Source organism: Lactuca virosa, chromosome 9, assembly GCF_052849685.1.
Source record: "Lactuca virosa cultivar CGN04683 chromosome 9, Lactuca_virosa_CGN04683_v6, whole genome shotgun sequence".
Classification (NCBI taxonomy): Eukaryota; Viridiplantae; Streptophyta; class Magnoliopsida; order Asterales; family Asteraceae; genus Lactuca; species Lactuca virosa.
This window is the reverse complement of record NC_136434.1, coordinates 182,337,524-182,481,702: the sequence shown is the minus strand read 5'-3', so window position 1 is coordinate 182,481,702 and position 144,179 is coordinate 182,337,524. Positions and strand designations below refer to the sequence as shown.

General features: G+C 34.9%; 8 protein-coding genes across 8 annotated transcripts in view; 3 read left to right on the top strand and 5 right to left on the bottom strand.

The window, feature by feature from the left end:
- Positions 1-47,942: 47,942 nt before the first annotated feature.
- LOC145140079 (uncharacterized) lies at positions 47,943-94,647 on the top strand. Its single transcript, XM_079073689.1, has 5 exons — positions 47,943-48,031; positions 48,249-48,384; positions 93,782-94,131; positions 94,204-94,499; positions 94,601-94,647. The coding sequence occupies exons 1-5, from the start codon at positions 47,943-47,945 to the stop codon at positions 94,645-94,647; spliced, it is 918 nt and encodes a 305-aa protein (XP_078929815.1).
- Positions 94,648-94,843: 196 nt separating this feature from the next.
- On the top strand, positions 94,844-95,683 carry LOC145140078 (uncharacterized). The gene has a single exon (XM_079073688.1). The coding sequence runs from the start codon at positions 94,844-94,846 to the stop codon at positions 95,681-95,683; it is 840 nt and encodes a 279-aa protein (XP_078929814.1).
- A 1,276-nt stretch (positions 95,684-96,959) lies between these two features.
- On the bottom strand, positions 96,960-97,535 carry LOC145140077 (F-box protein At3g07870-like). The gene has a single exon (XM_079073687.1). It carries the CDS (start codon positions 97,533-97,535, stop codon positions 96,960-96,962), a length of 576 nt encoding a protein of 191 aa, XP_078929813.1.
- A 1,750-nt stretch (positions 97,536-99,285) lies between these two features.
- LOC145138406 (F-box protein At3g07870-like) lies at positions 99,286-100,671 on the bottom strand. The gene has a single exon (XM_079072499.1). The coding sequence runs from the start codon at positions 100,543-100,545 to the stop codon at positions 99,370-99,372; it is 1,176 nt and encodes a 391-aa protein (XP_078928625.1). The 5' UTR covers positions 100,546-100,671; the 3' UTR covers positions 99,286-99,369.
- Positions 100,672-101,554: 883 nt separating this feature from the next.
- On the bottom strand, positions 101,555-102,441 carry LOC145140076 (F-box protein At3g07870-like). Its single transcript, XM_079073686.1, has 2 exons — positions 101,892-102,441; positions 101,555-101,835 (listed from the first exon to the last, which is right to left on the bottom strand). Exons 1-2 carry the CDS (start codon positions 102,439-102,441, stop codon positions 101,555-101,557), a joined length of 831 nt encoding a protein of 276 aa, XP_078929812.1.
- Positions 102,442-103,391: 950 nt separating this feature from the next.
- LOC145136135 (F-box protein At3g07870-like) lies at positions 103,392-104,948 on the bottom strand. Its single transcript, XM_079070326.1, has 2 exons — positions 104,789-104,948; positions 103,392-104,616 (listed from the first exon to the last, which is right to left on the bottom strand). Exon 2 carries the CDS (start codon positions 104,613-104,615, stop codon positions 103,473-103,475), a length of 1,143 nt encoding a protein of 380 aa, XP_078926452.1. The 5' UTR covers position 104,616; positions 104,789-104,948; the 3' UTR covers positions 103,392-103,472.
- A 13,446-nt stretch (positions 104,949-118,394) lies between these two features.
- LOC145136057 (F-box protein At3g07870-like) lies at positions 118,395-119,714 on the bottom strand. Its single transcript, XM_079070253.1, has one exon. The coding sequence runs from the start codon at positions 119,632-119,634 to the stop codon at positions 118,459-118,461; it is 1,176 nt and encodes a 391-aa protein (XP_078926379.1). The 5' UTR covers positions 119,635-119,714; the 3' UTR covers positions 118,395-118,458.
- A 16,131-nt stretch (positions 119,715-135,845) lies between these two features.
- The window catches only part of LOC145140075 (uncharacterized), an 11,573-nt gene continuing 3,239 nt past the window's right edge, over positions 135,846-144,179 (top strand). The window contains exons 1-2 of the mRNA XM_079073685.1: positions 135,846-136,349; positions 136,427-136,899. Of these exons, the coding sequence (XP_078929811.1) occupies positions 135,846-136,349; positions 136,427-136,899 (977 nt within the window). The remainder of the gene's footprint in view (positions 136,350-136,426; positions 136,900-144,179) is intronic.

Genomic DNA, 144,179 nt, shown 5'->3' with positions numbered 1-144,179 from the left:
ATCTCTACTAAAAAAAACCCTACCCTAAGCAACTACCGTCTACTGGAAACAATGACCTGATCTCCACCTCTACACATTCATGTTACCAGACACTTACCAGAATATCAGGCCAGTCTTCACGTTATCAGAACTAGGTTTACAATCTCTCCCACTAATTCATCCTCTCCCTCTCCTCTCTCTACAAACCCTAAGTCGCCACCCCCACCATCACTATCGATTACCACATCTGTCACCACCATCACCGGTTACCGTAGCCGCCCAGCCCGCTACCACTGTCAAATATGCTTCACAGTTCGTTCTTCTTCGATCTCTGGTATGCGATTTACCACCATCAAACACTTTTCTTGTAAATTGATTAGATTTTTGGGACTTTTGTTTGATATTGAACATTTGAACCCTAAAAATCTTATGTGTATGTATAAATATTTTCTTCTGTATGTATTAAATTTTGTGAAAACATCTTGATTTTGGTAAATCTGGTGCAGATTATAGAACCATCTGAACTTGGAACGAATTTTTTAAAAGTTAGATCCTTTGAGATATACTGCCTTCTCCATGGTACCCTCCCTTCTCTACCTGAAAAATTAACCCTAAAATATCCCTATCTTATTTTATTACAGTATTATTTTTTATCTCAACAGCTAATGTAGGGTTTTGGTTATGGTTGTAATGTTGCATGTTAAAGTGACATAAAGCCTTGGAACAACCACTAATGTGGTTTTGATTAATTACATGGCTCAGGAAGGAGATTAGGTTATAATATGTGGCTTTCAGGAAAGCGCAAACAGTTTATTCCTACATTCATGTTACTATTTGTTTATATTTTATATGATTTAAATGTTGCTTGTATCATGATTTTATTGTTAATAGATACAAAGTCATCTATTTGGTGTAGGTATAGGTGAACCGACATCACTTTTGGACCTGCAATTCCAGATAAGGACTAAACGCTTTTATTTTATAATTTTTCTATATATAATTGAATCATTTATCATCTATTTGGTGTAGGTATAGTGATGACATTGTTTTTCCCCTTTTAATGTTTGTAGATAATGCTCTCGCAATTATAATGTGATTGTAAGTCATTCCAACTCTCAGCGAGTGATATTATTTCTAAATTAGTCGATAATGATGATAGTAAATTTGATATCTCAATGCTATGCATCAAGGATACTTTTTTATTTACTCAATAATGATATTATTTCTGGTTTTGCAGATATGTTGGTTGATCCATATTGAAAATTCATGGTTACTGTTGCAATACGAACATTTGACAACATACTTGAGGTGATTTTGTTGTTTAGGATGATCTTAATGGTATTTAGATCAGGAAAATGAAAAACTGCTAATTGAAGATTAAGACAAATGACTTTTTTATAGATTGAAAATGTGAATTCAGCACCAATGAAGACTAAATAGGCGAAGCCTTAATCCGTGCAAAAACAAAAAAAAACTTTAGATACGTGATGATGATTGTCATGCATAACAGTTTCAACATTTTGGAGGATTAGTGAAACTTTAGTGCATAATATTTTATGTTTGAAGGTTCAGTGGACGAGATATTTCCTTCATTGTTGTGACATCCCCATTTTCACGGCCAGAAAAGACCGATTTTTTGTTTATGCTTGTTTGAAATTCAGAGTAACATTTTAAATAAAAGAGTTGCGGAATTTGTCCCAATACAAAAATATGATAAAGATTTATCAAAAGCATTTCCATAGAAATGTATTTCGTTAAAAGACTCGGGATGTCATGTTCGATACAGATCATAAGCATAAACAGTACAACATAAGCCTTACTACATTATTTCGTATTTACAGGCCTATAATCCCTTATCTCTCATCCAAACATCTATGCTCATGCGCCACTTCCTGTAATACAAGAAACTGAGTGGGTCAGGCTTGGAAGCCTGGTGAGCACATAGGGGTTTCAACCCACAATAAATAAGTTTATTATTTTCGTCAACCAAACAAACCCGATTACCCCTTCCCGTTATCCTCACTTTACGTCCCTAAAACGTGTAACACAAGGGACCTAGTCTAAGGACTTTCATCGGAGTGACAACACATGCTTCGGGGGTTCCTCAGCAATTCATGTTAAATAAGGCAACCATGTGGGGGATGGAGTACTGCTGGTGAGCACACAGTTCAAATAAACACCTACAGGTTGCGAGCCTGCTAGCGTTCCACTTGACTGTCTAGAATAGTCTGTGGTCGTCATCTATACTCCGCTAGATGACTGGATCATCAATAACATCTATAACGAGGCCTCTCATTATTTTATTTTGTCACACAGCAACTATTACATCTACCCATGTTTTACCCAACACATTTTGTAGATATAAAATACATATACAGTTTAAATCATTTAAAACATGTATAAAATCGTTCATCCAGCATAGATAGCAAGTATACAGATAATATGCACGCGTAGCACGTAATTTATATAAAATACTTCATATCTATGTGTAAGATGAAAGTGACTATGCACTCACTTGATTAGGTGGTGACTCGGTACTCGAACAACACTTCGTTATCTGAAAACAATTTTTCCTTGACCAAAACCTATTATCAATACCACTAAGGTTTAGTTTTAACGTTAACCGCGACTAATTAATAGTCTAGCTATTATTACTATTATATAAGCGTTAAATAACACTCTATATAACTCATAATAATAGCCCAAATAATTATTTTAAGGTCCTAGTAATGTTACTATAATTAAATAAAAGCTATATTAAAAATAGCGTAGGCGTAGCTCACTTACAGCGGGTTTTATAGAAAACCGGGCTTCGCTTGGAGCAGCGTTTCCAAGCCGAAGGCTCTTCTTTTCGGAGCCGCCGGGCGCTCCAGGCTTCCGCCTCGTGCTAGGGAGGTTCCCTAGGCTTTTTGGGGGGTTTGGGGGGTTAGAGAGAGAAACTAGTGAGAGAAAGAAAGAATGGGAAAAGTGTGCAGAAAATGAGGGTGAGAGAGGTTCTATTTATAGGGTGAAATATGGCTGAACTTGGTGCCACATGTCACCATCTGGTGGCAAGACTTGGGGAGAAAGCAATGGCCAAGATTGTGCCACGTCACCCATTTTCGCACATCACACTTCCGCTTCTAAAATCCGTAACTTTCACATATGAGCTCCGTTTTTGACGTTCTTTATATCCACGCGTAGGTAAAAATAAGACCTACAACTTTCATTTTGACTTCGTTGGCTAATTCTCGACCGATCTTAAATTTAACAGTACGAGGTGATTATACTGTTAAATATCCACGTAAAATTCATAACTTCTACATACGGACTCCGTTTTCGTCTGTCTTTTTACCGTTGAGTTCCTATTAATGAGATATTCAATTCTCATTTAGGTCGCATAGGCCAAAAACTGCTCGATCTAAAATTCGAGTTTCGGGTTGTGCACTGCTAAGCCAAATCTTAGAAAATTCATAACTTCCTCATACAAAGTCAGATTTGGGCGTTCTTTTTATGCACGCTCTCGGTTTAACGTATTCTACGACTTTCGTTTAGATCGCTAAGGCTAAAAGTCGCTCTATCGAAAATTCACTATTTACGCTTCCCGATATCGTGCCGATTCCGTCGTGAAACTTCGACGGGTCATAACTTCTTCGTTATAACTCGTATTTCGGCGTTCTTTACATCCCCGAAATCCTTGTTTCGACCACTACAACTTTATGTAAAGATATCGGGCTTATCTCACACTTTAATTTTGACGCTTATTTTTATTCTTTATTAATTATACCTTTATAATTAAATTATAAGCACACAAATACACATATTTCACATAGTATTCAAATATTTCATCTTTATTACTTCAAAAAGTGTTACAATAGTTGACCTAGACTATTACATCGTCTAAAAATGCTTAGCCCCGAAACCCAGACGTTACAATTATGCTTATAGTTAATATTAAATAGTTCCTAGGAAAAGTTGAACTTGACTTTGCCCTTGATTTGATAAAATGATTTCATGTAGAGTCGTTCTTGTGAGGAATATGTCATTGGAAAATTAAACAATCAAGGTTAGTTTATAATATGGCCCAATATGCTACAATTGAATGTATTCGTCTGCAACAGAATGAAATTATGCTCATTGACACTCATCTTAATTTGTTGGCTTTAACTTTTATTTATAGCATTTTGAAATTGTCATTTTAAATAATAACTTTATGAATTATGCGAACATTATAAGGTTTGAAAATTATACACTTTCTTATTATGTCTTAGTTATATAAAAACATTTAGAGACATGTGTTTATAAATATGCACCCTTGTACCCAATGACTTTTTTTTACACCAATGTAGAATTTTTTTTTCAAATATGTTATATTGAATTAGAAATGTTTTATTTTCGACACAATGGAAAATCCTATCTAATGTACACAAAAATGATGAATACATTGTTTGTGGAAAAGAAGTGTTTAGCAATACATGCCAATATATTGTGCTTTATTTTTAATATGACATTTTTCATAAAGCACACTAATTAATAAATTGAAACGAATCATTGTCTGCTGAAAAGGAACTAATTGAAAAAATTATTCGGCGCCCGCTGCTTTGCGCGGGTACACGACTAGTATATATATATATATATATATATATATATATATATATATATATATATATATATATATATATATATATATATATATATATATATATATATATAGGGAAGGGTTATTTGGAAAACAAGAAAACCCTAAAAATCATAAAAATGCATAAAAATATACTTAGAGATCACAAAACATTTTTTTAATTTTTTTATAGAAAAATCGCAGCTTTTAGTATAAAATCACTGAAAAAAAATAAAAAATCAAACTTTTTTTTATAAAAAAAATTGGTATTTTTTCAAAAAAGATTTCAGCGATTTTATACTAAAAGCTACGATTTTTTCATAAAAAAATTCAAAAAAAAGTTTTGTGATCTTTAAAGTATTTTTTTAGGCATTTTTTTGATTTTTAGGGTTTTTTTTCCATAGAACTTAAACCTATATATATATATATATATATATATATATATATATATATATATATATATATATATATATATATATGATGAAATATATTTGAGAACTCATAGTTTCCCGAGAACCCGAAAACTAAAAGTGGAACGTTATTGAAAAAAAGGATGACCAATATGCATTATGGCTTTTTTGTAAATAAATTGAAAACTAAAGATGCAAGGGTGTCTTAATCAAATTAGACAGGGGTATTTTCGGAATCACAATCATAATTATAATTTCTTTAATTTATGATCTGATAAATTAGATTTTTAAAAACTCACATCTCTTTATTATCTCTCATTCTCTCTCAGTCGTCGATAGCAATTCAGAAATCCATGCTCTCTCTTACCTTCCTCCATAACTGATGTTCCTAGATCCAAGTGGTGGCGCCACCTACCGAGAAAATTTTCAACGGCGGAGAAGAAAGCAACTGTCGTCTTCTTCACTATATTTGTTGTCTCGATTCTCTCTTTTTCCTCCAGTAGCGTCCCAATCGGAGAAGAAATCCATGTCCACTTCACTGCCTTCCGATCTCTCGTGTCCGTCTCCGGCCTATTTGGAATGCACAACATCCACTCCTCCACAATTTCTTCAAGATATGGACTTAATCATCCTCTCACACATCTCTCTCCACTTCCCCTCACATTGTCACTGTAGAAAAGCCCTAGAACGTCGACTCTTTGATTTTTGCATCGATCGTCATCCATTGAAGAACTAGTTGGTCATAACGTTTTTTTGTTGAGAACGACTGTCGAATGGATAGACGAGTGGAAAATGTGGAAGATGGACGACAGAGCGAGGAATAGTCAGAGTGTGGTGCATCCGACAATCGAACCTCTGATTTATCTTCTAGGAACTTGGAGAGGTGAAGGAGATGGCGGTTTCCCCACCATATCCTCCTTCACATATGGTGAAGAGCTCAACTCTACTCATCCCGGTAACAAGGTAACTCTAAATCTATCTAGGCTTAATATTCAATCAAATGGAAAGTTCTTGTTATTGTTTACTGAAATCAGAAATTCATCATCTAAAATTAACAATCATCGACTGGTGACTTTACTCGGCGGAACGACCACGACCACAACTTCCTAGTCTCGAGAACTTCGAAAATACTTTAGCAAACTCGAATTTGATGGAGTAAACTCGAGTCTATATAATCTGTTATCAAATTATAAGAACTCATTATCGTTGCCTTATTACTTGAATTGAAACATTACGTGGCTTATTTTATCATTAGGTGCAGAAGGTAGCTGTTGATATTGTTCGTGATTGAACTGGATCAGAAGATGGACTACAATCCCTCGCCAGTTATTCCAAAACCGTGCTTCCATCCTTGTGTCGACTATTAGGTGAAAAAAAAGGTGCTATATTTATATTGTTTACGTTTTGGAGATGACGATCTTTTTCTCAATACTTTAGCTTTATCATATTCTTCATGTTCATCTTTATTAATATATGTAGTGGTTTGACTTTTTTCTATTTAATAATGGATTTCAGGTGTCATTACCTTCTTTCTCTCTGGGATTACCAGCATACTATGTTCTTGGTTCATTCGGATCTTCTTCAAACTTATTAGGTAATATATAAAATCTTGTTTTTCTTCAAATGTAGATGTGAAACCTGTTATTTAAGAAATAACATTACAATAATGGTAGATGAACACGTTTATATGACTTAAAAATATAAAGACTGGTAGGAGAAAAGCAGAATAATAGGTTGCTAACATCATTTTATTTTTAATTTCCAGCTATGGTAACCAAATTGTTTATGATGAGCTAAGTTCCCTTTACGGAGGTTCTCGTGCTAATGGATTAGGTCCAGAGGTATGAAAGGAAAACTAAATAAAAGGCAAATTTGTAAAAGGTTAGGATTTAAATAAAGTTAATATTTTTCAGGTAAAAAGGAGGATTTTGATGGGGACATATGCCCTTTCAGCAAGTTAGTATGATGCCTATTACAAGCGAGCTCAGCAGGTAACTTTACTTGGTGTTGTGTTTGTTACACAAGCTTTCTAGGGTTATTTTTTATGATGAGAACGACAAGGGCAATTATGTCTTTTTGACACACAAGAAATCAAGTGTGACTCACTATTCCACCCTGTTTAACCAAAAAACAAATGCGAGTGTTATCCCATTGAGTAAACAGTAAACAGTAAACAGTAAATTATGGAGATTTAGGTGAGAACTATAGTCCAGAAAAGCTTTACATTCAAATTACATGTGATTCACAAGTGAATCACATATGAATTACATGTGAATCACATGTAATTCACATGTAAATCACAAGCGAATCACATATGAATTACATGTGATTTACATGTAAATCACATATGAATCACATGTAAATCGCAAGTGAATTGCATATGAATTACATGTGATTCACATGTAAATCACAAGGGAATCACATGTAAGTCACCAGTGAATCACATATGAATTACATATGATTCACATGTAAATCACATATTAATCATATGTAAATCACAAGTGAATCACATATCAATTACATGTAATTCACATGTAAATCACAAGCGAATCACATATGAATTACATGTGATTCACATGTAAATCACAAACAAATCACATATGAATTACATGTGATTCACATGTAAATCACAAGGGAATCACATATGAATTACATGTGATTCACACGTAAATCATAAGTGAATCGCATATGAATTACATGTGATTCACATGTAAATCACAAGTGAATCGCATATGAATTACATGTGATTCATATGTGAATCGCATGTGATTCATATATTAATCACATGAAAATCACATATGTATTTTTGTGAGTGTTTTTGCATTAATCATTTTTTTTTTAAATTTTCTTGTAGATTTGGAAGAAATTGTGGTGAATATTGAAGAGATGAATTGAAGAAAATAAGGAAATATTGACACGAAGACATGAAAATGCTTTGAAATTTGTAGCATTTTTTTATTTTTTATATTTTATTTTATATCGAATAAAATACTTGTACTATTATGTTTATAGATTATTTAATAAAAATGAGATTTTTTATGATTACTTACGAATATTATAGTATTTTTATTGATTTTTAAAAATTTATTTTTTTAAAAAAATGCAGTTTTTTTGAAAAAATTGCAGTTTTTATTTTAAATTTTTTTTTGAAAAAAATTCAATTTTCTTTAAAAAAAATTGCAGTTTTTTTAAAAAAATTACATTTTTTTGAAAAAATTGTAGTTTTTTATTTAAAAATGTCGTTTTTTTAAAATATTGCAGTTTTTTTTAATATGCAGTTTTCTTTTAAAAAATTGTAGTTTTCTTTTTGAAAAAATTTCAGCTTTTTTGAAAATTGATGTTTTTATTGAAAAAAATGCAGTTTTTTTTTTGCAACAATGTAGTGACCACCAAATCTCCATGCACCATCCTATCACCCCCCTCCATAAGTCAACTCCTTTCCTCCCTTCCTTTTTCTCTTGAATCGGCCGACCCTCTCCCCTCTCTCCACATTCATTTCCAAATTTTTCTCTCATTTCATTTCCCTCTCAAGACTTCCATTGCTCTCTCAAGAATTTTCGAGTTCATAATCATCAAACATCGATTCAAGGCTTCTTGGTAAGTCCATGTCAAACTCAAGGTGTTTCATTTCAAGTTTATACTAAGATCATTCCTCTTACACTATCATTTTCGTGTATATGAACCCTAGAGCACCACCATTTCGAAAATCTTACCAAGAGAACAAGCTAGGCTCGAAAATCCTTCTTCTTCTTCTTCTTCTTCTTCTTCTACATCTCGAAAATCCTCAAGGTGAGCTTCATACCCCACTCTTTTCATGTTTTTCATACTATTTTGGGGGAGGGGTACAAGTCAAAAAATCTCGTTTAACCATTGGATAATTGCATGGACCAATGTGTAATGTGTTTAACCTTTGGGTATTTGCATGAACATGATGTCTATCTCATGCATCTTACATATTGTGGTTGAAATGTTGTTTATTTCATACAAAACCACCATAAACTCGTGATTTATGAGGTTTATGTTGCTAGAATTAGTTATATTTTGGATAATTTTTGCATCATAGTTTTGAGTTGAAGAGTGAACAAGTTTTCAACTAGAAAGGTCCTTAAAGTGTGCTAAAAATCATAAAAGTATATGTTAATAACTTATTTGTGTTTTCGGCAAACATGGCGAATTATTTGGAGTTAAAAACAAAATAAAATAAGTTGTGTTACAAAACTCTTAAAGTAAAGTTTGAGGTGTTGAACAAACTACAAAATTTGTCTATTTTGTTAAAAATGATTTTTATAATAAAATAGTCGTAATATGTTGTACTCATGTTAATGGTTAAAAACTTAGAGTTTTATACTAGTTGCACAACATATTTTACAAATGGACAAGTTCATTAATGATTAGTTATAAAAATTATTATAAATAATTTATTCCAAAATGGTATACAAACAGAATTATTACGACAGAAAAATTTGCGCGTCATAATCTGCCCATCATGAAACTGTTAAAAGAACTAGTTATAATCTGTATGTCATAAAGCCGTAAAACGTGTGTCATAAACTGCTGTCATAAATTTACACTAAGAATGACATATGCATTATTCGATAAATTCGCATAAATTTTGTTAAGGCTCTTGTGAGACACTCATTCACCGTACCTACCTAGTGTACACCATAAGTCTTGTAGTTATAACCAGAGTCTCCTGGAGGGAGAGCGAGATAATTGCGTATAGATCTATACGGGGTTGACACCCCCACACCTGAGCTGTTCGCTACAGCTAGACGGGCCAGTCTAGGGTGACAAATATATTACCGAAACCGCCGCCTGAAGAACGTCATGACATACATTCAGTCACATCAAGTATGGTTGTAACGACTCACATAGGGAATAACAATATTATTTTGAATTTACAAGAATACACACTCTACATGTTTTCATAAAAATACAAACTACGCTACACTTATTTTGGACACTAACTCCAGTCTTAGGGTTTAAGACTACAACTATTAGTATAACAGAAAATATAGGATTTTCTGGGGGCACTCTCTTTACAATTACAAACAAGGAAAAATAAAGAACATGCATGCAATTATACACGATTTGGAACGAGACTCTCAAATTACTTTTATAGAAAATATTGGATTTAATGGAGTTTACAAATTACTACAAACAAAGATATTACAAAGTTTTCTTACAAATATTCTTATGAACTCACCAACATTCTATGTTGACGCTTTTCAAAACGACTTGTATTCTCAGGGACTCAGTGAGCAGGTACTCGGGCAATGTTATTTTGGATATTACTACATTTTTGGAACATCATATTTATTGTCGCTTTTGTGTAAAGTTGTGAACAAATACAATTTGGTAAACAATGTATGTTGATATCTGTAATATATGATGTTGGTTTCCATGTTTTCAATTATATTCAATTGTTATGATATTACAAGATGAAGTCATCATCCCCCAAATGTTTCCGCCGTCCTGGTTCGGGTGTGACATATTATAACATAAAACATACAATATTATTCTGATAGAATATTTTACATAGAGACTTTACTTTTAAACTCGTCTAATATGTGAAAGATTACATGTATTATCATTTAAAACATAACTATTGTTCAACCACAATATTGTTTTATTAAATATTCACCAATCTTCAAACCTTCAAACCATAACTATTGTTTTCCAAGCATTCAACCATACATGTTATTCAAAATATAGAAAATATAGTCAATATTCAAAGAGAAAAAGACTCCAAATTCATTAACCATTAAATTCCTACAAATATTTTATCAATTAGATCAACAATCTTCATTTCACTGCATCGCTTCCTGCACCAAGTTAAAATGTTTTAGTCGGTCAGATTTTGCAAACTCCTTAGCTTCTTCAATTAGTTTAGGTGATCATTCAATTTGGCTACATCATGAAAAGTAGAATCAATGTAAACAAATATTTACCAGAACAAAATACCCAGAATATACAAACTACAGTCAAGTAATAACAAAAATCAAACATTTTGTAACATTCTAAATATTTCATTCACCACCACACATCTCCAAATTCTATTTTTGGATACCTTATGCTTTCTTTTTCCATCAATCTCTTCCCTTCATCTTATACCAAGTTTCTTAATCAAGATTTCCAAATGCATCAAAACACATATCATAACTTTATTAAAACAAAAAAACTAAAACGGATGCATTATTTTTGTAAACTAATAAAAATCAAATATAAAAATATGTACATTCTAAGAATAATCAACATCGTGAAAAGAAGAATATAACACTTAATAATATATTAACTTAGAATATTTATATCAGATATCCATATACGTTAATGTGTTTAATGTTATATCTTGTCCTTTATTTCGCGTTCTGATAAAGATCTATCAGTTGAACTATCATTGTTTTCTTAGTTTTAGTATCAACAACATATTTTGCTCTCGATTTAGCCATTCTTGTCACTTGATCTGCATCAAAACATATATCATGCTTCTATTAGAAGAAAATACTAGAATATTCACACTAAATACCATAAACCAGAATAATATGTGAATTTGTCTATTAAATACTTGACAAAAACTAGAGTATTGCTATTATAAAGCGTAAACTACATTCTAATAATAATAAACATCATAGACTCTCCAAATAAAATATAAATAACTTTTCTTTGAATTATACATTTAGTTATGATAAAATAAAATCTAGAATATTATAATATTAACAATATTAACCATATACTTCATTTTAATAATAATCAATATCATATATTCTCCTAATAAAGTATAAAGAACTGTTATTTGAATAATACATCAAGTTATGATAAAAGAAAATATAGAATGTTAGAATGTGCTACATATAGACATTAACTTTACACAATAAAGTCATTGGTGTATGAATTAGTTTTGATTTATCAAAGTAAACAGTAACATCTGATTAATCAATAAAATAACACCCGAAACCAAATTATGAAGTAACACCTAACTTAACAAATCAGAATACCTAGAATATTAAGTTACCGAACACTATTTTACTAATATTTTTAATCGATCATCAAAATAATCAAACAAAGTAACATATGGATCAAATTAAGAAGTACCATATGACTTATCAAACTATCAGGTAATAACAATTCATATTTTGAAATATATAGGATTATGCGTGGAAGTTCAAGGTTTATATAGAAGTCCAAGGTCTTTAACTGGTGCAAATATGTAGAATATGATATCACACATTCAATTCAATGAAGATTTTAGAAATTAATCATTAGTTCGCAACCTGTTTAGCAAATGATTGTGATGTACATGACAAATTGGGATAAAGAGTTAAACAGCAAGAATACATATTCAGAATATATAGAATATTATACTAACATATGCAGAATATGGCACATACCATAGAAAATATACAGAATATATAGAATATTATATTAACATATGTAGAATACTATACGTTCCACATTACAATTTATAAAATAATTAGAATATCACATATTCATATTTTAAAATATCTTGCATACTGTACTTCATGGAAATGCAAGGTTTATGTAGAATTACTAGGTGTTTAACTGGTGCAGATATGTAGAATATGATACTAAAATATGTGGAATATTATGCATTCTCATTACAAATTCATAGAATCGATAGAATATTAGACATTCAAAATTTAAATTTTGAAGAAAGCTATATAAAAAAAAGATATATCATGGTTTATTCACTTTTCCTTTGACATCTTTGACACAAAAAAAAAGTTATTTGGAGTAGATATGAACTAAAGTAAAAAAAAAAAGATTTTATATGAGAATTAGAACCTGAATCTGATTATGTTGAACCAGGTATTCTAAATTTGAAGGAAACAAAAGATGTTGATGATCGAGATTGAATCAAACAGGTTTTATTGTTCGTATCGAGATTAGGGTTTTATGAATCAGAATGAAGAAGATTTAGAAGAATACCGAGTGTTTTTTGCGACCTGAATGAAATAGACAGTAAAATCCCCTTACTGCCCCTCCATGCCCTTATTCTAATCTTGAAGTTCCATTTAATTGCAAAAATGTTACCGCCTCCTTGTGCTTCCTTGTGGTGTAATGTGATTTAATTCTAGCCTTAGATTATTCAAGATGAGTGGTCAAGATTTGGTCCCCTTGTCTCACAAAATACTATTGTCTCATACGAACCTAACCCTATATATATATATATATATATATATATATATATATATATATATATATATATAAGCACAAAAAAATTAATTTTTTAAGGTTAACGAACGAATGTTATTAAGGAAAATCAAAATAATATAGTATGGGGGATAAATCGAAAGATTAATAAATAGAAGGATGAAAATAACATTTTTACAAAGGTCAAAGTGAATGGTCAAAGAGGCATTTTTAAAAGTAAAAATAAAAGGATGGAAAAGCCACAAACTCATAAACATAAAATGTCACACCCCCGAACCAGATGACGGAAACGTCCGCGGGGCTTGGGTGACTTCATTCTTGTAGTATCATCACATAGTATATAATTGAAACTTAACATCATCATCATCACACATGTAATATTACAACTGTCATTTGTTTACATCGAGTATCATATTACAATATTACATGCCATAATATCCAAAGTATGATGAAAACAAAACATAAAAAAATATCCATGTAATTTCGCTGACCAACCTGCTCAACGATTTCCTGAGAACACAAGTTAATTTAAAAAAGGTCAACATAAAAATGTTGGTGAGTTCATAAGCATGTTTGTGTAAAATGTTTTGTATTGCTTTGTAAACACCAGAAAATCCAATATTTTCTGAAAAACAGTTTGAAATGTTTGTGTCCGATCTTGTATTAATGCATGTGTGTTAATGTTTGCGAGAATATAAAGAGAATGACCCCAGACAACCCGATGTTGTCAGCGTAAGAGAATGTTGGAATCTCAACACCCGAGGTTGAGAACCAGCGCCTGTAGGTTACCGCGTTATCCACAAAAGATGGTTTCCCGTAAATTTTATAATGTTAATTCCTCTAAGTGAGCCGTTATAACCATACTTGATAATGACAATTTCGCCTGTCATGACGTCTGATAGACGCCATCTTGTTTAAGGTACGATTTGTCACCCTAGACTGGCCTAGTCTAACTGTAGCGAACAACTCAGGTGTGGGGCGTTACCCCCGTATAGATCTATACACAAACTCATGCTCTCTCTCCGGGAGACTCTGGTTATAACTACATGCTACATTTGTACACTCATTTGGTGCTAAACGAAACGTCTCACTAGATCCTTAATCGAATTTACGCGTATAAACATATAAGGTATATTCCAGGCCCAATAAACATGTAAGTGGACAACTAAGGCCCACTAAACATGTATATTATTTCCAGGCTCAAATGGAATGTGAATATATATCACGGGCCCAATATACATGTAAAAGGACAACTAAGGCTCATTAAACATGTATATTATTTCCAGGCCCAATAAGGACGTGAATACCGAAATTGATCCGTGGTTTGTTACGTTGGTTGTTTAAGCTATGTTGTTTACCAAGATGAAATACAAAGTCCACCTTTTTATAAAAGGTCATCTTTTGTCCTAAAAACCGAAAATTTACAATTATGGAACATTTTTGGTAAAAATGACATTTTAGGTCCTTTAAGACCAAAATTTTGTATTTAAAGCTAATTTTAAGTAAAAATAACATTTTTAACCCTCTTTTGTCAAAAATATCATTTTTGGCTTAAGTTTATGAAAATGTGCATTCTAGCCCCCCTATCAATAAAGTTATCTTTTTGGCCCAAGTTTTAAATAAATTTACATTTCCAGCCCTTTTTATCGAAAACTTGCATTTTTGGCACAACTTTGTTTAAAAGGACACTTAAGTCCACGAAAGTCCAAAAATTTACAATTTTTGCCCAAAATTTCGTAAAAGCCCAAAACAAGCCCATTTATGAACTTTTACACTCCTAGCCCTTTTTAAGATCACAAATACCATAAAGATTTATATTTATCAAAATACATCCTTTCTGGTCCCTTAAAACCGTGAGTTACATAAAAATACCTCATTTTAGGTTATTTTGTCATTTTTGGCCCTCTTATGCGAATTTCTTAGTTTTAAGTAACTTTGATGTATTTTTAAACCTTTTCTTTGCATAATGAGTTGAAAGAAGTGTTATGTTCTACAAATATCATCACATTTTAGTAGATCTTCAAGTTCATGGAGTTTATAACACATAATCACACATATATCATGAAAAACACACAAAATCATGCATATACACATAGATCTACACAAACAACTTCTATTCTCCCCCAAAACATAGTAAAAACCGAAAATAGGGGGTATGAACTCACCTTGCTTTGGAGATTTCGGTTTTTGGTGAAGGATGGATGAGATCTCGGCCCTAGTAAGCTTTCTTGAGAAAATTTCGGACTTATGTGGTTTCTAAGGAACATGTACCATGAAATGATGTGTTAAGAGAAGTAAGTTTAACATAACATGAAGTTAAAACTTTTTGGTGAAAGTAGCTTACCCAAAAATGATGATCTTGAAAGATCTTTGTGAGATAACCCACACCAAGCTCACGAATTTGATGGAATGGATGAAGGAGTTTTCATGTGCTAGAAGGGAGAGGTGTTTGAAGAAGATTGAAGTGAGAATAATGGTGGGGAAATGGGTCTTGGCTGAGAGCTAGATAAGAGGGAGAAAAGAGATCTAGTTGGTTATTACATGAAGGTTTTAATTGCTTAACCATGGAAATATGTGAGGTAATTACTTGGAAATCCTCTAGTTAATAATGAGGTGCCATGTTTTTTGATTTAGTTAAGCTTTTTTTTGTGCAAACCGAGAATGAGAGTGAGGGTATGAAAGGAATTTTGATTGTTGGGCTAAGATTGCACATAACCGAAAATATAAGGCCCAACATGAAAGTTTTCAGCCCATTGGGCCCATATGAGAGTTTACGACCCATAATGATAGGAGAATGGGGTTTACGGCCCGACTTGGTAAAGAAATTTGGGGTTTATGGCCCAGCATTGTTCAAGAGATTTGTTCACGGCCCATAAAGGCCCATGAGAATGAAGTGGGACATTTTAGGCCCTATAAGGCCCATGAGAAGTCTTATGGCCCAAAATGCTATTATTTAATGAATATAGATCCAACTAGGGCCCATATAAGGATTCTTAGCCCATACTGACCAAGTTATGAGTTTATTGACCCATTAGGCCCAATAAGGGGATCCTGGTCCATTCTGAGTTTGAACTGGGATATTAGGGTTACAAACCCATAGTTGAGTGTATGAAATGTATTGAATTAGGATTTGGGCTTCACGAGTGAGTTTTGATTCGAATTGTTGTTTTTGAGTGAGTAATATGTATAACATCAAACTTGGAGTCACAAGATACACTAGAAGTCGTTTACGCATGAATAGAATTTCCTAGCTCAAAATGCGAGTTGTGACATAAAATATTGATAAAATAAATAAATGGTCTCTATGATTTACGCATGGTTACAAACTCAGTTTCTGCAACATGAAAAGACAAATCACCCTTACACTAATGGATGAAAACTAACGGTGTTAGCACTCTAGCAAGTTTTGGAAACCATATGAACCACGTTCGTCAAAAAATTAATAAAGAATGAGTTTGTGACCTTTAGTAAACCACAATGATTATTCATGTAATTTTGTCAAATATTTTACTATGAGTGATACCGAAAATTGAAGTTGGTAGTTGCATATTTGAAATTTGGTGATTAACTAAACTGAATATTTTTTAGTAGTTGGATATCTAAATAACACAAACAAGAGAATTCATACTACATAGAAAAAACAAAGTCGAGGCTTTACCTGTTAGTTTACACTAAAATTAAACTGTTTTACTTATTTCTAATGAAGAAATGATTCAGATTTAATTCTTTTCTTCATCTTTCTTATGAATTCTGCACATCTCCTGTTCAATTCCTCTATTTCTTGTTCATCAACAACAAAATGAATCTCTGCCTTTTGATCTTCAATTTGATACTGAGCGGCAGAAACAACATAATCATCTTCAACTACGCAAACATGAGAACCAATATGAATGCTTTCATCATCTTCTTCGATTTTTTCTTCTTGTTCTTGTTCTTGTTCTTGTTCTTGTTTTTGTTCTTGTTCTTGTTCTTGTTCTTCCATGGCTGATGAGATTAGCAGAGGCGGAAGGTTGGTTTCATATGTGATTACTGATTGATTTTTTTTTGGTGAAGAACTTTTAGTCGAATCGAAGTTCATTATGAGGAAAACCAGGATTCCATTGCAGAGGAGGAAGATGTAATGTCTGTCGAAAGAGGAGAAATGGTGAGTGTAAGAACTGAGACACACACTGGATGAGAAGAAGAAGATGATGAAGATGAAAATGGAGACGATGTTATTGAGTTTAATGAAATTGGTTTTTGGTGTTTGTTTGTTGATGTGATTCGACATTTCCTCCATTGTTACAGAGACGAAGGAGGTGATGCGATGAAGACGATGATGATGTCTATGATATGATGCACATATATATAAGTTCAAGAAATGAGCGAATTTACATAATTAACCTTGGATTTTGGAATAAAATTTACCAAACCATTTTCTAGATAGTGATGGCTTACCCACACCTATTGACACTCTGATCTACTACCAGATAAGATATTTGTTTGAGGTTTATATTATCACATAATAACTTATTTGGTAAATTATTAAAGGTTTCTTTATCCATAAATTATAATACATGCTTAGAAAATATTTCTTTATATACTATATATAATTAATATGTTACAAGATGAATAGTAAAAGGGGTGCAACAATAGAACTTCCCATAAAAAGGGTTCAACAGTAAAACTTCCCATGTGGTCTCCATCTTAGTATATTATCTTGCCAAAGTAAACTTAAATACAAAATTTTGATGAGATCCCACTCCATTGGTGTTGGTATTATCACACATACATTCTAATCGTTTAATGTAAAAACATTGTCATGTTTTACAAATTATGCAACATGATTGGCCATTTATGATTACACATAATGATAAGAAATAATGAACGAGTTACGTTTTGGGGTAAAATATATATAATGCATAAATTGAGAATAACTATAATATTTTTATTAAATCATAGATTAGTTATTTCCACACAAATTTTAGTTTTGTGTACGACCCGGAATAACTTTAAATTCTTTTAAACTTTCTTTAAATGAGTAGTTGATAACATGGTGAATTTTATGTGTATATAAATATTAATCGATTATTACTTAAACTTTTTATATAATAAACACATTAGATGTGACATTATTTTGTTGTTTTGGTTCAAACGTCCCAAAAATGTTTGTAAATGTCAAAGTCTTTTTAGAGTCAATATATAAAATACAGATTAGCAGTCTTGCAGACACGAGGGACCCAACAGGAGTTGGAAAAACGGTATCTGTCGTTGGAGGCAATTCACAGGAGCCTTAGCTTTTGAAAGCCCAACAAAACCATCATGTTCTAGAATCTAAGGTGAACTTAACAAATAACTTATTTTTAGTTGTGCGTTATTGAAAAACTAATATTTATATGTGTTTTAAATTCATCATATATAGAAAAAATTTGTGGTAATCACATAAATGGCCACAATATATATATATATATATATATATATATATATATATATATATATATATATATATATATATATATATATTGAGATATAAGATAATGATCTAGATTTTGTCCATCCATAGAAATGATGTCGCAATGCAAAATGGGCCTTGGACCCGAGTCTGATGGATGTCTGTTCGGCTCGTATTTAAGGAAAATTTAGAATATGATACCCACCACATCCCGATAACTGATTTTGGATTACGTATTTATCTCAAACACTTTGAAGCAAACTACTATGATCTATGACTTGAGACTAGTTAGATTCACGTTAAGTTTTATATAGTTAAAAATGCAATAACCGTATCTAAAATTAAAACCCTAGTCCAAAATGCGGAGTTGTCGAATATGTATTCGTTTTGGGGTTGAAACATGTTTTTTTTACGTACTTTATAGTAGTTAGCTTAAGTTTACTGTTTGTTATGTGTGGCTCATTTTTATTTTTCTAGTCAAGTACTATGAATTGCAATGTCCATACATCGAAACTACTATGTTGTACTCGTTTTGAATGAAAGCTATGATGATGCACAAGAAGATTTATAACCGAAGTTGCTTGAGGTATCATCCAGACATGAACTTCACTCACAACAATCATACTGAATAGTTGCCATGTTTACAATTACAAATCTTTGCGGTCTAAAAAAGCATGGTTTCTCCATGATCAATTCAGCACATAATCCCTTTTTTTCTCTCGGGCCAACCTTGACTTTATTTCTTTGTTTGCTTAACACATGATCATTCATATGTAGACGCTACAAAAAATGTGTCATTTAGTGGCACACAAAAAGCATCATTAAAAACACAAAAAGTGCCACTAAAGGATGTCGAGAGAATCAGCGGCACAAATAAAAAGTGTCATTAAAAACGCTCCCACTAAAGCCCTTAAGTGGCATTTTTCCGTTTTGACGCTGCAGCCTTTTAGGGCTTTAGTGGCACTTCTTTAATTGCCACAGTAGAAAATTAGTTTTTTTGTGGCATATATTTTGTGCCGGTAAATACCTTTTCGAAATTGTAATTTATGTTACTTTTAGTGGCACTTTTCAATTGGCACGATACAAAAAAAAATTAAAAAAAATACCGTGGCACATAATTTATGACATTAAATACTCATGCAATTCTAGAATTACACTATTAATAGTGACACATTTTTTAGCTATTATACGGTATAAAAAGGCTAATTACAATTATAAACCATCAAAAATAATAAAAAATCAATTGTTTTTCATCAATGTCAAACAAGTCTAAATGTCGAAACACATAGACGCTAAATGTGAAAATATCTAAACAAAAGAAAAAAAAAACTTTAAACTTAATTGCATTTGAACTTCTTCACCAAACTTCATTTTATCTTGAACAACCTCGTAATGAATAAATACTAATAATCCCTGTCAGATACACAAATAAAGATAACTCAAAACACACTTAAATAAGATATAATTAAGAAAGTAAATAATTAAACGTTGAACACAAATCGACTATGTATATAAGAACAACTCTAGAAAGAAAAAGATAAAAATGACTGCGATTGTTTGATGACTTTCAAAAGATGATAGTTGGTGGATCTATAATAAATAATGAAAATATCGGTCAGCACTACTACAACATACGGTAAATGAAAAAAAACAATCAAATGGAAGATGATGTATGTACCTATATTTTCATATTGGTAAGAACTTCGGACATGTTTGCAATATACCATTCCAACACATTTGAAATATCAGTAGATCCTTGGGTACTTGTAGAGTCACTTGAATGGCTTGTAGGGAAGCCTACATAAGAAAACAAATTTTAAAAAGATTGTCACTATTAATTTTTGGGAACTACTCATGTTCCATGTCTTGGTGTTTTGAGTAAAACCTCGTACCTTCTTTCGAGCACCTAATTATAAAAATAGTAAAGTACATTAGATAAACATGAATTTAAAGCTAAAAACGTATGTATTAAGACACCATGTATGCAAAGTATACAAATGGGCCATTTCTGTAACTCTACAGTCACACAGTGATCATTTCGGTAATTTTACAGTTAGAAAATTTCTGTAATTTTGCAGTCAAACATGGACAATTTATGATCTTTTACTGTCAAACAAGATTAAAGCACCAATACCATATAAATTGACTATTAGAAATCAAATATATAATTTACAGATATAAGGAAAATTGACAAACCACCTGTAACAGCAAGATGATACCACTTCACAAAAAAAACATGTCATTGCCTTTTTTAATGATTCCTGCTCTGCAAATGAGTAAATTTAAACAATCATTTTAGTGACACTACAACTTTTTTGGCTAAAACTTTACAAAAAAAGTCTAATATTAATTCATTTCTAATAAATATATATTAGAATTTAGGGTCAGTGTATATGAATTAAAATGTAAACTACGACAATGGAACATAATAAAGAATAATGAAATTTTATTTCCTTACCATCTTAACCCATGCATCTTTATGCTTTGGATTTCACATTTTAGAGATAAGCTTCATCTACAAATAGAGAAGGTAGATTAGTTTGTACATATTTGAAAGTAAAAAACTTTTCACAAATTGTCATTAAATACCGAGATTTGGATAGCCATCTTAAAATCATAATCACACGAGACATACGATACCACCATATGGGTCCGTGTAACACACAAAGGAAATTAAAAAGCACAGAAAATAAATAAATAATAAGTCAATTTTAGGATAGTTAATACCCTCAAAAACAGAAGCATGAAAAGATTGTACGATGATTAAAAGTAAAGGGTCCTTATTCTCGTAGTTGGCATGATATATATATATATATATATATATATATATATATATATATATATATATATATATATATATATATATATATATATATATATATATATAGGGGATAGGGAATATATATTACATCCCCACCTAAGCTTAGGTACTAAACCTATAAAATATGTGGTTTTAACTTAGTAAATATATCCGATTTGGTTTTCACTTGGTAATATATCATCCTCGATAACATTTCTTTCCTCCATTATCGTTTTATCATCTCTGTTTTCTTTCCTCCATTATCGTTTATTACTTCACCCCAGTAAACATTACTTTTTTCCACTGTCACGAAGATCTAAGATAATCAATATTTTTGCTTCCTTATCAAAACTATTGCGTCGATCTTGAATCTACATCTTCAAGTGTTAATTATGAATCCCCTAACCCCGATCTTTTTATAGTAAAACAACGTATTTTCATGAGGTTTATTACCTAAGCTTAGGTGGGGCTGTAATGTATATTCACTTTTCCCATATATATATATATATATATATATATATATATATATATATATATATATATATATATATATATATATATATATATATATATATATATATATATATATATATAGGGGATGGTTCCCTTGAAATTAATAAAAAAATTAGAGATTGTGAGATTAAATATCAGCCAATGGAACTTAACGAACGTCAACTGTTAAATGATTAAGGGGTATAACAGTAAACTTCAAATTAATGTTCAGAAAGCGGACACATTCCTTCTCTAAAAATCATCATATCGCTAAATCATCGATTTTCAGTATCAGTCACGTAATCATATCATCCAATCTTCAACAATTATTTAATATAATAAAAATGATCATATTTTTACTGAATCTGTTATCAAATTAATCGCAATCTTCAAATCGAAAAAAACGATTGAAACAGAGCATCAGTTCATATCCTCATAAATACGAGATACAATCCTCAAATCGAAGAAACAAGCACCTCGCAATCATAAACAAAGCATTTGAAAATTGAATCAAAATCAATTTTCATAAATGATGTCGAATCCAAAAGAAATTGACAAGTCGATCGCAACTGATACTATTATAGCTGAAATCAATTCATCTCGTAACGACGAACAAATCGATTCAATTTCTTTCACTTATGAAGAACTTCAAAATACGATTCGTATTGAAGGTACAACTAATTCGTTTTAATACTACATATTACATTACAGTTTCTACACTTCATTCTGATTCTTTTATTATAGAATATAAATTATGAAAAATCATATATGATTATACAATACAATATGTGATTTAATCATATAAGTAGGTGCAAACGAGCCAAGCTACTCGCGAGCTACTCGAGATCGGCTCGTTAAAAGCTCGAGTCGAAACCGATTTTAAACGAGCCCCAGCCGAGCTCGAGCTTAATATTAAGCTCGTTTATTAAACGCGCTCGAGCTCGAGCCTATGTCACTTAGCTTGATTAGGCTCGCGAGCCTAAACGAGCCTTTATATAATATAGTTTATTATTTTTTTCATATATTAAAGTAAAAATATATTTGGGAAATTAGGGATTTAGGGTATTAGTAAACGAGCTTCTTAACGAGCTCGAGCCGAGCTTAAGCTTATTTATGCACATCAAACGAAAAACGAGTCGAGCCCGAGCCCGAGTCGAGCTTGTATAATTGTTTACGAGCTCGAGCCGAGCTCAGTACAAGAAAGCTCGAATCGAGCCGAGCTCGAGCTCGAGCCTCGTATAACATAAACGTGCCCGAGCCGAGCCTGACCAGGCTCGGGCTCGGCTCGGCTCGTTTGCACCCCTACATATAAGGATGAATAATCGTATATGACTGTTCATATCTATGATTAATCATATGTATTTATAGTTTGTAATTATGATTTATCATATATGTTTTCAAATTGAAATCTATATTAATATTATATTTGGATGAATAATCATATATGATTATACATCATAAAATATGATTAATCATATATTACAAACTACAAATACATATGATTAATCATACATGATTAAACAATATCAAGTGTGATTATTTATAAATTAATACGTATAATCATTTATGATTACACAGTATATTATATGATCAATCATATAATACAATGTACAAATACATATGATTTAACATCTAATAATATATTAATATCTAAAATCATATATGATTTTTTATACTAAAATATAAATACATATCGTTAATCACATATGATTATTACAACATAAAATTATATAATAACATATTTGTCATTCCCTTCTTTTATCAGGTGAAAGTTCCAATTCAACAAATGAATCATATTGCAGTAACATAATTGAAGAATCTGAATATAAACCAGATGTCCCTACAGAATTTGTACCAGTTATAAACAGTGTTCTCAAATCACTAAATTTGGCAGTAAAAATGTATACGGATTATGCAGAAATGGCAGGTTTTCATACAAGACTGAGTAGCCAATCAAAATACAATAGCCAAATAATAAAAGAAAAATATGTTATATGCAATAGGGGTGGCAAGGATAAACCAAAACCTTGTGATACGTTGGCTACAAGTTCTGTCAAGAGAAAACCAAATTCAAACAAGATAATTACTGGGTGTACGGCAAAGATTATATTTGAAAATGTTTATGGAACAACAGATTACAAAGTTAAGAAATTCTTTGAAATGCACAACCACCCACTGGAAAGTATTGAGGAAAGACCTTATACGAAAAAGGCAAGAAAGATGTCATATTCTCAAAAAGAGTTTGTAGTACGTGCATCAAAAGCTAAAATTGGTCCCACAATGGCTCACAAAATACGAGCAGTTTTGAAAGGAGGATATGAATATGTAGGGGCGAAGGTAACATACTACAAAAACTTGAGGAGAGAAGTAAATAGAATCTTATGTTACAAGGATGCTCAAATAATGATAAACAAAATGAATGATCGTAGAGATCATTACCCAAATTATTCATTTGAGTTCCTACGTGATGGAGATCTGTTGGCTGCTATGTTTTAGGCAGATGAAAGAGAAAAGGCTTTTTATGCAGAGTTTGGAGAAGTTATATCTTTTGATGCGACTTTTAGAACAAACAAGTAAGTTAATGTATATAAATTCAAACATACTATTAATCAAATATGATTATACTAAACACATTTTCTTTATATAGGTATAAAATGGTATTTGTTCCATTCACAGTAGTTGACCACCACAAGAAATCAGTTACTGTTGGTGCTGGGTTGCTGAGTAGAGAGACAATTGAGTCGTATGAATGGCTGCTTAAAGCTTTTCTTAGAGCTCATGAAGGGAAAGCACCAAAAATTGTTCTAACTTGTGACAACCCAAAATTTCCATTTGTACAAACCCTACAGTCAAGCACTTCAATTAAAAGTCAAATTCATTTCTGCTAATTTTTAGCTCGGTTTAAAGTCCGTTTGAGTATTTTTAATATTAATTCTTCGAAAGAACAAATGAAAGGATGTATTTTCTAGGATTATTGTGTAACAAATAAAACAATTAACACCTTAATGAGGTGTTCACGGCCAAACATGAGGGGTTTGGGCCGTGAACTCCCCTTTGGCCGTGAACTCATGCTTAAAGAATGAGTTTACTCCTTTCCTTCCTCATTTCTCACTTCCAAGCTCAAGAACACCCACATTCTCTCTCAAGTATCATAAGATCTTCCTCCAAATCTTTCAAAAATGTAAGTGTTTCTTCTCTTGATTTGTTGATGCAAAACTTCATCTAGTAGTTATACATGATTTCATCCATGAAATCTTCCCTTTTTCATAGATCTTCAAGTGTTCTTCATTTCACCAAGAACACACACTAGTCTTTTTGGACCTTAAACACTCTTACAAGCTTCCTATAAGTAAGTACACCCCTCTTAACTATTTATGTGCTTGGATTACTTGTTAAACCATTGAAAAACACAAGAATCCCCAAGAACACATGGGTTTACGGCCAAAGCAATCTCCTTGGACCGTAAACACCATTAGGTGGTGCATATGTGCCACCATTACTTCCTAGGGCTTAGATATCGGACTAGAACCTTTCATGCATGAGCTAAGGACCTTAAATGTGACAACCGTCAAATTCTGGTCTAGTCAAAGTCAAATAAAGCCAACAAGTCAAACTGGTCAACCCTACTAACACTTGTATACTAGGGTTCACCTTATGTAATTACTGTACAACTCACTATTTTAATAAGAAATCATCACATGAAAAGTTGTATTTTTAGATTTCTTGAACCCTAATCGGGGTAAGTGAGGTAGCAAAGCGATAAAACACTATTACATACCCCTCGGAGGTGTGTAAGACTCTTAATCATGGCTTAACGGGGTTTGTGGACCTTGCGTTTTAAAAGCCAAACACTGAAAAAGGTCACAAAAAAAATCTCTCCCAAATCTCTCTAAGTATGCCAAATCTCTCCAAGTATGTCAAATCTGTCCCAAATCTCTCTAAGTATGCCAAATCTCTCCAAGTATGTCAAATCTCTCCCAAATCTCTCTAAGTATGCCAAATCTCTCCAAGTATGTCAAATCTCTCCAAGTATGTCAAATCTCTCCCAAATCTCTCTAAGTATGCCAAATCTCTCCAAGTATGTCAAATCTCTCCTAAATCTCTCTAAGTATGCCAAATCTCTCCAAGTATGTCAAATCTCTCCCAAATCTCTCCAAGTATGTCAAATCTCTCCCAAATCTCTCTCAAAATCTCTCTCAACTGTTTATAATCACTCGGGGCATCCCGACCCTCGAATTTGACGAAAACAGCTCGAAAACGGAAGTCTACACGAAAAACAGCCTTAAGGAGCCGAAACTCCTCTTAGGAACCAAAACTCCTCTTAGGAGCCGAACCTCCTGAGAACCGAAACCCTCTCAATCGAAATGGACTGAGCGCTCGGTCTATTTCGGTCCCCTGATCATGCTGAACCGAGACTGACTTTCGGCTCTCCTTCTCACCTTCGGTCCGAGGACCTGACCTTCGGTCCGAGGACTTGACCTTCGGTTCCGAGATGCGAGCCTGGACCGAACCTCGCAGATAGCCACCGAGACCGAGCCTCGCCTTCTGTTCCTTCTCTTCGCACCTTCGGTTCCTCTCCAGCGACCGAACCCTCCTCTCGGCTCCCACCTACTTTCGGTTCTAAGCATCAGGAACCGAACCTCCGGCCCAGACTTCGGATTTTCGCCTATTTTTCCCGGTTTTTGACCATTTTCACGTATTAAGCCCTTTTTTGTGATTTCAACGCGGGATTTTCTCCAAAAATCATATTTTAACATATAAGACCCTAAATATTCATAATTTAAACATATTTTTATGGAAATCTTTATTTAAGAATAAAATCTAGTGGGTGAATATTTGAGGTGGAGTGTTGACTTTACTTTAGTGTATGACACAAGCAACCACCCCATACCCACTCCAGGGACCAACCATTGTCCTTCCACCATACCTGGTCATTCAAGAGTACTTTCCCCACCATTTGACCAGCCACACTCTTGGTCAAAGGCTGAAAACTCTTATCTCTCCTCACCATTCTCTCATTTCTCTTATTTTTCCTCCAAAAGACAAAAACCATTCTCTCTCAATTCTCTCTCTAAATTTCGAGATTCAAGGCCATTCTCCAAGATTTTCTTCTACTATTGGTAAGTATTATCATCCTCCACAAGATTATTTCACTTCTTTCTACTCAAATCATGGATATCTTACATAAATATCATCACATTCATGTTAGATCTTCGAACCTTCAAGGCATCTTCTTAGTGTTCTTGAGTAGAACACTTCTTTACTTCAACATCCATCCACTAAGAACACACAAGGTGATTTGATACCCCTATCTTTTCATGTTTTTCTTAAGTTTTAAGGGGGGGAATACAGGTTAAAACACTAAGAACATAACTAAACTCATTTAACAGCCTTCATCAGAAACGTTTAACTCCATTCACGGACTGTTTTGGTCAACTTAAACATTTTAGTTTTCAAAACTGTATTAGGTGCAAATAGTTCAGGTTCATACCTTTAAAATGACTACTTGCACATCTCCATACGATTTTTCTACAATTTATGGTTATTTTTACAAAACTGTGTATCATTTCAAGAACAAATCCGGACCAGTCTGTGATTAAGGACCTTTTTACACAAGTTGGAGGTCACTAAAAATCATAATAAAATTTATGAACAAACTAGACTCATTTTCCAAACTCTCAGAATTTACAGATTCTGATTTGGATCCTTGATGATTTTTCTATAAAATTTCTAACAACAGAATAGAAATGTTAATACTAGAAAAATGCTATCAATTTCATTTGCACCTTGTAACTTGTTGAGCAAGGTGTGTATCATTATGTGAATATATGTTTTTTACATTATATGTCATTTCGTCTTAGTGTAATGACATACACCAGAAAACAAATGGATTTTACCTTCACAAGTATGGTAATTAGTTTAAGGTTATAAACAAAGTTTACATCCATTTCATACAAACATTTGATAAACTATGGAAGAATGGTTTATATTGCTTTACATTACAAACGATTATAATAAACTATAATAGGTATAGTTTATGTTTCATTACATTTCAAACTCTTTACCAAAGGTTTTCAGTTCACGTAAATCTGTTAATGAATAAATTTGTGAGACATTCGCTTCGTGTTACATCCATGTAACAAAATCAAAAGTCCTGTAAATTGTAAGCAGAGTCTCTTGTAGGGAGAACGTGATAGTTGTGTATAGATCTATATTGGGTCTGACAAACCCACACCTGAGCTGCATGCAACAGCTAGACCGGCAGGTCTGTGGTGACAAGTGTCATTTAACTCGCGACGCCTGAAGAACGTCGTATTACGAGGCCGTCTGAGTCATAGTATGGTTATAATAACTCACATGTGGTATTAACAAAACATAAGATTTACGGGTTTTACTTCTAAATTTAACGAGTTTACGTCGATTTAAACTTGCATAAAATTACTTTAAGTATGGTAAAATACTTGTACACTTCGGTCTTGATATTTAAGGCTACAATGCATTACATAAGAAAATATGGGATCTTTCTTGAACAAACATCATACTTACAAGAAAAGGATTTTAGCATCGCTTTCAAAAGCTTATGAACTCACCAACTTAATTGTTGACACTCTTTCAAAACTACTTGTATTTTCTGGAAATCAATAAACAGGTAACCAAGTGCTTTTGAGGATGGGACGTAAAGCGTCAAACATTTCATTTTTGTCAACATAATGTAATTGATTTGGAAACATGTAAACGCATACAATGATGTAACTCTTTCAATTATATTTATGTTGGTTGTGTTTACTTTGATTACTATTGCAATTTGTTGTTATGATACTATACATGAAGTCCTCCACCCCCGGACGTTTCCGCCATCCTTGGTTTGGGGGTGTGACATTAAACCACGAAATGATAGGAGTTACCATGGGTTTACGGACGTAAACCCACTAGGACCGTAAACCCTAGGCCGTAAACTCCATGGGAGTTGGTCCTTGGGCTGTAAACTCTAATAAGGGAGCCATTATGAGCCCTAGTCCCTTCTAAAGCCTTGAAACCAAGTCTAGAACCCTTCCAACTCGAACTAAGAACCTTGAACATCAAAATGGTAGAAGTTACCATGGTTTTACGGCCGTAAACCCATTAGGGCCGCAAACCCTAGACCGTAAACTCATGGAGAGTTTACTCTTGGACCGTAAACTCAAAGGCAAAGCCCTACAACCCTTAGATGCAACCCTTTGTACTTCTAGCACTTGAATCAAAGCGTTTTCCATGTCCTAGGGTGTCTTTGCTTGCTTAATTAGTGTTATAATCACTAATTAGATACATATATGTGTCTTTATATGTTATATAGGATCATTGTGTGTGTCCAAGTCTTCACTTGACACCTAGCACCTTGTCCAACACTTTCATCCAAACTACTCACTGCAGGTGAGTTCATACCCCTTAATCAACCTTTGAAATGATTTTAAATGCTTTTATGGGGGGAATACAAGTTGAACTATTAAGTTATTATATCAATCACATGTGATTAATAACTGTCAAGCAAATAGATTTTTGCATGTTAAACTGTTTTATCCAGCTAAAGGTTTTCAAATCTTGTTTTCAAATCTCTTTTAAAATACTAAAATCTCTTTTTAAATTACTAAACTTTTATCAAAGTCTTTTAAACTTATATTCTTCTTAGATTCATGTCTATATAGATATAGTTATATAAGTAGGATTTGAAGGACTTAGGACTGATAGCCTGCTTTATTTCCTGTTCCTTGTTTGGTTGTGGACTTAGAGTATCCGGTCATTTGTCCGAGTGTCGTTGAAATCCTAGTTATATATTAGGTATATCTATTTAGATATTAAAACTATTACTCCAGTTCAACGCCTTTGGGTAGCAAAGGTACCTAGATAACCTCTCAAGTAAACTATAATAGGTATAGTTTAGAAATCAACAATAACTTTTATGAGGAGAAACTAGCTATATCAATATTCTAAAACATGTACTTTTAGTAAAAAGAAACGTATATAGCAATCAAAACACGGGATACATCCTCATGACGCGAATTTCACCGTTGTCGAGTTGGTAACCAGAGTCTCCTGGAGGGAGAGCGGGCATTGTGTGTATAGATCTATACGGGACAGACCATCCCACATCCTGACTGCTAGCTACAGTCTCGGCCGACCAAGCCAAGGGGTGACAAATGTCACATTTATTTCGACGCCAGCAGATCGTCGTGTTTACATCCGTCAATCAGTATGGTTACGAGTATCTTCACATTTACCTTATAATTCATGGCCTTAAGGTAATTAGTACCACGGTAGTTTCTACATATAAGACTACGGTACTATAATATTTTCCCTAATACATTAAACTTAGAACGTTTTTGACATAAATTGATAATGTAAAACTATATTTTGATAATGATAGTAACATTGGGAAAAATGCTCTTTAAACATAAAACAGTCGGGTCTTGGTAGAAGACTGCTTTTAGTAAAGAAACTCATTTTTTTAAACATGAAACAGTCGAGTCTTGGTAGAAGACTACTTTTAATAGAAAATATAGGATTTTCTGGAAGGAATTCAAATACTTTATAAACTTTTATCACCATCATCTAATGAGATTATTTTGAGGAAAAACATGTATTATTATCAATGTCATTAAAATACTTATGAACTCACCAGCATTAAAATGTTGATCCTCTCTTTCAAAATAACTTGTATTCTCAGGTCGTCAATAGACAGGTACACTCCGAGAGCTTTTGTGAAGTCAGCCTTGTACCGAGCTACATCTTATGTTATTCTCTATATCTACTTTTGACGTTGTTGCTAAATGTAACCTATGTAAAAACTTATACTATTAATGCAATGGTTGTTGTACTTTGATTACTATAATGCATGTGTTGTGATACTTGACATGACATCCTCCACCCCAGAACGTTTCCGCCGTTCCGGTTTTGGGGTGTGACATAACTGATCAAGATGCAGCAATAAAACAAGCAGTGGAATCTGTCTTACCAAATTCAAGACACAGACTATGCATGTGGCACATAATGAAAAAACTGCAAGCAAAGGTATAATAAAAATACATTATATAATCATATATGATTATATAGTATTATGACAGATGATTCATATATGACTTATCTGATATCATACTATATAACCATATATGATTAATCATATATGATTAACTATTCTAATAATATGAATTATCAGATACCATACTTACTTTATAAACATATATGATTACATAGTATGTAATATGATAATACAGTATATAATCATATATAATTAATCATATATGATTGATATAATGATATATAATTAAGTATTTTAATAATATGATTATATAATCATATATGATTATATATGATTAATCATATATGATTAATCATATATGATTATAATAATATAAGTTATCATATATCATACTATGATTATGATGATACGGTATATAATCATATATAATCATATATGATTATATAATACGATTATATAATCATATATGATTAATCATATATGATCAATCCTACATTACAGTACATATATGATATATGATTAATCATATATGATTAATCATACATATATGATATATGATTAATCATACATATATGATATATGATTAATCATATATGATTATATAATCATGTATGATTATATAATCATATATGATTAATCATATATAATCATATATGATTAATCATATATGATTACAGTACATATATGATATATGATTAATCATATATGATTAATCATACATGATATATCCTACATTACAGTAATCATATATGATTCATCATATATGATTACTCATATATCATATATGATTAATCATATATGATTACAGTACATATATGATATATGATTAATCATACATGATATATCCTACATTACAGTAATCATATATGATTAATCATATATGATTACTCATATATGATATATCCAAATAGGTATATAATTTATACTTATATAAGCAAAGTTGTTCATTCATAGGTTACTGGCGATTTATTTAAAAACAAAGACTTCAAGAAAAGATTTAACAAGCTTGTTTGGAACATGCATATCAAACCTGATGAATTTGAAAAGAAGTGAGATTTGATTATTAATGAATTCAATCTGGAAGATAAAAGATGGTTCAATGATATGTTTGAATTACGTGACAAATGGATACCTGCATACTTCAATGACACAAGAATGTCTGGATTGATGAAAACCACTTCAAGATCAGAAAGCATGAATTCCTTCTTCAACACTTACTCTCAATCTGGAAATTTACTTTTACATTTCATGATGAACTATGACACAACAATTCAAAAACAAAGAAATACACAACAGGAGCTTGATCATCAAACAAAGAAGGCGGTATATAAATTTATTTCACCACGACCAATAGAAAAACATGTTGCAAAAGTTTATACAAGTACATTGTTTTATGAAGTACAGAAAGAAATCTATAAAGGTTCCTGGTACTGCCAATACGAACATCTTGGAACAAAAAATGGATGGGAGTTATGATGGGTTTTATACAAACAATCCTATGTGTGCATGCAACCCTAGATACGAATCTATGTTTTCACTATTAGTTATACAACATTATGAACACAAAAGAAACCTAACATGTTCCTAGGTAATTTCGAAAAACATAAAGGAGAATGGAATACATACCTCTTGTTGTTATGTTTTAATAACAACTTGTATCTTGAATCTTCATGTATTTGAAAGCAAGTACCACAAGTGTAGTACCTCTAATGGCTCACAAACACCAAGAGCAAATGGAGATGCAAGAGAGAGAGAGAGAGAGGGGGGAGGTATGAAATTCGGCTCTAGGAACCCTAGGTATCAAGTGGTCGAATTTCTCACTCTATGTGTTGTTTCCCGATTTCCGATTTATGACTATTAACAACATACTACAGTTGAACACATCAACTTAGTCCTGGCTTGGCCAAGCGCTTAGGGTGTCATCACTAAATCATCGAGGGGCCCACAGATATCGCTTTTATCCCACTTTGGGTAAAAGAAACGGATAAACTTCGACTCAGTGCTCGCTTATATCTACTCATCAAATCACACACAACAATATGTTTTATAACACCAAGTTACTGGTGCGTTTACATATTATCAATGTGCAACCGACTTGCAGAATACAACTCACACGTCTCGGTTTCAAGAATATAAGATATTATCGTCTCACCAATCACTCGTGATAAAATCCATGAAGAGATCCAAGTGAGCGTGGGTTTAATCCAATACTCTAATCTTATAGCAGCACTCATGAACTCTGTAGCAAACTTGTGCTATGTCTAAACACTTTAGACAATCTACAGACGGATTCATGACAGTCTTCATTCATACCTACTTCCAAAGTATGAGCGACTGTGGAGGATTTGAATAATCTTATTATTCGGGAAGTCAAAACATGCAAAGTGAAACACAAGAATAATACTAATCATATATGGCCCCAAACTTTTGAGCATAAATAAAACACCTTTTATTTAGTCACCATATTGATTACTCATTATTTGTTGTTTCGGGTAATCAACTTCTTACTTGAATTATAACAACAGTTGTCCCATGCACCAAGCATGCATACTATGTTTACCTATGGTCCTTACTTCGTGAAATAGATCAAATGAACACATTTCCAATGATGCTCATTTCACAATTCCTAATCCTAATCATTAGTGTAAGAATACAAAATTCTCGCCACTACTAGAATATGTTAGATTCTAACATTTTATGCAACAGTCCTTTCGTAATGTCACGGCACAAAAGTCACCAAGACTCAGCCAATGAAATTACAAAGTGCTCTATTGGAGATTGTTACACGACAATCCCATAGATGTGAAGTCTCACATTCAAAGTACATTTCTTTGAACATCGTTCTTGCATAAAAGTTTCTAATCTAGACATAAATTCTTAACGTTCAACTCCCAATATGGAAACATTTCCATATTTTCCATATGACAACTCATTCTAAATAGAATCTTGTCTATTCATAATAACGTCAATATGGTCCATCCATTAGTATACTTCCAACTACTCACAAGCGACCAATCCTTGGCGAACCTTAGATCGTCCTTGACAGTTGTTTAACTATTTTAGTCAAATCCGGTTCTAGTCCCTTTTTCCCTCTTAATGCCCTAGACATTTGGAAAATTTAGAACGGTCAAATATTACATCATATGCAATCAATCCTATACGAGAAGCGTATGGGACACGATTCATAATGTCTTATAAAAGCATGATACTTTATCAGCCATTTGCCATAATATTTCTATTTGCCACGTTCTCCCAATTCGAACTATGAAGAGGGATGCCGTAATCATAATCGAATTTTGAGAATGCAGTTAATATATCCTTGACTAAATTTGATTAAAATTTCTCGATCTAAGCTTTTAGATTTGAAACGAAGTATAACATTCTCTCCCTTAATTATAGAAAAACAACTTTTCAACCCCTCCAACTTTGCAAAGTGAAACTTTTGTTTTCTATAATTAATATTGCCAACCTGCAACACTTAAAATAATAATCATGCTCCCACTATCATGATGATTATATCCATTTCAGCATAACATTTATGCTCCCACTAGCTTTGACATGTATTCAGAAATCAGTTAAACTTCTAGTAAACAATACTTATTGACTTCTAAAGTTCATCTTTTCTAATACGATATGCTTCGATAAGCCTTTATCTAAGCTTCTCAAACTCATACACATTTCCTTAGATAGCTCACATGTGTGTCTAAACTAATTCAGAACTTATATTACTAAGTCCCAAACGATCAGACTAATCACCAAATCTCACAATTCGAACTATGAAGAGGGATGACGTAATCATAATCGAATTTGAGAATGCAATTTACATAATCGCTATCTCCTTAAAATCTCTCTTAGTGAAAGCGTTTCCTCACAATCATTTTTCATGAAGGAGAGAAACCTTATGACACTTAGATTTTATGGTGTATGTGTTCCTATCCATGTGAATTTGTCATAACCATCATCGTAAGATAATGTTCGTGACAAATCCAAACTCATATGGACAGAACTTGTTTATACTTGATTTCTTGCCATCAAGGGTCCCACCATTGCTTCCAAGTTATTTCGCATTTCACCTATACTTGTCAATGTTCTTTCATAGAACAAGGTGCTTGCCTTTATGCAGTCTATTGAGAACTCGTAGAACTCATATGCATAGTTTACAAAACTGGAATGGCACATAAACAAGGATTTGTCAACACGATAGGTTACAATCCTCAAGTCGTGTGCTAGTGTTTAATAGGTTTACTCTCGATTAGTTCTTGAAACTTTTCAAGATCATTAGACTCCCACTGACCTCTTGACATATTAGATTCTCTTATCAAGAAACATTTCTTGACAAAACAAATATTCAAGAGTTAGTGTGTGTCTATATCAAAACAAAACCTACACGCAATTTGGTACTAGTTGGCCTTTGTCTTATTCAAGACATCACAACTTACCAAAATGTGCAAGTGTAAGAACATTCCTACTTAAGATTATGTCACTCAAGTCACAATCTTGGAGTATAACTCTAAGACTTGATTTTGGAACGAAGTACGATACATCTTACTGACTTAAACACTATAACAATTCTCGATTCCTCTTCTTAGCCAAACTAGTGCACTAAGGTGTCCTTAGAGGATGAATTGTAATATGGTTCCTATGATTACCAAGACGATCATAAAACACGATACAAAAGTACTCTCCCTTCTTCTTAGATTGGAGAAACTTTTATGCCTAATTGATTCTTCTTATTCGTTCTGCCATACATTGAAACTTTTCAATGATTCAGAATTACACTTAATCTTGTAAGCATAACCACATTTACTAGACCTTTAGTAAATCATGACGAATAATATTATTGTTCCTTGTGGTGGACTTGACTAGTGCACAACATTGTGTACCAGTTCTCCTAGTCCTTCACTTGACTCTTTGTCAAAAAATTAGTCTTAATTTCCAAATATGAAGGTTCTCATTCATCATATAACACAAGTTGTATGATTCCGAGTTTCTGTTCAATTGAAACTTGCTCGACAAGAATCTTTCCTTATTTGGTAAATTCTTGACATTACCACAAATAACATTACTAAGAATCACATCCATTTCATCATTGTTGAAACTAGAAATACACAAACGTCAATTTTTCATACATGCCATTGCAAGGAAATATATAAATAAGACAAAAAATAAAATTTATTTTATTTATAAAAGGTGCGGAAAAACTTGTCCTTACAATACAATTTAAATGAAAACTACGCTATTACATGTTCCTAGCAATCTATCATAACTCTAAAAGTAGCAGCTCCAAAAATCCGATCATCGAATCATGCGATCGAAATCTATTTCTTCGCGATCAGACTCAACTCACTTCTTCCTTTAATCTTCCTCTCTTTTCTTCGATCCTACAAAACATCAAATGTAATCTTATCACATCATGTATTAAGAATCCAAAAATAGGAACTTATAGAGTTAGTTAATGGATTTTACCTGAAGTAGAGCCATACGTCTTGACTCTCCCGTCTCTTAGATCTCTCAGGTAGACAGGGCGGCTTTGTGTCCAATGCCCCTTCTCTTGGCAATAAAAGCAAATTGACTCTTTTGGAACAGCACACGGAACTACCTCAGACTTTGCCTTTCTCTTATGATCAAACTTTTCGACCATGGCATGCCTTTCGTTGCCATTGCATATGTCCATGGAGGTTTGAAAGGCAGATCTACCAATCAAATTTGCTTTTCCAGTGCGCCAAATCATTGCTGATTCAGCAGCAACAAGCAAATAGGTGATATCGATAAGGGTTACGTTGTGGTCTATCATACAGTACTCTCTAACGAACTCACTATATGAGTCAGGAAGCGACTGAAGAACCCAGTCAACAGCCAGTTTCTCACAGACAACGACTCCCAACATTCTTAACCTATCAATGTGTGACTTCATCTCTAAGACGTGTGCACACACTGGCTTGCCTTCTTCATGTTTACTTGCCAAAAGGGCTTGAGTGAGCTTGAACTTTTCAAGCCTTTGAACTTGCGGGTTAGGGAGAATAATAGGAGGCGGTGGAGGAAGTGAAGCATGATCTCGTGTTCCTCGATCGAATCGTGGAATATCATCTTCATGTGGAAAGTTTGTTCCACGGGATTTGGGAAGACCATAACAATAGTTGTCATACTTTGACATCTACAAAACGGGAGAAAATTCAAGTTAGTTGATTGATTGAGTCCTTAATAAAACACCCAAATGAGATATTAAGGCTAGGACCCAACACAATACTCTACAACTTGGGAGAGGGATGTCGTAACCCAAATTGCAGAACATTTGAAGGTAAGTGAATGACGATTCACTAATTTTCCACCATGAAAAACGAAAAAGAGATTAAGTTTTAAATGTATTGAAAACTCCTAGATCCTTTGAGATTCATTGAACTTTTCAATGACATGTTTAAATCTCGATATGCCCCTCGATTTGTGACTGGGATGCCGAGGATCACAAAATAGGTGTGAATAACCATGCAAACTTACATAGTGCCCCCAATGTTACAGTCCCCTATTCGATGTGCCGGTTAACCACACATGCTCCAGAGAACTATGACAAACATTGAGTCACCCTTTGCTACCTTTGCTTAGAACCCATTTAGTGTGCCGGTTAACCACACACGCTCCACTAACGTTTCAGCAAGGGTACAAAGTGTAATTTCATGGAATTGCATCAAATTCACTTTTGCCTAAAGTAACTAAGATTGGGAATTTTGTAAAAAAACATTTAGTTACTTTATAATTCATTATACTTTTAATGGAAAGGGTTTGATCTATCCTACCCGTTCGGCTAACGACCCTCCACCAATCAAGGAAGCGGTGGGTGAGAGTGGACACCCATTAAACGGTCATTTTATAGGCCATAACCTTATACCCCCCTTATAGATCGGCTTCGTGAATGAGGCCTACTAACGGTAAGACTAGCATTTAAGTTATACATATATAATATTATACTTTTAATGTTATATATATAGTATAAGGGTGCATTTTACACTTTTAAAATACTATGTGGTCTACTTTAATAAATTACACTTTTAATTTAATTAAATATAAACCATGTCACTATGGATTTATTAACTTTCTTTTAATTATACACTTAATTAATTTAATAAAATCATAAGGGTGTAATTTGAACTTTTTTCAAAAATTAGGGTTTTAGAATTTAACATTTTAAAATTAAACTTTTAATTAAAATTTAAATTCCAAAACTTGAGGGCAAGTTTTCGAAACATTTCAAATCATTAGGGTTTTAATCAAATTTAAAATTTCTGAAAATTAAAATCTTTTAATTTGAAATTTTAAATATTAAAACTTTGATTTAATAATTATCTCAAAATTAAACAATTAATTTGAATTATCAAATCTTGAAGGATTATCTATTAAATTAACAATTAATTTAACCTAATCCCTTAAATCCCCTAAAATTCGAAAATTGGGATGGGATAATTCAAAATCTTTAATTACCATATTAAACAATTAAAGGGATAATTACAAGATATGGCATTATTTAAATCCCTAAAATTTAGGAATCTTATCTTGGGGAGGAGGCAATTTCGAAAACCCTAGGGTTGGATAACCCTAAACTTCGAAATCTTGGAGGCTAAGGAAAGGGTTTGGGAAACCCTATCAAATTTTCGAAATCTAGGGTTTTAGGAACCCTAATTTGGAAAATCAAGCCCTTAGGGTTTATTTGCTATAAACCCTAATATGTCAAAATCATACATGATATATCCTACATTACAGTAATCATATATGATTACTCATATATCATATATGATTAATCATATATGATTACAGTACATATATGATATATGATTAATCATACATGATATATCCTACATTACAATAATCATATATGATTAATCATATAAGATTACTCATATATGATATATCAAATAGGTATATAATTTATACTTATATAAGCAAAGTTGTTCATTCATAGGTTACTGGCGATTTATTTAAAAACAAAGACTTCAAGAAAAGATTTAACAAGCTTGTTTGGAACATGCATATCAAACCTGATGAATTTGAAAAGAAGTGGGATTTGATTATTAATGAATTCAATCTGGAAGATAAAAGATGGTTCAATGATATGTTTGAATTACATGACAAATGGATACCTACATACTTCAGTGATACAAGAATGTCTGGATTAATGAACACCACTTCAAGATCAGAAAGCATGAATTCCTTCTTCAACACTTACTCTCAATCTGGAAATTTACTTTTACATTTCATGATGAACTATGACACAACAATTCAAAAACAAAGAAATACACAACAGGAGCTTGATCATCAAACAAAGAAGGCGGTATATAAATTTATTTCACCACGACCAATAGAAAAACATGTTGCAAAAGTTTATACAAGTACATTGTTTTATGAAGTACAGAAAGAAATCTATAAAGGTTCCTGGTATTGCCAATACGAACATCTTGGAACAAAAAATGGATGGGAGTTTTGATGGGTTTTATACAAACAAAAAATTAGGGTTTCAGTCCTTATCCTTATCTGGTTGCTTAGCCATCAAGCAGCCCAAAGGATAACCCTAGAAACCTTATCATGGACAGATTCTAAGGCCTTATCCCCTTGAATTCGTCCACCATATCATATAGGGCATCCTTTGCCCTACTTTGCAACTATCACATAATTACAGTTCAGTCCCCCTAGTTCAATTAACTTCTTTTGATCACAAAATTAATTCTTAATTAATTCTTGATCAATGTTAATTAAACAAATATGATTTCTCTCTTAATATATTATTCTTATAATATATTAATAAACCATAATAACCTCTTTCTCTATTATTTCTCCAGTCAAGTTGCTTTGGTGAAGGCAACTCAAAAAGACCATGCACAACCGGGTCAAGTACTTACCAAATATGGTTACGGGCTTAGACACTAATCCAACAAGTTATACAAAGTGGAACAACTGAACAAAAACAGTGATCTAAAAACATAATTTGAGGTAATATATTCTTATTTTAAATTTTGTTGAATCAGCACATAATATAAAAAAATATTCAGTTATGATTATAAAACACTTAATGCTTTAATTTTATTTTGAACAGGTAGAAATAAAACTTCCAACCAATGATGTAAAATGTACTTGTGAACACTTCAACCGCTTTGGGACTTTGTGCAGACATGCATTCAACATACTCATGAAACATAGAATTAAGGAGATACCTGAACAGTACATTGAGAATCATTAGAGAAAGGATGTGATATCAAGGCATTATAATTTTGGTAGACATGTATATAATACAGGAGACAGTGAAATTAACAGATCTGTCAATCAAGCATACTACAACTTTGAAGCATGTTTGAAATACGTAAGAAAAAATAAAAAAAAATTGATTTGTTTGTTAAGAAAACAGAAAGCATGTTGAAGGAATATGAAAACGATCCTACAAATGAATTGCAGAAGAATAGGACAGATGTTGAAGAGGAAGGAAAGCTTATGGGAATATCTATTCCAAAAGACATTGACATCAATGTTCCAAATGTTCAAAGCAATAAAGGATGCGGAAAGAAAAGTAGAATTCAAAGTGCAGCAGAAATAGCGTATAAAAATTCAAACAAGCAAACAAGAAGATGCTCAGGATGTGGAGAAAGGGCTCCTCATAACTTGCGGACATGCCCAATCAAACTTGCAGCAGAACAATCATCAAAATCTACATAGATATTTACTGCTTTAATCAGTAATGAATAAGTCATGAATTTTTTTTTTCAAAATAATATACTTTTTGTTTTGTACACTTTACTCTTTTTATAAAACAGAATTTACTATGATTTTGTCTACTGGATTTAATCTACTTTGATAAATATTTCTTTGATTTGATAATATATTCATTCATGATTAAACTTTTATTAAATGTTACTACAAGCATTTAAGATTACATATAAATTGTTATTCAATACATGTAATCATTACACATAACCATATACAATATTCATTTGTATAATCATAAAATATTATGTAATACTACTTCATATGTTTTGTTTAATCATAAGTGATTAAAAATATGATTACACATAAAAAACATCTAACCATTACATATAACCATATACAACAACATCGTTCCTAACAAATATACAACACTGCTCATAAAAAATCTAAAGATAACAATATTCATCATTATAGAATAACATCAAACATGATAAAATCTTCAATAACAAACAATTTCACAAGTCTCAAATATCACGTTCCCCATTTTCCAAGATTCTTGTTCTTCATATTCCTAGCTAGATTTTCATACAGATTGTAGCTGACTCCAAGAACTCTTTCACCATTACTTAGAAAGATTATCTCCATTGAACATAACAAATCTTTACTACATATCTGATGTAGAGAAATGTTGTTCATTAAAAAGAAATATTCTTTAAATGAACAACATTCATCTACTTCAAAGACATCTAGTAAAGATCTGATATGTTCAATGAAGATAAACTTTTTAAGTAATGGTGGAAGAGGCGTTCTTGGAGTCAGCTACAATCTGTATGAAAATCTAGCTACAAATAAAAGAACAAGAATCTTGAAAAAATGGGGAACATGTTATTAGATACAACAAAATTAGTTCTTTTAGACTTATAGACTCCATATTTTACCTGAAACAAAATGGAAGTTGTTTATATCATAAATAAATAATGGTGATATATAAAAATTGAAGAAATTAATAAACAAAACTGACCAATTGGAAGTATAAGGACTCATCTTTGAAGAAATATAAGGGGTAGCACGAGGCTACCCCCTTTATACAAACATAATCACTTATCAAAAATACAATATATGGTTGTACAAATCAGTTTTCATTTATAAAGAAAAAATTCTTCAATACAAACACTAAAAAACAAAACTAAAATCTTACAAAGATAAGATTATGCATGGTGATGTATTCCATGTAGTAAAGATAAGCTCACTTATCAAGAAAAAGATGTAATAAATTATAATGTGTTGTACAACAAATATAATCATTTATGATTACAAAAACATAAAAAAAATAATCGATACAATCACTAATGATTACATATAAGCAACATATAATCAATACTAAAAACATAAATTACATATAAAAATATAACATAATCACTTATGATTAACATTCAATAACATAATTCAAAAAAACAAACTTACATAATAAAATCCACCAAAATACATATTAACTTGTTTTCCATCACCATGTTTTCCATCATCATAAAAACAAACATTCTTCACAATATCCATAACATACACAACATAAACAAACTTGTTCTTATAGCATCATCAATAAGAAAATATTGAATCGAAAAATTTTTTACAACCTTCTTTCTATATTCCATTGAGCATCACATGAATGCTTACCACGAATCTTTTGATCAACTTTTTTATACTCATATGCAGCTTTCAACACATCATCACGCTTTGTATTAATCTCAGAAGTTAAAATTGCTGCTGCATATTTCATTCTCAACTTTTCCAGAATTTTTTCTTGAGAGCCACCTTCTTTTGGAAGACCACATTTCCATTTAGAACCTTTTTCTCCAAAATAACTCTCCATACGTCTCATAGCAAAAACTCCACAATCCACTTTGTTATAAACTGTCCTCCATGGCATTGTCAATCTTACTGGAGTAAGATTTTTATCAGCCATTTCATTTGCTTTAACATGATCGATCTCTTTTAGATACTTCAAAAAAGACTTTTTCTGAAAATCATATATGATTTCAAGTCAGAAAAATATACGTATAATAATTATAAAACATATCATATATGATTTCAAATCTAAAAAATAAATATCATTTGAAACTTACAAGAGGTTTAAAAACTGCACCATACTTATCATCGAAATCAGCATCATCTGCACCATTATCGATAACCTCAAAAGCACGTTTCTTCAAATTCATAACAATAAGATATATGTACTTATGCCTCAAAATCAGGAAAAATACCTAACATCAACATGTATAATATTATAAATAAAATATTACTATATATATATATATATATATATATATATATATATATATATATATATATATATGTATGTATAAAAAAATAAATATACCATATCAACATCCTTCAAAACCTTCAAGTCTCTATCACCAGAAACACTGCAAGAGAAGTTGTCCTTGAAAACTTTATATTTTGCAGTTTCATTTAAATGAGTATATTCAAATGACAAAGTCTGTAATATAAGAAAATCATAAATGATTATATAATAACATGTAAATATTTAATAAAAAAACTATTAATGATTATCAACATATGAAAAGCAAAGAATAAAATAAAAACTTACAGTGTCAGAATTCATGAACAATCTGAGTGGAGAATTAACAACATCTATGAATTTCTCTTGATGATTTAGTATACGAGACCATGAATCAAGAACACTAACATGCAAATGGGTTTTTTTAAAAAGACTTTCATAATTAGCTCTAAAACCAACAACATCTGTTTCCATAAGCAATACAATATCCCTGTATATATTTAATTAAATGTTATTTAAAATAAAAAATTATAATTATAAAAATAAAAAGTTATATTAAAAAAATTACCCTGGATTTCCTTGAAGATTGAAAAGCCATTCACAAATAACATTTTCTACTTATGTCAAACTAGGTTTAAAATCAATTAACCTTTCCTTAAATGGTGACTTATAAACATAAGAAAACTTCATTTATCTCTTTCCTTTGATATCCACTACTGATGTTGCTTCTTCATTCATATCTTTAGGTTTGCCAGAAACAGGTTTTGATGGTCCTTCTAATGTACCCAAAGGGGGTGCAAAAGAAACTGGACTAGCATCAATAACATCAACATTTAGAATAACACACTCTGGACCAGCACTTGGTTTTCCCAAAATAACTCTATCCTTAATCTTTTTCTTTGTCATCCGTTCAGAAGAAATTTGACTTTGAGATGACTTCTTGGAACCTTCAGAATCTTGACTAAATCCAATACTAAAACTTGCAACAATATCATTTTTCAATGATCATCTTCAACATTTTCTACCCAATAAAATTATAAAAATCATATATGAATAAACAATAATTATAAACACAATTATATATGAATAAACAATAATTATAAACAAATTACCTTCATCTTTATTTTTATGATCATCCTAACCCAAATTTACAGTCCCTAAATTATTAAAATCATAAATGAATCATCTATATAACATATTTATATATATTTTATGTACTAAAAATACATAAATAAATACTTACCATCATCAATACCAGTCAAATTCAAATTCACATCATCTTCAACTAGTTTCTCATTTAAACAACCATCAGTACCTATAAAATTCAAATATAAAAAATTAAAATCATATATGATTAAAGTATATATAATAATAAAATATGCTTACCTTGATCCAAAGTTTTAAGAAAACTTTCAACAACTAGATCACAAATAAATTGACTAAAAGATACACCTTCCTGGCTATCAATTAGACCCACACTCTTAGTAACATTTTCGACAACAGAATTTAAATTCTTGGCCTCTTCTTTATTACATCCACTTCCGTTTCCTTGTTCATCATCTTCATCATCATCACCTTTACCTTCAACATGATTTTTACCAATATTGCCCTCATGTGGATCACTTCCATCCCCCTGACCACCAGAACATTTCCCTTGATCATAATCTTCAACATTTTCATCATCATTAAGAAAATCATTCCCATAATCTTCATCATTAACTTGAACAAAACCAGGTGTTAATATCGGTTCTTTATATTTTTGTGAAACATAATTGAAATCAAAACTTTCTGTGATTAAATCTTCAACGGGAAATAATAATTTCCAATTTTTCAAATTTTGACTTTGAGGAAACTTCAACACTCCCTCATCTATCTTTACAACAATATCCTTTTTCAAATCCTCCATCTTCTGATACATACATGAAATTTTACTTTCATACACCTACATAAGAAAAAAGATACTTACAACTAAACTACTTAAACATAAAAAGTCATAAATGAATAAACTAATTAAATCATAAATGAATAAAACTATAGAATTACCTCCACATCACTAACTTTATTAACATCAAAATCTTCTTCATCCTCATCACATAAATCCTCTTCACCATCAGATTCAACCTCATCACCACCAGATTCCTCCTCATTATACTCAGATTCTTGAAATTCTTCTTCAACATATGCTTCATTAACATGTCCACATCCAAATCCTCCACCCTATTGTAAAATATCCTCAAGAAACCTTATCTTCTCTAACATCCAATAAAAATAGTTGGACGTTTACGTGTGACTTGCAAATGATCAAACTTGAAAGTATCCACATACAACAACTACAAAAAAACATATATAACATCATATATGATTTTGATGTGTAATATATAATTAAACAAAAATTATACTACATAATCATATATGATTATATGTAATAAAATCATATATGATTTATTATAAAAACAAACATATTTTTACAACTAAAAATAATAATAAATATAAAAAAATAACTCACGTACCATAAGGTATGTTGCTGGTCCATAAAAGAAAGAAGATTCTTTCTCTGGATTGTAAACCTTCTTCGTCCTTACCAAACAATCCACAATATAATCGCACCAGTCAATGCTACTTAAATCAGTATCTCTTCTGATTAAATACAATGGATTCAGATTACATTTACCCATGCTTGTAGACTCACAGAAAGTATTAATAAAAAGAACCAAAAAATTGATTCTAAAGTTGTCATCCGCAGTACTAGTTTGAACAAGTTCATTCTTTAGCTGTTTCAATCTCAATTTATCAATATTTTCATACTGTTTCTTTCACTCAAACATACAGCTCTCTTCATTATTCTCCAAAATGTAATCCATGTTTGAAAGTAATGAGCCACCAGATGGTAATCCTAACATCTCTTGAACAAACTTACTATCAACACTAACTTCACAATTATCAAACTCCACCTTCAAAGATTCAAAATTAAAATGATCAAGAACATAATAAAAAATCTTCCACGGTACGTCAATCATCTTCATCCCTAACAAACTCCCAAATCCCATAGCCCTAACACAATCCTTCTGTTCTCTACTTAAACCTTGAATAACACCCAACAATGACCCTGGTGAACATCTATTCTTCAATGAAGGAAATTATTTTAGAACAGCAGCTTGTTTATCTTTCTTCAAAACTTTAGTTTCTCTCTTTGGTTTCTTTGAAGATCCAGGACGACTCTGAAAATCTGAATCATCTTCATCAGATAGTTCACGTTTTTTACTTACAGTTTTGACCTTAACCCTCAGCTTCACTTTTGGTTGTTAGATAACTTTTTTTTAGATGTCTTTGAACGTGTTTGCGACACCTCATTCGCCTTTTCGCTTTTGGAAGATGACCGTGTCTTCCTTGAGCTATCTACATTCCCTTTTTTAACTACAATTTTCATTACAAACATAGTGTTAGTAAAAAATAAAACATACATTTATCATTACTATTCACTAATGATTATAAACAGACGTATAAAATCATTTATGATTAGAACAATAAATAAAAATACAACTAAATGTTATATACAATCCACTTAAAAGAACCACAAAATCAGTTATGATTACAAAAGTAACTTTATATTCATGTTTGATACATAAAAATACATTTATCATTACTATTTACCAATGATTATAAACAAACGTATACAATCATCTATGGTTAGAAGTAGAAATAAACATATAACTAAATGTTATGTTCAATACACTGGAAAAATCAAAAAATCAGTTATGATTACAACAAATAACTTCAAACATTAAGTTATATGTTTATTTCTACTTCTAATCATAGATGATTTTTTTTAACTGTACCTTCGGAAATAACAGCACTTCTACCGCATTCGATATTTTTTTCATTTTTTCATTTTTTTTAACATAGTTTCTTTTGAAATCCTTATCTGTGAAAATATAAACAAAAACTTACATCAAAAACCACCACAAACAAACATAATAAAAACATATCAACTCTAAACGAGATAATCATCAAAATCAATTTAAAATGACGAAAAACCTACTGAATCAAAACAAAAAACACCATTATCTACATAAAACGACAGTTAACTAATTAATAAAAACATGCATAATCAATAAAATGAAAAATAACTCGCATTCTAACCTTTCATTTCGATTAACGAAGATGCGAATTCGTTTATATTTTCTCCTGAAGACATTTACTGATTTCTCAATAACAGGTAAGAAACGAAAACTAGGGCAAAATACGATAAAGAAAGAAAAAGTGGGTTTCCTGAGAGTTCGAAGTGAGACTTTGATCCAGAAAGAAAAGAAAACAATAGGCGGTTACAATATCGTAGCCTGCAAAATTCATATAAATCTTTGTAAAATTACAACAATAGCCCAACAATCGTAAATTAACGGCGTTAGTTTAATAAGTTACCAATATAAATACAAATATGCCACCACATAGTTTCAGAAACAAACATAAGCACATTAAACGGTTATACACATATCTCACAATCTCTAATTTTTTTTATCTCAAGGGAACCAACATCTATATATATATATATATATATATATATATATATATATATATATATATATATATATATATAGAGAGAGAGAGAGAGAGAGAGAGAGAGTTATGTTCCAATGAGAATATTTTTCCCGTGAGAACATTTGAGAACATTTTTCAGACTCTCGGTATATATCCCTCTTATATTTCTCTCTCTACATACCTCTCTTATTTTCTCTCTCTACATATCTATCTCATCATTCTCTCTCTACATATCTTTTGAGACCACTGTCACCATCAACGGACCTCCACCGTAATGATGCCGGAACCACCCTAACGTCGTCGGAACTACCTTAACGTCACCAGAATCACCGAAATGATGTCGAAACCACACTAATTTCGTCGGAATCATCGATCTGCTTCTTCACTCTCTTTGGATCTGTTTGGTTTCCCGATATCATTTTCCGATCTCCAGGTCTGCTTATTGTCATCTTCGTCCTTCACATACCACCTCCTCTACATCTTCACGTACCGTCATTTCCCTCATCTCACTCCGTTTGAGTGAAGAGTAGAAGAAATGAGTAAGCGAACCAGAAAAGGATCTGCAAAAATCGTGGACTCCGCCACCTGTTCGCCGCTCGAAACCACCAACGATAGTGAGTCCTGGTGAGGCCTCACTTCCAACAACAAACTCATAAACCATTTCTGAAACATAAACTCGTACCTGAACCTTTTCGCAAGCCTTCATTCAATTTTCACTAGAAAAGACAGAAGACTGCCTGGTTTATCATCCGAAGATGATAGCAAGGATCGAAAGTAAATGATAACGCTGCAACTTCAACCACAGTGACGACATTTGCTCTTTTATCGTTGTTTTTGCTAGTAGAAATTGGGTGCAATCTAGAGGATTTGAATCTTCAACTTTGTCGGAGAAGAAAGCTTTACTAGAGGAGGGAGTCACCGAAGAAGAAGATGTCGCCGGAGGAGTTAGCCAGTCGCCTGCTTTGGAAATTCGTTTGGTAAGACAATTCTCTATTTTGACTTTTCAAGATTTAGGTTACATTTTATTTGGGTCGTATAAAAATTAGATAACTTTTGGGCTAATGCTAATGGGCTGTAAAAATTAGATAACTTATACGTAAAGCGGAGGCATCAGCTCCCCCATTTTTGGTGCAATAACTAACATCATTAAACATTTACGCAAATGTTTTCAAAAGTTTATCTAAACCATCAAGTGTAAGAGTGGATCATATTATATGGAATTATAGAATTATGGATCTTCAATGTGCTTTACAAAAAAAACGTCCTTTATGTTTTAGTTACTTTTAATATATGCAAAATTAAACTACAAAAAAAAAAAAAAAAAAACAAACAAACAAACAAACAAACAATCGTCTTCGTGTTTTTTTTATGATTATTAAATTGTTTGTTACAAAATTGATTTTTCTTATGTCCTTTAAAACTTCAAATAATGATTAGAAATAATATAAAAACTAAAAATAAATAGTAAAATAAAAAATAACATAAATTAAGAACCAAAATTTAAAAAGTTTTCAATTTTCGACTAAACACTATAACATTCGCAAATCATGAGAACCATTTTTGTCATTATTCTATATCAAATAAAGAATATGGTTCATATACATGAGCTTGTAGAATTCAATTTTCAGCATCAATCGTATGTTAATCACATGTGGTTAGATATATATAATCAAATATGATTAAATATACGAGAAATAACTATTGAATCGAGACCGCAAAAACAAATTGCGTCAATATAAATCATGTGTGGTTAGATATATATAATCACACGTGATTCTATACACAAGAACACAAATAAATAATAGAGAAACGAAAATTTATTCTAACCACATACAATCATATTGACTATAGATGATTATATATATTTAATCACATATAATCATATGTGATTAAATACAATAGAACAACTAATGAATTGAAAATATGAAAATGAATCTTGTCCACATAAAATATAATCACATGTGATTATATGTATCTAATCACATATGATTTATGTGATTAAAGTTCATATAATCACATATGATTTATGTGATTATATGTATTTAAATACACGAGAACAACTATTGAATCGCATATGATTTATGTGGACAAGATTTATTATTGCGCTCTCGATTCAATAATTGTTTTTTTCAACTTTAATCATATGTGACTAAATACATCTAATCACATGTGATTTTATGTATCTAATCACATATGATTTATATGGACAAAAAATAATTGTGTCTATATAAATCATATGTGATTTGACACATAAGATCACATGTGATTATATATATGAGAACAACCATTGAATCAAAAACACGGAAACAAATCTTTGTTCACACTAACTATGTGTTGTTAAATACATATAATTAGATGTGATTAAATACATGAGAAAAACTATTGAATGGAAAAGATGAAAACGAATCTTGTTTATATAAATCATATGTGATTAGATACATACAATCATATGTGATTATATACACGACAACAAATATTCAACCAAGAACACGAAAACAAATCTTTATCCAAATTAATCATATCTGATTAAATATATCTAATCACGTGATTATATGAATGTAATCACATATGATTATGTGGACACAATTCATTTTTGTTTTGTCGATTCAATAGATGTTCTAATGTATTTTCTCACATGTGATTATATGTATAATCGTATGTGATTAAGTACATGAACACAACTATTGAATCGAGAAGGAAAATGTCCACCTCAAATCATATGTGGTTATATACATATAATCATATGTGATTCTATGTATCCAATCACATATGATTTATGTGGACAAGATTCGTTATCATGTTCTCGATTCAATTATTGTTTTTCTCAACTTTAATCATATGTGATTAAATGTATCTAATCTCATGTGATTATATGTATCTAATCACATATGATTTATATGAACAAAAAGAATATTGTCCATATAAATCATATGTGATTAGATACATATAATCACATGTGATTATATACACTAGAACAAATATTGAATCATATGTGATTAAATACATATAATCATATATTAATAAATACATGAGAAAATTTATTAAATAGAAAATACGAAAAATTATTGAATAGAAAATACGAAAACGAATCTTTATCCAAATAAGAAAAACTATATGGACAATATTCATTTTCACATTCTTGTTCAATAGTTGTTCTTGTACATTTAGTCACATATGATTTCTGTACACAAGATTCATTTTCTCGTTTTTGATTAAATAGTTTTTCTTTTTCTACATTAATCATATGTGATTAATACATACAATCACATATGATTAAATACATAAGAAAAAAATATTGAATCATGAATATTATCAATATAAATCATATGCGATTTGATACGTATAATCACATGTGATTAAGTACATGAGTACAACTATTGAATTGAGAAAGAAATAATGAATCTTGTCCACATAAATCACATGTGATTAAATAAATATAATCACATGTGATTAAATATATTAGAACAATTATTGAATCGACACAAGAATAAATATTTTACATACGAATCATATGTGATTAAATAAATATAATTACAAGTGATTAAATATACAAGAACAACTATTGAATCAACACGTGAAAACAAATATTGTCCATGTAAACCATATGTGATTAAATACATATAATCACATGTGATTTAATGCATGATGCCAATTATTAAATCGAAAACACGAAAATGAATACGGCCCAAGTAAATAATATTTTATTAAATACATATAATCACGTGTAATTATATGCATCTAATCACATATGATTTACGTGGACAATATGTTGGATTAGGTGTCTAAGTTCATAACTATTTATGGGATGTACTTGACCCGATTAGCATGGTCCATTTGGGTTGCATGGCATCATGCATTTGGATAGACTAAAATGAGAGAAATAACACTTAAGGTTTATTAATATATTATAAGTTCTAATATATTAATAGTATTATTTAATTAGTATTGATCAAGAATTAATTTGGAATTAATTAAGTGATCAAAAGAAGACTAATTAAATATATGGGTTGATTGTGTAAATCATCCATGCTTATATAGTGGGCTAATGCTTCATGGATTATCAAGTTGGGCTAAAACCCATAGGATGCTCCATGGTGGTTATAGAACTCATAGGTCATGGAAATGAAAAGTCATTACAATTAGGGTTTACATGGTGTAACCCTAATTGTAACACACTATATAAGCATCCTTTTACTCACCAAAATCGGCCACAAGTAAGAAAGAAGAGGGCTAGCCGATTTCAAGTAGTGTGGCATTTCTCTCAAAGTTTATTCCAAGTGCATTTGGTGTTGTGTGAGACATTTGAGGAATCACACTTGGGGTGCTAGGCTCTCAAGGTTTTCAAGGAATCCAAGCTACTACAAGGTATGTTTTCTAGCTTACTTTTATGTTTAAAAGTTCCCCATGTATGCTAGATAGGATTATGAACCTTGGAAATCAATTTTGCATGTATCTTATTCAAACATAGATCCAAGGTTTATAGGGTTCCATGAACACCTTAGGAGTGTTAGAATGCTCAAATCCCTACAGTGGTATCAGAGCCTAGGCTTGTTTGTTTGATACTTGATGCAAAATAGCTGAAAAAGTCAAAATTCTTGCTGTCTGCACAGGGGACTCGCCGAGTCCATGGGGGGACTCGACGAGTCCAAGCGTATCTTCAACCAACTCGGCGAGTCAGTTCTTGCACTCGACGAGTTGGCCAGGCAGAGTGCAGATTTTCAACTTTTGCTGCTGGAAATGGACTAGAAACATTACCCTAAACTGTTTTGGTCTAATAAAACTTGTTTTAGATGGTGTAATGGTCATGCTAATCCATTTTCAATAGCTATTATCAAAATTCAAGTTTTATATGGTTAATTTTATGATTCTTGAAATAGATGATATGCATGTTCATGAACTTATGAGTTTAGAAGATCATAGGAATTATTTGTAACTTGCTTGTTAGTTTAATTCTTGATCATTATGTGTTTTAATGGAATCCATAATTTGTCCTCAAGTTATGGATTACCAAAAGTCATTCTTTTAAAGTCCATTAAAGAAACACACATGTTACATAAAATGAAAAGTCTCTCATTTTAATAAACCATTTAACTCATAAGTTATGAAAGATGAAAAGTTTTGAAAGTTACAAAACTTGCCCTCAAGTTTTGGAACATGTAAAGTCACTTTAAAAACTTTAGTTCCAATCCCTAGAATTTTATAAGTTAAAATTCAACCCTTATACTTTATAATATTATAAGTTAATTATATATATATATATATATATATATATATATATATATATATATATATATATATATATATATATATATATGTAAAAGAGCAATTCAGTCTTACCGTTAGTAGGCCTCATTGACGAAGCCGATCTATAAGGGGGGTATAAGGTTGCTTCCTATAAAATGGCAGCTTAATGGGTGTCCACTCTCACCCACCGCTTCCTTGATCGGTGGAGGGTCGTTAGCCGAACGGGTAAGACAAGGACTTTAAACCTTCATTAAAAGTATTAATGATGAATATAAAGTAACTACATGTTTTATAAATTCCCAATCTTAGTTACTTTAGGAAAAGTGTGAATAAGGTGCTAACCCATGAAATTACACTTTGCACTTTGCTTAAGTCAGTTAGTGGAGCGCATGTGGTTAACCGCCACACTAGTTGGACTTAACAAGGTAGGCAAAGGGTAACTTAATGTTTATCATATTATCGATGGAGGGCGTGTGGTTAACTAGCACATCGATTGAGGGGTAAACATTAAGGGTACCAAGTAATTTGCATGGTTACTTCACACCTTGTTTTGTGATCCTCGGCATCCTAGTCACAAAACCTGAAGGGTATACTCGAGATTGAAACATGCCATTGAAAATTTCAATGAATCTCAAAAGATCTAGGAGTTTCAAATCCAATTAAAACCTAATAATTTATTTCGTTTTTCATGGTGGAAATTGGTGAATCATCATTCGCCTACCTTCAAATATTCTATAGCTTGGATTACGACATCCCTCTTCCAAGTTATAAAATATTGTGTTGGGTCCTAGCCTTAATATTTCATATTGGGTGTTATATTAAGGACTTTAAATCAACTATCTTGAATATCTCCTAAAAGATGTCTGGTTCAGACAATTATGATCTTCCTAAAACTCTTGGAATAGGCTTTCCTAATGAAGATGATGTCCCGTGACTGGAACATGGAAATCATACTTCAATTCCTCTACCTCTTCTAATTATTCTCCCTAACCCACAAGTTCAAGGTCACTCAAGCCTTATTGGCAAGCAAGGTCTATGTGTGATCACATCTTGGAGATGAAGTCACATATTGACAAGCCGGGAGAGTTGGGTGTCAAAGTCTTGAGAAAGTTGGTTGTTCTATCACTTTCTAAGTCACATAGTTGATGTCCTTTGGGACTACTATGTAAAAGAATATGACATGACCCTTAATGATCTTATCTATTTGCTTGGTGCTGCTGAATCAGAAATGATTTAGAGCTCTGGTAAAGCAAATTTGATTAGTAGATCAACTTCCCAAACTACCATGGACATTGACAAATTGGTGACATTGGAAATCCAGAAAGCTTTCTCTTCCCAATGGAAAGGGATCGGCCATAGTCAACTCGGTTGACCAAATGGTAAAGAGAAAGGCTAAGTCTGAGATAGTCCTGTGTACCATTCCCAAAAGGTCTATATGGTTCTATTGCCAAAAAGGAAGGGGCATTGGTTGCAAAGCTGCCCTAACTACCTGAAAGATCTGAGAGAAGGTCTAGTCAGAAAGTTTGATTCTGCTTCAGGTAAGTCCACTATCTAACACTGTTAAGTTCCTTATTGATGATTCTTAATACAAAATGTAAACCGGTTACATTTTGGTGTTTGGCAAAATCAAGCAAAGGGAAGGACACTTAAAGAAAGAGTTGTTGGATTAGTGTCTAAGTCCATAACTATAATTAGTATGTACTTGACCCGACTCGGCATGGTCCATTTGGGTTGCATGGCATCAGAACATTTGGATAGACCGTTTGTGAGGAGAAGACATTTTGTGACATATTAATATATTATAAGTTCTAATATATTAATATGAAATCATGTTATTTAATTAGTATTGATCAAGAATTAATTTGGACTTAATTTAGTGATCAAAAGGAGACTAATTAAATATATGGGGATTGATTGTGTAAATCATTCATTCTTATATATGTGGGCTTATGATCCATGATTCCTTATGTTGGATTTAACCCATGTGGTGATCCATGGATACTCCATGGAGGTTAAAACCCATGGAGCATAAGGAATGGGTAAAGTCATGGGTTACATGGTGTAACCCTAATGTGCACACTATATAAGGACCCCTTTAGCTCAAGAAATTGGCACTAGTGATACATATATGAGGGCTAGCCGATTTGAGCATGAGTGTCTTCTTCTCATGGTTATTCCATGTGTTGGTGATGTTGTGTGAACCATTTGAGGTGTCACACTTGGGGCACTAGGCTCTCGAGCTACATGGAGTCAAGCTACATCAACAAGGTATGTATTTCTATCTAGTTTATTACCCAAGTATCAATGTTTTGTATGCTAGTTAGGGTACTACCTTGTAATATTCATATTTGCATGTATAATAGAGAAAACATAGATTCAAGGTCTTTAGGGTTGCATGTACACTTAGGAGTGTTAGAATGCTCAAAACCCAACAGTGGTATCAGAGCCTAGGCTTGTTTTCTTGTTATACTTGCTAAAATTGCTGAAAAATCGAAGTGTTTTGCTGTCTGAACAGCAGACTCGCCGAGTCCATAAAGGGACTCGAAGAGTCCAAGGCAAAACTCATCCAACTCGCCGAGTTGGTTCGTGCACTTGACGAGTTGGACCCCCAGACAACATATCTTCGACTGTTTTGGCTGGAATTGGACTAGAAACATTACCCTAAGTTGTTTTTCATTTTATAAACTTGTTTCTGATGTGTTAATGTTCATGCTAATCCAATTTTAAAGATAATTATCAATAGATTCATGTTTTGTATTAGTTTAATGATTAGGCTAATTACATGAAAAATGTTTGAATGAATTATCTTGTTCTTATGAGTTGCTTAGATTAATAGGAATGTTATGTAAAATTGTTGTATTCAATCCAAATTGATCTAAGAGTTGATTCTAAAACAAGTCACATGAAAAGTCACATTTAAGATTCATAAAACTCATAAAGTTTTCCATAAGTTATGAATAAGGAAGAGTCACATTCTTTTAATGGTTTAAAGTCTTCCATAACTTGTCCTCAAGTTATGGAACTTGAAGAGTTTTTTGTATTAAAACTACTTTAAACACATAAGTTATGGAATTGAATAGTTTTGAATAGTTTCAAAACTTGCCCTCAAGTTTTGGAATTTGAAAAGTTTTCCCTTATAAATACTTTAATTCCAAGTTAAGCCCTTAGAATTTTAAAAGTTAAAATTCAACCCTTATACTTTATAGTATTATAAGTTAATAATATATATATATATATATATATATATATATATATATATATATATATATATATAAGAGCAAGTCAGTCTTACCGTTAGTAGGCCTCATTCACGAAGCCGGTCTATAAGGGGGGGTATGAGGTTACTGCCTATAAAATGGCAGTTTAATGGGTGCCCACTCTCACCCACCGCTTCCTTGACTGGTGGAGGGTCGTTAGCTGAACGGGTAAGGCAAGGACTATAATTCTCCCTTCATTAAAAGTATTAATGATAAATACTAAGTAACTAAACACTTATAAATTCCCAATCTTAGTTACTTAGGAAAATGTGAATAAGGTGCTAACCCATGAAATTACACTTTGCACTTTGCTTAAGTCGGTTAGTGGAGTGCGTGTGGTTAACTGGCACACTAGCTTGATTTAACAAGGTAGGCAAAGGGTTTCTTAAAGTTTATCATAGGCCGGTGGAGCGTGTGTGGTTAACCGGCACATGGGTTGGGTGATAAACATTTAAGAGTACCAAGTAATTTGCATGGTTTCTTCACACCTTGTTTTGTGATCATCGGCATCCCAGTCACAAAAACTGAAGGGCACACTCGAGATTGAAACATGCCATTGAACAATTCAATGAATCTCAAAAGATCTAGGAGTTTCAAATCCAATTCAAAACCTAATAATTTATTTCGTTTTTCATGGTGGAAATTGGTGAATCGTCATTCACCTACCTTCAAATATTCTATAGCTTGGATTACGGCATCCCTCTTCCAAGTTATAAAATATTGTGTTGGGTCCTAGCCTTAATACTTCATATTGGGTGTTATATTAAGGACCTTGAATCAACTTTCTTAAATATCTCCCAAAAGATGTCTAGTTCAGACATTTATGATCTTCCCAAATCTCTTGGAACTTCACTTCCTCCACTTCCTCCAATTATTCTCCCTAACCCACAAGTTTAAGGTCGCTCAAGCACTATTGGCAAGCAAGGTCTATGTGTGATCACATCTTGGAGATGAAGTCACATATTGACAAGCCGGGAGAGTTGGGTGTCAAAGTCTTAAGAAAGTTGGAAGTTCAATCACTTTCTAAGTCACATAGTGAGTTTCCTTGGGACTACTATGAAACAGACTGTGACATGACCCTTAATGATCTTATCTATTAAGTAGGTGCTGCTGAATCAGCAATGATTTAGAGCACTGGTAAAGCAAATTTGATTAGAAGATCAACTTCCCAAACCTTAAATGGACATTGACAATGGTAACATCGGATATCCAGAAAAAGCTTTCTCTTCCCAATGGAAAGGGATCGACCATAGTCAACTCGGTTGACCAAATGGTAAAGAGAAAGTCTAAGTCTGTGACAGTCCCGTGTACCATTTCCATAGAGTCCATATGTTTATATTAACAAAGGAAGGGGTATTGGTTATAAAACTGCCTATTTACCTGAAGGATCATTGTAAGATCCCAAGTTTAGAAGCAAGAGTCCTGGGGTGTAAAGTGTAACTTGGAAAGGGTGGACTCTGCGAGTTGGAGCTGTAACTCGTCGAGTCGGAGCGTGTGTAGATCACGTGATTAAGTGGCCTGACTCGCCGAGTCGGTGGCTGGACTCGACGAGACAGTGCTGGAATGAGAAACCCTAAAATTTAGGATTTGCACCCTATTTAAAGGACCTTATGTCCTCACTTCGGCCCCTTATTCCCCCAGAGAGTTCCAGAAAACCCTAATTTTGTGTGAGACTTCATTGTTGAGGAGATTGGAGCTTGGAAGAGGAATTTGGTGTAAGGAGCTTGAGGAATTAGAGGCTAGCATCAAGGGGCTTGTGTAGATCTGGGATCTACATCAGTTTGGGCACATCTCAGAGGTAAGAAGCCATTATCTTAAGCTATTTCCTTTTTGATTCATCCTTGGTGGTTGATTTGGAGTTCCTTAGCTTGTTTGAGATCCATTTCGGGTTTAGAGGCTAGATCTGAGGTTGCAACTTTAGATCTAGGTTAGTTTTGAGCCATGAAAGCATAAAGCATCGTCCATGGGGCTTGATGGAGAGTATCCTTGTCCTAAAACCTTCTTCTAGCTTGTTTGGAGCCCATTGTGCCTTGCATGCACGTAAAGTTGGAAACTTTACGTGTGAATCCAGCCCTAGAAGTCCAGATCTATGAGTTGGAAGCAGTGAAATGGCCTGGAATCTTCTGAATAGGGATGTCTTGAATGGACTCGGCGAGTCTGTTCTTCGACTCGACGAGTTGGGTTGCAAACCCTAACTCCTCAGGTTGTGCTGCGGATCAGTGAGTCGAGTGTACTCAGTGAGTTGGACAAGATAAGACTCGGATGGAAGGACTCGACGAGTCATGGGGTGACTCAGCGAGTTGAGTCGGGAATGATGGGATTCTGAGTGCAGGAACTCGGCGAGTCATTAGGCTGAATCGGCGAGTAGGATCAACCAGGAAGGTTGACTTTGACTAAGGACTTTGACTTTGACCAGGAGTTGACCAGTTTGACTTCCAAGGGTATTTTGGTAATATTGGTATTTATGGAATTGGTTCTTTGGTAGTGTTTTGTGGTGAAGTTTGTGTCGGTGGTCGGAACAGCTTGATCTTATCTCTTCAGTCGGCAATTACAGGTGAGTTATCCTCACTATATCAACAGGGTCTAAGGCACCAAGGTCGACCCTTTATCGGATGGAAATCCGGGTATTTGTTTGATATGTATTGATTTGCTATGTCTACATCCTGGTAATTAGGATGGTGTTATGTTAGTGACATGGTTAAGGTTGGTATCCTGGTATATAGGGTAATTCTATGTTAGTGACCGGTTAGGTCGGTATCCTGTTTAGGATGTTGTTATGCTGTTTGATCTGATAGATCGGTTTGTCTGGGGATTATTATGTGATTGACTGTTTTATGTGCACATGGTTGTTTGAATGGGGTTGGGTTGAGGCGGGTCTTGCTTTGTGTTGTAGGCCAACATACCCAGGGCGGACCGGATAGACCGAAGGCCCATCGAGCGGTCCCGATAGGCTGAAGGCCCCAAGAGGGCGGTCCAGACGTGCCGAGGCTCGGAGAGTGGACCAGGCCGGCTGAAGGCCCGGTGCGGGCGGACCAGTCATATTGTAGACTCAGAGAGTGGACCAGGTGGATTGAAGGCCCAGTGTGGGCGGACCAATCACACTGTAGACTCGATATACATGGTTAGACTTGGAAAGTGGACCAGGTAGACTGAAGGCGCGGTGCGGGCGGACCAGTCACGCTGTAGACTCGATATGCACGACTGTTCTGTATTATGATATGATTTGATATGTGTATGGTTATGTGGTTGGTATTTTGGAGGTAACTCACTAAGATTTCGGGCTTACAGTTTCAGTGTATTGTTTCAGGTACTTCAGAAGATCGTGGCAAGGCGAAGGCGTGATCGTACCGCTCCTCATACTTCATGATTTTGTGATCTGGTTTTGGGGATACTCTGATGTTTAAACTCTTTTGAAAACAAGTTGTAATAACTTAATGGCTTTTGAATGAATTAAAATGTTTTAAATTGGTGCAATTTTTATGAGTGTTACAAGTTGGTATTAGAGCCTTGGTTTGAGTGAATTGGAGGAACCTTCGTGTGAATCCAATCTCAAATCAAGGAGGGATTTTCAAAATGGTTTTCAAAAGGTTTTCGAAATAAGTAAAGGAGGATGCAGAGGGTACGATCAGCCAGAGCCAGTAAGTAGACCCCAAAATACCATACAAGTTATTTGATTATGTGATATGTTAGAACAACATGCTAGTACTAGGCTAGGGAATTTCAGGAATTGTATGATAGAATTGCCTGATTATGTGATGCCTACTAGCCTAGGGTTTTCCTTATATGAGATATTCAGCTTTCCTCTAGAAGTGAGGATTGAGTGTGTGTGTGTGTGTATATATGGTTAGAGTGTTGTGGTAATACTTGAGACAAATATGGGTAGGTGTGGAAGGTAGTATGGGCCCGTACTACTGAAAGCACAGGACCCATACGCGTATCAAGGAAGTCACAACTCTCTAGGGTATCATTTATGAGATAGTTCCCCGGGCGGGTATGTGATGTGTCTAAGGGTTTTGTTGGTGTATTACAGTATGGCGATTACGAGACGTTTCGGGGAAGGATCCGGCTCGGGATCGGGATCAGGAGAGGGTGGTCAGGATGGACCAGTACCACCCGAGGTCATTGGTCAGATTAGTACGAATGAGTTGGATGCCAGGATTCGTGAGATCCTGCATGATGAGGTTGCTGCCATGTTCAGGGCTGAGTTGCCAGAGATGTTTGGGTCGATCAAGACCGCCATGGTTGAGTACTTTGATGAGCGCTATGCAGCTCTTGCGGAGACGGCTGTCGCGGCAGCTACAGCGGCTGTAGCAGCGGCAAGGGGAGGAACCGGTCGAGGTTTTCAGTATCGGGACTTCGATAATACGAAGCCCCCTACCTCTAATGGAGTTCAGGATCCTATCATTGCTATGAGATGGTTGTCAGACATGGAGGGTTGTTTCTTCACGTGTTCATGCCCCGCGGATCATAGGGTGAGGTGTGCTATGAACCTTTTGAGGCTCGGGGCGAAGGATTGGTGGAGGTTGACTACGGGATCTTATTCTGATGCGTAGCGGGCTGCGGTTACTTGGGATCAGTTCCGGGAGATGTTCAGTACTCGTTATGTTCCGCAGGTCGAGAGAGAGAGAGGTTGGATCAGGAGTTCTTGGAGCTGAAGTAGGATTCAGAGTCGGTGACGGAGATCACCAGGATGTTCACGGAGAGGGCAATGTTTTGCCCTGAGTTTGCTTCGGAGCAGGCACAGATGTCCTAGTATCTGAGTATGCTCAAGAGGGATATCAGACAATTTATGTCCACGCAGAGATGTGATACCTTGTTAGAGTTGCAGGAGGCCGCCAGGCGGCATGAGTTGGAGATTGAGTTGCAACTGCGAGAGCAGAGGCAGGCCCCGGTGCAGTCGCAGCCGGCGCCGAAACGGTCCAAGACCGTTGATTCTAGGTTGGGAGGTCAGAGCAGCCGCACTTGTGAGAAGTGTGGGAAGGGTCATACCAGAGTTTGTAGGTCCTGTGGTACGTGCCGCAAGTGCGTGGGAGAGAGGCATTATGCGAGGGATTGTCGTCAGTCAGCCCCAGTTCAGGATATGAGGATTTGTTACCACTGTCACCAGGTTGGTCACATGAGGGCCAACTGTCCACAGCTTGCTGCAGGATCGGTGCAGGCTGCAGCACCGGCCACTTTGAGGATTACTGGCGGGGGTCAGGGTGGAGCGGAGCCTCCGAGGGCTCAGGGACGCGCATTCCAGCTTACAGTAGAGGAGGTCAGGGCAGAGCCGGATGCAGCTGCAGGTATGTTTCCATTTTGATATCTTGTTATCTTGTTGATTGTGTGGTATTGTAAATCTGTTCATCTTTTTTTCGCATGATTCATAGTATGATTGAGAATCTTAGTAGTTAGGAGTTGTAGTTGGTTAGCATCCAAGAGGATAGATGATCGGAAGGTCGGGTATATGATATATTTGCTGGGTATGGCACCTGCGATGTGAGAAGTGTTCAGCTGAGATTCAACTTCCTTGGAGTTCGGGTGTGTGATGGCGGAAGGGTTATTCGGTGAAGGTTACCCACTCCCGAGGGAGTCAGTTCATGGTTAAGAAGGAATATATGGAGTAAGGGCGATTGAGCTATGCCGGTTTTGGGCATCGGTGGTTAGTAGTCGGTGCACTAAGTGGGGGAGAATTGGAAAATTCTCCGGTGAAACAACATGCATCCAAGGATGGTTAGCTGTTTGGATTTCAGCAGTGTTTTGCTGAGGGTGTGGATCGGTGAGAGCAAGTGGTAGACAAGTGGGGCGGAGCACAGACCATGATTTTCGGAAAAGGTGACTGATTGTTGTAAGGCCTAGGGTTAGGCCGGGAATTGAGTATATGGAATGGAGCTGGAGTTCGGAACCCCAAGAGGGCTAGAACAGTATGCATGGGAGAGATTCCCAGGAAGAATGGTTCAGGATGGTGTACAACAGTTTTGAGCAGTCCGAATAGACTGAAGGCCGGTGGGCGTACCAGTCAGGCCGAAGGCTCGAAGAACGGTCCAGACGTGCAGAAGGTTCTAAGAGTGGTCCAGGTAAGCTGAAGGCCTGGTGAGGCGGTCCAGTCATGCTGAAGACTATGTATGTGTTAGTAGACCTATATGCGGAGAATGAGTGAGTATGTCACCGTGAAATAGCAATCCATAAGGTCTGGCCCCAAGTATTGATCATGATGATGTAGTTAGCTAAAGGCCGTGTTTGGGCTTCGTTAGCTGTGTGATCGGATTCGGAGTATATGGGAGTTAGGGAGTAGCAGTTGCTCTGCATGGGTGGTGTAAAGTGGAGTTTTAGCACCATGGCACTTGTTGATGGGGTAAAGGTCATTGGGTAGACTTCCTTGAAGAATGGAAGGGAAAGGTATGTGGCTCCGGGAAGGAGTGTTGGTCATCTGAAGGGAAAGCAGTAGTGTAAATGGATGATCGAAAGTAATTTAGTTATTGATAGTGAGCACTGAGATTGTACCAGTTGTATGGAAGCACATCCGGGTTGGATGTTCGTTGAGGTTGTGGAACAGTTAGCGCTGATGTCAGATCAGAGGAGTTCGGAAGTGATGCAAGGGTAGATCCTTGGGATCCAAGTATGGATGTAGTCATGAGTTATGTATGCGGCGGTGTTCCATCTGAGGGAGGGCTGGACCCGTCGTAGATGTACCTGGAATTCCAGCACGAGGCTGTTTGGGCCAAGTATGGGTGTTTATGCGTTATAGATGGGCGTTCATGAGAGTTGGTCGGAAGCTGTGGAATGTATTATCATGATAGCGCGGTAATGGACTTGACTCAGGGAGGAAACGGGATGAGTTTCCATCAGTGCATTTTGATAGAAGTAGAGCCAGTTGGGCAAGGGTTAGCATGTTAACACTGGGTCAGGACCCGGTGGTTTATAATGGTATCTAGTTTTCGCAAGCGGCGAATGAATGCGTAATACGGAAGTATGATAGTATCATCGAGTGGTACTTAGTTGATGAGTATTGTCATCAGATAAAAGAAGTTGGTGGCCGACTTAAATCAGTTGTCACGACTCTGCAGGAGAAGGGTGGGATCTTATAGGGGTGGATAGTAGTATTTGGAGGAACCTGGGTCGGTTCGAGATCAGAAGCCATATTGTAGGAGTATTGTCCGAAATTGTATGTTGCGGCAGGCTTCGAGGGCGAAGCCTAATAAGTGGGGGAGAATTGTATCATCCCAAGTTCAGAAGCAAGAGTCTTGGGGTGTAAAGTGTAACTTGGAAAGGGTGGACTCGGCGAGTTGGAGCTGTAACTCGTCGAGTCGGAGCGTGTGTAGATCACGTGATTAAGTGGCCTGACTCGCCGAGTCGGTGGCTGGACTCGACGAGTCAGTGCTGGAATGAGAAACCCTAAAATTTAGGGTTTGCACCCTATTTAAAGGACCTTATGTCCTCATTTCGGCCCCCTATTCCCCCAGAGAGTTCCAGAAAACCCTAATTTCGTGTGAGACTTCATTGTTGATGAGATTGGAGCTTGGAAGAGGAATTTGGTGTAAGGAGCTTGAGGAATTAGAGGCTAGCATCAAGGGGCTTGTGTAGATCTGGGATCTACATCAGTTTGGGCACATCTCAGAGGTAAGAAGCCATTATCTTAAGCTATTTCCTTTTTGATTCATCCTTGGTGGTTGATTTGGAGTTCCTTAGCTTGTTTGAGATCCATTTCGGGTTTAGAGGCTAGATCTGAGGTTGCAACTTTAGATCTAGGTTAGTTTTGAGCCATGAAAGCATAAAGCATCGTCCATGGGGCTTGATGGAGAGTATCCTTGTCCTAAAACCTTCTTCTAGCTTGTTTGGAGCCCATTGTGCCTTGCATGCACGTAAAGTTGGAAACTTTACGTGTGAATCCAGCCCTATAAGTCCAGATCTATGAGTTGGAAGCAGTGAAATGGCCTGGAATCTTCTGAATAGGGATGTCTTGAATGGACTCGGCGAGTCTGTTCTTCGACTCGACGAGTTGGGTTGCAAACCCTAACTCCTTAGGTTGTGATGCGGATCAGTGAGTCGAGTGGACTCAGTGAGTTGGACAGGATAAGACTCGGATGAAAGGACTCGACGAGTCATGGGGTGACTCGGCGAGTTGAGTCGGGAATGATGGGATTCTGAGTGCAGGAACTCGGCGAGTCATTAGGCTGAATCGGTGAGTAGGATCAACCAGGAAGGTTGACTTTGACTAAGGACTTTGACTTTGACCAGGAGTTGACCAGTTTGACTTCCAAGGGTATTTTGGTAATATTGGTATTTATGGAATTGGTTCTTTGGTAGTGTTTTGTGGTGAAGTTTGTGTCGGTGGTCGGAACAGCTTGATCTTATCTCTTCAGTCGGCAATTGCAGGTGAGTTATCCTCACTATATCAACAGGGTCTAAGGCACCAAGGCCGGCCCTTTATCGGATGGAAATCCGGGTATTTGTTTGATATGTATTGATTTGCTATGTCTAAATCCTGGTAATTAGGATGGTGTTATGTTAGTGACCTGGTTAAGGTCGGTATCCTGGTATATAGGGTAATGCTATGTTAGTGACCGGTTAGGTCGGTATCCTGGTTAGGATGTTGTTATGCTGTTTGATCTGATAGATCGGTTTGTCTGGGGATTATTATGTGATTGACTGTTTTATGTGCACATAGTTGTTTGAATGGGGTTGGGTTGAGGCGGGTCCTGCTTTGTGCTGTAGGCCAACATACACAGGGCGGACCGGATAGACCGAAGGCCCAGCGAGCGGTCCGGATAGGCTGAAGGCCCCAAGAGGGCGGTCCAGACGTGCCGAGGCTCGGAGAGTGGACCAGGCCGGCTGAAGGCCCGGTGCGGGCGGACCAGTCATATTGTAGACTCAGAGAGTGGACCAGGTGGATTGAAGGCCCAGTGCGGGCGGACCAATCACACTGTAGACTCGATATACATGGTTAGACTCGGAGAGTGGACCAGGTAGACTGAAGGTGCGGTGCGGGCGGACCAGTCACGCTGTAGAATCGATATACACGGCTGTTCTTTATTATGATATGATTTGATATGTGTATGGTTATGTGGTTGGTATTTTGGGGGTAACTCACTAAGCTTTCGGGCTTACAGTTTCAGTGTATTGTTTCAGGTACTTCAGAAGATCGTGGCAAGGCGAAGGCGTGATTGTACCGCTCCTCATACTTCATGATTTTGTGATATGGTTCTGGGGATACTCTGATGTTTAAACTCTTTTGAAAACAAGTTGTAATAACTTAATGGCTTTTGAATGAATTAAAATGTTTTAAATTGGTGCAATTTTTATGAGTGTTACAATCATAGGGTTGATAAAGTCAAGATGTTTGATTCTACTTCGGGTGAAGTTTCTATTCTGAGATTCTCATTACATGATGTGACTATGTCACATGTTGTTGTTTAAGAATCAAAGAAAAGTGAAGAAACTTCAAGGAAGTATATGCTGATTCTGATCGCAAAGATGGATTTCGATCGCATGGTTCGGTGATCAAAATTTTTAAGTTGTTGCTTAGGAGTTATGATATATTGCCTAGGAATAGATAACAACAAGTTTTTCATATGCATTTGCACTGTAAGGATAAGTTTTTTCCACAAAGTTTTGAAATAAAATAAAAAGGTTTTAATTTTATATTTATTTTAAATATCCTTACAGTGGCATTTGTGAAAAATGGTTGTTTATATGATTCCATTGATAGCAATATTGGAAAAATGGACTTGATTCTTTCGTTTGTGGTAGAGTCATAATTTACCATCTAAGGAAAGATTCTGATCAACCAAGTTTCAGTTGGATAGAAACTTGGAATCATGCAAGTTGTATAGTATGGTGAATGAGAATTTTCATCTTTGGAAAATTAATACTAATACCTTGTTCACATGTATATGTGAGTCGAGTGAAGGACTAAGGGATCGAGTACACATTCGTGTGCACTGGTCAAGTCCACCACGAAAGATCGATAAGACTATTCGTCATGATTTACTAAAGTTTAGTAAATATGATTATACTTACAAGTTTAAGTATAATTATGAAGCTTTGGAAAAGTTTCGATGTATGGCAGAACGAATAAGAAGAATCAAATTTGGCAGAAAGACAAAAGTTTCTCAAATCTGAAAAGATGGGATAGTACTTTAGTATCATGTTTTGTGATCATCTTAATGATTAAAGAACCATATCACAATTGGTCTTCTAAGGACATCTTAGTGCATTCTTATGGCTAAGAAGAGGAGTCATGAATTGTTGAAATGGTTAAATCAAGAAGATGAGTCATACTTCGTTCCAAAACAAGTCTTAGAGTCATACTCCAAGATTGTAACTTGAGTGACACATCTTAAAGAAGGTTTATAAAACTTGTCAAATGTAAGAGTAAAAGGTTCCTACTCTTGTACATTTGAAATTGGTAAGTTGTGATGTTTTGGATAAAACAAAGACCAACTAAGGCCAATTGTGTGAAGTGTTTTTCTTGATAAGAATCTGCACTATCTCTTGAATATTTGGCAAGATAGTCTTATATGTCAAGAGGACAGTGGGAGTCTTAAAGATCCTGAAATGCTTCAAGATCTAATCAAGAGTAAAACCTGTCGTCTATCACTAGCACACGACTTGAGGTTTATAACCTATCGTGTTGACATATTCCTATTTTTGTGCCCATTCCAGTAAAAGTTGGCTTTGCATATGAGTTGTGAGAGTTCTCAATTGGTTGCATAACAACTTGGAAGAAATGGCAGGCACTGGTGCTGCCAGGTGGCAAGAAGTTAAGATTGCACAAGTTCAATCCATATGAGTTTGGATTTGTCATTAACCGTGTCTTGTGATTATGGTTTTGACAAATTCACATTGATAGGAACACATCCACCATAAAAATCTAAGTGTCATAAGGTTTCTCTCCGATTCATGAAAATGATGGTGAGGAAACACCTTCACTAAGTAGATTTTAAGTAGATAACAGTTGTGATATTTGCATTCTCAAAGTCGTTAGTGGAGCGTGTGTGGTTTACCGGCACACTAACATGGACTTCTGAGGAATGGCAAAGGTCTGAAAAATTGAGACTATGATTACGACATACCTTTTCGTAGTTCTGAATTTGTTTAGACACACATGTGTGCTATCTAAGGAAAGGTGTATGATCTTGATAAAGTTTTATCAAAGCATCTCGTATCAGAAATTTGAACTTTGGTAAGAAAGTCAATGCAATACTGATTTCTAGAAGTCCAGCTGATTTCTGAGTACATGTCAAAGCTAGTGGGAGCATAAGTGTTATGCTAATAATTCTCATGTTAGTGGGAGCATGATAATTATGATTAGTATTGCAAGAGAACAATGTTAATTATAGAAAACAAAAGTTTCAATCCGTGAAGTTGCAGGGGTTGAAAAGTTGTTTTGCTATAATTAAGGGAGAGGAAATTATACTTCATTTCAATTCTAAAAGCTTAGATTGAGGTTTTAATCATCTTTAGTCAAGGATATATATGAATTTTGTGTTGGAATGGCTCAACATAAGTAAATTCTATATATGGGTCCATTATTTGCGTTCTAAAATTCGATTATGATTACGACATCCCTTTTCTTAATCTGAATTATGAGAACTTGGCAAATAGACATAGAAATATTATAGCAAAAAGACTGGTCTACTATCATGTCTTTATGTGAGACATCATGAATCGTGTCCCATATGCTTCGGATATAGGATCGATTGCATGTGCCATAATATTCATCCTTTCTAAATTTTCCAAATGCTCTGGGCATTAAGGGGGAAAAATCTAGAATTGGATATGACTAAAATGATTAAGCAATTGTCGAGGACAATCTAAGGTTTACCAAAGATTGGTTTCTCAGGGACAGTTGGAAGTATAGTGTTAACATTGGAAGGACCATATTGACATATTCTGAAAAGAGGCAACTCTTGTTCAGAAGTGATAGTCAAAATGGGAATATGGAAATGTTTCCACAGGTGGAAATTATTCAATCTGTGTAAGATTAGGAAAAAAACTTAATGCAAGAAGGATATTTCCATGGAGTTGATCTCCATTGGAATACTATGTAATGTCTGTTGACAAGTCTTTGTGACTTTGTGCATAATCATTACTAGAGAATCAATGCATATAAGTTTATAATCTAACAGATTTTGGTAAATGGCAGGATTTGGAATTCTTGCATTTGCGGTATGGAATTGGGATTGTGAAATGAGTATCATTGAAATTATATTCAATCGATCTATTTCACAAAGTAAAGATCATAGACAAACTTAGTATGCATACTTGGTGTATGGCATAACTAATGTTTAGACAAACATAAGGTGCATACTTGGAGTATGGCATGACTAGTGTTTAGAAAACATAGTGTACATGCTTGGAGCATGGGACAACTATTGTTTTAATTCAAGTATAAAGTTGATAGTTTGAAACAGTATACAATGAAAAATATGTAATCAATATGGTGATAAATGAAAGATGTTTTATTTATATTCATAAGTTCTGAGACCATATTGGATTCGATTATTCTTGTGTTTCACTTTGCATGTTTTGACTTCCAGAATAACTAGGTCGTTCTTCCTGAATGACTAAGTTATTCAAACCATCCACAGCCGGTCATATGTTGGAAGTAGATATGAATCAAGACTTAAATGGGTTAGCTTGTAGAGGTCTAAGATGTTGGACAAAGTGGTGCTACAACACTCATGAGTGCTAATAAGTTCTGGGTATTGGATTCAACCCGCGCTCATTTGAATCACTTCATGGATTTTATCACGAATGATCAATGAGACGATAATATCTTATATTCTTCAAACCTAGAGATATGAGTTGTTACTATGAGTTGGTTGTACATTAATTGCGCAAAAACGCATTGGTAACTCGATGTTATAAAATCTGTCGTTGTGTGTGATTCAACAAGTAGTAGAACAATCCATATGACTCGAAGTTTATCCATTCCTTTTACCTGCGGGATAAAAGCGATATCTGTGGGCCCTTCGATGATTTAATGATGATACATGTGAGTGCTTGTCCAAGCCAGGACTGATTTGATCTGTTCAATCAGTCATTCGTCATGATACGGAAATCGGTAAACAACAAATGGACAGAGAGAATGATTTATAATCCATGTCGCAGTCCATATGATATCTAGAATGGAGGAATATATGATCCCTTATCTAATGGACAAGTCATTGACGAGATCAGAGTTCATTTACAACGTCAGAGTTCAACAACGGCTTTTGAGAGCTACGATTGCCAGTTGGTTCTTGAAGTCATACGCAATAATAGTTTTAGACTTATCCAAGTGGGAGACTGTTGGATTAGTGTCTAAGTCCATAACTATAATTGGTATGTACTTGATCCGACTCGGCATTGTCCATTTGGGTTGCATGGCATCGGAACATTTGGATAGACCGTTTGTGAGGAAAAGACATTTTATGACATATTAATATATTATAAGTTCTAATATATTAATATGAAATCATGTTATTTAATTAGCATTGATCAAGAATTAATTTGGACTTAATTTAGTGATCAAAAGGAGACTAATTAAATATATGGGGATTGATTGTGTAAATCATTCATTCTTATATATGTGGGCTTATGTTCCATGATTCCTTATGTTGAATTTAACCCATGTGGTGATCCATGGATACTCCATGGAGGTTAAAACCCATGGAGCATAAGGAATGGGTAAAGTCATGGGTTACATGGTGTAACCCTAATGTGCATACTATATAAGGACCCCTTTAGCTCAAGAAAATGGCACTAGTGATACATATATGAGGGCTAGCCGATTTGAGCATGAGTGTCTTCTTCTCATGGTTATTCCATGTGTTGGTGATGTTGTGTGAACCATTTGAGGTGTCACACTTGGGGCACTAGGCTCTCGAGCTACATGGAGTCAAGCTACATCAACAAGGTATGTATTTCTATCTAGTTTATTACCCAAGTATCAATGTTTTGTATGCTAGTTAGGGTAATACCTTGGAATATTCATATTTGCATGTATAATAGAGAAAACATAGATCCAAAGTATTTAGGGTTTCATGTACACTTAGGAGTGTTAGAATGCTCAAAACCCAACAAGAGTATGATGAATCTGATCGCAAAGATGGATTTCAATCGCATGGTTCGAAGATCGGATTCTTGAGCTACTACTTAGGAGTTATGATAGATTGCTAGGAAATATGTAATAGCATAGTTTTCATTTAAAGCTTCATTGTAAGGAAAAGTTTTTCCGCATTTGATAAATAAATAAAATTTTGTTTTATTTTATATGCCCTTGCAATGGCACTTATGGAAAATTGATGTTTGTATATTTCTAGCAATAATGGAAATATGAATTTGATTCTTTCATTTGTGGTAGTGTCTGAATTTACCAAATAAGGAAAGATTCTCATCACCCAAGTGTTCAGTTGGATATAAACTTGGCATCGTACAAGTTGTATAGTATGATGAATGAGAATTTTCATCTTTGGAAAATTAAGACTAATTCATTGTTCACATTTATATGTGAGTCAAGTGAAGGACTAAGGGATCGAGTACACATTCCTGTGCACTGGTCAAGTCCACCACAAAAGATCGATAAGACTATTCGTCATGATTTACTAAAGTTTAGTAAATATAGTTATACTTACCAGTTTAAGTATAATTCTGAAACATTGGGAAAGTTTTGATGTCTTGCAGAACGAATGAGAAGAATCAAATTAGGCAGAAGGATAAAAGTTTCTCAAATATGAAAAGATGGGAGAATACTTTAGTATCATGTTTTGTGATCATCTTAATGATTAAGAAACCATATCACAATTGATCCTCTAAGGACATCTTAGTGCATTCCTATGGCTAAGAAGAGGAATCAAGAATTGCTGAAATGGTTGAATCAAGAAGATGAGTCATACTTCGTTCCAAAAACAAATCTTAGAGTCAGACTCCAAGATTGTAACTTGAGTGACATATCTTAAAGAAAGGTTTATAACACTAGTTAAATGTAAGAGTAAAAGTGTCATACTCTTGTACTTTTGCAATTGGTAAGTTGTGATGTTTTGGATAAAACCAAGACCAACTAAGGCCAATTGTGTGAAGTGTTTGTCTTGATAAAGAATCCGTACTATCTCTTGAATATTTGGCAAGTGAGTCTTATGTGTCAAGAGGACAGTGGGAGTCTTAAAGATCTTGAAAAAGCTTCTAGATCTGATCAAGAAGAAAAACCTATAGTTTATCACTAGCACACAACTCGAGGTTTATAACCTATCGTGTTGACATATTCCTTTTTCTGTGCCCATTCCAGTTAAAGTTGGTTTTGCATATGAGTTCTGAGAGTTCTCAATTGGTTGCATAACAACTTGGAAGCTATGGCAGGCCCTTGAGCTGCCAGGTGGCAAGAAGTTAAGACTGCATAAGTTCCATCCATAAGAGTTTGGATTTGTCACTAACCTTGTCTTGTGATTATGGTTTTGACAAATTCACATGGATAGGAACACATACACCAGAAAATCTAAGTGTCATAAGGTTTCTCTCCGATTCATAAAAAAGATGGTGAGGAAACATTTTCACTAAGTAGATTTTAAGTAGATAGCAATTGTGATATTTGCATTCTCAAAGTCGTTAGTGGAGCGTGTGTGGTTAACTGGCACACTAACATGGACTTATGAGAAATGGAAAAGGTCTAAAAAATTGAGACTATGATTACGGCATCCCTTTTCATAGTTCTATAATTGTTTGGACACACATGTGTGCTATCTAAGGAAAGGTGTATGATTTTGATAAAGTTTTATCAAAGCATCTCGTATCAGAAATATGAACTTTGGTAAGAAGGTCAATAAAGTATTGATTTCTAGAAGTCCAGCTGATTTCTGAGTACATGTCAAAGCTAGTGGGAGCATAAGTGTTATGCTAATAATCATCATGCAAGTCGGAGCATGATAATTATAATAAGTGTTGCAAGTTAGCAATGTTAATTATAGAAAACAAAAGGTTTCAATTGGGAAAAAGTTGCTTTGCTATAATTAAGGGAGAGGAAATTATACTTCACTTCAATTCTAAAAGCTTAGATTGAGGTTTTAATCATCTTTAGTCAAGGATATATATATATATATATATATATATATATATATATATATATATATATATATATATATATATATGAATTTTATGTTGGAATGGCTCAACACAAGGAAATTCTATATATGGGTCCATTATTTGCGTTCTAAAATTCGATTATGATTATGGAATCCCTTTTCATAATCTGAATTATGAGAACTTGGCAAATAGAAATAGAAATATTATAGCAAAAGACTGGTCTAGTATCATGTCTTTATGAATCGTGTCCCATATGCTTCGGATATAGGATCGATTGCATGTGCTATAATATTCACCTGTTCTAAATTTTTCCAAATGCCTAGTGCATTAAGAGGGAAAAAGTACTAGAACTAGATATGACTAATTTGATTAAGCAATTGTTGAGGACAATCTAAGGTTTACCAAAGATTGGTTGCTCAGGGACAGTTGGAACTATAGTGTTAATTTTGGAAGGACCATATTGACATACTCTGGAAAGAGGCAACTCTTGTTCAGGAGTAATAGTCAAAAATGGGAATATGGAAATGTTCCCATAGGTGGAAGTTATTCATTAAATCTATGTAAGATTAGGAAACTTAATGCAAGAAGAATGGTCAAAGGCAATGAACTTTGAATATGAGACTTCGGTTCCATGGAGTTGATCTCCATTGGAATATTCTGTAATGTCTGTTGACAAGTCTTTGTGACTTTGTGCATAATCATTACAAGAGGACCAATGCATATAAGTTTAAAATCTAACAGATTTAGGTAAATGGCATGAATTTGGAATTCTTGCATTTGCGGTAAGGATTTGGGATTGTGAAATGAGTGTCATTGGAATTATGTTCAATCGATCTATTTCACAGACTAAAGATCATAGACAAACTTAGTGTGCATACTTGGTGTATGGCATAACTAATGTTTGGAAAAACATAGTGTGCATACTTGGTGTATGGCATGACTAGTGTTTAGGAAAAAAAACCATAGTGTACATGCTTGGAGCATGAGACAACTATTGCTTTAATTCAAGTATAAAGTTGATAGTTTGAAAAAGTATACAATGAATAATGGGTAATCAATATGGTGATAAATAAAAGATGTTTTATTTATATTCATAAGTTCTGAGACCATATTGGATTCTATTATTCTTGTGTTTCACTTTGCATGTTTTGACTTCCGGAATAACTAAGTCGCTCTTCCTGAATGACTAAGTTATTCAAACCATCTACAATCAGTCATATGTTGGAAGTAGATATGAATCAAGACTATCATGGGTTAGCTTGTAGAGGTCTAAGATGTTGGACAAAGTGGTGCTACAACACTCATGAGTGCTCATAAGTTCTGAGTATTGGATTCAACCCACGCTCACTGGTATCACTTCATGGAATTTATCTCGAGTGATCGTGAGACGATAATATCATATAAGTCTTCAAACCTAGAGATATGACTTGTTGCCTATGAGTTGGTTATACATTGATTGTACGTAAACGCATTGGTAACTCGATGTTATAAAATGTGCCTTTGTGTATGATTCAACAAGTAGTAGAACAAGCATATGAGTCGAAGTTTATCTGTTCCTTCTTGGATTAGAAGCGATATATGGGCCCCTCGATGATTTTGTGTCGACCCATGTACCGGGCCCGGTCAGAACTAAGTTGATTTGTTCAATTAAGTTCTATGTCAAACAAATCGGAAATCGAGAAACAAACTGATGGACAATAAGTAAGACATTGTTCCATATATTTGTCCGGCTGATATCTAGAACAGAGGATTATATGATCACTTATCTTAAATGGCGTATCATCATCATCTCAGTTCCGAGAGACCTTGAAAGAGCTACGATTGCTAATCGGTTCATGAAGTTATTCTTGCATATATAGTTATTAGACTTATCCAAGTGGGAGACTGTTGGATTAGGTGTCTAAGTTCATAACTATTTCTGGGATGTACTTGACCCTATTAGCATGGTCCATTTGGGTTGCATGGCATCATGCATTTGGATAGACTAAAATGAGAGAAATTACACTTAAGGTTTATTAATATATTATAAATTCTAATATATTAATAGTATTATTTAATTAGTATTGATCAAGAATTAATTTGGAATTAATTAAGTGATCAAAAGAAGACTAATTAAATATATGGGTTGATTGTGTAAATCATCCATACTTATATAGTGGGCTAATGCTTCATGGATTATCAAGTTGGGCTAAAACCCATAGGATGCTCCATGGTGGTTAGAGAACCCATGGGTCATGGAAATGAAAAGTCATGACAATTAGGGTTTACATGGTGTAACCCTAATTGTAACACACTATATAAGTATCCTTTTACTCACCAAAATCGGCCACAAGTAAGAAAGAAGAGGGCTAGCCAATTTCAAGTAGTGTGGCATTTCTCTCAAAGTTTATTCCAAGTGCATTTGGTGTTGTGTGAGACATTTGAGGCATCACACTTGGGATGCTAGGCTCTCAAGGTTTTCAAGGAATCCAAGCTACTACAAGGTATGTTTTCTAGCTTACTTTTATGTTTAAAAGTACCTCATGTATGCTAGATAGGATTATGAACCTTGGAAATCAATTTTGCATGTATCTTAGTCAAACATGATGGGTTTAGGCCATAAGAACATCCTATGTGCTCATGCAAACCCTAATGCTTGGATCTAGGTTTCTCTATTGTACATGCATTCATCCAAGACTATAAACCCTAGATCTAGCATGTGATAATCAATATTAACATATGAATTAGGGTTTAGATCATACCTTAATTGTTATGTAGCAATAACAATCTCAAATCCTCCTTGTAATGGCTTTAGAAAGCTTAGAGTCACAAGTGTCACTCCTCTAATGGATCACAAACACCAAGAGCAAGAGGATGAAGAATAAGGAAAGAGGAGGCTGCCCAAAACGTGTGGAAACCCTAGTGGAACTCTTTTTCACGTTTTTGGGGCTTAAGGGTACTATATATACATGTAGGCTATTAGGGTTTTCAACTAGGAAACCCTAATCTGACTGCTTAAGCCCTAAGCAGCCCATGGACCCTTTCAGAATATCCCTTGGGCGATTTCTAATGGGTTTCCCCATAGAATTCGTCCAACCTATTATTCCAAGGTGATCCATAGCCCAAATGCAATTATCTTATAATTACAGTTCCAGTCCCTTAAGTTTAATTAATCTCTTTTAGCCACAAAATTAATTATCAATTAATTCTTGACTAATATTAATTAAACAATATGATTTCTCCTTTAATATATTATTCTCATAATATATTAATAAATCATAATTAATCCTTTCTCTCCATAATTCATCCTATCAAGTTGCTTTGGTGAAGGCAACCCAAAAGGACCATGCACCATCGGGTCAAGTACATACCAAAATAGTTATGGACTTAGACACTAATCCAACAGTCTCCCACTTGGATAAGTCTAATAACTATTCTGCGTATGACTTCAGATCCTGATCTGCAATCGTAGCTTTCAAAAACCGCTGTCAACTCTGATCCTATCAGAAGCGTGTCCTTTAGATAAGGGATCATATATTCCTCCATTCTAGATATCGTATAGACTGAGACATGGATTTAAATCATTCTCTCTGTCTATGTGTTGTTTCCCGATTTCCGATTTATGACGACTGACAACAGACTACAATTGAACACATCAAATTAGTCCCGGCTTGGCCAAGCGCTTAGTTGTCATCACTAAATCATCGAGGGGCCCACAGATATCGCTTTCATCCTACTTTGGATAAAAGGAACGGATAAACTTTGATTCAATGCTTGCTTGCACTCACTTACCGAATCACACACAACAATATGTTTTATGACACCAAGTTACTGGTGCGTTTACATATTATCAATGTGTAACCGACTCATAAGATACAACTCACACATCTCGGTTTCAAGAATATAAGATATTATCGTCTCACCAGTCACTCGTGATAAAATCCATGAAGTGATCCAAGTGAGCGTGGGTTTAATCCAATGCTCAAATCATATTCATAAGCACTCATGAACGTTGCAGCAAACATTTGCTTATGTCTAATACACTTTAGACAATCTACAAACCAATTCATGACAGTCTTCATTCATACCTACTTCCAACATATGAACGACTGTGGACCATTCGAATAATTTGATTATTCTGAAATAATTTAATTATTCAGGAAGTCAAAACATGCAAAGTGAAACACAAGAATAATACTAATCCCATATGGCCCTAAACTCTGGGTATAAATAAAACATTTTATTTAATCACCATATTGATTACTCATTATTTGTTATTTCGGGTAATCAACTTCTTACTTGAATTATTACTACACTTGTCCCATGCTCTCAGCATGCACACAATGTTTACCTATGGTCCTTTCTTTGTGAAATAGATCAAATGAACACATTTCCAATCATATTCATTTCACAACTCCCAATCCTTCTCACAAGTATAAGAATATCAAATTCTTGTTACTTATGCTAGATTCTAACATTTTATGCAATGATTCTTTCGTAAAGTCACAGCTCAAAATCATCAAGACTCGGCCAATCTCTATCAGAAACAATTCTATAGATATGATGTCTCTCACTCAAAGTACATTCCTTTGAACATCCTTCTTGCATAAAAGTTTCTAATCTAGACATAGATTCTTAATATCTAACTGCCAATATGGAAACATTTCCATATTTGGCATATGACAATTCATTCTTAATAGAATCTTATCTATTCATAATAATGTCATCCAATACCATACATCCAACTACTCACAAGCGACCAATCCTCAGCGAGCTTTGGATCGTCCTTTGATAGTTGTTTAATTATTTTAGTCAAAACCGATTCTAGTCCTTTTTCCCTCTAAATGCGCTAGACATTTTGAAAATTTTAGAATGGTCAAATATTATAGCACTTGCAATCGATCCTATACCCGAAGCGTATGGAACACGATGCATAATGTCTTACATAAAGATATGATGCTTTATCCATCTTCTGCCATAATATTTTATGTGTCTCGTTCTTACAATTCGAACTATGAAGAGGGATGCCGTAATCATAATCGAAATTTAAGAACACACTATGTATCCTTTGACTAAATTTATTAAAATTTCTCAATCTAAGCTTTAGATTTTGAAACGAAGTACAATATTCTCTCCCTTAATTATAGCAAAACAACTATTCAACCCTTACGACTTTGCAAAGTATGACTCTTGTTTTCTATAATTAATATTGCTAACTTGCAATACTTGCCTTAATAATCATACAAGCACAACATTTATGCTCCCACTATCATGATGATTATTATCATATAAGCATAACACTTATGCTCCCACTAGCTTTGACATGTTTTAGAAAACAACTGAACTTCCAGAAAACAATACTTATTGAATTTCTGAAGTTCATATTTCTAATACCTAATGCTTTGATAATCCTTTATCTAAGCTTCTTAAACTTATACACCTTTGCCTTAGATAGCTCATATGTGTGTCTAAACAATCCAGACTAATTTCCAAATCTCACAATCGAATTATGGAAAGGGATGTCGTAACCATAATAGAATTCGAGAATACAATTTCACAATCACTATCTTCTTAAAATCTCTCTTAGTGAAAGCATTTCCTCACAGTCATTTTCATGAAGGAAGGAATCTTATGACACTTAGATTTTAATGGTGTATGTGTTCCTATCCATGCGAATTTGTCAAAACCAAAGTTTGCGACAAATCCAAACTCATATGGACTGAACTTTCTCAATCTTGATTTCTTGCCTTATGGTAACACGAGTGCCCACCATGTCTTCCAAGTAGTTAAGCAGCTCACCCTTTCATATCAACGTAGTTTTCATTGATCAAGGTGCTTTCCTTTTATGCGTTCAAATGAGAACTCATAGAACTCACATGCATAATTAACTTAATTGGAATGGCACAGAAACAAAATAATGTCAACACGATAGGTTGTAAACCTCAAGTTGTGTGCTAGTGATGATCGATAAGGTTTATTCTCGATTAGTTCTTGAAACTTTTCAAGACCATTAAGACTCCCACTGACTCCTTGACATATAAGATTCTTTTGTCAATAAACATTTCTCGACAAACAAATATTCAAGAGTTAGTGTAGTTTTTATCAAGACAAAACACTTCACTAAATTGGCCCTAGTTGGTCTTTGTCTTATCCAAGACATCACAACTTTCCAATTGTGCAAGAATAAGAAAACCTTTTCAAATTTCACATTTGATGAATGTTATAAACCTTCTTAAGACTTGTCACTCAATTCACAATCTTAACTCTAAGACTTGGTTTTGGAACGAAGTATGATTGACTTCTTGATTTAACCATTTCTTCAATTCTTGATTCCTCTTCTCAGACATACAATTGCACTAAGACTCACTTAGAGGATCAATTGAGATATGGTTCTTAATCATTAAGACCTATCATAAAACATAATAAAAAGGTACTCTCCCTTCTTCTTAGAATAGAGAAACTTTTATCTTTCTGCCTACTTGATTCTTCTTATTCGTTCTGCTATTTATTGAAACTCTTTCAATCAATTGAGAATTACACTTAATCTCATAAGTATAATCATATTTACTTAACCTTAGTAAATCATGACGAATATCTTTGTTACTCTTGTGGTGGACTTGATCAACACACAACCTTGTGTACTCGATCTCCTAGTCCTTCACTTGACACTTTGTCAATGAATTAGTCTAATTTCCAAATATGAAATTTCTCATTCATCATGCAACCAAGTTGTATGATTCCAAGTTTCTGTCCAATTGAAACTTGGGCGATAAGAAACTTTCCCTATTTGGTAAATTCTTGACCTTTCCACAAATAACATAATTAAGAATCAAATCCATTATTGCTAATAATAGAAACTTACATCAATTTTTCATACACGCCATTGCAAGGATAAATAAATAATATAAAATCAAAATTTATATTATTGCGGAAAAATTTGCCCTTACAATGCAATTCAACTGAAAAACTATGTTGTTAAATATTCCTAAGCAATCTATTCTAACTCCAAGTAGTAGCTTAAGATTCTAATCTTCAAGTAATGCGATCGAAATCCATTTCTTCACGATTAGATTCCGCTCACTTCTTCCCTTAAGATTCCTCTCTTTTCTTCGATCCTACAAGACATCGAAATGTAATCTTATCACATTATGTATTAAGAATCTAGAATAGGAACTTAAAAGAGTTAGTTAATGGATTTTACCTAAAGTAGAGTCATACGTTTTGACTCTCCCATCTCTTAGATCTCTTAGGTAAATAGGACAGCTTCGTCTCCAATGGCCCTTCTCTTGGCAATAAAAGCAAATTGACTCTTTTGGAACAACACACGGAACTACTTCTGACTTTGCCTTTCTCTTATGATCAAACTTTTCGATCATGGCATGACTTTCGTTGCCATTGTCTATATCCATAGAGGTCTGGAAGGCAGATCCACCAATCAATTTTTCTTTTCCAGTGCGCCAAATCATTGCTGATTCAGCAGCAATAAGCATATAGGTGAGATCGATGAGGGTTACGTCGTGGTTCATCATATAGTACTCTCTTACGAACTCACTATATGAGTCAGGAAGTGACTGAAGAACCCAGTCAACAGCCAACTCCTCACAGACAACAGACCCCAACATTCTTAACTTATCAATGTGCGACTTCATCTCTAGGACGTGTGCACACACTGACTTTCCTTCTTCATGTTTACTTGCCAAAAGGGCTTGAGTGAGTTTGAACTTTTCAACCTTTTGAACTTGTGGGTTAGGGAGAACAATAGGAGGAGGTGGAGGAAGTGAAGCATGATCTCGTGTTCCTCTATCGAATCGTGGAATATCATCTTCATGTGAAAAGCTTGTTCCACGGGATTTGGGAAGACCATAGTTGTCATACTTTGACATCTACAAAACGGGAGAAAAATTCAAGTTAGTTGATTGATTGAGTCCTTAATAAATCACCCAAATGAGATATTAAGGCTAGGACCCAACACAATACTCTACAACTTGGGAGAGGGATGTCGTAACCCAAATTGCAGAACATTTGAAGGTAAGTGAATGACGATTCACTAATTTCCACCATGAAAAACGAAAAAAAAATTAAGTTTTAAATCTATTGAAAATTCCTAGATCTTTTGAGATTCATTGAACATCTCAATGGCATGTTTAAATCTCGATATGCCCCTCGATTTGTGACTGGGATGCCGAGGATCACAAAACAGGGTGTGAATAACCATGCAAACTTACATGGTGCCCCCAATGTTACAATCACCTATTCGATGTGCCGGTTAACCACACACGCTCCACCGAACTATGACAAACAATGAGTCACCCTTTGCTACCTTTGCTTAGTACCATTTAGTGTGCCGGTTAGCCACACACGCTCCACTAATGTCTTCGCAAGGGCACAAAGTGTAATTTCATGGAATTGCATCAATTCACTTTTGTCTAAAGTAACTAAGATTGGGAATTTTGTATAAGACATTTAGTTACTTAATACTTCATTATACTTTTAATGGAAAGGGTTTGCCCTATCCTACCCGTTCGGCTAACGACCTTCCACTAGTCAAGAGTGTGGTGGGTAAGAGTGGATACCCATTCAATCGCCATTTTATAGGCAATTTCCTTAAACACCCCTCATAGACTAGCTTCGTGAATGAGGCATACTAACGGTAAGACTGACTGTTTACTCATACATATATATAATACTAGACTTTTAATGTTATATATAGTATAGGGTGTATTTTACACTTTTAAAATACTAGGTGGTCTAATTTAATAAAACATACTTTTAATTTAATTAAATGTAAACCATATTACTATGGATTTATTAACTCTCTTTTAATTATACACTTAATTAATTTAATAAAACCATAAGGGTGTGATTTGAACTTTTCAAAAACAATACTAGGGTTTTAGAATCTAACATTTCTAAATTAAACTTTTAATCAACTTTTAAATTCCAATACTTAAGGGCAAGTTTTGAAACATTTCAAAACATTAGGGTTTAGAATTTAAATATTTCAAATCAAACCTTTTAATCAAAATTTAAATTCCAAAACTTGAGGGCAAGTATTTGAAACATTTCAAAAACACAAGGATCAAATAGCAAATAATTTAAATTAAACAATTAATTTAATGATTATCTAAATTTGACATAATTTCAATTTTTTGCAAGATAAGTTACCCAATTAATACAAATAATTAATCTTTAATCATATAAGGAAGTTATTATCTAATCAATTGGTAATTATCTTTTGTTTAATCAAGGATATTCTCAAATATAAGATAAAATTCGAATATTAAAGACCCAAAACAATTAAGGCAAGTATCCTCAAGCAAAATAGCAAGAAATCCCGAAATCTGCTCTTACTGACGCTCAAACTCGCCGAGTTCCTCTATGGACTCGCCGAGTTGGAGCAACTCGCCGAGTCCACATTGGAACTCGCCGAGTTCATCAGTCAAGGAGCCAAAAAATCGATTTTGAAGCTTGAACAAATAACCAAGGAATCAATACAATAGAAACCAATCAAGGCTCTGATACCACTGATGGGTTTAGGCCATAAGAACATCCTATGTGCTCATGCAAACCCTAATGCTTGGATCTAGGTTTCTCTATTGTACATGCATTCATCCAAGACTATAAACCCTAGATCTAGCATGTGATAATCAATATTAACATATGAATTAGGGTTTAGATCATACCTTAATTGTTATGTAGCAATAACAATCTCAAATCCTCCTTGTAATGGCTTTAGAAAGCTTAGAGTCACAAGTGTCACTCCTCTAATGGCTCACAAACACCAAGAGCAAGAGGATGAAGAATAAGGAAAGAGGAGGCTGCCCAAAACGTGTGGAAACCCTAGTGGAACTCTTTTTCACGTTTTTGGGGCTTAAGGGTACTATATATACATGTAGGCTATTAGGGTTTTCAACTAGGAAACCCTAATCTGACTGCTTAAGCCCTAAGCAGCCCATGGACCCTTTTAGAATATCCCTTGGGCGATTTCTAATGGGTTTCCCCATAGAATTCGTCCAACCTATTATTCCAAGGTGATCCATAGCCCAAATGCAATTATCTTATAATTACAGTTCCAGTCCCTTAAGTTTAATTAATCTCTTTTAGCCACAAAATTAATTATCAATTAATTCTTGACTAATATTAATTAAACAATATGATTTCTTCTTTAATATATTATTCTCATAATATATTAATAAATCATAATTAATCCTTTCTCTCCATAATTCATCCTATCAAGTTGCTTTGGTGAAGGCAACCCAAAAGGACCATGCACCATCGGGTCAAGTACATACCAAAATAGTTATGGACTTAGACACTAATCCAACAAAACATATATCCAAGGTTTCTAGGGTTGCATGAACACCTTAGGAGTGTTATAATGCTCAAATCCCAACACAATATTCATTTTTGCATTCTCTAGTCACTAGTTTTTCACGTGTATTTAATCACATGTGATTATATGTATTTAATAACATATAAATCATATATGATTCGATACATATAATCACATGTGACTCGATACATATAATCACATGTGATTATATACACGAGAAAAACTAATGAATCAAAAACACAATAACAAATCTTTGTAGGTGGGGGTGGTGGTGATGGGTGGTAGTGCTGTGTGGTGATGGGTGGTGGTGGGTGGTTACAAGTGGTGGTGATAATGATGAGTGGTGGTTTTGGTGGGTGGGTGTGGGTGGTGGTGGCGGGTGGTATGACGGTGGGTGGTGATGGTGGTGGCGGGTGGTGGTTGGTGGTGGTGGTGGTTGTGGTGGTGGTGGTGTCGGGTGGTGGGTAGTGATGGGTGGTGGGTGGTGGTGGTGGGTAGTGATGGGTGGTGGTGGTTGTGGTGGTGGGTGGTGGTTGTGATGGGTGGGTGGTGGATGGTGGGTAGTGATGGGTGGTGGGTAGTGGTTGGTGGTGGTGGGTAGTGAAGGGTGGTAGTGGCGGGTGGTGGTGGTGGGTAGACCTGGCAAAACATGACACGACAGGAAAACCCGGCACGAACCCGACACGAAATTAGCGGGTTAGGGTCAGAGATTTCGACACGTTTATGTAAACGGGTTGACACGACACGACACGATAATTAAACGGGTAGGGTTAGGGTCAAGACTTTCAACTCGAATATAACCCATTTAATTATATATTATTTATTATAAATTTCATATTTTTATAAATATATTATATGTTATAGACTTATAGTGGGCCAAACTCAAAAATTAGAAGTAATATTCAAATTTTCAAAGTTACTTAATTTTATTCATCCTCACCACCTATCCCTTTGCTCCCCAACTTTAACTTTTTTCATTTTCCCTTCTAAACTTACTATAAATTGTAATTTCATCTCATAACTCCAGTGTTTCACTTTGTCCTTTTTGCCTCCACAACTCGTACTTTCCAACCTTTAAAATATTTCAATCCGACATGACACAACATATTTACAAGGTCTAAACCTTAACCCGAAACCCGACACGAAACCAACACAAAAATAAACGGGTTGACACGGCACGACACGATAATTAAATGGGTCGGGTTAGGGTCAAGTCCTTTCAACCCGTTTAATGTCTTGACACGACACGAATCCGACCCGACACGACACGTTGGCCAGGTCTAGTGATGGGTGGTAGGTAATGGTTGGTGGTGGTGGTGGTGGGCGGTGGTGATGGGTGGTGGAGGTGGGTGGTGGTTGGGTGGTGATGGTGGTGGGTGGTGGTGATGGTGGTGGGTAGTAGGTAGTGATGGGTGGTGGGTGGTGGTTAGTGATGGGTGGTGGTGGAGGGTGGTGGCGGTGGGTGGTGGTGGGTGGTGATGGGTGGTGGTGGTAGTGATGGGTGGTAGGTAGTGGTTGTGGGTGGTGGTGGCAGGCGGTGGTGATGGGTGATGGAGGTGGGTGGTGGTGGTGGTTGGGTGGTGATAGTGGTGGGTGGCGGGTGGTGGGTGGTGGTGGTTAGTAATGGGTGGTGTTGGTTGGGTGGCGGGTGGTGGTGGTGGTGGTTGGTGGTGGTTGTGGGGGTGAGTGGTGGGTGGGTGGTGGCGGGTGGTGGTGGGTAGTGGTTGGTGGTGGTGGGTAGTGATGGGTGGTAGTGGCGGGTGGTGGTAATGGGTGGTAGGTAATGGTTGTTGGTGGTGGTGGTGGGCGGTGGTGATGGGTGGTGGAGGTCGGTGGTGGTGGCGGGTGGTGGTGGTTGGGTGGTGATAGTGGTGGTGATGGTGGCGGGTGGTGGTTGGTGGTGGTGGTGGTGGTGGTGGTGGGTGGGTGGTGGGTAGTGATGGGTGGTGGGTGGTGGTTATTGATGGGTGGTGGTGGCGGTGGTGTGTGGTGGGTAGTGGTGGGTAGTGGTAAGTGGTGGTGGCGGGTGGTGGGTGGTGGTGGCGGGTGGTGGTGATGGGTGGTATGTAGTGGTTATGGGTGGTGGTGGCAGGCGGTGGTGATTGGTGGTGGAGGTGGGTGGTGGTGGTGGTTGGTGGTGATGGTGGTGGGTGGTGATGGTGGGTGGTGGTGGTGGGTGGTGGTGGGTGGTAATGGGTGGTGGGTGGTGGTGGTTAGTGATGGGTGGTGGTGGTGGGTGGTGTAGGTTGGGTGGCGAGTGGTGTTAGTTAGTGAGTTTTTTTAATTGTTTGTAACTATCTTTTGATTTATATGAATATTATTTTATAATTTTAATTAAAAAAAATTGTGTTTTTCAAATTTGTTCTCAAATGTTGTCGATTGAACGCTCCCCTATATATATATATATATATATATATATATATATATATATATATATATATATATATATATATATATATATATATATACTAGGTTATAACCCGTGTGTTACACGGTGATTGAAATTTTAAAATAATAAAAATAAAAAATAACAATTAATCAGAAAAAATTAAGAACAATTGTTTATATAACACATTGAAACAGTTTATTATTAATAAGTATTTTATGTTTATTTAAAAATAATTTATAAATTAATTATAAATAATAAGAACATTATTTTTTTGTGATAGTTAATAAATAAATAATGATGGCATACCATCAAATATAAAATTTGATATATTGAAAATAAGAATGACATTAATTTTTTTAAAAGCATGGTTTTATTTTAAAACTAAAAAATAACTTAACGTTAACATGCATATAAAAAAACCATTTTTGAAAATTACTATTTTATAAAATATTTGATAAAACAATATCTTTTGTAAAACAATATTTTTGTCCAAATGTAGCGAAAAATATTTTTATTTCCCATAAACTAAATTATAAGAACATAAATTATGATATTATGCATGAATGAACTATGAGAAGTTAAGGGGATACAAATTCTTTAATTATTTGATTTCTACAATCAACAGTGAAATTCCTTAATTAATTGATCATATTCTCATGTAAAATTGTTAAATTTTACTTTAAAAACCAAGTCATTATTATACAGTAAAATAACATATTACATCGATCGGTTGCAAGAATTTATGAGATTTAAATACAATTCAACTTTTTCAAGCATCTAATGAAATCATGGTGGTATAAACGTCATTTCATATGGGAAAAAAAGAAGCTTATAGTACAATTAAAGGCAATTTGTGCCAACATAATAGCATAATTTTTTTTCTAACTAAAATCCCAGAACAATTGAGAAACCATGGGGGTATAAACGTCATTTCATATGGGAAAAAAAGAATCTTACAGTACAATTAAAGGCAATTTGTGCCAACATAATAGGTAAAAAAAATTTCTAACTAAAATCCGAGAACAATTGAGAGACAGATAGTTGGCAGCCAAAATGATGTTTGAGATGCAGAATTTTCACTAACCCTTACTTCACAAGGTTGTATTATATTTGTTATCACTTGTCACAAAAATTAAGACACTTCCACTCACACACATAAATCACATACATACACAACCACACATACAATGCATGTGTTGCTGTCTTTAGTTTATTTAAAAATCCGATTAATTGAGAAATATCAAATTTGGGTAACAATCATGTGAAGTTAAACAATTGCCCATCAATTGAAAAATCTCAATAACAGTATATATTACACTTGCAAATTAATATACCATATCACAGTGACTTGCGATACCATACCACCATTTATCATCTACTTTCATCAAGCTATCTAATTTTTTTTTTTAAATTGCTCCAAAATTAAAGACCAGCTATATACCTTGATGCACGCCACAAAATCAAAATGTAAGCCTTGGGCCCCTACACCATAAGTTAGTCAAGGTTTACCGCCCAAAAGAAATCAATAACTCAACCTACGATAATCAAATATATTTTACATAGTATTAAGCAATTCGAAATTTAAGTAAAGTCCATGTGATAGTTAAAAAAATCCACAATATTTTAAAATGCATCATGCATATTGATTAAAAATACAATATCACGTTTCCCTTCAAATTGTATGTAGCCAGTTAGGTAATAGAGTATCAGACTTACCTTTTTTCTTATCAGCCATGTAATCACGTTTCCCTTTCATGCTTCTACTTTTTCAGAGCTGTATTTCATTCCCCTGTCATGTCATGTTATCAGACGTAAAAAAAGTCATATGATCAAATAGATAAGAGTGAATCGCTTCATCATTCTTTTTATGTCTGATCTTACCAAATTTCTTGTACTCCAAATCTTTAAAAAACATACCTATCAGTGAAGCTTGTAATACTGCTAGCCATATTGTGAATCAAATCAGAAGGACTTTCTAGCCTACTTGGCATCATAAAAAATGGTGAAATGAATAAGCAAAAAAATCTGTAATTATGCATCAATGTTACCTTCTTTAGTGGATTTATTTTGCAACCAATTACAGATTTGGATATAACTCATAGATTCATGGCCTTTAGTGCTACGATTAATACTAATAACAGTGAATGGAACATGAAATTTTAACATAAACTATAAATTAATCACATTTTAACATCTGAAAGCATGAGAAGGAGAAGTGGGAAGAGGGAAGAGGCGCACATAATGACGACCAAATTCAATTCCATATTCATTCTTTTCTTTATGATGAATGTGCATTCTTTTCTTTACGATGAATGATCAGAATACCAAATTCAATTCCATGGAAATTGCGAAATATATTAATTCGATATATAAATCCTTACATTATAAAGTCTATCTCGATGAAGACTTATCGTGATTTAATTCTGATTACAACTTGTTAGTGAAGCATAACCTAAATTTACAAAATAAAGACAGAAATCGAAAAGGAATGAGGGCAGAATTTGGGGGAATGAAGGCCGACGAACCGTGATGAGCATAGAGCCAACAAGTTAGATGTGATCATCTGGTTTGATTTGTGATTTGTGCACTTTTTTAGACAATATTTGCTTCATTTCTTCTGTAACGCCCGTAGATCCGGGCTAGTCAATTTAGAGATAATAGGGGTCGAAAACGACTTTTCAACAAAAGATTATTTAGAATAAATAATCTTAACCAAGTCATAGTATATGTTACAAGGGTTCCGTACATATACAGAATGCCGAAATCCGAGTTATAACGAAGAAGTTATGGCCCGTCGAAGTTTTACGGCAAAACCGGCACGGCACCGGGAGACGTAAATAGTGAATTTACGATAGAGGACTTTTTGGCCTTAGTAATCTAAACTAAAGTCGTAAAATATGTTAAACCGAGAGCGTCCATAAAAAGAACGCCCAAATCTGACTTCGTATGAGGAAGTTATGAATTTTCTAAGATTTGGCATAGCAGTGCACGGCCCGAAACTCGAATTTTAGATCAAGCGGTTTTTGGCCTACGCGGCCTAAAGTAGAATTGAAGATCTCAATAATAGGAACTCAACGGTAAAAAGACAGACGAAAACGGAGTCCGTATGTAGAAGTTATGAATTTTACGCATACATTTAACATTATAATCTCCTCGTACTGTTAAATTTAAGATCGGTCGAGAGTTAGCCGACGGAGTCAAAATGAAAGTTGTAGATCTTATTTTTACCTACGCGTGGATATAAAGAACGTCAAAAACAGAGGTCGTATGTGAAAGTTACGGATTTTAGAAGTCGGAAGTGTGCTATGCGAAAATGGGTGATGTGACACAATCTTGGCCATTGCTTTCTCCCCAAGTCTTGCCACTAGATGGTGACATGTGGCACCAAGTTCAGCCATTTTTCACCCTATAAATAGAACCTCTGCCACCCTCATTTTCTTCACACCTTTCCCATTCTTTCTTCTCTTTACTCTCTCTCTAGAACCTCTCTCTAGCCCCGAAACCCCCCGAAAAGCCTAGGGAACCTCCCTAGCACGAGGCGGAAACCCCGGAGTGCTCGACGGCACCGAGAAGAAGAGCTTTTCGGCTTGGGAATGCTGCTCCAAGCAAAGCCCGGTTTTCTATAAAACCCGCTGTAAGTGAGCTACGCCTACGCTATTTTTAATATAGCTTTTATTTAATTATAGTAACGTTATTAGGAACTTATAATAAGTACTTGGGCTATTATTATGGGTTATATAAGTATTGTTTAACGCTTATATAATAGTAATAATAGCTAGACTATTAATTAGTCTCGGCGAATAATAGACTAAACTCTAGTGGTAATAATATTAGGTTTCGTCGAAGGAAATTATTTTTTTTAAGAAGCGAAGCGCTGTCTGAGTTCAGAATCACCACCTTTTCAAGTGAGTGCATAGTTACTTTCATCTTACACATAGATATGAAGTATTTTATATAAATTACGTGGTATGTGTGCATATTATTTGAATACTTGCTTTCTATGCTGGATGAACGATATTATACATGTTTTAAATAATTTAAAATGTATTTGTATTTTATATCTACGAATATGTTGGGTAAAATATGGGTAGATGAATGATGAGAGATGAAAGATGATATGAGTGAACATTGGCAGCTATAGACTTAGTGCCTAACAAATAACATCGGCAGCTATGGACTTAGTGCCTATAGAATAAACATTGGTAGTTATGGACTTAGTACCTGTTAAATAAACGTTGGTAGCTATGGATTTAGTACCTATTAGCTGAACACCGGTAACTATGGATTTAGTACCCGATGAATGAACTTTAGCAGCTATGGAATTCATGTTTTACGAACAAGCATTGGCAGCTATGGACTTAGTGCCTATCATATAAACCCTGGAAGCAATGGGCTTCAAAATGAACGAATGCAGGATAGATGATTCTTAGGGTAGATCCTTAAGAGTAAGGAAGATAATGGGGATGGGTAATTGGGTTGATTGTTTGATGTTTAAACATAATAATTAAATTATTGTGGGTTGAAAACCCTATGTACTCACCAGGTTTCCCAACCTGACCCACTCAAGCTTATTTGTATCACAGGTGTCGATATGAAGCTACTTTACACTGAGGGATTTAAAATAGATGTAGATCACTAGTGTAAATGAATGTAAGTTCTGTTTATGCTTATGTTTTTGTATTGACGATGACATCCCAAATGTTTTAAAATGAATAAAATTACATTTCTTCGGAAATGCTTTGATAACGTATTTATCATGTTTTTTTCTGGGAACAAATTCCGCAACATTTTTATTAAAAGAGGTACTCTGATTTTTATAAAGCATAAACAAAATCGGTCTTTTCTGGCCGTGAAAAATGGGGATGTCACAGTTGGTATCAGAGCATTAGTTTAAGCGAACTAGGAATAAGGATTTATTTATAGACTTAAACTTAGAATGCTAAGCGATGATCGTGAGGAGTGTGTCTAATATATTTTAGGAAGTACACCTGAATAGACACAAACATTAGCTTAATTAGGGAAGATGCCTAAAATGCTTTTATGTGCTAAATGATTTGTGATGCTTTATGCTATCGTTTGATCGGATCTATGGTCTGTTGCCGACCAGATCTGGAAATTTTATGTGCTCAGGTTTCTAAACGTTTAATTACGATATTAGAACTGGCATGTAACTTTTTGGAGTAATATGGAGGAATACGCGTCTAAATCTTCCTCTATCTATATTCTCGTCTCGATACACCGAATGTCTGCTTTGGTGTATAGAATGTCATGATAAGGACTCATAGCAGACTAAGCAAATGGAGGAAATGAGAAGGCTTACGATACTAAATGGTACCTATCGGAAGATATCGTAAGAGTGGTATCTTACCTTTAGAATGCATCCAATAAATAATACATCTAGTACGGGAGAAGTACACTTTCGATTAGCAGAAAGAAAGATTTTTGGTAGAATCCATGAAGTTATCCCATCGTCTGACATTTCCACCACCAACCGGGTTGAAACAGAATTGATGATTGAAGATACGCATGGAAGAAGTCCTAATAGAGTCTAGAGAAAAATTATATGATTGTTTGGACACATTTGTATGTGTTAAAATTGTTTTTGTGATAATAACTTGGAGAACTGCGAGACAATACTTGAGACGAGTATGAGTAGGTGTGAAGGGTAGTAGAAGCCTATACTACCAGAAGCACAGGACTCACGCTTGGATCAGGGAAAGTCACAAGGTTACCAAGAAGCTAGTAATTGATACCGTTTTATTCAAATATGTCGTTACCATCATTTCGGCAATGACTAAGAGGATGATTGTTATTTCGACCCTAGTGGTCATATCGAATCGAGTCCGCCTACGTTGAGTATGTTACGTGGTTCAGAGAACCAAGTTTAATGTAGCATCTGACTTAAGTCGGAAGATTGAAATAAAAGATAATCAAAGCGATCGGTAGAGGTATCGCGATAGTTGCTTGTAGCTAGAAATGCTACATTTTAAGATGTGATTAGAACATGAATAAATGTATAGTCTGTTCTGGAAGACTCTAAGAGACATGAGTCTAAGTGTGGGAACATACGATGATAAGTCATTAGAATATGACACATCGGTCCATTTTAGTAATAAAATAATTTATCTTAAGTTTGTTAAGAAGAAGAAGCAGTCTCCAGTAAGGATCGAGATTGTGACTTGAAGGTCATAATTTGGAGTCTAACGTGAGATAAGGAGCAAGTGCAAGATCGAGCACCGCCTGCAATCAGGAAGTCTTAGAGTTAGATATTCATTCGAAGAAACATCAAAGTTACGGTTATTACTTAGGATGAAGAGATAAATTATGGAGTCATCATGTGAGCCCTGTTTCGTTGATGATTACGGGACGTAATCATCCTAAGGGGGAGATAATTGTAACGCCCGTAGATCCGGGCTAGTCAATTTAGAGATAATAGGGGTCGAAAACGACTTTTCGACAAAAGATTATTTAGAATAAATAATCTTAACCAAGTCATAGTATATGTTACAAGGGTTCCGTACATATACAGAATGCCGAAATCCGAGTTATAACGAAGAAGTTATGGCCCGTCGAAGTTTTACGGCAAAACCGGCACGACACCGGGAGACGTAAATAGTGAATTTATGATAGAGGACTTTTTGGCCTTAGTAATCTAAACTAAAGTCGTAGAATATGTTAAACCGAGAGCGTCCATAAAAAGAACGCCCAAATCTGACTTCGTATGAGGAAGTTATGAATTTTCTAAGTAATTCTCATAGGATAGCACTGTCCACACGTCCGCACAATAGTTGTTCATCCACATTATAACCTAGCCATATATATATATATATATATATATATATATATATATATATATATATATATATATATATATATATATATATATATATATATATATATCATTTCTGATTGTTTGTAATTCATCAAACACTATTGTTTTTCTCTGAGGCATTTCGTAAAACAGTTAGCACAATTGTTACATATATTCTACACAACACAAAAACAATAGAAGATATGGTCGACGTTCATCAGAATCCACAGTTGGCTATTATTTCTTAAGCAATAACAACCTAGTGTTGTTGTTACAAGATTGAGATGAATAAATGCACGCCTCAAAAAATAACCTGATATACATGTCGTCGTTCATCAGAATCCACTAGTGTTAGCGGAGAATCCATCAGGACGTTATCATTCACTTGCATATTATACATTCACGATCTTGCCGCTCTCCGAAAACTACTCTCAGCAAACTACTATCGCCGATTTCAATCCCTTGCTTTCACTTCCTCTTGAACAACCATTATCGATATCCATCGTTGATATGATGAAATCAGTAGACAGCGGGTTTTTTCTTTGCGTTCAACATGATCGATTACTAATAATGACATACTTAAATCAATCAAAGACTTATAATTTTAAAATTGAAAATTAGGGTCATACTCAAATTAATCGAAGACTTATAGGTTATAAAATGCATACTCAAATTAGTGCCATACTCGGACTTGGGAAAATAAGTTTGAAACTAAAATTTAGGAGAAAATAGGTGAGAAGTTAAATTTTTTGATTTGCTTCGATAGATAGAATTAAAAATGAGGAAAAATCAAATTCAGTTTCTGATGATGATATGATGTCGTGAGCATTGAAATGTCATTGATTATGAAGTAGAAATTCAATTTTTTAGTGGCAAAAAAAAAAATCGGTCAAAATCACATAATAAATTTTTAATGGCATATAAAAAATATGACACAAAAAAAATAGTTTTTAGTGGCATTTTACATTTTTATGCCACTAATAAATATTAATATTAGTGACATAAATTTGTGACTGCAATTAAATCTATTAATTTTACAGTGGCACATAAAATATGTCACTAAAAACATAATATAGTGGTATAAAAAAAGATATGCCATTAAAAATGTGTGCCACTAAATGACATTTTGTTTGTAGTGAGAATTAAGTTTCATTTTGTTTGGTTGAAGAAGATGAGAATTTGAACCTATCGGTAAAATTTGGACGAATCCAATACCATATACGATTTTGAACTCAAATTCGTGATAGGACTTCAGTGTATCATGTTCTTTCATATGCCTTAATTATAAAATGAGCATTTAGATGATCATAACAAAGCTCTGGTAGCCTTTTGATTGTGACTTTGTAGTTATTATCGTGTGGATCTTGCTACGAGGTCTAAGATTGAGTTATTATGACATCAAATGAAATCAAACTCTATCAAGTTCTTTTAAATCTGATAAATGGGTGATAATTGCAAAACTTTGTTGACCCTTAGAAGACATGAACTCTCTCTATTTCAAAGTTTTTGAGTTTTAGAAAGCTGGGTTTGATAAGCTATTCCAGTGAAGTATGGGTCGAAAATTTCAGTGTCATCAATTGTTCTTGTCTTTAGTTTTTGAGGCTAGGAACCCAATGATTCATAACCATGGCCGGCTTAGCCCAGGTGCAACATGTGCATAGGAACAGGGCCTAAATTTGTGAGGGGCCCAAATTTTTTTTTTAGTATATACAATTTGCATCGACAGCCCAATAATTTGGGAGAAAAGAATGGAACGAAACAAAGGCATGAAAGTATGAAACAGAAGCCGGCAGCGTAATTTAGTCATCAGTTTCGTTTGTTCTAAAAAAAAAGCGATCAGCAAGGGTAGACGACTAGACAGCAACTCAGTCAACGGCTCAACGATTCAGCAAGGGTAAACGTCTAGACGATCAGGTAAGATACTAAGATTTATGAGAAATTGATTTATGAGAATTGAGAAATTAAGGATTATTAGCCAATCAGGTAGGATTATCAAGTTTATAGTTGTCAATTGCATACTTGAATGATTCATACTTTCATAGATTATCTGTTTAATTGAATATTGAATGAATTTAATATTTTATTATCAGTTTATCTACTATGGAAATCAGTTTAATAGAATAGTGATTGAATATATTAGTTTATACTTTATAAGATTCATAGAAATCAGTTTAGTAGTTTAAATTATAAGTTTATGTTTATTGTAAAATTGTTTATCAAATTATGTTTATTGTAATTGCTTGAATGTTGAAAGTTGAAAATAATGAACTTGTAGTGATGAAGTCTAAACAACCATCCGGTTATAAAAAAACGTAAAAAGAGAAAACTAGATGAAGAAAAGAGAAAGGTTGACGTCGGTGCTCTAGATAAGTTTATCCATAGACAACCTGTTGAAGAGCATATTGAAGAACATGTTGAAGAGCATGTTGAGGAGCACATTGAAGATCAAGAGCATGTAGAAGTAGAAGAGACAGAAAAGCATGAGCCTGTTAAAGAGCTTGTTGATATATATGATCCAAGAAGGTGGGAAAAACTTAATTCTGATGAGATTAAAATTTTGGTTGAGAAAGGTCCTAAAAGAGATAATAGTATTATGTATGGTCCCTATGATAATTTTGGTAGACGATTTTCTGCAGCTTTATATACAAGAACTTTATCAAATTTGGAGAAGTGTGATACATAATGGTTAGTATATTCGAAAGAGCTAGATAGGGTATTTTGTTTTTGTTGTAAAGTGTTTAGAAAAGGGATTTCGAAAGGTAAATTGGATGGTGAAGGTTATGCAGATTGGCACCATGTTACCACTAGGGTTAAAGAACACAAAATTTCATTGGATCATCTTACAAATAGGAATAAGTGGTTTGACATGCGTAAAAGATTGAACTTGAACGAAACAATTGATAAAGTTCAACATGAGCAGTTCAAGAAAGAAAGAGATTACTGGAAACAAGTGCTTTTAAGAATTATTGCAGTAGTGAAGTTTCTTGCTAAACATAATTTAGCATTTCGCGGATCCAATGAAAAGTTGTATAAAAAAGGTAACTATAAACTGTATTTTATTTGTTCTAGTTCCACCAAAAATATTTTTGTTAATTATGATGACCGATTCCACTTCTTATTTGTTAATTGTATTTAACAGGTAATGGAAATTTTTTGGGTGTCATTGAAAATGTTGGAAGAGTTTGACCCGGTTATTAAAGAGTATGTGTGACGCATCACAAGTGAAGGGCTTCATGTGCATTATCTTGGCCACCTAATCCAAAACGAACTAATATCTTTGCTAGCTGAAGAAATTAAAAAAGAACTTATCAAGAAGATAAAGGAAGCAAAGTACTACTCAATCATACTTGATTGTACTCCCGATTCAAGTCACCAAGAACAGATGACTATAATAGTGAGGTATTTAAAATTATCATATAATTCTATTACTATCGAGGAATCCTTTTTCGGTTTTTTGAATGTTGATGATACCTCCGGAAAAGGATTATTTGATATTACACTTGAGGAGTTAAAGTCTCTTGGTCTTCAAATTGATGATATGCGTGGTCAAGGCTATGATAATGGAACAAACATGAAAGGAAAACACCAAGGAGTGCAAAAGAGATTTTTAGATATAAATCCTAGAGCATTTTACACTCCTTGTGGTTGCCATTCTCTTAATCTAACATTATGTGATATGGCTAACAAGTGTGTTAAAGGAAAGAACTTTTTTGGATTCATCCAACGTATTTATACTATCTTTGCAAATTCTACTAAGAGGTGGGAAATTTTGAAAGATAATGTTAAAGCTTGGAGTCTTAAGTCATTATGTCAAACTCGTTGGGAAAGCCGGGTTGAGAGTGTAAAGGCTATTAAACTGCAACTTGTGGATGTACGGGAAGCTTTACTTCAAGTTGGAGAAAAAGATAATGATGCTGCAATTGCAAGTGAAGCAACTCCACTAGCAGAAAAAGAACTTAGTGACTTTGAATTTTTGGTATCAACTATTGTTTGGTATGAAGTACTAAACCGTGTGAATATTGTGAGTAAGAAGTTACAATCAAAGGATATGCATCTTGATAATGCTATTACAAAAATAAACAAATTGATTGGGTACTTCAAGGATTATAGAGAGACTGGTATTTCAAAAGCGATTGTTGAAGCTAAGGAGATTGCTATTGAAATGGGTATTGATCCAATATTTCCACAAAAGCGTTTGATTGAAAGGAAAAAAAAGGTTTGATGAGAGTTCAAGTAGCGAAGAAGTTTCATTTACACCTGAAGAGAATTTCAGAGTCAATTATTTCTTATACATTGTTGATCAAGCTATTTCTTCTCTTGAGACAAGATTTGAACAATTCAAAGAGTATGATAAAGTATTTGGTTTTTTATTTCCACATAATTTGAGGGGAATTGAAGATAAAGATCTTAAGTTATATTGTTATCGTCTTGAAAAAACACTCAAGTTTGAAGAAAGATCAGATATTTTGAGACATTGGAAACCAATGAATTTAGCAACCCTATAGATGTTTTGAAGTTTTTGAAAGAACTTGATTATTTCCTAAATGCAAGCATTGCATATAGAATATTGTTGACTATTCCAGTAACGGTCGCATCTGCAGAAAGGAGTTTTTCCAAATTGAAATTTGTAAAATCTTACTTACTCTCCACAATGACCCAAGAAAGACTTAGCGGTTGGCGATGATATCTATCGAGAACGAAATCTTAGAGCGTATAGACTACGAAGAGTTGATCAACCAATTTGCAATCAAGAATGCTAGAAGAGCTTCAAGGATCGTCGGTTAGCTGTTAGGATATGTTATTAGTCATTAAAATACTATGATTTTGCTATGTTTATTGCTATAAGGTTTATCGTCATTTTAATAAAAAAAAATTAGTTTACGTAATTTAATTCCTTACATTGTTACACGTTAAGGTCTAAGAGCCTTTTTTTATCCGTTTCGTCCTAGGCATTTGAATCCTCAGAATCGGCCCTCGGCCCTGTTCATAACAGTAGTGTGGCAAGGTTTGTTTCAGTTTTTGAAGAATTGAATTTATGACTTTTGTGGGAATAAAAATAGGATCAATTTGTCTAGTTTAGACCAGTTATCTTCGTGCTCTTCTCCTTTCATGACTTTTTCTTTGTATTTGTACTTATTTTCTAGCACTTTGCTAGCTTGTTTTTAATACATTCCATCATTCTAAGAAACTAAAAAGAGAAAAAAAAAAACAATGTTGGACATTCCAAAGCATGGACTTCAATTTCAAAGTCAATCCATTTTGTATTCTTTAGACCATTTAATAAAAAACTTAATCTATTTATAGAACTTTTTATTTAATAAACAGTTACAGAAATAATTTCCACTCCCATAATTAGAAATGTTTTGGTAATCCAATCAATCCAGGATACCTTGCACAATACCCTTCACTTAAATAGACATGACACACGTTACAATTTAGCCATGGTACACACACATTACACGATTTGCTTGAAAACCATATCACAATGTTGTTGACCTCTAAAACACATGAACTCTCTCGTTTTTGAAGTTGTGTAGTCTATGAAAGCTAGGATGATAAGCAAATCCTTTTGAGCAGCCATAAAACATTCCCGTGTCCACAATTATTTTCCTCCGAGGACAATAAACAATTAATTTTTTCCCAAAAGTTCTCATAAAAAAAGTTCCATCTTTAAAACCCTCAATTAGAAACGCGGGTTCCAAATCCAGGATATCAATATCAATATCAATATCAAGATCAGGGTTGATACTATATTTAATCACAAGCTCTTTATGCCAAGAGTTCTTGATCCCGTATTCTTTCATCACCCAAACAGTCAAGTTAGAATAGTAAGAATCACATCGAATCAAACAACCCTTTAGCACTCCCAAACTTTGTCCCAAACTTTCTCCAACACGTTCCTCTCTATCTTCACAAGGAGGCGAAGGGAAATACTCAAATGTCTCTTTCTCAAAATCAAAAGCACAAAGTGTTTCAGGGAGATTCGTATAAACAAGAGTCCAATGAGCATGTCCTTTCAAAAATAGTCCACGCCAATCGTTAATCCAGTAAGGGATATGACCAAGACTCTCCATTGGCCAGTGCCATAAACACATAATTGGGTGGTGTGTGTGACTTTGAGTTAATGAGTATTGATTGTTTTTGTATTTGAATCTATCAAAAATAAAAATATGGTAAATGATAAACTTACCTTTAAAAAAAAAAGAATTCTGCAATGAATTAAAAACAAAAAACTCATTTATTGTAATACGAATATCTATTTGAACTATTATAAAATGATACACTTTTTTTTTTGTTAATTTCCTAAGAGATAATCGCAAAATGACCAAATGATGTCTCGTTAAGTAATTAATCACATTTTTATCATTTTAGGGTAAATTACACCAATCGTCCCTCGTGCACATGTCAGAAAGCGTGTTTAGTCCCTATTTTCAAAAATTAACTCGGACCAGCCCTGAGTTTGTTTTATCTTGCACGCTTAGTCCCTGTTGACATGAAATGACTATTTTACCCTTAATAATTTCTTTTTTCATTTTCTTTTATTACTTTATCAATTTTAGATTATAAAAAAATAAAATAAAAATCAAATGTCCCCACCCCTCCCCTTCTCTTTCCCTTTTCCTTCTACCTTTCCCGGGAAACCAGCACCAACAGAATCGCCGTCTACCACCACCGACTACCACCGCCAACCACCCGTCTTCCTCCCGACGAAGAGTAAATTACACGAATTTATGTGGATCAAAGGATATACATACATAAGAAATTGTTTATATGACCAATCTACATGTGTTGGACATTACTTAACTGATTAAGATAGTTAAGACGAAAATTAGGTAGATTAACAACACCACCGTTCATCAATAACAACACCACCGGTCAATGCCATCACCACCATATCTCGCCATAACCACCGTAGATCACCAACAACAGATCTCTTTTTCACAAATAAGAATGAAAGGCACAAGAAGAGGATATTGTAGAGACGAAGTCACTGAAGATCCACATATTTTATCACGTTTGATGCTCGAGAAGGTTGAGCGATCTGAGACTAAAACGTAGGAGGCGATCGCGATCTGAGACGAAACCTGAGGCAGCAGTGGTGATATGAGACGATGAAGGTGAAGATTCGAAGATGGAGTATTCATATTAGAGAAGGAGGAGAGACAAAGAGGATGGTTGTGGTCCGTCGAGCTCCATAGTCGATCTCCACAGTGGCAGTGCAGTGCATAGGTGAGGAGGCGGCGGTGGCTTGGAGGCGACGGTGGTGGATCGGAGGAGATGGAGACGATTACTTGTAGGGGATGAAAATGTTGGTGTGAAGGGGAGGACCCCGATGGTTTGAAGAGGATGATGATTACCTCCGGTGGCATGATTTTGGCTTCACCGGGGAGTTAAGGTTTTGAGACAAAGATAGAGAAACAGAGGGGAGATTTAGGGTATCTAGCTAAATGGGGGTAGGGTATGTAAGGTGAGGGCCCACTTTATGTTTTATATATTATAATTAAAAAATTAAACAATCAAAAAGAAAATAAAAAAGAAATAAACAAGGGCAATATAGTCTTTTGAAGTCTCGTAAGGGATGAAACATGTACATTTAAACTAATGAGGGATGAAACGTGCAACTTTTAACCAAAAAAGGGACGGTCTGAGTTAATTTTTGAAAATAGGGACTAAACACGCTTTCTGACATGTGCACGAGGGACGATTGATGTAATTTACCCATCATTTTAACAAAATATTCATTCAGTTCCGCAATGAAGTCACTTGGGTAAGTAATATATAATTGCTTTATGAATAATTTTCACCACAAAAAATATAATATTTATCAAATGAAATGAAATAAAAGATTATCAAGATCTACTGAATCATCTGGTAAATGGGTGATAATTACATTAACTTTATTGACCCTTAGAACACACGAACTCTCTCTATTTTGAAGTTCTGGAGTTTAAGAAAGCTGGGTCGATGAGCTATCCCAGTGAAGTATGGATGGAATATTTCAGTGTCATCAATTGTTCTCGTCAGAGGAGAATATGCCAGCAGTTTTTCTTCATCATACGCCATCAAAATCGTTCCATCGTTCAAACCCCCAAGCACATAAACAGGTTCCCTCATCAACCAATCAAGATCCGGGCTAATGCTTTGCCTGATAATGACCTCTTTTTGCCAAGATTTCTTGATCCCATATTCCTTCATCACCCAAATCGTGAATTGAGAATCGAAGGTATCCGATTGACATAAACAACCTTTAAGAACAGCCAAACTGTAGAAATGGATATGACTTTCTTCTACAATTTCAACAGGAGGAGATGGGAACAACTCAAATGTCTCCTTGTCAAAATCAAAAGCACAAAGCTTTTCAGGCGAATCCTGATCAATAACAATCCAATGAGCATGACCATTTAAAAATATCCCATTGAAGTTACTAAACCAATAAGGGATAATACTAAGACTTCTCCATTGGCCTGTGCCAAGGGTGTAAATCTCACCTTCTAGTAGAATCGGAGGAGATGATGAATTAGGATTTGTGGGTATATCTCCTTGAAAGATCCGTATCACTTTGTATTCCCTTGTTAGTGACCCGACTCCGAAACAACACATAACTATTGCAAAATATTCTCTATGGTATTGTTGATTTGGAAGGATCATATATTCTCTGGTGATTGGATTGCATATGTAAGTGTTTTCATTTTCAGAACCAAATTGCCATAGACAGAGGAAACCATCGACTGAGCCTACTGGATGTATTTGAGATTCTTGGAAAATGGGTGCAAGATTAAGGTCGAGGCTCATGACAGGGTCATGGTGTAAATGGTGGTGATCGAGTTCGTCTTCGACCTCTAACCACTTCAAAATACCTGTTCTATAGTAAATGGCCATTTCCTTTTCAGGATTATGATGAATCATGAGGCTTGAAGGTGATCTCAGGAGATGAAGATTGGAAAAGTAAGAGTCTGAAACGAGATCCAGCCACTTCTTGCATACACACTTGCAATGGATGATCGTCTTGACTGGAAGTCTTGAGAGAATATCAGCCATGATATACACCGGTAAGTCTTCCATGGATGGATCCAGAAGAGACATTGTTTCTGGTAAATGGTAATAAAAGCTGGATTTTGGTGGTGGTGGTGGTGATGGTGGCAAGTGGTGACAGCAGAAGAAAGAGAATAGTTGACTTTGGATTGATGATTGTGAGATTGTCAATATGTGTATATGTTTATGGGGTGTGTTGTTCTATAATGGAGAAACTTTGTAAAGGTCCTTTACTTGGAACTTGGAAGATACGTATAGTTGACTTTAAAAGAAAAATAATTGTTATACGAAGTAGATAATATTTTGTGAAATGGTGTGTTATTTCACAAAAAAAAAAGTATTTCACAATTAAATCAATCATGAAATAGATGGTTATGGTTGTTTTTTTCTATCAGTAAAAAAACGTGGTAAAACCATTTTTTGGCCGCTTTGTGACATCAGTTACTTTAAACTATGACAAAATTTCACGAATGGTCCTTATGGTTTTAAATGTCTTCAAAATAATCCTTATAAAACTTTTTTTTTGTGAATAGTTCATTTAGAGCAAACATGTACACCATCCTTATAACTAACACCGTTAGTTTTTCTGCTACATATAAATAAAAAGACTATATTGCGCTTCTTATTTCATTATTAACTGGTCTCTCTCTCTCTCTCTCTCTCTCTCTCTCTCTCTCTCTCACGAGTCAACCACAAGTTCATCTTCTCCGGTGAGACCAAAATCACCCTTCTTCATCATCATCCTAGCTACCAGAAACCACCACCTAGTCCACCATTATACTTTCTCTTTCCCGTTCGATTTTTTAGATATGGAATCCACAAAACTCAAACACCTTGCATCCGATTTCAAACTCAAACACGGAGATGAATGAAAGACGAGGGCAAAAAATAAGGGTGGGGTTAAGTGGTGGGCTCATTTCTTTTTTAAATAACAAAAAGTAATAATTAAAATAAAAAAATGAGGGCAAAAAAGTAATAGACATTAATCAAATGAAACTTTATAAAGTTCTTTTAAATCGTATGGAAAAATTTGTGTTTATAGTAGAAACCTTATTGACCCTTACAACACATGAACTCTCTCTGATTTGAAGTTCTGGAGTTTAACAAAGCTTGGACGATAAGCCATTCCAGTGAAATAACGATCAAAAATTTCCGTGTCTTCAATTGTTTTCCTCTTAGGACAATACGCCAGCAATTGATCTTGATAATACACCATCAAAATAGTTCCATCATTTAAACCCTCAATCAGGTAAACGGGTTCCCACATGAACCAATCTAGATCACGGCTAACACTTTGCTTGATAATCACTTCTCTACGCCAAGATTTCTTATACCATATTCCTTCATCACCCAAATCGTGAATTGAGAATCAAAAGTATCCGATTGACATAAACAACCTTTAAGAATCGCCAAACTGTGAAAATGGATTTGACTTTCTTCTACAATTTCAATTGGAGGAGATGGAAACAACTCAAACGTCTCCTTTTCAAAATCAAAAGCACAAAGCTTTTCAGGGGAATCCTGATCAATAACAATCCAATGAGCATAGCCGTTTAGAAATGGCCCAGAGAATCCATTAAGCCAGTAAGGAACATGACCTAGACTTCTCCATTTGCCTGTGCCAAGGGTGTAAATCTCAGCTTCTAATAGACTCGGGCGAGATGATGAGGTTGGATTAATTGGGGGTATATCCCCTTGGAAGATCCGTATTACTTTGTATTCATGTGTAAGTGAAGCGACACCAAAACAATAAACAATTATTGCATAACCTTCTCTGTAGTATTGTTGTCTGGGGAGGATCATATACTCTCTTGTGATTGGATTGCATATGTAAGTGTTATCTTTTCGTTGACCAAACTGCCAGAGACAGAGCAAACCGTTGACTGAGCCCACGGGGAGTATTTGAGAGCCTTGGAAAATGGGTGCAAGGTTAAGGTCAAGTCTCATGACAGGGTCATGGTGTAAATTGTGGTGATCGAGTTCGTCTTCAACCTCCACCCACTTCAAAATGCCTGGTTTATAGTATCGGTCATTTCATTTTCAGAATCATGATGAATCATGAGGCTTGAAGGTGATCTCAGGAGATGAAGATTGGAAAAGTAAGAGTCAGAAATGAGATCCAGGCATTTCTTGCATACACATTTGGAGTGGATGATTGTCTTCAATGGAAGTCTTGAGAGAATATCGACCATGACTTCCACCGGTAAGTCTTCCATGGTTGGACTGAGAATAGACATGATTTTTCTGGTAATGAAAGCTGGAGTTTAGTGGTGGTGTTGGGTGATTTCAGTAGAAAGAAAGAAAATGGTTGAGTTTAGTTTGATGGTGGTTATGAATATGTATAATTTTGTGGTGTATGTTCGTTTCTTATATGGGGGAAACATGGAAAAATTACTTACTTGGAAGATACGTATAGTTGACTCTAAAGTATTTGTTCAAATAAGTCGTAGCTTTGACTAGATCAAATTTGGAACGACTAAAGCCCAAGTAATATACAATGGATCAGATATCTTAAGATACACATTATGAGGCCCAAACTCAACATAGCATCCAAAGCCCATAAAATGGGTGTCAAAACTCAAAACTCTATGTGAAAAAAGTTACAGATACATGTCTATCAAAATCCAAGTTTTATCATTAAAATGAGCGTCTACCAAAATCCAAGTTTTATCATTAAAATGAACATCGGATGATGCGGGAGGATCAATCTTACACCCTTTACTTTTCAATTACAAATTTGGCATTAATTTTCTTATTAATTCTATTTGTATTCTGGTGCACTAAAAACCATGCTTTTGTAAACTGTACATGTTATAGTCATACGGATGTAAGTGATTAGAACATGGAGATGAAATTGATTATTTTTAAAAACCAGGTGAGGAAATCACTAAATAAAATTTAGAAGACAATAGTAAAATACTACATTCAAAACAACTGTTTTTGATACAAAAATGACCATCAGTGTTCATTGTTGACCTTTAAAACACATCCACTCTCTCATTCTCAAAGTTGTGTAGTCTATGAAAGCTAGGACGATAAACCAATGCATTGAATTTGAAGGAGCGATCAAATTTTACAAAGTCTACAATTGTTTTCCTCTGAGGACAATAAACAAATAGCACACCACGATAAGACCCCATCAAAATAACCCCATCTTTAAAACCCTCAATTACATACACGGGTTCCACACACCACAAAGGAAGACCAGGGCTGATACTTTTCTCAATCACCACCTCTTTATTCCAAGATTTCTTAACCCCATATTCCTTCATCACCCAAATTGTCAATTTAGAATTGTAACTTTCACATTGACACAAGCAACCGTTTATTACCCCCAAACTTCCGTGTATAGCTTCAGAAGGAGGAGGAGATGGGAACAAATCAAACGTCTCCTTGTCAAAATCAAAAGCATAAATCTTTTCAGGGGAATCCCTGTCAACAAGAATCCAATGAGCATGGCCATTCAAAAATAGCCCATAGGATCCACTGAGCCAATATGGTACACAACCCAGACTTCTCCATTGACCCGTTCCAAGGGTGTAGACCTCAGCTTCAAATAGGCCCAGACGAGATGATGATGATGTAGAATATGGAGGCATAGCCCTTTGGAAAACCCACATCACTTTGTATTCACGTGTAAGTAAACCGACACCAAAACAATAAACAATTATGCAATTACGTTGTCTGGGGATGATCATATATTCTCTTGTGATTGGATTGCATATGTAAATGTTATGACGTTTAGGACAAACCTGCCATAAGCAGATCAAGCCGTTGACTGAGCCTGCTGGGAGTATTTTAGAATTTTGGAAAATGGGTGTAAGATTAAGATCAAGGGTCATGCGAGGGTCGTGGTGATCAAGTTCGTCTTCAAGGTCCACCCATGTTAAAGTGCCCGGTTTTTTATAACCGGTCATGTCAATTCCTAAATTATGGTGAATCACGAGGTTTGTAGGTGATCTCGAGAGGTGAAGATTGGCAAAGTAAGAGTCAGAAATGATATCCAGCCACTTCTTGCATACACATTTGGAGTGGATGATTGTCTTCTCTGGAAGTCTTGAGAGAATATCGACCATGACTTCCACTGGTAAGTCTCCCATGGATTGATCTTGAAGAGACATTCTATTCAAGATATTCATGGTCAATAAATATAAATCACAAACAGAAATGAAATACCAATTACCAAAGCAACAAAACCCTATAAAGAATATGTCCCTATTCCTAACAGAAAAAATTCTTCTAAAAAATAATAACGATGAAGTAAAGATTGCATTGATTATGAATAATTTTGTACCTAAAGAGAGATCCAGAAGTGAGACCCAACAGCAGCAACAGGGCGATGGGCGCACCTGTGCGCCGAGGTCTTTTTTGTTGTTTCGGATTCCAAGCGGCGGGAGAGGGTTTTTGTTTCTGTGTGAAAGAGATAGAAGAGGAGGGACTTGGGAGCTGTGACAGTGAACAGAGTGGGTTGGCTACTTGTCTCAGCGTATTAAATAATATAGAAAGTAAATTACAGGAATAGTCCATACGGTTGCGTCTATTTTACACTTTTTGTCCAATCTTTGAAAAATTGATAAAAATTATTTTTATGGTTTGAAGAAATTACACAAATGGTTATTGGATTGTTAAATCTAAAATATTAGTTGTTAGTTATATATATATATATATATATATATATATATATATATATATATATATATATATAGAGAGAGAGAGAGAGAGACCAACTCACTAAGAACTCCAATTAGAGGGATATTCAATTTTTCAGATTTGAAATTTGATAGTCATTTTGGAAATTCCGGATAGCTTGAATATACGAAATACATAAATTTTTTTGCTAAAGGTATGCTACAATTTGTTTGTGTGCTTCCATTTGCTGAAAATTTGATCTTTGCTTTGGTAGCGACATTGGCCCATTTCATTGTGGAATCATTGGGTGATTATGTTTCAAAAAGATGACCCACTTACGTAGTCGTTAACCATAGAGTCCTCCTGTACAACCCAAGCCTACCAAGTACCTCTTCTGTGGGGGTCCAAGGATGACTGGTTGAGGAAACCGTTTTTGAGAGAGGTTTAGGAGTGTTCAATGTTTCACAAAGATGAATGTTTGAAGGTTTGAGAGTAGTGAAAAATAAAAAAGGTTGTTGGTATTTATTTTGGTTGAAAATGTTGGAAACTAGTTTTTGTGACAACCCGAAACTTCTACCTTGTACATCTAGTCAATTTAATCAATGTTAAACTCGTTTCCGTTAACTTCTAGCATTGTTTAAGGGTTCATTTAAGCGTTCTAAGCTTGAGTACAACCAAGGTCGAGATTATGAATGAGTCAGCAAGTCGTATAGTAACAAAATCAGGCCATACACTCCTTTAGGAGGAGTGTACGGCCGTACACATGGGTGTACGGTCGTACACCCCCCTCATGGCCGCACACCCACCCATATATAAAGGGTAGACCCCTTTCCTTTCATTCCTTTCACTCCTTGGCCGCACACTACTCCTTTCTCTCAAGCTTACTCAACTGTGAACCCTCCAAGGCTTCAAAAACGTGAGTAATCCATCCTTTAGCTTGTTGTACTTGAAGAACCTCTTGATCTAAGCATTGATTCATCAAATTCCATCATGATTCTCCACCATTTGAAGGAGTACGGTCGCACACCCCTTTGTACGGCCGTACACCCCTTTAAAGGCTATCCAAAGTGAGAGTTTGGCCCTTATCTTTGAGTTGGACAAGATCTTAGATTTAATGCACCTTAAAGTCGACAACTTGGACATAACATGAAGAGTGTACGGCCGCACACATCTTTGTACGGCCGCACACACACCTTGTGGCCGCAAACCCACTTTGATGATCCTTATTGGCCTCAAACTCACACTACAACTAAGCATAGACATAGAACACTTCATGGATGCTAGTTAGAACCTTGGAATCACCTCAAAGACACATCCCATCATAAGTGTACGGCCGCACACTCATGGGCCGTACACCCATGGTCGTACACACCCTTAGGGTGGCCGTACACCTCCTTCACTTAATCCCTTATGGTTCTAACACTTAGTTTAAGTGTTTCCAAGTCCCTAGAATGGTTTCTTATCATGTCTAGTAGTGAAATACCCTAATTTGGCTCCTATATATGTCATTACATGTTAATTAGGATCAAGTTGTGTTCGAGGCTTCACTTGACACTCAACATCTCATACCGGTCTTTCGTGCAAACCACTCACTCAAGGTGAGTTCATACCCCTACATTTTCCGAGTTTTTAATGTTTTCAGGGGGGGGGGGGAATACAAGCCAAACATAACTGATTTTATGAAAGTTACACAAACGGATTTCAGTAAACTTAAAACGGACGAAATCAGTACAAACACACAGTTTCTACAGTTTTACAAAATATTTTAGATATTTTATTTCTTCTGTATTATGCTGAGCATAAGGGAACTTTTTCAACGTACGAACTTAACCACACAGTTTTCAGATCAATACAAGGTTATACAAATACATACACACAAACTCTAGTAGGTATAGTTTGGGAATTCATATAAGGTTATACAAATACGTACACACAAACTATATTAGGTATAGTTTGGGAATTCATACAAGGTTATATATATACGTATACACAAACTATAATAGGTATAGTTTGGGAATTCATACCACAGTTTACAAACTCATACTTTATAAACCTTTCAGTTATTTACAAAAAGGGTTTTCAACATTATTACTTGTAAATTTGTTAGTCTAGTTGGAGACACGTCCTTGGTAACACTCACAAACTTAACTGAGTGAACGACAAGCACTTGTGATCAGAATCTCCTCGAGGGAGAGCGTGACTGCTGTGTATAGATCTATACGGGACTGACTATCCCGTACCTTGCTGCTAGCTACAGTAGGACCGGCAAGTCTACGGGTGACAAAGTCATAAAAGATACCGGTGCCCGATTCGCGCCATATCAAGTCAAAGTATGGTCATGACACTCACAATGTAGATAACAACGATTTACTTACGTAATAATAACACACGAACAATACTTGTTAGTACAAGTACGGACAAATACATGGTTTCTCAAGGAAAACTAATACTACTATACATACTGGTAGTAACCAGGGTTTTCAAACAGAACATTTCATACAACGGTTTTTCATACAATGTTCATCCTACAATACACCTAGTGGTAGTCCAATCATACAACATTTTACTAAGATTTTCTCACTTTTACTAAAGAAAATATTGGATTTTCTTGGAGTCATGCAAACATTTTCAGAGTTAACAATCGGTTTTCAATATACAAACATCGCTTATGAACTCACCAGCTTTATGATGATACTCTTTCAAAACTGCTTGTATTCTCAGGAAATCAGTAGACACGTACTCCGGGAGTCTGAGAAGTCGGAGCAATAAAGTCATGTCTTTATATTTACTTACAATTATGATGTATTTGAACAAGACTTAAACAAATGTAAACTTCTTTTTCATACATGTATTCAATGTTTGGTTGTGTTTACTATGATTGCTATGATACGATTGTTGTGATACTACGCATGACGTCCTCCACCCCAGAACGTTTCCGCCGTTCCGGTTTTGGGGTGTGACAGTTTTATTAATTTCCAAAAATGGGTTTTCCCCATTTTCGAGCATGAATGCCGAACTCTAAATGTAATCAAAACGGACGAATGATTACATATTCATGTTCTCCTCTATGATATATTCGTTTCGATATATCACATGTCCAAAACATATTAAAAATGAATGAGTTATTACTTGTCAAAGGGAAGCAATTAAAAGAGATAAAAAAAGAAGTTAATTGAGTTTTGTTCCATTCCAAATAGGTGGGAGAGAAAAGAAAATGAGTTTATAACTACAAAGGTTTGTTAGCTTTATAAGACTTATGGAACCAAGGTTCTCTCTTGCACGCGTACGCAAGGGGTGCAAACGCGAGAGCCAGTTTGGCTTGGGTTCATTGAACTTGTGTGCGAGTTGCATCTTGCAGGTACAAGTGCACCAACGGTCGACCATAATAGTTTAATGACCTTTTTGTAATTATTTTCTTTTCGTTTAACAGTTACAAACCTGAATTAAAGGTTATTAATAATAGATTTCGGTTTTGATCTATAAACTTTTGTGTGAGTTACATCTTGCGGGTGTGAGTGCACCACATGTCGATCATAAAAGTTCAAGGACCTTTTTGCAATTGTTTTCTTTTCGTTTAACAGTTACAAACCCGACTTAAATGCTATTAATAATAGATTTCGATTTTGATCTGTAAATTAACTATTCTCTTTAATTGACTGTTACGTTTTGATGTTTAATAAAATGTTACAAATTACAATATAAACAGAGCATCTCCTTGACTGTTTAGATTACACCGAATGAATTAAGATCAGTTTACTCTTTCTCTCTTACGTTTCTGCTTCTTCCTCCATCTCTTGCTGCAACCAAGGTATAATCTGCCTCAGTGAGGGTTCAGACAATCTAGAAGATTTCCTTTCTGTTGTATATTGGGAAACAAATACCCATGTAAGACAAATTTGTTTTAAGGAAACTATGTTTAACATAGGCCTCGACGATTTTCTTTCGATTTTGTTCTTTTGTGTTGTTTTGAATGATACTCTCCAAAAAATCTTAAAACAAATTCGTTTTATACGAAACAAATAACTGAAAGAAAAACGTTGTTGTCTTATATTATAGTTCTAAAAAAAACAAGAATTTTTTTCTTCCTTCACAATTCAGATTCTGTTTTCAGAAACAGTTTTCTAAAAGAGCTTCTGATTTCTGTTTTGTTTCAATTTCCAGAAATCCTATTCATGTTTTACTTCTGTTTTAAGAAATATTTTTCTAAAACAAATTTTAAAACCAAGTGTTTAACAGTTTTCAGAATCTGTTTTTCTGAAAAGGCACTCATTTGATAGTTTTGTTGTTGTGATTGTGTACTAATTTGTAACTGTTTTATTTTGGTTTAATTAAAATATTGGTTTATATGTGTAGTATGACTGCTGAAAGCTCCCAACAACCAAATCCTCGTGGTACTCCTAATGCTTAATGAGTTCTAATGATGACCATGTCGCTTAATCATGCGGAGAAACTAGGAGAGTTTTTTGGGCTGCATTTGAAAGGTGGCAACAAAAGAATGCACTTCTACCCCCCCCCCCCCCACAAACTTCTCTTTCATCTATATGGACTCACCAAATTGGGTTGTCAAAGTCGGCAAGCCGACATTGCGGCCGACTGTTTGTTGAGGTGAGTCACCATCAACCTAGTGCATGCCGAAACCACTCCGTTCAGCTTTATGAACATCATACATATATATTTTTTAAATTTAGTGTACTAGCAACTAATGTTTATCTGTAAATATACAAACAAACTTGCATGTACGTGATAATTTAACTACAAATTGGATTTATATATTGTTGTTTGTAAAAAAAATTCAAGATGGAATATATAAATAGGATTTATATCTTGTTGTTTGTAAAAAAAATTAAAGATGGAATATTTGGATATCAGGAACACCGTGTCCAGATATCCGAAATTTAAGATACGGATTCGGATAGTAAAATCTAGTATCCAAAATTTTTGGATATTCAAAATTTCGGATATCCGCATTGGAACACCACTACGATATCCGCTACTAGGTATCAAGAAAATACTTTTCGTAACTTTTTAGATATAAACTCATTAGTAATAGTATCAGGAAAAAAACATTGGTTAAGTGGTTGTTATGTTTGCCTTCTATCATGTTGGTTAAGAGTTCGAATCCAAGGAATCCGATTTTATTCGTCGTTCTAAAAAAATAGTATCAAGATGAATCTTATCTAGAATGATTAATATGATTTTATATACAATGAAATTCTAACCCTTTAAACTGGGGAATTGAGACGACATATTCTATTGTTGCTTGTTTGATTCATATGTCGTCGGTTTAAGATATGGATTTGGATAGTAAAATCTAGCATCCGAAATTTTTGGATATTCAAATTTTTGGATATCCACATTCAAACACCCCTATGACACCCGCTACCAGGTATCAAGAAAATACTTTTCGTAACTTTTTAGATACAAACTCATTAGTAATAGTATCAGGAAAAAAAAACATTGGTTAAGTGGTTGTTACGTTTTCCTTCTCTCATGTTGGTTAAGAGTTCGAATCCAAAGAAACCGATTTTATTCGTCGTTCTAAAAAAATAGTATCAAGATGAATCTTATCCAGAATGATTAATATGCTTCTATAAGCAATGAAATTCTAACCCTTTAAAACTTGAGAATTTAGATGATATAATCAACTAATCTATTCTATTGTTGCTTTTTTGATTCATATGTCGTCAGTTTACAATTTTTCGATTCGATTTACTATATTTTTGGTTGCACCCACCCACATTATTTATGAACAACGATGATTATACGTATGTAGTTTCCTCATCCATATAAAATTAGGCCTTTGAATTTTGCTCCTTCTCGCATATGTAATTTATCTTTTTTTTTACTAGTGAGTATATATTAACATTAGATAACCTATACAATTTTTGGGCCCTTAGAAAGATAGGACATGGGCGGTAGCCCCTATCGCCCACCACATGGACTAGGCCTGGTCGTCAGGTTACTGCGTCGAAGACGAATCTGAAACAAAAATCCATGGAGCGTCGCCGGCATCAGGTTGCTCCCGCTTCCTTCATCTCCTCTCGTTTTCTCCTCTCATTTACTTATGAAACCAGATGCAAAAAATATTTTTTTTTATAGTTTGATTGTGTAAAAACAAAACTGGAACACTAAATTTTGTTTTTTCCTCTCAAGGACCCTAACTAATTAACCCCAAAGCACGTTTCTACAAGAATTTTCTGGATTATGGCATTGGTTTCGAAATTTGGAACATTAAGGTTGTGCTTCATGTTTCATCATATGTTAAGTTGTGATTTGTACTCATCATATTCTGGTTTTTAGATTTCAGTTTCATTATAAACTGGATTCAACAGGGTCGTGGCGGTGGATATGGTTTCCTGCAGAGGTTCAAGCATACGAGAGATGGTGGTTTGGGTTTCAGAATTATAGGTGCATAACTTTGAGACAAGTGACTGTTGTGGTGACAGACCGGGTTCAATGGTAGTTATGGGTGGTGAATAGACATGAATAAAAAGACCGGTCTCGGATCGGTCCCGAAAATAGACCGATACCGAATTGGTGTAAAACGAGATCGGACCGAAAAAGTTCCTAAAAAAACCGAACAAAAAAAGATTGGCATGAGACTTTCACCGGTCGAAAAAACAACAGTTTGTTGATCCTAAGAAAGACTTACGAGACAGACCCAAGACTAGTGCAAGACTGACATGAGACCGATCTGTGACCGACCACAAAAAAGATTGAAAGCCAAGGTTTATATATAAATAATTTTTGTGTTAATTACATACTAGGTTACAACCCGTGGAAACCACAGGTAAAACATTTATAAAAGTTTATTAAACTAATAAGATATAAGTTTTTGTTTAGACTTTTATATTGATTATTAATATATAATTTTAGGGAGAGGTTCAATAGAGAACCATAATTAATAACGAACCAAGGAACCAATCGTGAGCGTCGGAAATCATAATGATCAACGACCAAGGAAATACATGTACATTTGTACATTGGACGCACACAAACCGGATTATACCAAAAAATCCACATTCTTACCAAAAAACTCACATTTTTTTTTCGTTTAAATTTTTTAGGTCACATTTTTTATCGAAAAAAAAACCCGAATATACCGTTGTTCACGATTTTTCGTCATCTTTCCATAGAGATCTATGTTGATATATAAAAAACGATTTTTTTTTGAAAAAAACTCACTTCATTTTGTTATTTTTTTTTTCAATATTTAAGTTTATTTTTATCAAAAAAAAATAACTATACAAAAAATATTAATTTTTTGTACTCTATTAATAAACATCAACACCGATTACTAAAAAAAAAAAACCTCGATTAGTGCAGATTCACACTGTGAATCTTGTAAATATTTCAATTCGTAATATTCACAATGTGAAAAAACTCAATCAGTTCAGATTCACACTGTGAATGTAAACTATAAATATTTCAATTCGTAACATTCACGATGTGAATTTGACTTACTATTTCAACTCTTTGATCATTCGCAAATTAACTTAGTGAAATTTACATATGAATCAAAATATATTCCATGCAATTTTATAATATTTTAACGTTTTCATTACTCATAAATTAGTTTTGTAAAATCAACAAATGGATTTATTCACATTGTGAATCTGACTTACTATTATTCATACTGTGAATCTGAGCAGATTCACAATGTGAATCTGAACTGAAATTCCGAATTATTATTATTATTATTTATTTTTTTTAACATCAATACGAATCTATGTTTAAAGAGTACCAAAAAAATATGAATTTTAATATATTTATTAATTTTTTTCTACAAAAAAAATAGACCTTAACTTTTCAACAAAAAAAGGAAATGAAGTGGGTTTTTTTAAAAAAAAAATCATTTTTTATAGATCAATATAGATATCTATGGAAAGAAAACAAAAAATCACGAACAATGGTATATTCGTTTTTTTTATGATGAAAAACATGGCCTAATAAGAATTAAACTTAAAAAAAAGAAGTTAGTTTTTTGTTATAATCCGGTGCATGTGCGTCCATTATAAAAGTCTACAACTCTTCATTTTGCCGTTGATCGCTTTAAATTTCGACGCTTTGGATTGGTTCATTAGTTCCTTTATTAATAATCGTTCTCTATTTAACTTTTCCCTATAATTTTATTTGAAAATCCGATATACGTTTATATATATATATATATATATATATATATATATATATATATATATATATATATATATATATTCAAAATATATTTTAATTAGATCATATAATACAACTTTTTATTTGTTAGTAAAACTCGTTTAAAATATATTTTTATTCAAAAGATCTTTTAAATTAATTTATTAGAAAACAGTTATTACTGTCACGTCAGTTTTTCAATAACTTTTCACACCAGTAAAATTCCAACGTATAGCATTGCACTTTGAAAGTAAATTGTTATTTATGACCATATAAAAAACCTTTACACACTTATCTATTACCCTTGTTTTACTACAAGTACTAACAAATAAGTTTAACAATAAAAAGTTATTTTTAACAGAAAGGACAAAGAATCTCCTAAAAACACCGCTCAAACAAAAATACAAAAAATGGTTACTGTAAATAAGCCATAAAGTAAACGGTCAAAAGAATTGTAATATGAGCGAATCGAATAACATACTTCAACCCATCTCCTTAACCTATAATTTTCATAAGATAAAAAATAAGTCATTTAAAACTAAATTTTTCATTCAAGAACACAAGCACTCAATTAAATTTGGCATCCAAGAACACAAGTACAATCTACATATTCAAAATAAAAATTTTGATTACTTATGGATGTTTAGAGATATTTAACCTTCTCCAATGCATTTATTTGTGTATTATAGAGCCAAAGTTTCATTTCTTTTTTATATATAATTGTTTCCGAAATAAGAAGATAATAAAGAATAATCACAATTATTTGAAATATGTAGAGGAAAAGAAAGGAATCACAAAATAAAATAACTTACAACCAAGTGTTCTAATCCAATTGCAACCTTCCCACCCAATTTTAATACAACCAACTACAAACTAACTCAAAACCCATAAACTTGTTGATAGCCTCTTTTCTTGACCAATCATTGGTGATTCTCTCTTTCAATTTCTATAGATATTGGATTCTGTAGGTAAGATTCATCGCTGATGAGTGTAAACTGAAACTAGATGAATTATAGATATGGAGTGAGAAGAAGGAAGGAAAGCTGCTCATATGCCGTAGAAAATCTTTACCAGTCAAATAGTAACATGCACCACATTTATAAAAGAAATTGGGGTTTTAAGCTTAATCAATACCGATTCAACGCCAGGAGATTTCATTGTTGAAAATCACGGAGGAAATTCACTCTTGACAAAAAGTATTTGGAGGTTTATGAATAAAGAGAAGGGTTAAAGAAAATTCAAATTAAGAAATACTGATTTGGTTACTGATTGATCGGCTTCACTTGATATTATGAAGGAAGAGAATTCAAATTTTGAAAGCCCTAAAATTAAGATGAAGATTTTATGGGATTTGATACAATCTGCATATTAGTGTAGCCCTAAAATTAAGATGAAGATGAACAAAAGTTTTTAAATGAGATTTTTGAAATAGGGCACACCCAGCATATTAGTGTAAACATCGAAAATAGTATCAATCTTGCCTTTCTTTTTCTTCTTCCTCTAAATTCGAACCAAACATATTAACATAGGATTTCAGGTTTTCGTTTATCAACTTCCAAAGTTTCCAAATCCGATGCTGGTTATCAAAATTGTAGTTGTTGATATATCAGAATCAAAAACTGATTGTAAGGATCGTTTTATCAAGAAGGGAATAGATAAACAAATCGTACCAAGGAAGTAGAACCAATGTTGTTCACAAGTGACAATCTAACTGAAAAAAACGAACCACGTCCTTCACTTTCTTTCTCAAACCCGGAAATAGTAGACAATTATACAATAATCACAAACATAAAAAGGAAATTAATCTTCCAAACACCCAAAACCAAAACCCATGGTTAAATCATCCGACAGAAGCGAAAGATGAACTATGATTTCTGTAGAAAAGTAGATGAGAATCCAAGGTTTATTTTAAATTTGAATAATATCTAGTTTCCAAAATCAAGAATGCCAAATTGGCGGAAACAAAGGCGTGATTTATTTTAGAGAATAAACGGATTATTAGACAACGTTTAGGGGTTTTAAAAGCTGAAGGGTAAATTAGGTATTTTACTTTGAAATTTTGATAGATGGAGAAGATGCCACGTAGGATAAAAAGAGTGTTTTATTAGAATAGGGGATTTTTTTAATCATACATTACTCAACTTCTTCCCTTTTTGTTTTATTAAATTCTATTGTATAATTTTGGTGTTAATCACACCTTTGTTAATGGAAAAACTCAAAACTAAAACTAAAAAACTTAAAAAAAAAATACGGAACCAAAAAAGATGCACGCAAAGACTGCGAGACCATATCAAAAAAGACTAGGACATGTACCAAAAGAACCGGAACAAAAAAATACCAGAACGAAAAGGACCTGATTGTTCCAAGGCCCATTCCGAAAAGACTTGGTCGTTTCGAGACTGACCTGAGGCCGGGACGGGACCGCTAATATTCATCTCTAGTGGTGAAGACGAAGAAGCCATAATGAAAATGAAGAACAAAGATCTGGCCCATCTTGTTGTGCTCCTTTAATGTTGTTGGAAAACAACCACACAAAAAACTCGATTTGAAGTTTCCCATTAAACCGACGACGAATGGGTGTGTGATTAGGTTGTGTGAAATGCTTCCTCAATTGGGTATATCAAAAGTTAAATATGAGCGGTGGGTGGGTGTGAGGAAAACGATATCAATGGCGAGTGTATGAATATCAATAAATCTGATTATTACAATTACTCATGCTACCTTGTTTTAGTTTCTAGTATGGATGCAAGCGAATCAAATTACTTGGGATCGACTCGTTAAAATCTTTACTCAATATCAATTTAAATGAGCTCGAACATAGCTCAAACTTAATATTAACTTTTCTTTTAACTAAACGAGGCCCCGACCAAAATGGTAATGGTAAATGAGATTGGGTTATGAACTTGTAATTTATTATTAATCAAGTCGATTCTAAGATTATAAATTCATTTCATACCGACTGAAATAAGGTTATATACATTCTATTTGTGAAGGAGGGTTCATTTGAGCTTATCCGAATAGATAACATGTTTACAGGGCCGGTCCTTTGATTTTGAGTACCCTGTGCAGAAAAAAAAATAGGCCCCTAAAATTAAATTAAATTATATATATAAGAAAATTTTATTAATAGAAATTAAGGTAGGTTAGGGTGAGATAAAAGAAGAAAAAAGAGAGAAGAAGAAAAGGAAAAGAAAAAAAAATAGAAACTGATTAATTTGAAAAAAGAAAATGTGTTTGCCAAGAATTGAACTTTTACAATAAACTTAAGAAAAGAGCGTCCTTACCAGGCAAACTACAAACTTGTTTTGCATACTTTTGCATCAAATAGTAATATATAAAGGAATTAATAAAAAAATGAAGAGGCGAAGGGATTGAACCTTGGTCATTTTAAATGTGAAGGTGTAAAGAATGCGCCCTTTACCAGCTGAACTAACGATCAGTTCTTAAATGTCTTATGTAATATATTATATATTAATAAATTGAAAATATAATTTGGCTAAAATTCGGGCCCTATTTTTTTCGAGGCCCTGTGCGGTTGCACATGTTGCACACCCCTAGGGCCGGGCCTGCATGTTTACGTATGCATCCTTATTTATTCCATCTATGATTGGGAATAGGCGTAATCCGAGCAGCCTTTCACATATCCACAACAAAAAAGTCACTATTAGCGACGACAAAAATCGTCGCAATTGATGCTAATATGGTCGCTAAAGGTATTAGCGACGACAAATCGTCGCAAATGGGTCTTCTTATTACCTCATGGCTAATACTAAAAAAATGTCGCTATTAGCGTTGTCTCTAATAGCTATCGCTGCTAAAAGCTAACGTCGTTGCAAAAGACATCACCGCTATTAACGTTCCGGCCACCGGTTGGAGTTTTTCCGGCAAAGCTTCCCGGAGGCGCCCGTCGTCGCAATTGGCGAATGTCTTCGCAAAAGTTGACGCCGCTAATATTTTTTTTTAATAAATTTTATATTTTATATTAGTTTATATTATAAAAATGCAGAATTTACAAAAATACAGAAATCATAATCTAGAAATCTGCATTACATAAAACATCATATAACATATATAAAACAAAATATACCACATTATATAAACGAAGAAATACTAGTCGATTCAATCTATAAATGATCTAATAAATCCATAATAACATTATCCATAACATAAACAATAAATAATAGTTGTCTTCTTCATGGTCGTCGTTGCTCTCATTGTTGACTTGGTTATTAAACGAGCAGTGACGCCTTTTGAGGTGACAAACGACCGTTAGCGGCGACTAGTTGGAGGGAAACGAACGTGCCATTTTCTCGTGATTATTGGTCGTTGGATCATGTGAACATCGTAGGGTCAAGATTGATCGTCATGTGGGTCACACGGATCGATGGCAATAACGGTGACACTGTCGCCGCAAAATGTGTCGTCGCTACTGCCTTCTACGGGAATACACCCTATACGTTGGATCGTGTTGCAAACATAGGGCCAAGATTGAAAGTAGCATGTGCCCGACGGATCTGGTGGATACAATTAGCGACGACAATGACTTTTAGCGGCGACAACAGATATGTCTTGTCTGATGTCGCTTAAAGGGTCATCCCTAATGCTCTGTTTTCTTGTGATTTCTTGTTATTTAGGAACATATTCACGTCTTTGGGCTTCTATTGAATTGAGAAATAGGTTTGACTGTCTTACTTTTTGATATATTTGACATTTATATAAGGCATTCTCCAGGCAATTCAAATCGAAGCAATTAGATGCCCAATTTAGGCCTATGGTCTTCGATGAAAAGCAAAAGAGCAAGAGAGGGGGGTAGTAGTGGGTTGGGTGGCGAGAGATAGAAAGAAGTAGAGAATAAAAGAAAGACAAGATAAGGGGTGTGGGTGCTAGGTAGGGTGGGTAGGGGCGGATACGTTTCAAAATAAACTTAGTGATTAATACCATCAACAGTTTTAATCTCAATTGTTTTTATATATAACTTCAGTTAATCGTGTTTTGTCATATGTCATGGTTAAAAAATTGAGCATTTTGGTGCTCAGAAATAGCCCATTTATCCATTTGATTAGGAATTTGTAGATATTGTTGTGTGAAATGTGAATCATGACAAGACACTTGGTAATAAATTGAAATAAAAAATCATCAATTTTTTTCTAATCATACGGTAAATGGCAGAAACTTTATTGACATTTACAACACATAAACCCTCTCTGATTCGAACTTCTGGAGCTTAAGAAAACTAGGGCGATAAGCCATTCCGGTGAAGTAACGTTTGAAAATTTTTGTGTCTTCAATTGTTCTCGTTTTAGGAGAATATGCCAACAATTTGTCTTCATAATAGATCATCAAAATTGTTCCATCTTTTAAACCCTCAGTCAGATACACAGGTTCCCACATCACCCAATCCAGATCAGGGCTGATACTTTCCTTGATAATCACCTCTCTATGCCAAGATTCCTTGATCCCATATTCCTTCATCACCCAAATCGTGAATTGAGATTCAAACGTATCAGATTGACATAAACAACCTTTAAGGACTGCCAAACTTTGGAAATGCATCTGACTCTCTTCTATAATTTCAACTGGAGGAGATGGAAACAACTCAAACGTCTCCTTGTCAAAATCAAAAGTGCAAAGCTTTTCGGGGGAATCCTTATCAAGAACAATCCAATGAGCATGGCCATTTAGAAATGGCCCAGACCATCCACTAAGCAAGTAAGGGACATGACCAAGACTTCGCCATTGACCTGTGCCAAGGGTGTAAACCTCGGCTTCTACTATACTCGGCCGAGATGATGAGGTGGGGTCGGGAGGTATATCCCCTTGGAAGATCCGTATCACTTTGTGTTCCTGTGTTAGTGACCCAACCCCAAAACAATAAATAATCATCGCATAACCTTCTCTATAGTATTGCTGCCTAGGGAGGATCATATACTCTCTAGTGATTGGATTGCATATGTAAGTGTTATCACTATTAGGACCATACTGCCATAGGCAGATCAAACCATTGACTGAGCCCACCGGGAGTATTTGAGACTTTTGGAAAATGGGTGCAAGATCAAGGTCAAAGCTCATGACAGGGTCATGGTGTAAATGGTGGTGATCGAGTTCGTCTTTCACCTCCACCCACTTCAAAATGCCCACTTTACGTGGTGCCCTCATTCCATAATCAGGATTATGGTGAAGCATGAGGCTTGCAGGTGATCTCGAGAGGTGAAGATTGGCAAAGTAAGAGTCAGAAATGAGACTCAACCATTTCTTGCATACAAACTTGCAGTGGATGATCGTCTTTACAGGAAGTCTTGAGAGAATATCGATCATGACATGTACAGGTAAGTCTTCCATTGATGGACTGAGAATAGACATAATATTCTAGTAATAAAAGCTTAATTAGACTTTGGTGGTGGATAGCAGCAGAACAAAGAGAATAGCTGAGTTTGGTTTGATTGTGGTTGTGGATATGAATATATTTCGTGGTGCGTATGTGCTTTATAATGGAGGAACTTGGAAAGGTCCTTTGCTTCGAAGATAAGTATAGTTGAATTTGACAAGTATTTGGTCCAATAAGTCGTCATCTCTGACTGGATTCATATTGGAACCTTCTATAACGTTATGTTGATTTAAACTTGCAAATTTGAAGGCCCAAAAAGATAAATAGCGGCCCTTAAAAACAGCGAGTCGGATGCCTGGTGTTTAGTGAGTTTTTTTGTAAGTTCAATAAACGAAAGAAAAGGAAAATATTGAGAGAAAGAAGGGGAAGTGTATGAAAATTGAGTTTGAAAGAAATGAAAGGAAATATTTTAAGTTTTTGTGTTTCTGGTTAGGAGTAAAAAGAAAAATAACACTTAACAATTTTCTTTCCGCTCACTTTCTTCCCAAATCCGCTTAATTTGGGAGGAAAATTTGAAAGAAAAATATTGCTCCAAAATCTTTTCTTTTCTTTCACTTTCTTTTCATTAATGAAATTCGGAAACACAATTTTCCTTCGACATCCCTTACTTTACTTTCATTTCCATCTATATCCCTCATTAAGTAGAACTCGAAAACAAGACGTAAATGTTTTGAGAGTAAAACCAAAATCGTGTAGTTTTCTATACTATTTCGATGTAAAGAAATAGCATAATATTTTTATGTGTCATATTTTATCCTTCATCTTTCATTTTATTCTATAAAATATGAAAAATTAATCCTGACAAATAAATTGTCATTATATATCATAATTATAAAAAAAAATTATGTATTAAATATATATATTTATTTTAAAAAATGTCATTTTAATAAAATAACACCTAATTTATATTAATAATATGAAAATAACTAATTTCGCTATAATTTGACAATAATATATTTTATAAAGTTTTTACACAAAAAATATAAATAAATAAGTAAAAAGCTAACATGTTGAAATATATTGTTTTTGACAATGTATATAAGTTTAAAAAATATATATACTAAGAAATATATTTTTTGGTATAAAAAGTTGGTGCTAAAAGTATTGTAAGATTAGAGATTAAATACTATTTGCACCATTTTGGTGTAAAAAAACTGAATAGGGTTTGAGATAGTCTTAGGTGTTGAAAATGTGTGTTGTGCTTGAGAGTTCAAGTCTCATGGTTGACAAATGTGTAGTTTAAAAATAAGATTTTGAGAGTGTGTATCTGCCGTTGTAACAAAAGATTAAAGTCCAATGGTTGAATTTTAGAATAAATGAGCTCTTTTTGATTCAAAGTTCTGGACCTTAAAGGATCTTGGACGATAAGCATATTCCGGGAAAGGATTGAGAGAAGACATGGTTTCATAGTTGGTTTTTCGATTTGGTGATGGTTCTTGTGTGTTTTCAAACCATCTAATGAGACTCAAAAAGGTGTTTTAGGGACATAAAAAGTTGGTTATAGGAATGACCTTGCCACCTCTGTTGCTTTCGATGATACTCGGTAGCTGAGGCATCATATTTGCTCTTCATCATACATTCCGATGAACTAAAAAGCATGCATTTGTTAAATATATATGTTATCAAATGATAAGGTTGCAAGTGACACCAGCAAATTACGACTTGAAGACCTAAAAAATCACTTCTGAAAACCAATAGCAAATCACTAAATGAAATGTACATGGCAAAAGTATCATGTGCACCCACAAGAACCGTTTAATACACATATGACAATGGATGTTCCTTATAGAACTTATGTTGAACTTTAAAAGAAATGAACTTTTTCATTTTCAAAGTTGTGTAGTCTATGAAAACTAGGACGATAAGGCAATCCGTTGAAGTAGTGGTCAAATATTTCCATGTCTACAGTTGTTTTCCTCTGAGGACAGTAAGTAAATACTTTGTCTTTATAGGACGCCACCCAAATAGTTCCATCTTTTAAACCTCCAATTATATGCACGATGTTCCTGGTCAGCCAATCAAGATTGGGGCTGATACTTTTTTTGATCACCAACTCTTTATGCCAAGATTTCTTGATCCCATATTCCTTCATCATCCAAACCGTCAATTTAGAATTGTAGGTCTCACTTCGACATAAATAACCCTTTAGAACTCCTAACATTAGAAAAAATATCTCACGTTCTTCTATAACTTCACAAGGAGGAGATGCGAACAACTCAAATATCTCCTTGTCAAAATCAAAAGCATAAATCTTTTCAGGGAATCTTTGTCAAGAACACTCCAATGAGCATGACCATTCAAAAATTGCCCATCAAAGCCTTTGAGCCGGTATGGTACATGACCGACACTTCTCCATTGGCCACTGCTAAGGGTGTAGAGCTCCGCTTCAAATAGGCTCGGCTGAGATGCTGAGATAATATCTCAGTATACATCCCCTTTGGAAATATGTATCACTTTGTATTCCTGTGTATGTAAACTGTAACCAAAACAATGAACAAACATAACATAACCTTGTCTATAGTAATGTTTCCCGGGGAAGATGATATATTCTTTGGATTGGATTGCATATGTAAATGATACCATGGCCAACACCACAGGCAGAGCAAACCATCGACTAAGCCCACTGTGTGTATTTCAGAGTCTGGGAAAATGGGTGCAAGATCAAGGTCAAGGCTTATGGAAGGGTTGCGGTGTAAATGGTGGTTATCAAGTTCATCCTTGATCTCCACCCACTTCAACATGCCTGGTTTATAGTAACCGCACATTTATTTTCTGATTTTTGATGAATCGTGAGGCTTGTAGGTGATCTAGAGAGGTGAAGATTGGCAAAGTAAGATTCAAAAACGAGATACAACCACTTCTTACATACAAACTTGCAATAAATGATTGTCTTCACAAGAAGCCTTAAGAGGATATCGACCATGACTTCCACCGGTAAGTCTTCCATGGATGGATCTTAAAGAGACATTATTTTCTAGAATTATGGATGGATTCAAAACAATAGTCAATCGGATCACAATGTTATTAACATAATAATAAACTAAAAGTTAATTAAAGACCAACTTATAATAACTCATACAAGGGTTCCTAGCAAAGTATAACCTATTAATAAACCCTAACCAAAATACGTCCATAATCCTAACAAACCATTTTATTGCATAACCATTAATAACTAAAATTAACACAAATTAATTACTACTAATGAAGACTTTACCACTAACGGTAATCAATAAGGAAAATGACACATACGACCTATGAACTTTCTAGGGTTTACCGTTTTAGTCACTAAACTTTTTTAGTGGCTTTATGAGGGAACGAACTTTATTTTGTCGGGTCAATTACGTCATTATGTCAATTGTGAAGGGGTCAACCGGTCATATTCCTGCCACATGTGTTACTTAAACCCCTTGACTTGCTGGCTGTGTATGCCATGTCATTTACTAATAGGTTTACTTAAATGAGATATTTTCCCGTCTACTGTTCACCATTCACCACTTCCAGCTCGTTCGATAAACCCTTACTTTCGTTCTGTCTCCTCAAACCTCAAACATGGATCCCGTATTCATCCCATTCGATGTGCATTTCCAAGGAATCTTTGCAAAATACCTTATACGCTACACCGAGGGGATTACTCAGAGGTTGTCGGACATCGATTTCGCAGGCATGGACAAGAACAGGTGTTATGAATTTATCAAAAGGTTCACCGGAGAAAAGTGCGCGAAGCTCTATTACTGCCAACCAGATATTCATTTTCCCAAAGGTCTAAAATTAATTTCGAATTAGTTGGAATATGCCGATTTTATATCAATTTCGTATGAATGTGGTGTTATACTGCCTATGTATGTAGACCATTTTGGTAATACTAAAATGCAGGAATGGTTGGAAGAACACAAAGAAGAGGTAGTTGATAACATAGTGGAAGAAGTTCTTGATAGTGCTGGACTAGTTAAAGAAATTGAGACAGGCCATTTGGATGATGAAGATGAAAATGAAAATGAAGACGAGGATGAGGATGAGGATGAGGATGACCATGGGGCTGAGGATGTGGATGCTGATGAAGATGAGGATAACCATAGCAGCCCTCATTTTATCAAAAAGGATAATGACCCTAATGTCGAAATGGGTGAGAATGCAGCTTTGGGTGGCTCTTTGTGTCACACCCCCAAACCAGACGGCAGAAACGTCCGGGGGTGGAGGACTTCATTTGTAGTATCAAAACACATGCATTATAGTAATCAGAGTACAAACAACCACTGTATTTAAAAAGTATAAGTATTTACATGTGTTTCATCATAGTATACTGAAACCAAATAGTTATACAAAAGAAGAAGACAAGACATAAATAGCTCTATCTTCTCAAAAGCTCGGGGAGTACCTGTCTACTGGTTCCCTGAGAATACAAGTAATTTGAAAAGAGAGTATCAACATAAAGTTGAGTGAGTGTATAAATATTTATGTTTGAAAGAATGTTTTCTGTTTCTTGAATATGTAAACTGTCTCAGAAAATCCTATATTTTCTGCTGTATATGAAAAGTATTTTTAGTTACATAAAACTGTTCTATTTGTAAACCAATGTTCTGTATTTGTAATCCTTTTGTAAACTTGTATCTGAGAGTGTGTCTGATTTCATCAACTGTTATTGTAAACTGTAATGTAATACTGTAAACTGTATCTTGTAAACTAGTACTTTGAAAATGTACTTAGGTTTAGTTAATTATACACTAACGTATTGTTAATATCTTTTATATGAGTTATTATAACCATACTGACTAGATGGCCTGATCCAACGCTATGAATGCGCTGAAAATTGTTGATAACAATTGTCACTCACAGGCGTGTATGCCTGACTGTAGCTAGCAGTCCGAGTGCGGGGTTGTCAATCCTAATATAGATCTATACACACATCGTTTCGATCCCCGACTGGAGATTCTGGTTATAATGTCAGGACTTTACTATATTTTTTAAATGAATTAAACAACCTGTACCACTTGACTCATAAAAAGCATATAAACGTTACATGTATAATAGTTAAGAAAAACCCAATCGTTCTAAAATAAATGACAGACTGTATGTTCTTGAATTGATATGCTTAACATGTATCTGAAAGATGTATACTCTTGATTAGTTTTGAATCAAGCCTTTATTCTTATAAAACAATGTACTTTAGTATACTTGAATAGTGAATTAATGTTCTGTGAATCATAAATTATACCTATTATAATTTATATGTACTTTCTGAACTGATACTGAGTATTCATGAATGCAACCCCTTGCTCAACATGTTACAAAGGGTAATTGAACTTAATGAACTAACTTTTATACTTGTATACATATAAAAATATATATAAGTAAAATTTAAATGACACTCGGACAAACAACTGATACTTGTAATCCCACATCCAAACAAGGAAAAGGAACCAAAGTGGGTTATCAGTCCTAAGCCTTTTAAATCTTATTTATATAATATATATATATATATATATATATATATATATATATATATATATATATATATATATATATTCATATATATACTAGTATGATTTTTGGGAGAAATATAAGTTTATAAAAACATTTAAAAGAAGTTTGATATTTTGAAATTTATTTTGGTGACTTGATGTCATTTTGATACAATCATTGAAAACCATTTGATTTGATGATAACTGAAATCCATTTTGATAAGATATTTGAAACCATTAGTTTATAACACAAAATCTTTGTGTTAGACTTGTATTCCCCCCCCCCCCCCTTAAAACAGTAAAAACTATGAAAATACAGGGGTATGAACTCACCTGTAGTTAGTGATTCCAGTAAAAGGTCGAGGTAGGATGCTAAGTGTCAAGTGAAGTCTTGAACACAACGGATCCTATTAAGCATATAATGATACATATATGGATATAATTAGTGTATATAACAACTAATTATGATAGGAAACCACTTTATGAACTAGAAAACACTTGATTTGAAGTGTTACAATCACATGTGATTGCATTAAAGGGGTTTATGGTCATTTAAGGGAGTGTACGGTCTTGATGTGTCCGGCCATGTAGTGTACGACCATGGAGTGTACGGCCATACACTCATTGAAGAAACATGCAAAAATGGATGTTTATGGCCCTAACTAGCATCCATTAAGTGTTCATGGTCTTATGTTGAAACATGGGGTGAGTTTGAGGCCTATACATGCATTAAACAAGGGTTTACGGCCATATGAAGTGTGTACGGCCGTACACCCTTGGTGTTCTCGCATTAGATGATGAATCAAGGCTAGGAATCGATTATTTCTCAAGCTTAACAAGCAGATAGAAGAGATACTCACACTTTTGAAGGCTTCAAAGGAGTTCAAGGCTCAAGAACAAGTAGGTGTTCTTGGTGAAAGTGAAGAAGATTTGAATATATCTTTGAAGATTAAGGTGTAAAACTTGATGATAGTTGAGAGAGAATCGGATTTCTTGAGGTGAAAGTTTGAGAAATGAGAAAGAATGAAGGGAAAACACATATATATGTTTGGGTTCACGGCTACCCTGGGTGTACGGCCGTACACTCATGTGTACGGTCGTACACTCATGTGTACGGCCGTACACTCCTTTTGATGGAGTGTTTGGCCCGAGTGCAATACGATGAACTTAAGTTATCACATCCCTAAACCCAAACCTTGAATATACTGAGTTTGAATCACTCAAACAGACCCTAAACAATGCTAAAGATAGCAGAAACGATTCTGACTGTGATTGAATTGAATCACTATACAATATAGAAATTTCGGGTTGTCACATTATCCCCCCGTTAGAGAAAATTTTGTCCCGAAATTAGAGTTTAAGAAATTAAGCAATTACAAATAACTAAGCAAAAAGACGAGGATATTTCAGGTTCATTTGATCCTCGCGCTCCCAAGTGAATTCAGGTCCCCGCTTAGCATTCCAGCGAACCATCACTATATGAATACGGATTTTCTTCGTTTGCTTGACCTCTCGGTCCATGATCTCTACTGGTTCTTCCACAAAGTTGAGGCTCTCGTCAATATCGATTTCGTTGAGTGGAATTACAAGAGTCTCGTCGGAAAGGTACCTTTTCAAGTTCGAGACATGGAAAACAGGATGTATGTTACTTAATTCTTGAGGTAGTCGGAGTTTGTAAGCTACTGGACCGATTCTAGCAAGAATCTCAAATGGTCCTATGTACCTTGGATTCAGCTTGTCACGCTTTCCAAAGCGTATCATGCCTTTCCAGGGTGAGACCTTCAACATGACGCGGTCACCAACCTGGAATTCCAAAGGTTTTCTTCTTTTGTCAGCGTAGCTTTTCTGTCTATCTCTGGAAGCTTTAAGTCGCTCCCGGATTTGTACGATTTTCTCCGTGGTTTCGCGAATGATTTCCGGACCAGTGAGAGCACCGTCAGGAAATTGACTTCTAGCTAGCTGTGTGTCACCCACTTCAGCCCAGCACAGAGGTGATCTGTACTTGCGGCCATAGAGAGCTTCGAAAGGAGCAACCTTTATGCTAGTGTGATAACTATTGTTGTAAGAGAATTCGACAAGAGGTAAATGAGTATCCCATGCCTTTCCAAAGTCTATCACGCAAGCTCACAACATATATTCTAGAGTTTGAATCGTCCTCTCACTTTGTCCGTCAGTTTGTGGGTGGTAGGCTGTACTCATGTCCAGCCTAGTTCCCAAAGATTTTTGTAGAGACTGCCAGAAACGAGAAGTGAATCTACTATCTCGGTCAGAAATAATAGATATTGGCACACCATGCAGTCTAACGATTTCTTTGAGGTAAGTTCTTGTTAGCTTCTCCATCTTGTCGGTCTCTTTGATTGGTAAGAAGTGTGCGGATTTGGTTAATCTATCGACGATTACCCAAATAGTATCATAACCACCCGATGTATTGGGTAACTTGGTTATGAAATCCATTGTAATCCACTCCCACTTCCATTCAGGGATTTCAGGTTGTTGTAATAAACCTGAAGGTTTCTGGTATTCTACCTTGACTTTGGCACAAGTAAGTCACTTGCCCACAAAGGTAGCAATTTTAGCCTTCATGTTAGGCCACCGGTATAGTTCCTTGAGTTCCAGATACATCTTGTCTGAACCTGGATGAATGGAGTATCGGGTTTTGTGTGCTTCATTCATAACCACGTCTCTATAACCACCGAACTTTGGTGTCCAGATCCGGTTCATGAAACAATAGACTCCATCATCCCTGACTTTGAAGTTTTTATCCATTCCTCTCAAGGTTTCACCTGCCACTTTTTTAGGTTTTAAGGCCTCGAGTTGAGCCTCTCTGATCTGTGTGAACAAATGTGAATGGATTGTCATGGTCAACGACTTTACTCGGCGTCCCGAGTATTCTTTTCTGCTAATGGCATTAGCAACCACGTTAGCTTTACCAGGGTGATAAAGAATCTCACAATCGTAGTCGTTCAATAGCTCTACCCATCGTCGTTGTCTCATGTTCAGCTCTTTTTGATTGAAGATATGCTGGAGACTTTTATGGTTTGTGAATACTGTGCATTTCTTGCCATATAAGTAATGTCTCAAGATCTTCAGAGCAAATACTACTGCTCCTAGTTCAAGGTCATGTGTTGTATAGTTGACTTCATGTGCCTTTAGCTGTCTTGAGGCATAGGATATAACCTTTCCTCTTTACATAAGAACACATCCAAGCCCTTGATTAGAAGCATCACAGTACACTACGAAATCCTCTGTCCCTTCAGGAAGAGACAGGATCGGTGCACTACACAAATCTCGTTTCAGCGTTTGGAACACTGTTTCTTGCTTTTCTCCCCAGCTAAAAGTTACACCCTTTTGCGTCAGGGTGGTAAGAGGCTTAGCTATTTGAGAGAAATTCTGGATGAATCTGCGATAGTAGCCAGAAAGACCTAAGAATTGACGGATTTCTGTAGGTGTTTTGGGTGCTGACCAATTTTCAATTGCCTTTATTTTGGAAGGGTCGACGCGTATTCCTTCTGAACTGACCACGTGACCTAGGAATTCAACCTTCCTGATCCAAAATTCACACTTTGAAAACTTCGCATAGAGTTTCTCTGATCTAAGAGTTTGCAATACTTGACGAAGATGTTGGCCATGTTCCTATTCACTTCTTGAGTATATAAGGATGTCGTCAATGAAGACTATGACGAATTTGTATAGGAATGGACGACACACTCTGTTCATTAGGTCCATGAACATAGCAGGTGCATTCGTCAATCCGAATGGCATCACTACAAACTCATAATGACCATAACGAGTTTTGAACGCGGTTTTGGGAATGTCATCCTCCAAAATCTGTAACTGGTGATACCCAGATCTTAAGTCTATTTTTGAGAAGTAGCTCGCACCTTGAAGTTGGTCGAACAGATCGTCAATGCGAGGCTGATGATATCGATTCTTGATGGTAAGTTTATTCAGCTCGCGGTAGTCTATGCACATACGGAATGATCCATCCTTCTTCTTCACGAATAAAACCGGTGCTCCCAGGGTGAGAAGCTTGGTCTGATGAAACCTTTGTTAAGGAGTTCATTAAGCTGGCTGGATAATTCCTGCATTTCAGAAGGTGCAAGGCGATAGGGGGATTTGGCTACAGGGGTAGCCCCAGGGATTAAATCGATTCTGAATTCGACTTGTCGTTCGGGAGGTACTCCTGGAAGATCATCGGGAAAAATGTCGGGAAAATTGCAGACCTCAGGAATGCTCGCGATATCTTTCACTTCTTGCTTTTTGTCTACTACGTAAGCTAAGAAAGCACAGTACTCTTTGCGAAGGTATTTCTGTGCCTTGATGCAAGAAATGATCTGGAGGTTCGTTCCGGGTTTGTCGTCGTAAATAACAAGAGTTTCGTTAGTTGGCAAGTTCAGACGTATGCCTCTTTCATAGCATAGGATGTCAGCATGGTTAAGGCACAACCAATCCATACCTATTATGACGTCGAAACTTTTGATAGAGACCGGCATAAGGTCTATTGGGAAGGAAAACTTATTCAAGGTAAGAGTACATCCTATGTATATATCGTTGGTGGATTCGGATTTCCCGTTAGCCATTTCGACTGTGAATGTTTCTTTTAATGGTTGGGAGTTTTGATTTAGCAAGTGTTTGAAATTATGGCTCACAAAGCTCTTCTCAGCACCACAATCAAATAGAATGCATGCATAAGTGCTGTTGAGAAGGAACGTACCCGTGACCACTGCAGGGTCTCCTACCGCTTCTTCATGACCCAAGGCTAAAATTCTCCCAACTCCACCGACATTTCCAGCTTTAGGACAATCTTTCTTGAAATTCCCCACTTCACCACATTGTTAGAATGCTTGACCTACTCCGGCAGCAGGTACTTGGTTAAGTGGTTAAGGTGGTGCTCTACAGAATCGGGCAGTATGCCCTTTTCTGTTGCAATTACGACACTGTATTTCCCGACAATTTCCATTATGGTGATAATTGCACTTGTTGCACTTGGGGAGGTTACCAGCATATGGCTTAGCTGGTGCATGGTTAACAGGAACAACAGCAGGTACAGTAGCAGCGATGACTGCAACTAGCTGTTGCTTCTTTGAGGATTCCTGTGAAAACTTTCCCTTCCTCTTGTTCCGACCCTTCTTCTTGCTGTTGTTGTTGTTATTTCCCTTCGGTTGTTCTGGTGCAGTAACCACTGATTTTTGACGGGCTCCGTGGTCAATAAGAGATTGTGCCAGCTCTTTGGCACTGTCAAAGGTAACAGGCGTCGAAGCTAAAATACTTGACTGAATTTGGGGTGACAGTCCCCAAATATATCTCTCAATCTTTTTGCTCTCCAGAGCAACCATATCCGGGCAAATAATTGCTAGATCACATAATCTACTAGTATAAGTTGATATATCAGAACCAACCATTGTAAGACCCCAGAGCTCTTGCTCGAGTTTCTGAATTTCCCCTCGCGGACAGTATTCCCGCATTAGCATGGCTTTTAAGTTCTCCCAGCTTATCGAGTTAGCCACTACCAGAGTAAGTGACTTAACGTGGCCATTCCACCACGTTAAAGCTCTATCCGAAAAGGTACAAGCAGCGAATTTAACTTTGCTGCTCTCTGGACAGGAGCAGATTTCGAAAATTGCTTCTGTCTTCTCAATCCGATGCCTTAATGTCATAGCTCCTCTAGTCCCATTAAAGGTCCTGGGTTTGGCATTCGAAAAATCTTTATAAGTGCACTCTCGCGAGTGCCCATGACTCTCGCCATGGTTAGAAGGATGTGCACCAACTCCCGACCCACTAGCACCAAGAGTATTGATATGAGACATGGCAGCAACTACAGCCGCCGTGACCGCCTCTTGGAACATAGCAGCGTCGAACTGAGGAGGTGGTGGCGGAGGTGGCGTCGGTGCTTCATTAACAGTGTTACGTCTTGGATTTCTACGAGGAGGCATCTTTCTCTATAAAAGTTAAAAGATACAAAGACGGTAAGATATCAAGAGTGAATATGAATTTTGATATCTCTGAACTAAAACATATAGTTCAACATGAATCTTGTAATGAATTGGAAATAGAAGTCTACGACAAGTACAACTTGTAACAGAATGATATGAAATTGAATGGTTATTTTTCAAAGAGTATGAAAATGCATGTCGATTAAATTGGCATATTGAATACATAAAGTCTGGAAAACTTGAACCTAAACAGGTCTACAATATACCGAATTCTGGGAAAAACATCGACATCATACTGACCTACCGAAAATAAAATTTTTGTGGTCTTACTGAAAAAACATGAAAAATAACGCTAGAACCTATCTGTAGACTTAAACTATAACCAAAAGACTGAACAGAGAACGAGTAGAGCATCTCCTACTGGCGACGGGTATCGCTTGGACGAAACCTCAACTCAGCCAGTTGACGCTCCACAGCAAGCAGATGTCTTTCATATACTATCAGACGTGCTCGGAGCTCTATGACTTCAGCTCGAGTTACAGCTAACTCTTGCAGTAAGGCTTCATTGTCTCTCATTGCTCTGTCACGAGCATCTTCAAGACGATGAATGCGGACTGTATTAACTCCTGCATTGGCATCAACTTCCATGATTCGGTTGATGGCTGTCCTACCCTGCATTTCATTTCGAGCAACCCTGCGGACCAGAATTGGCAGGACTCTGTCTGCTGAGCCTCCTTCGCTCAGGTTGTAGAAGCTTCTGTCTCCGTTGTATGGCATAGGTTGACCCTGATCTTGACTCCATGTTTCCAAGCTTTCCGCCCACAGAGGCGTCGGGCCTTGAATTGCCGGACGAGGGTTAGGATTTTGGGCAACTGGCGGTGGATTATAGGCTTCTGATCCAGAATCGTTGTTTTCAGGAAAATTTTCTACAAAATCATCATCTAAGGGAATTTCGTGATTTTCTTCTGGCTCTGCATCTTGTCCTTGATCGGGGAAGTACGGGTCTCCATATAAGTGAAATCCAGCCATTGTTATCTAAGCGAGAATAGGGATAAGAGATATAGTATATAGTTAGTAACGATAGATTAAGGATACAAGTTTATACGAGAGAGACTTACAGTTAACAAGTAATGTATTCTGTATGACTTGTTCTAGGTAGTACTATAACTATAAAGTGTATACTAATTATATATAACTTGGGTATATTCGACCTTTGATTAAATGACCCGGCTCTAAATCCACAACCAAACAAGGAACAGGAAATGAAGCTAGATCACTTATTCTAAGTCTATATAACTTTAATTATATATAACTGTGATATACCCTTAATATTTATAATTCTACCCTCAATTGTTCTATTGTTTTCACATGTTTGTTATTAGTATATAGTGCCTAAAATACCCCTATAGTATTTTAATCTTTATGTTCTGTTCTAGAGTTCTTCTGAATATGTATAGTTGGTAAGTTTTAGACATGTCGCAACACCACTATCACTCCCAAACACATGTTGGTCATATCTCAAATCAATATAGTTGATCGGGCTATATTAATCCCATATATGATTACACAACTGCCCAGGTTTGACTGTAATGTCCAACATCCAAATACATTTAAGTTCTTATGACTGTGATACTGTACTTGTAGGTATGAGTGTTAGTATACTTCTTGTAAAAATACTTAAATTTTTAATAAGTATACTTGTAGTCAGAGCTCTCAGTCCCAAATGTATTTATAGTTTGTATATCTTTTATGGATTGATATACTAAGTTCACTATAAACAATGCTCTGATACCAATCTGTCACACCCCCAAACCAGACGGCGAAAACGTCCGGGGGTGGAGGACTTCATTTGTAGTATCACAACACATGCATTATAGTAATCAGAGTACAAACAACCACTGCATTTAAAAAGTATAAGTATTTACATGTGTTTCATCATAGTATACTGAAACCAAATAGTTATACAAAAGAAGAAGACAAGACATAAATAGCTCCATCTTCTCAAAAGCTCGGGGAGTACCTGTCTACTGGTTCCCTGAGAATACAAGTAATTTGAAAAGAGAGTATCAACATAAAGTTGAGTGAGTGTATAAATATTTATGTTTGAAAGAATGTTTTCTGTTTCTTGAATATGTAAACTATCCCAGAAAATCCTATATTTTCTGCTGTATATGAAAAGTAGTTTTAGTTACATAAAACTGTTCTATTTGTAAACCAATGTTCTATATTTGTAATCCTTTTGTAAACTTGTATCTGAGAGTGTGTCTGATTTCATCAACTGTTATTGTAAACTGTAATGTAATACTGTAAACTGTATCTTGTAAACTAGTACTTTGAAAATGTACTTAGGTTTAGTTAATTATACACTAACATATTGTTAATATCTTTTATATGAGTTATTATAACCATACTGACTAGATGGCCTGATCCAACACTATGAATGCGCTGAAAATTGTTGATAACAATTGTCACTCACAGGCGTGTATGCCTGACTGTAGCTAGCAGTCCGAGTGTGGGGTTGTCAATCCCAATATAGATCTATACACACATCGTTTCGATCCCCGACTGGAGATTCTGGTTATACTGTCAGGACTTTACTATATTTTTTAAATGAATTAAACAACCTGTACCACTTGACTCATAAAAAGCATATAAACGTTACATGTATAATAGTTAAGAAAAACTCAATCGTTCTAAAATAAATGACAGACTGTATGTTCTTGAATTGATATGCTTAACATGTATCTGAAAGATGTATACTCTTGATTAGTTTTGAATCAAGCCTTTATTCTTATAAAACAATGTACTTTAGTATACTTGAATAGTGAATTAATGTTCTGTGAATCATAAATTATACCTATTATAATTTATATGTACTTTCTGAACTGATACTGAGTATTCATGAATGCAACCCCTTGCTCAACATGTTACAAAGGGTAATTGAACTTAATGAACTAACTTTTATACTTGTATACATATACAAATATATATAAGTAAAATTTAAATGACACTCGGACAAACAACTGATACTTGTAATCCCACATCCAAACAAGGAAAAGGAACCAAAGTGGGTTATCAGTCCTAAGCCTTTTAAATCTTATTTATATATATATATATATATATATATATATATACTAGTATGATTTTTGGGAGAAATATAAGTTTATAAAAACATTTAAAAGAAGTTTGATATTTTGAAATTTATTTTGGTGACTTGATGTCATTTTGATACAATCATTGAAAACCATTTGATTTGATGATAACTGAAATCCATTTTGATAAGATATTTAAAACCATTAGTTTATAACACAAAATCTTTGTGTGAGACTTGTATTCCCCCCCCCCCCCCCCTTAAAACAGTAAAAACTATGAACATACGGGTGTATGAACTCACCTGTAGTTAGTGATTCGAGTGAAAGGTCGAGGTAGGATGCTAAGTGTCAAGTGAAGTCTTGAACACAATGGATCCTATTAAGCATATAATGATACATATATGGATATAATTAGTGTATATAACAAGTAATTATGATAGGAAACCACTTTAGGGACTAGAAAACACTTGATTTGAAGTGTTACAATCACATGTGATTGCATTAAAGGGGTTTATGGTCATTTAAGGAAGTGTACGGTCTTGATGTGTACGGCCCATGTAGTGTACGTCCATGATGTGTACGGCCATGGAGTGTACGGCCGTACACTCATTGAAGAAACATGCAAAAATGGATGTTTATGGACCTAACTAGCATCCATTATGTGTTCATGGTCTTATGTTGAAACATGGGGTGAGTTTGAGGCCTATACATGCATTAAACAAGGGTTTACGGCCATATGAAGTGTGTACGGCCGTACACCCTTGGTGTTCTTGCATTAGATGATGAATCAAGGCTAGGAATCAAGTATTTCTCAAGCTTAACAAGCAGATAGAAGAGATACTCACACTTTTGAAGGCTTCCAAGGAGTTCAAGGCTTAAGAACAAGTAGGTGTTCTTGGTGTTCTTGGTGAAAGTGAAGAAGATTTGAATATATCTTTGAAGATTAAGGTGTAAAACTTGATGATAGTTGAGAGAGAATCGGATTTCTTGAGGTGAAAGTGTGAGAAATGAGAAAGAATGAAGGGAAAACACATATATATGTTTGGGTTCACGACCACCCTGGGTGTACGGCCGTACACTCATGTGTACGGTCGTACACTCATGTGTACGACCGTACACTCCTTTTGATGGAGTGTTTGGCCCGAGTGCAATACGATGACCTTAAGTTATCTCATCCCTAAATCCAAACCTTGAATATACTGAGCTTAAATCACTCAAACAGACCCTAAACAGTGCTAAAGATAGCAGAAATGAGTCTGACTGTGATTGAATTGAATGACTGTACAATATAGAAATTTCGGGTTGTCACACTTTGGAAGAAGCCATGGATGATGATGAAGATGTTTATCGTCAATTGCCAAACAGTTTCAATGAAAATCTTGACTGGAAGGAGCAGAAACCTGTGTTAGGCATGAGGTTTGAGAGTCCTAAACAATTGAAACACATGCTCTGTAACTATGCTGTTGCGAATGGTTATCAATTATGTTTTGTGAAAAATGATAGTAGACAGTTGCTAGCCAAATGTTGTGATGGAAAATGTACATTTAGGGTTTGGCGTTCATGGATGATTGATGATAAGTCTTTCCAAATTACGTCTCTTATTAGTGAGCACAATTGTTCAACGAATTTCAAATTTGGATCAATTGTAACTTATAGATGGATAGGTACCCACTTTACCCAACAATTTTTCAACAATTAGAAGATGAGTGTGAGATTACTAAAAGAGGAGGTCAAAACCACTTTTAGCATTCTTGTAAGTATGAGTCAGTGTAGGAGAGCCAAGAAGTATGCATTGAGTCTAGTTGAAAGCACGGTTGCAGAAAATTATGCTAGAATATGGTCTTATGGTGAGGAGATTAAAAGATCAAATCCTGGATCCACTGTTAAAATTTATGTGGATACAATGCCTGATGGTAAGAATTACTTCAGCCAGATTTACATATGCTTTGATGCAGTCAAAGAAGGGTGGCGTGGAGGCTGTAGACGGATCGTTAACTTGGATGGTTGTTTCTTGAAAAGTTTTTCCCAAGGTGAGTTATTGTGTGCTGTTGGTAGGGATGCTAAAAATGGAATATTCCCAATTTCTTGGGCAGTTGTATGTGTGGAAAACAAAAAGAATTGGGAATGGTTCATTGAAAATCTTGCAGAAGATTTGCAATGTTGGAATGATGGAAGTGGTTTGGTCTTAATTTCTGATCAACACAAGGTATGTTTGTAAAGTATTGAACATAGTATAATAAATATTTACATTTCTAACTTCACCTATTATTGGTACATATGCAGGATTTGGTTGAGGCAGTCAAAGAAGTATTCCCACTAGCAGAACATAGGCAGTATGCTAGGAATATATATGCTAATTTTAGAAAGAGGTTTAGTGGAGCCAAGTTTGAAAATTTGTTTTGGGGAGCAAGCAAGGCAACAACTAAAGCACATTTTAACACAACCATGAAAGATATTGAAAAGTTGAATCCTGAAGCGGTTAAGCATCTTATGGATAGAGATCCAAAGACTTGGTCTCTAGCTTTTTTTAGAGTTCATCATTCATCATGTAAATCCATGGAGAATGGCTTTTTAGAGAGCTTTAATATTGTCATTTTGGATGCAAGGAAGAAACCTATTATCAGCATGTTGGAGGACATTCGTATATATGTCATGCAAAGGATGGTCACTATGAAACTCACAGTTCAAGGATGGAATTGTTATTCTATTTTTCCAAACATAAGAACAAGAAAGAATATTCTCCAAAATGAGCAAAGGTATGCACACTTTTTTCATACATAACTTGTTGGGTTTTAGTATACTACAACATCCTATGGTGCACATATAACCCTAAATGCTTTGGATCTATGTTTTCTCTAATTATACATGCAATATTGTTTCCAAAGCATTAAGCCTGTCACTAGCATACAATTGACATAAACAACATAAAAATGAGTTATAGAATAACCTCTTTGCTGTAGCTTGTAGTTTTGGCCTTTAAGAACTTAGCACCTCAAATGTGATGCCTCAAATGGTTCACAAACACCATGAACAAGAATTGAGAGAGAGAGAGGCTACTTAGCACACAAAATCATTTATCACTCTTCTTAGAATGCATGGGGCCGATTTTGGTGACTATGGGTTCCTTTTATAGTGTGGCAAAGTCTAGGGTTACATCCATGCAAACCCTAATTCACATGACCCTTCATATTACTTAGGCTCCATGGGTTAAATCTCCACTGACTATCCATGGACTATCATATTGGTTTAGCCCATCCTAAATAACCATGGATCATTGGCCCACACTATAAGAATCATTGATTTACTTAATCAGTCCCCGTATATTTAATCAGTCCCCGTATATTTAATCAGTCTCTTTTGATCACTAAATTAATTCCAAAATAATTCTTGATCAATACTAATTAAATAATATGATTTCATATAAATATATTAGAACTTATAATATATTAATAAATCACAAATAACCTCTTCTCAAAAGTCTATCCTATCAAATTGCTCTGGTGAAGGCAACCGAAATGGACCATGCTACTCTCGGATCAAGTACATACCAATTATAGTTATGGGATTACACACCTAATCCAACAGTCTCCCACTTGGATAAGTTTAATAACTATTATTGCAAGTACGACTCCACAACCCGACTAGCAATTGTAGCTCTTAAAAGCCGTTGTCGAACTTTGAAATAGTCAATGACGCGTCCATTAGATAAGGGATCATATATTCCTCCATTCTACAAGACATCATATGGACTGAGACATGGATTATAATCATTCTCTCTGTCCATCTGTTGTTTCCCGATTTCCGATTTATGACGACTGACTAATTGAACAAATCAAATCAGTCCAGGGTTGGCGAAACACTTAGGTTTTTCATAACTAAATCATCGAGGGGCCCATAGATATCGCTTTTATCCCTCTAAGGGTAAAGGAATGGATAAACTTCGACTCAAATGCTTGCTTGTACTTACTCATCAAATCACACACAACAATATGTTTTATAACACCAAGTTACTGGTCCGTTTACATATGTCAATGTGCAACCGACTTGTAAAATACAACTCACATGTCTTGGTTTCAAGAATTTAAGATATTATCGTCTCACAATCACTCGTGATAAAATCTATGAAGTGATTCAGATGAGCGTGGGTTTAATCCAATACTCGAATCTTATTCCAGGAGTACTCATGAACACTGCAGCAAACTTGTGCTATGTCTAAAACACCTAGACAATCTACAGTCAGATTCATGACAGTCTTGCCTTAATACCTACTTCCAAAGTATGATCGACTGTGGATAGTTTGAATAACCTAGTTATTCGGGAAGTCAAAACATGCAAAGTGAAACACAAGAATAATTGAATCCAATATGGTCTCAGAACTTATGAATATAAATAAAACACCTTTTATTTAATCACCATATTGATTACACATTATTCATTGTATAAAGTTTCGATTAATCAACTTAATACTTGAATTAGAACAATAGTTATCCCATGCTCCAAGCGTGCACAGTATGTTTGACTATGGTCATTTCTTTGTGAAATAGATCAATTGAACACATCTTCAATGAAACTCATTTCACAATACCAAATCTTTACCATAGATGTAAGAATACCGAATTCTTGCCATTTACTGTAATCTGTTAGATTCTAAACTTATATGCAATGATCCTCTTGTAATGACTATGCACAAAAGTCACAGAGACTTGGCAACAGACATTACAAATCATTCTAATGGAGATCAATTCCATGGAAATGAAGTCTCACATTCAAAGTACATTCCTTTGAACATCCTTCTTGCATTAAGTTTTCTAATCTTACACAGATTTAAATAGTAACTTCCACTTATGGAAACATTTCCATATTCCCATTTTGACTATCACTTCTGAACAAGAGTTGCCTCTTTTAAGAATATGTCAATATGGTCCTTCTAAAATTTACAATATACTTCCAACTGTGCATAATGTCTTACATAAAGATGTGATACTTTACTAGTCTCTTGCTATAATATTTCCACATATAGAATTTCCTTATGTTGAATCATTTCAGCATAACATTCTATATGTTCTTGACTAAATTTGATTAAAATATCAATCTAAGCTTTTAGATTTGAAATGAAGTATGAATTCCTCTCCCTTAATTATAGCAAAACAACTTTTCAAACCCTACAACTTTGCGAATTGAAACTTTTGTTTTCTATAATTAACATTGCTAACTTGCAACACTTACCATAATAATTATGCCCCCACTAGCATAATAATTATTAACCTACTAGCATAACACTTATGCTCCCACTATCATTGACATGTACCCAGAAATCAGTTGGACTTCTAGAAATCAATACCTATTTACTTCCTTACCAAAGTTCAGATTTCTGACACGAGATGCTTCGATAAAACTTTATCTAGGCTTCTCAAACTCATACACCTTTCCTTAGATAGCTCACATGTGTGTCTAAACAATTTTAGAACTTACAGCAATAAGTCCCAAATGTTTAGACCTTTGCCATGTCTCACTATTCGAACTATGAAGAGGGATGCCATAATCATAATCGAATTTGAGAATGCAAATAACACAATTGCTATCTCCTTAAAATATACTTAGTGAAAGCGTTTCCTTACAATCATTTTCATGAATTGGAGAGAAACCTTATGACACTTAGATTTTTATGGTGTATGTGCTCATATCCATGTGAATTTGTCATAACCATAATCATAAGACAAGGTTAGTGAAAAATCCAAACTCATATGGACTAAACTTGTTCAATCTTAATTTCTTGCCACTTGGCAGCACAAGTGCCTACCATTGCTTCCAAGTTGTTATGCAAACAATTGAGCACTCATAGAGCTCACATGCATAGTCAACTTTAACTGGAATGGGCACGGAAAACAAGAATATATCTACACGATAGGTTACCAACCTCATGTCATGTGCTAGTGATTAACAATAGGTTTACTCTTGATTAGTTCTTGAAACTATTCAAAATCATTAAGACTCCCACTGTCCTATTGACATATAAAATTCTCTTATCAAGAAACATTCCTTGACAAACAAATATTCAAGAGTTAGTGCGGTTTCTTATCAAGACAAACACTTCACACAATTGGCCTTAGTTGTTCTTTGTTTTATCCAAAACATCACAACTTACCAATTTCAAATGTACAAGAGTAGAAAACATTTTACTCTACATTTGATAAGTGTTATAAACGTTTCTTAAGATTATATCACTCAAGTTACAATCTTGGAGTATGATTCTAAGACTTGATTTTGGAATGAAGTATGATTCACCTTTTGATTTAACCATTTCAACAATTCACGATTCCTCTTCTTAGCCATACAAATTCACTAAGATGTCCTTAGAGGATCAATTGTGATATGGTTTCATAATCACTAAGATAATCATAAAACACGATACTCAAGTACTTTCCCTTCTTTTCAGATTAGAGAAACTTTTATCTTTCTGCCTAATTTGATTCTTCTTATTCGTTCTGCTATACATAGAAAATTTTCCAATGGTTCAGAATTACACTTAATATTGTAAGTATAACCATATTTACTAAAGTTTAGTAAATCATAACGAATAGTCTTATTGTTCTTTGCGGTGGACCTGACCAGCGCACAATCAAGTGTACCTGATCCCCTAGTCCTTCACTTGACTCACATATACATGTGAACAAGGAATTAGTCTTAATTTCCCAAAGATGAAGTTCTTATTGATCACACAATACAAGTTTCATGATTCCAAGTTTCTATCCAACTGAAACTTGGGTGATGAGAATCTTTCCTTATTTGGTAAATTTTGACACTACCACAAACGAAAGAATCAAATCCTTTTCCAATATTGCTATCAATGGAAACATATAAACAACAATTTTCACAAATTCCATTGTAAGGAAACTTAAAATAAGATAAATTTCAAAAAATTTCTTTATTTATAAAAATTGCGGAAAACTTATCCTTATGTAACACCCATAAAAATTGAGCCAAATTAAAACATTTTAATCATTCAAAAACCATTACGTTCATACAACTTGTTTTCAAAATAGTTTAAACATCAGAGTATCCCCCAGAACCATATCATATAAATCATAAAACATGAGGAGCGGTACGATCACGCCTTCGCCTTGCCACGATCTCCTGAAGTACCTGAAACAATACACTGAAACTGTAAGCCCGAAAGCTTAGTGAGTTACCCCCAAAATACCAACCACACATATCATACTCATAACATATCATAAATAGAACAACCATGCACATCGGGTCTACTGTGTAACTCGTCCGCCCGCACCGGGCCTTCAGTCCACCTGGTCCACTCTCCGAGTCTAGCCATGTACGTCGAGTCTACAGTGTGATTGGTCCGCCCGCACCGGGCCTTCAATCCACCTGGTCCACTCTCTGAGTCTACAGTATGACTGGTCCGCCCGCACCGGGCCTTCAGTCGGCCTGGTCCACTCTCCAAGCCTCGGCACGTCTGGTCCGCCCTCTTGGGGCCTTCAGCCTATCCGGACCGCTCGCTCGGCCTTCGGAACATCCGGTCCGCCCTGGGTATGTTGGCCTACAGCACAAAGCAGGACCCGCCTCAACCCAACCCCCGTCAAACAACCATGTGCACATACAACAATTAATCACATAAAAATCCTCAACCAGACAAACAGTCTAATAGATCACATAGCATATCAACATCCTAACCAGGATTCCGACCTAACCGGTCACTAGCATAACATTACCCTATATCCCGGGTACCCACCTTAACCAGGTCACTAACATAACACCATCCTAAATACCAGGATACAGATCTAGCAAAACAGTAACATAACAAACAATACCCGGATTTCCATCCGATAAAGGGCCGGCCTTGGTGCCGTAGACCCTGTCGATATAGTGAGGATAACTCACCTTGCAACTGCCGAAATCCTGCAAATCTCTGACCGCTAACTCACCGGGACTCCCAACTATCACATGATAATCACCAAGTTAGAATCCAACATGACTTTCTAGGCCAAGGGCCCACAACACTCATTAAGTCCATTATCCTCTTATTGGGCCAAGACCCAAAACCAAATCCTCATGCAAAGCCCAATATTGGCCTAATTTACTAAATTGGGCCCACCTTTCCAAACGAGCCTAGATCCAAGGTCCATAATAATTATTGGGTCCAATTTACTCCATCCATACTATTCAGTCACGGCCCAAGCCCAGCTAGCCCATAAACAGACCAATTACTCAAGGCCCAAAATTGAAAACCCAACAGAGGGCGTACGCTGGGCGTACTCCTCTGGTACGCGAGGCGTACGCACGTCTGCACCAAAAATCCTTCCATGTGCTTAATGGCTTAAGCACTTAAGCCCATATGCCAGATCTAGTGACAAAAAGGGCCTAGGACTCATAAAGTCTCAATCTTTATCCTTTTGGACGTCCATAAAGCTCTTAACTCAAGGTCTTAACCCATTAAGACCTTCCTACTTCTTACATGGGACAACCAAAGCCATTGGGACCTCGTTTTTCTTACTCAAGACCTCTCCAATGGTCTGAAAGGACACCTCGTCTTAACCAAAACACATCATGCATCATAATGGGGGTTTTTGGGACAAGAATGGTGTCAAAACTTCACCACACTTAGATCTACACAAAATAGATGTCAAGCAAGAAGCTTTATACCTTTAGGAGCTCTTGAACCACCAGAAAACTTCAGATCTATACGCTGGCCTTCTTCCTCTACTCACTAGATGCAACACCTTCTTCTCAAAACACTCCAAATTCACTTCCAAAGTTCACACACTCAAGAAGTTGGCTAGGGTTTGGGGAAAACGACTCTAAACAGTGGAGGCTAGGGTAAGGGAGGGTTATGAGCTCTTAAAGTTGTTTAAATAGCCTCCACACCCGAAATATTAGGGTTTCTGGATGATAGACGTACGCTGGGCGTACGTCGAGGGACTCCCGCGTTCATTTACTCCATTACGCTGGGCGTACATCCACCTTACGCTGGGCGTACCCAGCCAAACACGTGCATGCATGCTCAGCATGCATGGGACCCCTTTGCCAAAATCCCCCCCCCCTTAGGGACCATTGATGCCAATATCTTTAATTTAAAATATCTCCTCTATCCTAAGTCCGTTCCCGACGAACTTTATATCCACGTAAAGGTGGCGAGAAGCCCCACGCTTCTAGCAACACACCCCGGTTCGAAACCTTCTCGAATGAAACCCATTGCCCATAAAAGACCAAAACGCCCTTACTCTTGATCTCGGAAATAAATACTTTTAGAACGGGGCGTTACACCTTACAATGCAAATACATATGAAAACTATGTTGTTATCTATTCCTAAGCAATCTATCATAACTCTTAAGTAGCAGCTCAAAATTCTGATCATCGAACCATGCGATCGAAATCCATCTCTTCACGATTAGAATCAGCTTACTCTTCCTTTAAGTTTCCTTTCATTTCTCTGATTCTACAAAACATCAAAATGTAATTACATTACATCATGTATTAAGAATCTCCAGTTAGGAACGTAATAGAGTTAGATAGTGGATTTTACCTGCAGTAGAGTCAAACTTTTTGAATTTATCATCTTTGCGATATTTTAGGTAAATATGGCAGCTACGTAACCAGTGCCCCTTCTCCTGGCAATAGAAACATATGGACTCTTTGGGAACGGTACACGGCACAATCACAGACTTAGCCTTTCCCTTTCCCTTTGAAAGAGAAATCTTTTCTGGACTTCCAATGTTTCCATTGTTAATGTCCATGGAAGTTTGGGGAGTAGATCTTCCAATCAAATTTTCTTTACCAATGCGCTAAATCATTGCTGATTCAGCAGCAACAAGCAAATAGGCAAGATCAATAAGGGTCATGTCGTGATCTGTCATATAGTAGTCCTTAATGAACTCACTATACGACTCAGGGAGTGACTGAAGAACCAATTCAACAACCAACTTCCTTGAGACATCGACTCCTAACATTCCCAACCTGTCAATGTGTGACTTCATCTCCAAGACATGTGCACATACAGACCTTCCATCTTGGTGTTCGCAAGCA

What these genes read in the sequence shown, in the direction of transcription:
- LOC145140079 (XM_079073689.1), top strand. Translation starts at nt 47,943, where the DNA reads ATGAGTAAGCGAACCAGAAAAGGATCTGCAAAAATCGTGGACTCCGCC. An exon ending in CTGCTTTGGAAATTCGTTTG is followed by an intron (nt 48,385 to 93,781) that starts GTAAGACAATTC and finishes AAACGTAAAAAG; the next exon opens with AGAAAACTAGATGAAGAAAA. An exon ending in ACTTTATCAAATTTGGAGAA is followed by an intron (nt 94,132 to 94,203) that starts GTGTGATACATA and finishes TAAAGTGTTTAG; the next exon opens with AAAAGGGATTTCGAAAGGTA.
- LOC145140078 (XM_079073688.1), top strand. Translation starts at nt 94,844, where the DNA reads ATGACTATAATAGTGAGGTATTTAAAATTATCATATAATTCTATTACT.
- LOC145140077 (XM_079073687.1), bottom strand. Translation starts at nt 97,535, where the DNA reads ATGGAGAGTCTTGGTCATATCCCTTACTGGATTAACGATTGGCGTGGA.
- LOC145138406 (XM_079072499.1), bottom strand. Translation starts at nt 100,545, where the DNA reads ATGTCTCTTCTGGATCCATCCATGGAAGACTTACCGGTGTATATCATG.
- LOC145140076 (XM_079073686.1), bottom strand. Translation starts at nt 102,441, where the DNA reads ATGAGACTTGACCTTAACCTTGCACCCATTTTCCAAGGCTCTCAAATA. An exon ending in CAGTTTGGCGATTCTTAAAG is followed by an intron (nt 101,836 to 101,891) that starts GTTGTTTATGTC and finishes TGGGTGATGAAG; the next exon opens with GAATATGGTATAAGAAATCT.
- LOC145136135 (XM_079070326.1), bottom strand. Translation starts at nt 104,615, where the DNA reads ATGTCTCTTCAAGATCAATCCATGGGAGACTTACCAGTGGAAGTCATG.
- LOC145136057 (XM_079070253.1), bottom strand. Translation starts at nt 119,634, where the DNA reads ATGTCTATTCTCAGTCCATCAATGGAAGACTTACCTGTACATGTCATG.